This window comes from Spermophilus citellus (assembly GCF_964194105.1).
Source record: "Spermophilus citellus genome assembly, chromosome: X".
Taxonomy (NCBI): Eukaryota; Metazoa; Chordata; class Mammalia; order Rodentia; family Sciuridae; genus Spermophilus; species Spermophilus citellus.
Genome location: NC_138190.1, coordinates 86,881,519 through 87,025,697, shown reverse-complemented (window position 1 = coordinate 87,025,697; position 144,179 = coordinate 86,881,519). Strand labels below are relative to the sequence as shown.

The 144,179-nt window shown below is 37.2% G+C and overlaps 1 protein-coding gene across 1 annotated transcript; it reads right to left on the bottom strand.

Moving 5' to 3' along the window:
• Window positions 1-66,877: 66,877 nt before the first annotated feature.
• Window positions 66,878-111,175, bottom strand: LOC308639598 (nuclear RNA export factor 2-like). The gene is made up of 22 exons (XM_081277846.1): window positions 111,063-111,175; window positions 108,686-108,783; window positions 82,066-82,225; window positions 81,661-81,811; window positions 81,298-81,381; window positions 81,086-81,190; window positions 80,898-80,978; window positions 80,704-80,773; window positions 80,459-80,547; window positions 80,231-80,338; window positions 79,942-80,051; window positions 78,433-78,469; window positions 77,972-78,040; window positions 77,832-77,887; window positions 77,583-77,690; window positions 77,407-77,465; window positions 77,175-77,290; window positions 77,049-77,091; window positions 76,422-76,494; window positions 75,741-75,923; window positions 67,201-67,261; window positions 66,878-67,079 (listed from the first exon to the last, which is right to left on the bottom strand). The coding sequence occupies exons 3-22, from the start codon at window positions 82,167-82,169 to the stop codon at window positions 67,035-67,037; spliced, it is 1,752 nt and encodes a 583-aa protein (XP_081133972.1). The 5' UTR covers window positions 82,170-82,225; window positions 108,686-108,783; window positions 111,063-111,175; the 3' UTR covers window positions 66,878-67,034.
• Between the last annotated feature and the right edge of the window lie 33,004 nt (window positions 111,176-144,179).

Here is a 144,179-nt window from a genome sequence, read left to right as displayed (position 1 = left end):
GTTGGATTTTCTGGTATAGAATTATATCATCAGCAAATAGTACTAATTTAAGTTCTTCTTTTCCTATACCTATCCCTTTGATTTCTTTTGTCTGTCTAATTGCTCTGGCCAGTGTTTCAAGAACTATGTTGAATAGAAGTGGTGAAAGAGGGCATCCTTGTTTTGTTCCAGTTTTTAGAGGGAATGCCTTCAATTTTTCTCCTTTTAGAATGATGTTGGCCTGAGGCTTAGCATTGATAGCCTTTATGATGTTGAGATATGTTCCTGTTATCTCTAGTTTTTTAGTGTTTTGAACATAAACGTGTGCCTTTTTTTCAAATGCTTTTTCTGCATCTATTGAGATGATCATATGATTCTTGTTTTTAAGTCTATTGATGTGATGAATTACATTTATTGATTTCTATATGTTGAACCAACCTTGCATCCTTGGGATGAATCCCACTTGATCATGGTGCACAATCTTTTTGATATGTTTCTGTATTCGATTTGCCAGATTTTGTTGAGAATTTTTGCATCTATGCTCATTAGGGATATTGGTCTGAAGTTTTCTTTCTTTGATGTATCTTTGCCTGGTTTGGGGAACAAGGTGATATTGGCCTCATAGAATGAGTTTGGAATTACTGCCTCTTTTTCTATTTCCTGAAATAAATTGAAGAGTATTGGTATTAGTTCTTCTTTAAAGGTCTTGCCTTTATTGACTAGGAAAATATGACCATTTCTAAACAATTTAATGCTCCTGGCCATATGCTTCACATCAATCATTTCTCTTTAAAAAAGAAGATGTGCCAGGTATGGTGGTGCACACCTATAATCCCAACAGCTCAGGAAGTTGAGAAGGGAGGACGGCAAGTTTGAGGCCAATCCCAGCAATTTAGCAAGACTTTCAGCAACTTAGCGAAATCCTATGTCAAAAATTAAAATGGCTGTGGATGTAGCTCAGTAAACTTTCACTGAGTTCAATCCCCAGTACCCCCAAATATAATGAATACCAACAATAAAGGGAATAATATAAATCCCAAGGTGCTGCTGTGAGGTACTTTCCCAGACTCCCCAAATAAATTGGAAATAAGCATACAACTTGATAATTATGAATTACCATCTGCTGGCAATGTTGAATGGTATCCAATTCTGGGACTAAAGATGGAGATAATCACTGCATGTATTACTGTCAATCCAACCAAAGGAGAAGTGGCAAGAATCTGATGATGGCAGGGATGAAAGGCACTTGAATTTATTGATCAAAATCTAAGCTGTGTTCAGGAGACAAAGTAGGAGGTTTGGGATAAATACAGACGTCAGAAGTCCTAGAGATAATGTGGAAAGATATTTTTGGAAGAGAACTGAGAAATAGATTGCACATGTATGACTCATGAGGTGGTAGAATTTAGGAAAGATACACGAAGAGGGAAATGAATTACAAAATGACCCAAGCATATCTAGGTACACTGGATCTCTGGCCTCTAAGGAAGGGGTAACTCAAGGGAAAATGGCCATTGTGAGACACTATGCTACACAGTTTTTTTTTAATAAATCAAGGCTTGTAATGGAAAGAAACTACTATGTAATCAAAGGAAGCCTGGTACAGAGACAGTAAGTAGAACTTTGTTGCAAAAGACTGTGTATTTGGTATGATTAATTCTGTTTTGGAGGTTAGGTACTTGGGATTGAACCCAGGGGCATTTGACCACTGAGCCACATGCTATGATTAATTCTAATGCAGAGTGGGGCCACTGGTATGAACAGAGGACCAACCACCAGATAAGACAGAGATGTCTCAGTAGATTCTTACTTGAACATGACATTAGGAGAACAGAAGATACTCCCTAACAATGTTCTCATATTATATAAGAACCCATATCTCAGAACTTGCCTGAGTAAAGCAACCAAAGAGAACTGTGTATCCATCTGTTCCAACATAGGCAATGTATCAGATTGAAAACTAATAAGTGAATTGTCCAGACCAAAATAAGTTCTGCTAAAGAAGAAAATGGAGGGGGATAATAGCCCTCTGCATGATTATGAAAGCAAGCCCCTTCCTTCTAACCTCAAACTAAAATGAAATGCAAACAAGTAAAACACACACACGCACACACACACACACACACACACACACGTATATATAATATTTAATTATCAGCCAGTGAAATTAAATGTCAAAGGCAGTATTACCTAACTTGAGAGCAGAAATTATAGTGGTGTGATTAGGTAATTCTTAAAGGGAGTGGAAGGAAGCAGAAAATAAAATATTATTATTTTTGATTATTTTATTTTCATTTGACACTCAAAATTTGAGGTTCTGTTTTAACACTAACATAATATTATCCACCTTAATAGGTTAAAAGGTGTTAATAATAATGCTAAGAAGGAAATGAATCTAAGGGTAGTGTATGTTTTCATTTTGTTGTAGCAGCAGAAGCAGGTAGCTGTTCTGCAATAATACTTCTGAGTGCTGTTACCATACACTAGAGCTATTTATAGTAGTATTGTCAAGTATTAGGAATTGAAAACTTTTCCTTTCCCCTGCTACCTTTTAGTATTATGAACATTTTTCCACTTGTAAGAGTTACATATTTCAGTATTTAAGAGAGATTGTAGTGATTTGCAGGTACCTATGGACCTTAACATTAACTCTCCAGTGAAAAGTGCTAAAGAGTACAAATGATAAGGATTCATTTATAATATGAACCAGTGAGTGACAGAACTGAATTGAAGAATAAAAACCTCTTATTTCAAACAACTTTTAGCACATGAATATTGATTGTTTGGACATGTGGGTACATCAAAACCATTCTTTTAAACTCATAATTCCATAATTCAATATTTTGTATGGACTACACACTCTGCTACACTAAGGGTTTGTAATATGGCCTTTAGGTCAAATTTAGCTCACACTGTTTTTAAATTATTTTATTAGTGAATTATACATAATATTGGGGTTCACTTTGACATAATCATACATGCATTGAACTTAATTTGCACCATTTGAGTCCCCAGTGCTTCCTCTTTCCTTCCCTTCCTCCATCCCCTTATTCCCTTTCCTTTACTGGTCTTCCTTCTATTTATTTATTGCTTTTTAACATTGTTGCTTTATAGACATACATAAAGTTAAAATTCACTGTGGTATATTTATACATGTACATAGCATAATTCTGTCAAATTCATTCTGCATTTCCACCGTTTTCCCATCTCTCTCTCCCTCTCAAACTCCTTCTTCTACTCTACTGATCTTCCATTTCCCCTCATTTTTCTCTAGCAGCATCCACATATGAGAGAAAGCCTTCAATCCTTCACTTTCTGAGTCTGGCTTATTTTACTTAGCATAACATTCTCCAGTTCCATTATTACTGGCAAATGCCATAATTTCGTTCTTCTTTATGGCTGAGTAAAACTCCATTGTGCAAATATATCACATTTTATGAATTCATCCATCTGTTGAATTATCTCTGTTTGCTGATGAAATTATACTATATCTAGAAGATAAAAAAAAAACTCTACCAGAAGACTGCTAGAGCTGATAAAAGCAGTCTCTGACTGCTTTTGTACTACAACAGCAATTTTGGATAGTTGAAGCAGAGACTGTATAATCCAAAAAGACTGAAATACTAACTATATGACCTTTTTCTGGAAAATGTTTGCAAAATCCTGTGTAAAACTGATATGAAAAACTAATACAATTCTTTCAGTAGGTTTACTACCTGGTCGGATTGTTGGAATGTTAGGTCTTCTTTCTGTCCACCTTATGTTTTTCTGGAAAGTTGAGAATTGGAGGTCTTCATTCTCAGAGAATTAGTTTTCCTAGGGATAATAGGTGTAAGTGATTCATAGAATTCTATTTCTTTCAAAAGAATATGTTCAAAGCAAACAAAGAAATATAAACATTATCAAAACTGGGTGAGATGTCACTGACCGTGAATATTCTGTCAATGTGTAAAGCAATACTCAATTCAAAGGAATGGATGACTGAGGTCTGATGACTCCTCAACAGATGTTTAGGGGAGGGGAAGCTTGACAATCTCTGGGTGAGGAAAAGAAGAGGTGGGATTTTTGTGGCATAAGCTTGAAGTGGATAATACGGCCAGAGATTTTGAAGGACTCTGGAAGAGATGGTGCTTCAGATTGTACCAATACATTTGAATAAAAACACAAGTTTGTGAACATGCTAAAGATTAAAAAAATATGCAAGACTGTTAGACTTTGGGTTCTTTGGTCCACCTCAAGAAAGTGCCTCTCATACATAAGGGCCTTTCAGAAGGAAAGATACCAGCTGTGGGTTTTATTTTAAGGTTCTGGAAAAGATGCCACACAGGGGTCTATGTTTATATTATGAGTCACAGCAGGGACAGGTGGTGGGTTTGGAGCTTAATCTCTGCATTTGATATCTCTAACTGCCAGGATCATTATGAGGTGTTTGTTGGAGTGAGTTTGGAAAAGGTCTCTTTGTCTCAGTGACTATTTTGTGTTTTGGACTCTTGTATTTGTTAAGGAAAAATAATACCAATATACAAGGGATAGTGCAGCAACTTAAACTAATTAACAAAATGTCAATAGAACCTCTATTGAAAAGTAGCCAACACTAGACACTACCAGGATTGGGAATAATACAAGAATAAATAGATAAATGAATTAATGACAGAGTGTACCTTGGATAGTAAAAACACAAACAAAAATAGATCATTCTTCTCAAATGGATAGCCATAATTCAAATATTGGCTGTCTGGAAATTCTACCACCTTGGCCCTACAGCTCTCCCTTTTATTCCTGAATGTGTATCTGTAGAATTTTATGTGTTATCTGTCAGATGTCCTAGCTTGTCAGCATATTGTCCATCAACATTCCATGTGTCCACCCCCTAGTAAGGAATGCTTGACATCAAGACAATATTCCACATAACTGCCAAGGGAACCAGTCCAAGTATGATGTATTACATCCCCTTTAATTATTGCCTTAATTTCTTTGATAAAGACTTGAATTTGAGAACAAGAGAGAAACCTTGAGAGAATAGCAGCAATGAAGAAATAGATACATAACTGCTTTAGGAAGACAGGAACACACACACACACACACACACACACACAGTGGGGTGGGGTAAGCAGCAGGACTTGTTTGGACAGCTGAAGAAATAAGCAGTCCCTACACTGATGAGTCTTTCATCATACAACCTATTATTAACCCAGGGGAGTTTGGTGAGGAACAAGAGTCTGTTCTATAATTCTATAAGAAAATTCAACCTAAAATTTGAGCTAGAGGTTGGCAAGAAAGATAAAAGTACCCAGTGGAGTATCTGAGATATACTTACTTTTATTTCTACAAAATTTTTCTTTTATAATTTGACTAACTTATGACTGTGCAACTGAATGGAAACCATCAAGACTCAAGTAATTTTATGACTCATTTGCCTTCCAGTTGTACTATACTGTTGCTTGAGATATATATATATATATATATATATATATATATATATATATATATATATATATATATATATATATAGGCTTTTGACTGATGGAACCATACTAGATCAAAGAACTACTTTCTGCAGAGTCTCTAGCCCTAGCAGTCCAACTTCAGTTCTTATATAAGCCAAGTATCCACTTGAATGTCATATCTTTGTTCATGCTGTTCTCTGTGTTCCATCCTGTGTTATACATCCAAAAGCACTCACTCAAAACATTTTATTGGTTTCTTGGTGGTGGTAATAACAGACATGCCATGCTTTTCATTGTGTTAAGAGGTCTAGGGCTGGATAGTACAGGAATTTCTTAGCCTAATGGCAAAGCCCTGAAGTGGAAAGAGCATAGATTGAGAAAATAACAAGATGTGAATTCTATTCTTTGCCATGTATATCCCATGAGATGCAGTTAATGAAGTGTGAAATTGAAATAATGAATGTTACCTCATTGGTTTACTTTAAGTATTAAGGAATACAGCACTTTAAAGCTCCTATCACCAGGTATAGTTTGCATGCATTTCCTTGGTTCTGCAAAGGTTAGGATCCATGTCTATGTGAATATCATTTTGGTTTCAAAAGTGTTTTTGAGGGGCTGGGGATGTGGCTCAAGCGGTAGCGCGCTCGCCTGGCATGCGTGCGGCCCGGGTTCGATCCTCAGCACCACATACAAACAAAGATGTTGTGTCCGCCGAGAACTAAAAAATAAATATTAAAAATTCTCTCTCTCTCTCTCTCCTCTCTCACTAAAAAAAGGTGTTTTTGACATTTCATAAATAATTGTCTTTTGGCTGCCTAATGTGAAGTTCATTGTTATATCTGCAAATTAATTTCTATTAATTTGTTGACCTTAACAGATCTTCTGGTTAGTGGATAGATTTTTCACCTCCCTCATTTAAATTTGGCCACTGGTCCTTCCAGGCCTTAATATATCTCATCTGAGAACCTAGAATGTTTGCTCAGCTGGGGTCTTGTGGGTCCCCACATCACTTTAGGACAATTAGATAAGCTCCCCAATGTCATCCTGGTGCTCAGTCCAGGATATCAGATTAATGAGTCATCCAAAGTCCTGTCATTGTTGATGTCTCTCTCTGCTCCTGGGAGCAATCTTGACGCTCACTTTAACATCCTGCCCCCCAAATCTATCAGTATATCTTTGTGCTTCCATAGTTTTTCTGGGGCTAAAAGGATAACAGTTCGCCTATAGTGTTGCCTGATGTTTATCTTGAGAATTAAAAAGAGGCAAATGGAAAAAAATGCAAGTCAAATAGATAAATGATGAAGATTGCTTCCTTACTTTAACTCAACATGCAAATCATTGTATTACAATGAGATATATGAAATTGTTGCTTTTTGGAGAAAATGGAGTGAATACCAGCAATTTTATGTGGTGTGGCCAAATATGATAATAAATGCACTGTATTTATTATAAATTATGGAAATGTGTGCTGGTTTTTCTGCTCATGTAGCATGTTCCAAATGCCTTTTATCACATAGTTGCGCAATTGCATTATGGCAATTTCTCCTATACTATAGAAGAGAGGGGAGGTATAAGGAAAAACCCTTTTTCTGAGTGGTTAGTATTGGCCAGAAACTCTGTTAGGCACATTGCCTACATTTTTTCTTTAAATGCTCACACATCCTGTAAGTAGATATCAGGACCTCTTTTATCACTCATCTTTTCAATAAGTATGCTCTGTAAGACTCAGAGCAGTTAATTAAATTTTCCAAAATTATAGTTAATAAAAGGCAGAGCAGGAGTTCTAACTCAATTGTTTCTATCTTAAAGTTCATACTCTTGCCATTCTACCACATGGCCTGTTTTGAATGGTGAGGTTTTAGGTTCTGGGCCAGCTAGGTCTAAATATGTTGAATGTTGTCCATGTGAGTTTATAGACATTTGGTTGATTTATCTGTTTCAAATCAGCATGTGTAGTAGGCAGTTTTCTAAATAAGTATATATATTAAGAGAAATAAATTGTGTGATGAAGATACAGAATTGAATTTCTAGTGTCTGACACCTAGCAGTACCCAATAAATGTCTTGAATGAATGAATTATTGGATGAATGATACATTTTGGTTCAGCAAAATCGAGTCTTTCCTTTTAACCTTTTTATATGCATATCCATTTTCAAAGTATTTGAGACAATGTACAAACTGTTTGGTAATCTTTAAAAAATAACATTAATTTGTGGTGGGTATGAATTTTCAGGATATCAAGCTCAGCTGGTAAAGGAATATATCTCTTTGTTTTTATAGAACTCATCTTAGTATACATTTTGAGCCCTGTTGTAGAAATCTAATACTGCCAATTGAAGGTGAATTTAGTCACTTTGGGGTTTGAACAACTAGTTCAGCATGAGTTGAATCAATTTAAACTGGAATCTAAGTCCTAGGGTTGCAGGATGTGTATCATGGAATCCTGGGTGCATAAGATTGATAAGAATTTTTTGTCTGGCTATAGGCCTGAAAGACAAGCAACAGTCCTTAAATGAGGGAGATAAAAAATTTACCTACTAACCAACCTCATCCACCTAACAAAAGAGGGTTCTGGGAAAGCTAGAACCCACTTGCTGATTTGAGTATGGCAATTATGATTTTAGACAAATTTTGGAAAGCAACTCTATTCTTACCTTCTTTAAGGGGTCATATGTAGATGAAAAATACATTTTCTTTGGGAGAAAACAAGGGGCTTCTAAGGTTAGGAAATGAACAAGAGAAATACTACCTGATATATTTCCCTCACAAATTCCTCTTAACCTATGATACTCTCCTTGTCTGGGTACCTGGGACACACACAGCCTCACAAGATCTCACCAAAGTGTGGGTAAAGTCTAATAGAAATGGCTTCATTTCATACGATGGTCCTATAAGGCCTGAGGGAGCCCCACTCAGTTTTCTATATCCTTTGGAGTTGTGGAAATATAGTCTGGTTTTCCTGGGTTCCAGGGCACAAAATTAGCCAAGCATATGTGCCTACAGTCCTAAACCACTCTGATGTACAGAATGGGAAGTTGCAGTATGAATACATGAACCAAATGTTGGAGGTTTAGATAATAATCCAAATATCTTGGGAAATGGCAGAAAGGACAGGTAAAGATCAAGATACTACATAAGCCCTGAAAATTTAGATACCATATGCGAAGCAGAGGGTGGAGGGGGGATTATAAATTAAGTTTATCATAAATTGATTGAGCATATCAAGAAGGAATTGAATTTCGCCCAAATTTGAGACATTATACTTCCTACTCACAGCCAATTTGAGGTTCAAAATGGAAATTAGTTTCTGTTATGATATAGAAAAGTACACAGAGTGACACTTCTTGTATTCTTTTTTTTTAAAAAAAATGCTTTCTTAGTTGTTGATGGACATTTATTTTATTCATTTATTTATATGCACTGCTGAGAATAGAACCCAGTGCCTCACACATGTGAGGCAAACTCTCTACCACTAAGCCACAACCCAGACTACTTCTTGTATTCTTGAGTGTTTGATGATGGCTTGAAAATTCATGCCTACTACATTTTTTGGTAAACACTATATTTATTTATTTATTTATTTAGAGGGAGAGAATTTTTTAATATTTATTTTTTTTTAGTTTTCAGCGGACACAACATCTTTGTTTGTATGTGGTGCTGGGGATCGAACCCTGGCCGCACGCATGCCAGGCGAGTGCGCTACCGCTTGAGCCACATCCCCAGCCCCAACACCATATTTATTTACTGGAAAAAATTGTTAACCACTGATCAGACTCAGAAATTAAACACAAATGTTGCAGACAAAAGAAGGAAAAAGGAAGTAAGGAAAGGGTTATTGCCTTAACCTACTGGAGAGTGCTGTCTAGAAAGAAAATATTCCTAGAATCCCAAGTTATTTTCAGAACTCTCTATGATATGTGACACAAACAAATACAAGGTTTGTTATAAAATTTTTAAATAATGCAGATATGAATAATTTGGACAGCAAATCTGTATGTATTTCCTCCTTCCTCCAAAAATACTCTTTGGTTTTAAAACCCTTTTTTGTTTGTTTGTTTGTTTTGTTTTGTTTGTTTTTTGGGTATTTGTTTTTTTGCATTGATTATAGTAACACACACACACACTGTAATTCCTTAGTCTATAATTCCACTCTTTATTGTAAGGTCTCCTTATATATTATGAATATTGACCACTTTTATAATGCATGTTGCAAATATTTTTTCCTCTTAGATTTTTAACCTTTAATCTTTTTTAAATATTTATTTTTTTTAGTTGTAGTTGGACACAATACCTTTATTTCACTTATTTATTTTTATGTGGTGCTGAGGAACAAACCCAGGGCCTCACACGTGTGAGGTGAGCGCTCTACTGCTAAGCCCCAGCCCCAGCTCTACCTTTAATCTTATTCATGGAGACCTTGTCACATAGAATGTGTTAAAATTTTGTTTATGTACAAAGTCTTACATAAACAAATTTACAACAAACAACAGTGCATTCACCATTCCCTTTATTGTTCAAATCTGAAAGTGAGCCAAGAAAGTGATTAGAAGTCTAAAAGGTTAAAAATTGAGAAATGTGCGACTTTGTGTAAGGCTTTCAGTACCAATCAAATTTAATGATCTGATAAAAATATTTAACTTTTCTTAGACTTTAAAGTTTTTGCTACTATTAAAATATATAAAATAAATTTGGTGCTATGTAGTTCCCCTATTCTAGCTCTTTAAGCCAAGGGACATAATTTCATACCCTTTGTTGACATCATCATCATCATCTTCAACATGCACCCAGAACAGTATGGCTAACATGTTTGAAGCAATCAGTCTCTGAATCCTGAAAACACTTCTAATAGAGGCAGATGGTGAAAACAAGAGTTAGAATCCTCTTACTGCCATTTATTAGGTGCTCATTCCTAGAAAAGCTATTGACTATGAATCTGATATTGATCATCTGAAAATGTGAATTATGCTTCTTTCCTTACAGAATTTATATGAAGCCATCTATGTTTTGAAAGCTTGGCTTTTAGGCAAAACATATAAAATCAGACCTGAACTAAGTTGCCTGTCAAATCTTTTTTTTTTTTTTTTAAAGGATGATACGAATGGTTCTTTGGTTTTGAAACAGAAATTAAGGAGTAAAATGCCCTCTTTTTCTCTGGGTATTTCATATCCTGAACTGACTACTTTGATTTCAGAAGGGAGAATTTGATCAAAATCCAAGGAGTGCTACACTGTTCCATATTTATCAATAGACCCTCGCTACCAAATCCAGTGAAAAAAAATCTGTGCATGAGCAATTTCCACAATTAAATTTGTTCCAGGACAGGAGGGAGAGAGGAAGGAAGGAAATAAACCTTAGAATAAGAAAAATATACCATATCATTTTAATAGGGAGCAAGGATTCTGAATATCAGTTGTTTGGACACCTTGTTGTCATGATTACATCTCTGAAATGGAATGTACAGTTGTTCCAGACAGTCACAATAACATCCATTAACATTCAACAGATCCACTCCCCTGCTAGCAAAGGCCTTGGCATCAGGGTCAGCACAACCAGAGCTGACAGGCAACTCAGTTCAGGTTGGATTTTATAGATTCACCTAAAAGCCAAGCTTAAATCTTTTGATAAAGGTGCAAATTCAGAGATAAAATAGTATTACCATGGAAGGGCAGCAATGAACCAACAGAAAGATATGCAGAAAATTCGTTATAAATGGAAGCCAAGGTACAAACAATACATACATGTTTGTCTCTATGTATTTATAGAACATTACTGTTTTAGAACAATCCCTCGTTCAGAACAATTTCTATCTCAAAGGCTTGCTGGCATAAAGAAATTATCACAGTGACAGTTCCCTTAGTTTGTTTCTCAGTGGGCAGGTACCATGTGTTTTTTGGTGCTCTCTGAATTCTACCATACACTTTACCAAACACTATTGGCAGTTGCAAGATAAAATTAATGGAAGATATATGTTAGGTAAATACTATTTAGAAACCTAACTTTGTTACAGATAATTCATGTTAAATTGATTCCTTGCACATAACAGAGCTTTACCCTTCCTTTCTGAGAGTACAGAATCCATGCAGAATTGGCGCCCTCATTTATTTCCCTGATATTTATGAATACTTAGGAGTGCTTTTTTCTGCAACAGGGATTGTTTAGGAACTGAACCCAGACACAGCTCCTAACTCCTGCTCTTGTAATGTCTCCTGAAGACCCATCATTATGCATTAGGTTTGTGTTATATATTAACATTTGGAGGCTCAAAGAATACTAGAACCTACCAAGTCATACACATGCATCACATCCATCTAGAATGTTCAAATGGATTTGGAAAAGCACAGTGATTGAATTCTATCAGTCAACTTATTCTATTCCACAGAAATTACATTGGATTATATTCATAATGTAAACATTGTTAATTTTGTTGTTTCTATATTTCTTCATGTTCTTTCTGGCGTAGTTATGCTATTGAGTTCATGACAGACTCATTTCTGCTAAGAGACAAAGAAGTGGGGTGGGAAAAAATGAACATGCATTGAATTTTCTGGCCGAATGTTTGGGTGGACTACATTTCCTTGGCTTTCCTTTGAAACCCAGATAACAATCAACTTGTAAAAAGCAGGAAATTAAGTCTTAGAGATACTAAGTAAATTTTTCAGGTTTATATACCTTAAATAAATGAAAGAATAGGAATTTAACCCACATTTTCCTGATTCCAAACTCTCTATTCTCTTCCTACTAGACCACACTGTACTCTTATTTAGATGGTAATTTTTCAGAACTCAAAGACTACAATTTGAATTGGTTTGATAAAGTGTCTATATCTGGTCATGCATGTTAATGTTAATCATACTGTGGTTGTATAACAAGGTCTGAAGCTCAGAAGAAAATTCCTGTATTGGAAATGTTTGGTCTGAAAGTTCCTTGCTCTTACTTGGTATATAGTAAATATTTCTTAAATAAATAAGAGAGAAGGAAGAGTATATTTGTTTTGTTAGTCGTCATCAAATCAGCCAATAAAACTGGATGAACACCTTTCCTTTTTTATTCATATGATATAAAACAGAATTGAAGATGGGAGGGGAGGGGAGGGGAGGGGAGGGGGGATAGTAGAGGATAGGAAAGACAACAGAATACAACATACACTAGTATGGCAGTATGTAAAAAAGTGGATGTGTAACCAATGTGAATCTGCAATTTGTATATGGGGTATCTGCGTGAATCACATGTATTAAATATGATATGTCAAGAGCTTTGTAATGTTTTGAACTACTACTAATAAAAAAATTTTAAAAAATAAATAAAACAGAATTGAGACAATTTTGAACATGCTGTTTCAGAAATGCTTTTTGTAAATAAAGAAAAATATATTTCCTTTGTCCTGTGGAAAATTGTACTTTTAGTAGCTATGGTAGACTGTTCATTCTTAGAGCTACTGTAGGGTGAAAATGGCAACATCATTAATATTGCCTAGCACATAGTAGACTTAACAAACATTATTCTTATCTCTCTGCTTTCTCTCTCCAATTAAAGATATGATTTTAGTATAAACTACAAGGCAAATTTAATACACAGGATATTTGAAAATGTAACAGCAACAAGTAAAATGTAAATACATTTTAATAATCTGTGAGCTTCATCGTCATTTCTGTTTTGTAGGATGCATTACTTGGTGAATATAGAAAAAATGGAAAATAATCATATTTCATTTCTTTTATGTTCTTGTGCATTACTTTCTACTGAATTATCAGAGAAATGCTTTTCTATTGAGTCCAAGTAATGGCTCTGCTGGTTAGAAGACTGATATCAGATACCAGAACCATTACCAATTATTGACTTTGGGTGCATATCTTTCTCTGTGATGACCTCCCATTTCTAAAATATAAAATAATGTATGTTAGCATTAGCAATAAGAAATTTAAACTTTTTTTGGTCAAAATGCCCTCAATATTGACTATTTTTATATTGTTCATTTTAATATAATAGTGTTAGGAATATGGGCTTCCTATAATAAGACCTGGTTTTGAGAATAGATGCTACACCAAACCAGTTAAATATTCTGTACCTGGAGTTTCTCATATTTTCAATGGGGGTAAGAAGAACATCTGAATCATCATGTATAATTGAGGATTAAATGTGATAATGTAAGTAAAGTATAGAATACACAGCAAATGTTGAATAAATGTTAGCTATATTCATTGTTGTTATTGTTATTCTTAATTTTCTGAGAACAAGAAATGAGGGAAAGTTGTATTTTCAGCTATGAAAATGTTTTATGAAGCAACAATATTAAAACAAGATAAGATTGGCAGAAAATATGAGATACAGTTAATGGAACAAAATAAAAGCTCAGTCTCAAGAAGGTTTTAAAATGTGATAAACTTGATATTTCTTATCAGTGAGTACCATGGATTATTCAGGAAATGATGTTGAGTCACTTGGTAAAATTTTTCATTTAAAAACATAAATTTTGATCTTTTTCTCACTCTGTAAGATATTAAGTAAAAAAAATCACCATGGCCATAGTACAAAAACTAATACACAGCTTAGTAAATAACAAAAAATTTATGCCCTATAAATGACACCAAATTACACAGTATGTATTTTACGTATTTGTCACTCAAATTTATTAGTAGTTTACAATTAAGCAAAAAGGAAATATTGTATTACAGACAAAGTTAAACGCTAGATAATACTAAGTATTGGGAGTTATGGGGATCTGCATACAGTACTGACAGAAATGCAATCTGGAAATCAATATGGAAGTGCATGGTCATATCAAGAGTATACAAGCAGCACCTACTTCAGGACATATATCTTATCACCATTTAAAAACTATAACCAAATAAGGGAATGTATGCAAAGATATATTTGTAGTGATAGAATGTTAAAGACAACTTGGGTGCATGTTACAAGGATGATGGAAAATACTTGTCTGTTGTTAAGAATAACAAATAGTGCTATATTCCATTTCTGATATCTAATCCCTTCTGATCCACAAATCAGTTCTATTGTCATCCAGTCACTGAACCTCTCACAGCTCCTGTTTTCTCAACCACAAAAGAAGAGAATTAACTGAATATCATGGTACCTCTATCACTTTTACATCCTCAGATGTATGACTTCAGTGACCTTCCATAAAATTATGTTTTTGTGATTCTTTTGTGATTATAAAAGGAACAATGACTGAATAATAGTTTAAACATAAGGATTTGGCTATCTTTACAAGAAATCTTTGCTGTAAGATCTTTAAGTACTAAGGAAAACCAGGATGTAATTAACTTACTCCAAATAACGTTAAGTGCAGATATCATACTTCAGAGTACGTCTGTGAAAAACATAGACAATGAGAGCAAAGGAAATTGTTTTGTTAAGCTGAAATTTTACTTAAAAAAAAGGGGGTTAGAGAAGACTGACATAAAACCCAGTTTATTATGGTGTTTTTCCTCCTTATTTTCCTTTTAATTTTTTTCTTGATCTTTAAAAAATTTATTTTAAATTCCAAATCACAAATATTGGTGGTAAAGTGAAAAATTTGAATTAATTTAGGAGTATCTAAAGTAAAATATGAAAGTCAAAGCTTTTACAACCAAGCAGCATTATGTAATGCCTGTCTACCCTTTGAAAATTCTCATGTAATTTAATGGAACAAACCTGCGTTTCCAGGCCTTTTTCTACAGCATCTGGCTGAGTCATACTGTTTTCAGAGGGACTCTGCTGTGCCAGACTATATCTGCTGAAACAGAGAAAGAGGAGCTTACATTCAAGTAAGAAAATAAATGACTCGCTCTTTCCAAGGTCTAAGGCAGACACAGTGTTTGGAATTGCTTAATTGCTTTCTGCATCAGTCACTACTTATATAAACCATTTACTATTCAGTGGTTTCTGTTGGGGATCAAGCCAGGCCAAACCCAGCATCAAAAGTCAGCAATCTCTACCTAGCCATTTACATGAACCTTTCTTTCTTTTGGACACCAAAACATGAGTATGAGATATTTTAGTTTTCAAAACAAGAACCAGAAGCTTCTTGCAAAGTCCAAGCATTTCTCTTTACCAAGGGATCCTTAGCAATGAGTGTTCTGGAAATGAGGAGGGTAAGTTATTTTAGAAGGCACTGTGATCAATGGGCAGAATAGTCTTCTTCTGCTGAGGAGGTGGGAAGGACAGAAGTTGGTATCTCCTAGAATAACTTGGTTGCATGAGAACTTGGACTACCTTTGCCTGATTTGGGAGAATAGTTTGTCTCATAATAATGATAATACAAGGATTCTAAATCAGTTTTATATATTCTTCATCAAACTGTAACTATAACCAAGTGACACTGACTCCCAATCCTGTGGTCTTGACACCATACTGCTTCACGAAGAGCTTAGGTTTAATATTGCCATTCACTACTGACCAAGTGTATTTACTGTTATTGTGGCCTTAAAACTTCTGCTCAGTGAAATCTAAGGGCTGTGCTTTATAACAAGACACAGTACAGCCATGCTTCTCACTCCCCTGAGGCTTTCTTGCACTTAATTCCAGTTTATGGACTTTAAATTGGTACAACATTTCTGGGTGGCAGGTGGGGAATTAAATTAAGCATGTGTATACCATTTGAGGCAGCAATTCTATGTCTTGAAATGTACCCTAAGGAAATAGTTAAGGATGTGCACAAGAGTATGGAAACAATAAAATGCATCAACTTAGATACCTAATTTTGGTCTTTACCTCAAATGCATATTTATTGAAGGATAAAGAGAACACAAAGAATGTCTATCACTGAGTAGGGTATGTGGACACATAGATAAGTATTCTAGGGGCACACATTTACACTCACATCAAACTAATCATCAAGTTCTATGCATAAAAACTTAACTTTAACGTACCCATATGAATTTAAGGGGCACAAAGAGAGCAAAATCATAAATGATATAGATCTAATCTAAATGCAAATATGAAATACACCTTTAACAATCGAAAATCTAAATATTATTCATCTCATTGCTTATTATAGGAATGATGTATTAGTTGTTAAGTAGGATTATAAAATATTTATATTTTTATATTTGGTATTATTTTGTTTCATGGATAGGTGTTACTTATGAAATAAAATAATTAACAAAGGTTTGTCAATAAAAAATTGTAAGGTTCTCTTTTCTTACATATTTTATTTAGAGACAGGGTCTTTCTGAGTTGCTTAGGCCTTGCTAAATTGCTGAGGCTGGCTGGCTTTGAACTTGTGATCCTTCTGCCTCAGCTTCCCTAGCAGCTGGAATTACAGGCATGAACCACAGTGCCCAGCTAATTGTACGGTTCTCATTAATATAAGGAAACTAGTTCCTGTAATTTTAAAAGTATGTAGAAACTCATTTGGTTTGACCTAAGTAAATTTAAATTATAATGAAATTGTAAAAGTGTTAGCTTTTTACAATCCAAATATTTTACAGCCTATAATTTATTATTTTATTCTATCTAATATTCAACTTAGTATAGCAAAAATTCATCACTAAGAATCACTTTTGAAATTAACTAAAGCATAGATAGGAAATCTTAGAGGTACAACACATCATGGTGGTAAACAACACATGAATGTGATTCCTGTCTTCCTGGAGATTGCCATCTAAAGAGAAATACAGTGAAGCCAGCAATAATGATAAATTTTACTGGTACCATGATATGGGAAGTCAGGTACTAGGGGAGCAGAGTGAAAAGCACAGGCATTCAACTGGTCTTGGATGTACTGGGGAGGCTTCTCACAGGAAGTGATGTTTAAAGTGAGGCCTGAGGGATTAGGAAGCATTAGACAGAGGAAAAGTAAAAAGGGGAGCTAATCCAAGATCCTATCCAGATATAACAGGCAGGAAGTGCTCTATGACCTGGTTCATCCCTGGGGAAATCTTCTGGGGAAATCCACTACCTGACAGGAAAGCATGTCCAGAAAAGTGTGTGAAACTTAGACAACTGTATAAAGTGTCTGGACTCTGTAGTTCATGTCCATGAGAGAAACCAAGGATGAGATCTCCAAAGAGTTGTCTGATCCTTAAATCTTTTTCTAAACCTTCTTAACAGTGAGCCCAATAATTAGCATATTTTCAAAAGAATGCATGATTGAAAATAGGACTGAAATGCTCAAAGCATCAAGATGTCTCTGCTCCTTTCCCTCTGCCTTTAAAGGGTAGTCTTTCAGGTTCTGAATTATGCTGGTAGACTATAGTGCCAGAGTCTGGTCATGCATATACAGATGAACACAAACACTGGGCATGTAATTTATATGAATTGTTCTTTAATTACCATATATACATGATGCAGGTGACATACTAAAATTTACCATCTCCCTTTTTATTACTATCTAGGTTAATGCTAGAGAAGTTTCCTGTCAGTTCCTGAAAGACAAGATGATACAGAAGAACAAAGCATAATAATGGGTCTGTTTGAGAGATAATTGCATTGAGATTCAGATGATCCAGGATCCAGCAACTGGCTCATTGTTGAACTTAGCTTGGGTAAGTCATTTTTCTCCTTTCAACATCATCTCTATAACAGAAAAAAATATGTTGTCCATCAGTGATATTTAACATAGATTTTATATATACACAGTCCATTATCACAATTTTGTCAGTAACTATGTGATCTTGCACAAGTCTCTAAACATCTAAACAAGTGATAATAACATTACCTATTCTATATGGTAATAGGGAAGAATTAAAGTGATCACAAATGGAACATTATTAGCATGATGACTAACACATAGTGAGTATTCAGTAAATTTTAATCATTGTTATCATTAGTTCTCTTTCAACTAGGGCCAGGACTAGGGTGAAGTAAGTGAAGCACTTAAAGAACAAGATTTAAGGAGACACTTAATCTTGGGGTTATTGAAAGGCCAGTCCTTCCCCTGCACAATTCTAAGTGTGAATATCCTCTTGGGAGGAAGTGCCTCTTTTAGGGATGCTTTACCCTAGCCCATGGCAGTATTTCAACTGGAGGTTTTGGACTTGCTCACTAGGGAACCCAGGGAACTCTGAATACATGCAGTGTCCTTGAAACTGTGATTACTTTGGTGTGAGAAACTTTTACCTCCCTTTCACAGATTAGGAGAGTAAAACAGAGAAATGATATACCTTTGTGTTGGGCCACACAGTCACTAAGGGTAAAAACAGAGATGGGAATGAGTGTCCTGACTGCCAGCTGCATGTTTCTTCCAGGATACCACAGAACCTCATCTGTAAATGCCATGTTTGTAAACCAGGTGATATTTTCATATTGTGTTAATATGTAATTAAATGGAAATAAGCGTGTTTATTTCTGACATGGTAGAAAAATCTCAGTCCTTTTTCAATCATTATCTGTCTGAACTTGGGCAAGCCACTGAACCTCTTTGTGTTCCATTTTGTCACTTGCAAAAACAAGTTGGATGTCACTGAGAAGAACTCCAAATATTTTACAGCCTATAATTTATTATTTTATTCTATCTAATATTCAACTTTATGTTTATTTTGCCTCTTTTCTCATGTCAAGTGTACAAAAATGTGCATAGATGCCCATAAATGCTTTGAGAATAAGACTCTTTGAAAGAAGCCTCTAAAATAAATTCATGAAAATATGAATATAAGCCATCAATTTTGTATAACTTACTATTATATATAAAGATGGAGTAATAAGGGATATCTTTTTTCAAAATGTTCAGAAAATAGGAAAAAATTGTTTTACTTTGAGTTAGAATTATGTTCAAGAAAAATCTAAGGAATGAATCAAGGAAAACCCCAGAATATTGACTATGACTATAAAATAAGGACCTTGGTGTTCTTGTGAGGATAGTAAACTGGTTGTGAAGCCAGATATCAATACGTGAATCAGTGAAAAACTCATTGCTCAAGTGTGTTGGTTCATGACAATAAAGGTATATTTTGAAAAGCAATACTGGTCTTTGTTTTAATTTCTTGAAGTACTAGGGATTGAAAACAGGGCCTAGCAGTTGTTAAGCTACATCCTCAGCACTTTTATTTTGTTTTGTTTTATTTTGAGAAAAGGTCTCACTCATTTGCTCAGACTATGTTGAAGTTGTTATCCTTCTGCCTGAACCTCCTAAGTCACTAGGATTTCATGTGTTTGTTATTTTTCATGTTCTTTATTTTAAATTTTGATGTTGTTAAGGATGGACAGAATTATACCTCTTTACTCCTTGCCACTTGAATATGTCACAGAAAAGCAGGGAGATGCAACTCCAAACCTTGATTCTTGTGTTCTGATGAAAGAAAATTTAAAGTCAGATACGAAAAGCCATGCAAGACAACTTTATTATAAAGTAAAGTGAAAGTAAAGTCTAGTCTTAAGCAGAGAGCACTCTCAAGAGACAGTGGGCAATCTCCAAGCAGAGAATAACAAAGGAGACAATGTTGCCTCCAAATTTATTACTGTTTGGCATTTAGCAGAACTGGGCTCCTCCTTCAGCAACCTTCACCAATCAGGTGTTCAACTCTCCTCCTTTGAGTATTTTATTTAGAGACAGGGTCACACTGAATTGCTTAGCACCTCACCATTGCTGAGGCTGGCTTTGAACTCGTGATCCTCCTACCTTGCACCCCAGCCGCTGGGATTACAGGAGTGCACCACCACACCAGCTGGGTGGTGGAGTTTTTGGCTGGTTTTTGACAGTTCTCTCTGGAACTGTCATGGTGGCCATCCTATTCAGGTGTGTGTGGGGGTGTTTGTTTACAAGTCAATCCCATGTTAATATTAGCATTGGGGTCAGTAGCTGGTCAGAAGTTACCTTAATGTGGCTGCACTACTAAAGAAATCTTCCCTCCAAGACAAATGGAGACACCTATAGACATAATTCCTCGCTTCACATCAATCTCAATGGACCCTGTCAAGATTTAGTCCCATTAATCCTTTTCTTTTGACCGATTTCCCAATTAGCTACTTTGGCTTCTGTTTATTTTTTACAAATTAACTACCACCATTTGTTTTTACATCCACCTTGAGAATAGTTTAAAGAAGACCCTAAAGTAATTTAAAGAACACTTGTGACCCTGCTATTTATTTCACTGCTCCTTGCTTACTACCTAACAAATATTGAAAAGGGGTGTTAAATTGAAAATATAGGACACTACAAATAAAATGGGAGGATTGCCTGATGGCATCTCTTAAGGTAATGGACATACTTGGGTTTGGAGGGGACTTGAGTGAAGTCCGACTGACTCATGTGTGTTTTATAGTAAAATGAAATCCCAAATCACTAATGCAGTGGGCTTTAAAACACTTTCATGTCTTTCTCATCTGTTATTGGTACCCAGGGTTGAGGACAGGCCTGTGTCATTGGCAGTAATTACCTACAAGCTACATCTTAATGCCACCATACATTGACTCCCTAAGTCACCAACACTTGATTTTAATAAAAAAAAAAAAAAACTTACTTTTCTTGTGCACAATCCTATTACTAGTGTTTTTCCTTGTAGAAACCAATGTCCTACTGGCGAAAAGGTAGACTATTGAGCTAATCGCCACCTGCTGGTCAAAATCAGAACTGAATCTCTGAATGTCTCTGGGAGGCGATTGTGGGGAGGAAGGGGCTTCAGGCTGGACCCCACCAAACAGGGCTTTCTGGAGACTTGAATGGCACAGGCAGCCTCTCCAGCAGAATCAGCTGCTGCCTGGCTCTCTGAGTTGCTAGCAGGAAGTTCCACCCCGTCTCAGATGAAAAGAAAACAGCCAGTGTGTCTTTGAAGTGTGTGTATGTGTGTGTGTGGGTTTGTGTGTGTGTGTTTGTGTGTGTGTGTGTGTGTGTTTATTTGGATTATATTCTTTTAGGCAGACTTGCTTTATAACATGTACTTATTCATCATACACATAGAAATATTACTAATTATATTGTACATAGTGTGTCATCTGCTTTTTATGTTTAATGATTAATATTTCCAAGTGAATACTTCTATACTATTAGTTGTGTGAATCAGATTGAGAACAAATTTTTCTGTGCTTTGAAAATTGTATTTTGATTACTTCTTAAAATTACAAAATTGATTCATATTTGTGCTTTAAGAACACCAAACCACACAGTAATGTGTAAACCGAAAATGAAATTGTGCTTTGTTTACCGTCCCAAGATAAACATTCCTAGTGGAATGCTATATACAGTTTTCTCAAAGTGTTTCTATCCCCATATAATGTAGCAGCATATATTTTTAGATTCAAGTATTTTAATGCAAAAAGATCTGAATACATTTACATGCACAATATAGATGTACACTTCTACATATTTATTCTTTAACAAAAAAGTGATATCATGTTAATTTGCTCCTTTCCTTCTTTCACTTATGAAATATATAATTTTTAAATTGTGTTGCTTTTCATTTGGGTAATTATTGCATAAGTTTGTTGGGAATAAAAAGTGTTTTTCAATGAAAATTGGAAGTAATCCTTTATTTATCTTATACTAATCAAAAAGAATTATTCATGGGCTGGGGATGTGGCTAAAGCGGTAATGAGCTCACCTGGCATGCGCGGGGCACTGGGTTCGATCCTCAGCACCACATAAAAATAAAATAAAGATGTTGTGTCCACAAAAACCAAAATATAAATATAAAAAATTCTCTCTCTCTCTTTAAAAAAAGAATTATTCATGTAGAAAATGACCATATAGCATCATTTAAATTGATAATCTTTTAATGTTTTTATTAGTGCATTATAGTTTTACATAATATTGGCATTTATTTTGACATAATCATATATGCATATAATTTGCTCTACTTCAGTCACCAGTACTTCATTTTTCCTTCCCTTCCTCCTTCCTCCTGTTTTCTTTTCGCTACTCTGCTCATCATTCATCTTACTTCTATTTATTTTTTAACTAGGTACTTTTTAAAAAATATATTTATTTTTTTAGGTGTAGTTGGATACAATACCTTGATTTCACACACACACACACACACACACACACACACATATATATATATATATATATATATAATTCTTTTTTTTTTTTTTTGGTACTGAGGATCGAACCCAGGGTCTCGCACATGTGAGGCGAGCCCTCTACCGCTGAGCCACAATCCCAGCCCTTAACTAGGTACTTTTAAAAATGAAAGATGCACTGTTAAACTATAGATGTAAATTGGGAGCATACTAAATTGTACATTCATCTTCTTATATAACATTAACATTAACTTTATGTGTATAATATAATGTGAACAGTTTTACCACTTTGTATTTCTTTGTATTATTTTTTACAATGCAAGTATTTTAAACTATAATGATTTTTATTATTAAAAGAAAATGTTATAAATTATAAATATTTAAAGAACGCATGGGAGAGAAATAATTGCCAGCCTACTGGAAGATTAGCAACAGAAAGCATTTAAAACCCATGAGACCTTAGGATGCCGTGGTAAAAGCTTGCATTTTAGAACAATTCCAGGCTTAAGTCCCTGGCCTATAATTTACAATATTGGTGACCTGGATCTATTGGCTTTCACTATAGGATAGGAAGAAGACAGTAATCTCTATGTGGAATGTTTGTTTCCTAGATTAAAGAAGATGAAATATAAGATACCATGGTATTGAATGATTTTTATTTTTATGTATATTTCCGTATTCGAGATCCCCTTCTGAGCTTCCCAGTAAGGGAACCCTGAGTTACTACTGCAGGGTTCAGCTATTATGTGGCCCTATGCCCAGATGTCCTGGTAAAAAGGGTAGAATTTTTTCTCTTTTGTTATCTTCATCACCAATTTGGGTTCTTGAGTGGCACCCACAGGACAAAAGTAGCAGAGAAATGTAATCTACCACATCTCAAGTCCTAGAAGCTCATCTTCTAATAGAGATTTTGGTCAGTGATCTCTATGGAGGGTGAAGGATGGAACTCAATTCCTGTCTCTTCCTAGATGTATTAGTCTGGAAAACTGATTTATTTTGTGAGCCTGAAATTGACCACTGGAGATGGGGAAAAAATATCCATACTTTCCCCACAGAGTTATGTTGGGGAAAATGAGAAAATATAAAGAAATATTTTGCACATAATGTCACTTCTACGAATGTTTGTACTGCCCACCATGCCTCCTCTCCACCATAAAAGAGATTTTGACACAAAACAAAGAGCAGAACTGTCAGATAATTTGAAAGTGTAGCAACAGTAAATTAAATGTTATTATGTTGGGTGCCTTTTTTTGAGTTGTGGGATTATTTATCTGAAGAATTTGGAGAAAGAAAAGACAACATGTTTCTACTTCTTTTATTTCATTTGATTTTCTGCTCTTGTTACTTTATTTGCTAATTGAACATATATAGAAACAGTTTTGTGCTCAGCCCCAGAAAAGGAAAAATACAGGGCAAACAAGTATAATGGACCATAGGACCATAGCACACTTCCCTTGAGCTGGCCTCACCTCTAACCTGAAATCACATGCACTATAACTGATTAGGGAATTTGGGTCTTGGGTGCTACCATTTTCTGGCTTCATGATTTTGGCAAATTTGGGAACTTCTCTGAACCCCATTTAAAAAAAATCTTTCAGATGCTGTTATAACAGCAATGACCTGATTAGGTCGTACCGAACGTTAAATGAGAAAACTCATGTAAATATTTAGTAAAATATCTGGCACTAAGTGCTCAATAAGTGTCATCTTCATGTTCCTTTATTACTAGCCCTTTCAAGCCAAAAAGGAGAAGAAGAAGAAAAGGGCTTGGGGCCAGGGAGAAAGTAATGTATCACCTTAGATAACATGGTTCTATGAAGACGCAGTATAAAACCAGTCCAATGCTAGTGCAAGAACTCACATTATGTACTAATGGAACAGAACTGAAAACTATGAAGTAGAATCAAGTGCATAGAATCATTGAATAATTCATAAATATAGTATTTCCTATTGAAAATTCATAGATAATAAGAATTGGTGCTGGGTCATTTAAATGGTTTATCAAAAAGAATGGGAGATCTTATCCTTGTGCCATATGATATACAAGTGTTACTACACAACACCATATAGACATCCAGTATGATTCCAGTAACATAAAATGCATATAAAGCTCTACAGGTAGTGCATATATGTGGATGTTTCTGGTTGCAAACTATGAACACTATTTACCAATGAAAGTGTAATTGGAGGTTACTTGCATTTTTTAATACTTGTATATACTTTTGATAATATCCTAAATGAACATGAATTACTTTTTTAATTTGTTAATTTTTTTACTCTTTCACAACAGTATAAAATATTAATTTTAATTAACATTAATAGTGATTTACTTTATGTACTATAGACTGAATTTTTGTTTCATATTGTTAGCAGTGCCATAAAATTTTATTCAATTTCATTTTATTAAAAATAATGCATGGGAATCTTCTTTTGATCTTATTTGTAACTGGATAAAATTTCATGTAGCATGGAAATTGCTAAAAGACTTTGAACTAATGAGCACAATAAAAAAACTTATCAAAATAAATTTTTTAAGTCACAAGAAGTATTAGATTTGAATTGCTAAAAACCTTATAATTTCAAGCAATACAATAACATTTTCAGATATCTAACTATAAAATTTCATTCCATACATCGATATTATTCTGAATGTATTACATCTTCATTTGATTTCAAAATTCTGGATATATAACCGTTCCCAGCCAGTAAAGACTTTTGAAACTGTACATGTTTTGGTGATTTCAATTCCGAAAATAAAGTCAGAGTAACTCATAAAATTTATTTTTTTGTTTTTCTAATTGACACAGCAATTGTGCAAATTAATGGGGTACAATCTGGCGTTTTGATACATATATGCATTGTGTAATGATAAAATCAGGGTAATTAGCATATCCATTATCTCAAATGTTTGAAATTTATTTGTAGTGAAGCATGAATTAAATTTATAATCAGAAATAGCACCCATAAAATCTTTTACAGTTACAAGAACACAAGATAGTGTAATGAGTTGGAAAGAGAAAAGGCTCTGGGGTCATATTTACCTTGTGTTCCTATAGCGCTCTGCCTATTACTAGAGAGCACCCCAAAGCTAAGATACTTAACCCCCTAAGCTTTTATTTCATTGTTCTGAAAAGGAGGAAAGTATTTCTTTCTTTACTGGGTTCTTAAAATAAATGGATGGAATTATTGACATACAGATTAATGTGATGCGCTTTATTTTAAGTATACCTGGGATACCATCCCAGTTCTACTGTTTATTCCCACAGGATACTTTACCCTCTGAATCTCAGTTTTTTCATCTTTAAATACAGTGTTAATATTGATTTCAAAATATTATGCATATTAGCTCTCAAGCATAGTGAGTGCCATAATAGGCACACACCACTCAGGTAACTATTTCCATAAATATCATATGTCCTCAGAAAAGAAAGAGGTGGTTGATTCTGACTGGCAGTGAAAGAATGAATGTTGATTCTTATTTTCTTCTATTTAATTAAATATTTTATATCCCAAGAAGCCTTGATTCAGCCATAGAGCCCTGAGGAATTTATCTTACAACAAGATACATTTTATGAATTTCCTATTGAAACAATAGGCTATTGTTCATATATTTTTGGAACCTGTGTTAGAAAGTTCATAGAATAAATTCCTGAAAGTGAAAATTTCAACCAAAGCATGTGGCATGGCCAAACGCAGATTTAAAATGTTCAATCTGAAGTTCTAGTCCCACTGACAATGGATGACCATACTTCTTTCCCCATAGTCCTCTCATCAGTTAAAAGGGGACTTATGTACTTGACTTGGCAATTCCTTTTTGTCCACCAGGATAATTTGATCAAAAGTATATACTGCAGGGCCTGTGTTTATCCTGCATTTGGAGGAGAAGGACCAGGGGAGAAGAGAGGTGAGGTTCACTGAAGCAAAACAGGTGAAGCAATGAATCATGCACTCTTGGCTGGATGAGAAAGGAGAGTGCAAATTTAAGGGACCTGACATTTTGGGAAAAAATAAAACACTCAGGGGAAGGTTGATCCCCTGCCACCTCCTGCCCTGCCACCACTGAACTCTGAGCACTGCTCTGTGTCAGGCACTAAGATTGCTACCATATGCAGTTTTTACCTCCTTTGATCCTCACAGTTCTGTGAAGGGAACATTTTCAGTTTAATTTCCTAGATGAGGAAACTTAGGCTCTGACAAGAGAAGAACTGTATTTCATTAAAACTAAGATGCTATTACTCTTCAGACACGTGCTATTTTAGGTAATATTAAGGGAGGCAATACTCTTGCTATTTTGGGCTGGGGTTGTGGTTCAGTGACAGAGAGCTTGCCTTGCATATGTGAGGTACTGGGTTTGATCCTTAGCATCACATAAAAATAAACAAACAAAATAAAGATATTGTGTCCATGTATAACTAAAAAAATTTTTTAAAAACTCTTGCTATTTTAATAAAATTATTTTAATGGTAACACACCAATGACTGAGGTATTAAAAAGTGAAAACAAAGTGTTTTAGAATCTGTGAAATAGATTGTGTATGGTGATAAATAATAGCTTCCATAGCATAAGGTATCCATCACATAAAAAAGTTGAGATTGAAGGAATATATTTCTTTCTGATATCAAACTCCCATGGTTTTGCCATAATACAAAACCTAAATAATAAGTTAGACTTGTACAAATCATTGTTCCCTTCTCCCATTGTCCTTTTGTGTGGTACAATAGAAATATTTATCTTCTTTTCTGTTAGCTAGTTGCTGATTTTCCCTCCTGAATAGTGGTTGTGTGAACTTGGAAAAGTCACTACATGTCTATGTGCCACATTTTCCTGAGCTCAAAGTATTAAGAAATGGACTCTTACACCAGAATCAACTGAAGCCATTCATATTTTATTATCTAAAATCCTCACTTGCCTGACACTCAGCTTTCTATTACTCTCTCTTCCTCCTATTTTATTAACAGAACAATGTTAAAAGATTCCTGAATATGTTCTGGTCAGGGCCAGGGTTGGTTGTAATGCAGTAGGGTGGTGGAGGGTGTTCTTTTTGAATGATGCCTCTGGTAGCATTGCTATGTAAAGGATTTACCCCTCATTATTCTACTTAATAGGCTCCACATTGCCATATATGGAGTTCTCTTAATGCAGAACACATACATATAGAAGTAAATCAAAAGTGCCAGGATGTTGGAAACAACCCAAGCAAAACCTTGTAAAGGGCATGTTTATAAAAGACATGGGAAGTTTACAAAAAAGTAGAAAATAAATTATTTTGGTTGGGCTTTAAAATTCTGGTTGGAAAAAGAAAGCGGAGGGAAGATATAAACAAGACCATTTTCAAAAGGATAAAACTCTAACTTTAGAATTTTGATTTTCATTTCCTTTTATATCCATAATTCAATAATAAAACAGTACTTGTCCTGTTCATTTTCAACAATACAGACATGTTTAAAGTAAAATTTATAAAAGTCTTCCTATGCTCCTAATCATTCTGGACTGCTATGTGCTACCCTACAGAATTCACCTTCATATGTGATGAATTATTTTTGTTTTTAAATGAAATCTAAATTTCTTAATATGCCTGGATATACAGCATTATGTTTGTATGTTTATCCACTAAATATATAGGGTCCTAATGGTTAAATGTGTTAAAGTGAGATACCTCACAAAATGTACCTTCTTAAAGGGGGACAGAGATGAATGTTAGAAGGAAAAGATAAATGGGAAAGTTTTGAAATACATGATAAGATCATTTTATATTTATATTGTATGAGTTATAAAACCATCACATTATTTGCTATATGTGTCTTTAATAACTCAAAAAATAAAGACTATAAAGTTAAAATCTCAAAGTATCCATTGCTTGTCAAGACCCTGTTGTGTGATTCTATATGTCTGCTTTGGCAAGCCTGCAGGTAAAATCATTTGACTAATTCAGACTCTTTTTATAAGGACTCTACCTTGCAAAAGTATTTCCTGCTTACAAAAGTGAAGTGGAGACTTATGTTTCCCTGGCCCATGTGAAGGCATTTTTTCCCACTCACAGCAGCTACTCAGAGAAAAGAGTTCTGCATTCCACTCTTCTTCAGACTAAAGGACTTCTTGGAGTCCATTCCTGATCAGACTTATGTGATAAAGAGTCACCTTAAATTCAGAAGCAGTGAAGATATTTGAATTTTCTAGAGCCTTCCATAGACTGGATGGTATCTTTTTCTTATTGATTCGTGTAATATATTACATATTCTTCATGAATTCTTGATATTAATCCTTTGTCCACTGTATTTGTTGCAAATGTATTTTTCTTGTTTAGGTTTGCTGTTTTATGTATTTTTAACTGAATGTTTTGATACACCAAAGATTTATATTTTATTATAGTTTAATTCTCAATCATTTTTTATGGTTTGTATTTTTTGTGTCTCATTTTAGAAAGTTTTCCTACCCCAAGGTCAGAAAGTTAATTTCTATATTTACTTCTAAAAGTTTCAAGTTCATTTTTCACATTTATATCTTTTATCCACCTGGAACCAAATTTTAATTGGTGTGAGACAACACATGTGATTTTGCTTAGTTTTTACATATAAACAATAGTCCTAATACTACACACTGAATAACCCTGCTTTACCTCCTGACCTGATATGTGATATGTTGAGGGTCCATAGGCATATGGTTCTGTTTTTAGGCTCTCTCTTAGTTTCCACTAGATTGTTTATTTATAGAGTGGCCAGATTTAGCACATAAATACATGCCTGTTGTTTATCTGAAATTACAATTTAACTGGCTTCCTGTATTTTATCTGGTAAATCTATTTGTCCCTGTGCCTATACAACAATTTCTCAGTTACTATAGCTTCTAGGTCTTGATGTCCTGTAGTAGGTCTTGATGTCCTGTAGTGAAAGTCTCCCTAACTTGTGTTGGGATTCAGTATGATTTTGGCTGCTTTTGTCCCTGTGCCTATACAACAATTTCTCAGTTACTATAGCTTCTAGGTCTTGATGTCCTGTAGTAGGTCTTGATGTCCTGTAGTGAAAGTCTCCCTAACTTGTGTTGGGATTCAGTATGATTTTGGCTGCTCCTGGAACTTCTGTTCCTTTAAATACAGTCATCTTTTCGTATTTACCAAAAGAATTGGTTCCAGTTACTCCTTGGATACCCTAATCTGTGGATGCTCAAGACCTAAATATAAGATGGCTGAGCTCTTCCTTCTTACATTGTATTGTCTTGAGCAACTAATAAAAAAAAGTAAAAAAAAAGATGGCTGAGCATTTGCATATAACCTACACACATCCTCCTGAATACTTTAAATAATCTTTATACTTTAATAATACAATGTAAATAGTTGATATACTGTATTGCTTAGGGAATAATGACAAGAAACAAGTCTACACTTGTTCAGTACAGATGAAATTTAGTTTAAATATTTCAATCTGCAAGTTATATACACATATACGGAACCCACAAGTATGGAAGGCTGACACTATACTTTAGAATCAGCATGTACATTTTTGATACTTGTTTTATGGGCGAGTATAGTGTCAATTTTTATAACTGTTCCATTTACAAAATGCTTGAGTAGCAATTGATTTCTCTAATTGTTGGTGTAGACTTCTATGTCCATTAGATCAAGCTTGTTAATTTTGTTTTTCAAATCTTCTATATCTGTACTGATTTTTTGCCTGCTTGATCTATCAATTACGGAGAGAGGAATGTTAAGAACTCTCACTGTAATGGTAGATTTGTCAATTTCTCTTTGTAATTCGTCAATTTTTGCTCTGTAGGTTTTGAAACTGTGTTATTAGGAGGCATAAAAGCATATAACTGAGATACTTTTCTGGAGAATTATACCTTTCATCATTTTATACTGACCCTCATTATCTTTAATAATGCTTTTTGCTGTAAAGGCTATTTTTTTCTGATAATAATATAGCTACACTAGGTTTCTGTTGTTCTGTATTTGCCTAGTATATCTTTTTTTCCAGGCCCATTACTTCCAACATTTCTATGCTGTCTTATTTCAGTTTTAATCTTATCAACTCCACATATTTGGAAATACTTTTTCCTTTCTGTTTCATTGTATATTAGCTGGCTTTCTTGAAAATCACATCAATCAGATATTATCTTTTGAAAAACTGAATGGATTAGTGTATATTAGTATGCTTTCATATATATCTGTATTTCTCTCTGTCATTTTATTTTGTGTCTTTTTTTTCTACCTTTGATCCTCTTTTCCCCCTACTTTCCTAACATCTTTTGCACTGTTTAAGGTCCCCCCCCTTAACTCCTTAGTTTAATTCTATTCCTTCAAAAAGTATGCATTAACTTACTCATTTTAGTCATAAATTTAAGAATTTCTTTTACAATATGCTCCTTTTATTTTAAAACAAAAAAGGTTGCACAGAGGGAAAGGAAATAACAAACGTGAACAGTTGCTGTATTAGCTATTTTTAAATGTTTCTTGTGGCTTCTGATAAGTATTCTTCTCTGAGTGTTCCACCAGCGTCATCAATTCTGCACTGGTCTTAAATGTGGTCCTTTTGTTCCCCAACTCAGATTTTTGTCATATGCTTTACCAATAGCCAATCCGATTGTTTTCAAGTGTTCAGGTCTATAAGTTGGAAAATGAATACAATTGGCAACCACTACCATAGCACAGTCAAAAACATTTCTATCATTGGCAAATTCCAGTCTTGTTCTTTGGAGTAAATTTCCTCCCCACACCCATCAGTCCCTGGCAACCTCTGATCTGATTTTTTTTTGTTCCTATAATTTTAAATTCCCCCAATGTCAATATAAATGGAGTCATACAATAAATATTCTTTTTTAATCTTTTGTCTGTTTTTCACTTAGCATAATGTTTTGAGGTTCATCCACAGTATAGCATATATCAATTTTTCATTTTTTTTCTGAAATATGAATATTTTATTTTATAGATAGATCATATGCTGATTATCTATTCATCAATTGATGGTCATTTTAGTTTCTCTGCATTTTGTATATTATGAATTATGGCACTGCAAATATTCAAAAACAGTATAAGTTTTTGTGTGGACTCATGTTTGTTATCTTTTGAGTAAATACCCAGGATTGTATGCTAACTTTATGCTCAAGTTTATAAAAACTGCCTAATTGTTTTCCAAAGTCATACCATTTTGAATTCCCTCCAGCACTGTCTTAGAGTACAATTTAAAAATACAGGATATAATGCACAAAGACAATAGCGCACCAGCTGTTGATCATCAAAGTTCTTCAACTATTGCAATTCTCACGCTGGAGAGGACTCTAGGATCAGCTGTGTTTGAAAGCAAGGGGGGTGAGGGGGGATGAATATGTCATGTTGTTATAAATTAAGTTCATTTTGTTACTATCTTAACATTACCAAAATTTAGAGGTAAAGTGAAAATTTAGTATCAGTATTTGAAAAGTCAATGCTGTGCCCCTTAAAATCATTATTTAATTTGTAATTTAAAAAAAAAAAACAGTTATAACGTCACTGGCACCCAAAACATACCTCTTTAGTAATGTACTAATGAAAACTCTAAAGATATGGTATAAAAATAATTTACTTTCACTTTCCAATGGTTTCTCCCCAAGAAAACAAAACAAAAAGACCCACCTTACTTCGAACTTCCAATAAAAGTTAAAAAGTTTAACCAAGAAATTTGAGGACAAAACTTGCTATCTTAGACATAATTTTGAGACTAATTTTCATTGACTATAATTTTCAGAGTCTTTTCCCCACAACCAATATGCTTCATGCATAACAGAACAAAGGAAAGTCATTTGAGTTATGGTAGTGCCAAATATTGTCAACAAAGAGTTGCATGTAATTCATTACAACATTTAACAGTCACAGAAATATTGACTCAATCTCAAGATTAATTAATTAATTAATCAGTGGCTTTGCTGTGTTTTATTTTGAGATTATAAATTTAGATTTATCCAAAGTTAATAAAAGCAATGGCCATGTGGAGAACCATTTTCATCTTTTTTAAAATAACTGTGAAAAAAAGTCATTCTGTTTCCCGTGTACAAAGAGTCCCTTTTAAGAACATAGTATCAGAAAATGTCTCTTTCTGGACCAACTGGTATCTTTCCTCGTAATAAGTGATCATCATATAATGCATTATAATAAAAATTTTATTTGAGTGAATTCAGGAAACTTTGAGCTCTATTAATGTTTAGGCATAGTATTGATGTTAATCTAGGTTTGGAGTATATTTATTCCTTTCAGTGTTCTCTATACAGATAATCTTATGGTAGAAATATTTTTTTAATATGGGTTCCTCATGTTTTTTTAAAAGCAAGTAAGATACAAAATATAAATTTGATTATAAAATAAAAAAATAAAAATAAAAATACAGGATAATAATTTATTTTCTGTCCCAGAATTTATACTTCCAAAATTTATTTTTTATATTATATCAAAACTTGCATTTGCATTTCTGTAGTCATTATGGTTGAATAGATTTTATACTAATCCCCATTTTAATTATTTTTAATTGACATAAAATTTGTACATATTAATGGTATACATGTGAGGTTTTGATACATTAATACATTGGGTGATGTTCAAATCAGGGTAAACATATCTCTTCAAACATTTACCATTTATTTAAGGTAAAAAATATTCAAACTCCTTTCCTTCCTGCTTTTTAAAAATATTCAATGTATTTTTGTACTTCATAGTTGCCATACTGTGGCTGGGAAGATATTGACGATTACATTTGGCATTTCTCTTACTTTAAAAAAATTTTTTTAGTTGTGGATGAACACGATATCTTTATTTATTTTTTATGTGGTGCTGAGGATGGAACCCAGTGCCTTAGACATGTGAGGCAGGGACTCTACCACTGAGCTACAGCCCCAGCCCCCATTACTCTTACTTTTAATGAGATTTGTATTCTCTCAAATGGAGTTAACCTTATGTGTGAAATAAATATATTGTCTTCCAAGTTTTTCATGGCTACAGTTTTGTTGTGTTATATGACTAATATTTGTCTTATGGAATGAATTAGCAAGTGTTCCCTTCTAATCAAGTTTTTGGAAGATCTTGATAAGGATTGGTGTTTATTCTTCTTTAAGTATTTGGTACAGTTCACTAATGAAGTTATCTGGCCCTAGGCTTTTCTTTGTTGTGAGGTTTATGATCACTAAGGGAATAATGCTAAGCCTTCTGAGAAGCAAAATAGGAGGAATGGAACCCATGTTTACAATGATAATCAGCAGTTAAGCATAGGGCTGAGGGTTGGAGCTATGGGCGGCATCCCAGGAGTATGGGGATCAGTTCAGAAACAGATTTTGGAACAAAGAGTTAGGAGTGACGAGTAATAAGCAGGACCCAGGGGTATTCTGAGGAGAGGCACACAATTGGAGTGAGTTCTGGAAAAGAGCATCATCAAGGCCACTGTCCCTGGTGTTCCTGCAGCCACTCCTGGGTCCCCTTCCCCACAGAGGCTGCTGGGCCCTGATGGGTCATGGGCGGAAGTCTACTACCTACCCTCACATGTAACCTTTGTAAGAGGTGCACTTTTTTGGAGGTGTCCATGAACTTGATGCTTTTGTACGTGATGGACAGGAAGGGAAGTGACATATGGGAAATAATACCACTATTAGATCTAAGCTCATGTGAGTTCTGTAGTCTCAGCATCCTTCTCACCTTATCCCTAAGCAGACTGTTTAAGGACCCAGGGAAATGAACAGAGGAGCTGTAGATGGACCTTGCTGGCCACAACTGCCATTTGCTGACTCCTACACTAATCAGCTCTCTCACCCCACACTCCATACCACACTATACTATTTCACAGACCATCTACCCACATTTGTACTGTCATTGTGGTGACTTTGTACCTTGCAGATAATTGGTCAGTATAGAGCTGTTGGAAACAGGGAGTGACTGGGCTTAGAAAAACTGCATTGCCATCATGAATTAGTGATGAACCAGTTTAGGAAAATCCTGCTGTGTTTTTTATCCAAAAGTTCACCAGGAACACACACCTATAGCCAACAAATTTGGGATTTTCATTGAGGAAAAATGCATACTGTGGAGCTTAATGGAGGGTCCCAGTGAGACAGTGTTCAAAATGACTTAATATTTGGGTTTGTATTGAGATTTTGGAAAATATAAGGAAATGGGTTATTAGTCAAGACTAGGTGCTTTCAGAAAATTGGAATAATTCTGTGATTGGGCATCTTAATGCATTTTATCTGGAAGAAGAAAATAGAACAAGGTTAATAATATTATAATAATAATATTATCAGTATTGAAGAAATAGCCACCCTAATTGGCCAATAGATATTTAGCGATTTTTGTGCTTTTTATAGTCGTCTTGTTTTTTGTTTCACTTTATTACAGTCACAGAATGACGTCGTCTAATGTTGGTGTTCTGAGATGGTCTATGTTCAACAGCAGAATACCACTATCCACTTGTGAATACCAGGCCACTTTATGATGGAGAATGATTAAATGGAGGGCAAAGCAAACCTAAGAGATTGTTAGTATTCTTAATAGGACACCCAGAAAATGCTGGTGTAACTGGAGCCAATAAGGACAACCAGACCAATTATAGAGGCAAAGACCCTACATGTTTTTGCACATATGTGTTCATGGCAAGGAAACATGGACAACATTGTGCTTGAAGGTAATGGAAAAAGACTTGAAACCCAGATGCTATACTCCTCGTTATCTACTCCTGAACACTAAGATTTAATGCTTCTTTACTAGTGAGGCCAGCACAGGGGAAGGAATTCAACTCATCCAGGGGCAGTTTTTATGTAAGGAATTGATAAAGCAGATAGATCCTAGACTGGCAGAAAGTTAAGGCTGAGAATGTTAAGTTTTGAAAAAGTGAATTGTGGATGTTTGTTTATAAACACCCCTAGGGTTTTCTTCAGGGGAAAGCTTGCCATGAATGAAGTTTTCAACATTTTTTTTTCTCATGCTTTATTTAATCTCAATATATTAAGGAATAAATGTATTGTATTTTCTAATATAAAGTAAATTTCCCTATTATTGTGGACACTTTCTGCATTTTATTGACAAGAGTTTTATATATTACAAAATTATTTTGAAGTGTATATACATTGTGGAATGGCTAAATCAAGCCAATTAACAGGTTCTCTAACATACTTATCAGTTTCTCTGCAATTTAAAATAGTACTTTGTATTCATCAAAAGATTGCTTTGTTGGGGCTGGGGATGTGGCTCAAGCGGTAGTGCGCTCGCCTGGCATGCGTGCGGCCCGGGTTCGATCCTCAGCACCATGTTCAAACAAAGATGTTGTGTCTGTCGAAAAACTAAAAAATAAATATTAAAATATTATCTCTCTCTCTCTCTTAAAAAAAAGATTGCTTTGTGTCCAGCTATTTTGAGAGTGTAATGGTTGTATTTTAACCATATCTTCATGCATCACCAAATTAAATTCAAAGTTTTATTTTTCAAATTGCTCATGAATTTTGGCCTCAATTTCTTTAGCCTAGAATTTGCATTACCTATAACCAAATACATTGATATGCAGACTCTAATTGCATTTTCATTTAAAATGAAAATCTTTAATTTTGTGAGAGAAAGGAATTATGTTCTTTGAATGTGTCTGATAACGTTTTACCACTTTCCTGCAATGGTTCACTTTCAAAGCAAATTATATATACTTTTCCTTCAGTATTAAAATTATATATATATATATATATATATATATATATATATATATATATATATTTCCAGGGATTGAACACCCAGGGGTACTTAACCACTGAGCAACACTCCCAGGCCTTTTTCTTATATTTTATTTAAAGACAGGTTTTCTCTAAGTTGCTTAGGGCCTCACTAAGTTGCTGAGGCTGGCTGGCTTTGAACTTGTGATCTTCCTGACTCAGTCTCTCAAGCCACTGAGATTACAGGCATGTGACACTGCACCCAGCAAAATTAATACTTTTTAAAATATGGTTTACAGCTGCAGAAATAAATTCAGAGTTTTCCTAAATGATCATTAAATTGAAAGTAGTTTTCAAGCATCAGAAAGGGAACTTCAAGGGCTGGGGTTGTGGCTCAGTGGTAGAGTGCTTGCCTAGTACGTTTGAGGCCCTGGGTTCGATTCTCAGCACCACATGAAAATAAATAAATAAATAAAATAAAGATCTATTGACAACTAAAAAAGAAAAAAAATTGACAAAAAGAAAAAAAAGGAAACCCCCCCAGAACTGTTTGTGATTCTGTTGTGAGTGAGCTGCTTATTTATATTTTCTCCTGTATCTATGATTGTATTTCCATACTGTTTAAGTTGAGGGTGAATTCCCGTTATATTCAGAAACAAAGATGATAAAATGTAGCCCATAATCAAGGAAACAGGGGGAAGATTAAGAGCTTTGGAGCAAGAAAGACTCAGGTTTCGATCTTGACTCTACCAATGGCTGGGCATATGATGCATGGTAATAAGAAACTCATAAATGCTTTGAACCTCTGGTTCTGCATTTAGTGAGTGAGGATTCCCTCCCTTATAGGGTTATTATTGGAATTTGATAAAAATAGGCAGCCAAAGTCACACAGATGTTTTGTTATCAGTCATGCCTAGGACTGTAAACAGAGAAACATCATTTTGACCTTGCAGCTATGTCAAAGGGATTAAATATTGTGTAGTTTCAAAGTGAGAGTTAAATTATGTACACAATTAATGAGAATATCTAAGGAGGAGTTAAAGAAAACTGTTATTGATTTTAAAATTTTTCCTTCTTTCAAAATTAATGTAAATATTTTAGAATTATATTTAAAAGAGAATTCCACAAAATAAATCTTTTAAAAACTTTCAGTTCTATGATTGCATCTCTAGGAAGTTCACATGAACTTTCTTATGCAAAACCATGTCTGCTATAAAAAAAAGTGGCTGTCATTTTAATCTCTCATGGAATCTTTCAGAGGAGGAAGCATTAATCCACAGTCCTCTGTAGTTTTGACAGCTTCTCTGAAGTATACACCAGCTGTTCTCTATGGAACATCTCTGGAATTCTATTGCACATCTGACCTATGTCCCAGGCATTCCTCTCTAAAGTGGAAAAGGCGAATTCTGGAGCCAGTCGTCAGATACTTAAAAGTTCCAGAGACTTCCACTATCTGAAACCACAGCCATGAGAAATTATAAACTTAAATTCACTGGACCCCTTTTAAATGAAAATATGTACCTGAAAATAGAGAAGCAGGTGGCTTATTAGAAGATTAAATTCATCAAGACATTTGAGTGTGTTGTAGAGGTTTCCCACAGAAATGGATGGTTAAACTGAGATTCCAAGGAAAAGAATGCATCAGCCAGGCAAAGAGTAGAAAGAGGAACTATGCCCAAATTCTATCCAGATATGCAGACAGGAAATGCTCTATTGACCTAGTTCATCCCTGGGGAAATCCTGTGTGGAAATCCACTACCAGGCAGTTTGGCATGTCTAGAAAACCATGTGAAACTTAATAGGACAATTGGAGAAAGTGTTTGAATTCTTTCTTTTTTTCTTAGCTCTGGCCTCAGGCCTCTAATATCCATCAGCCTGGATCATGTTACCATTATTACTATGATTTATATTTGTGGAATTACAGAAAAGAAAAAAAGATACTGAACAAATAAATTTTATCATAATTTTGTTTTATACACTCATGAATGCAAAGTAACTTCTCTTAGATATTTGTTTCACTTTACCAAATAATGTTTTTCACTGGAAAAAAAATGGAAATGGGAAGGAGTCCACTTCCAAATAAGGAGAAAGGTTCTGGAAGTTTATGTGGCAAGTGGAGTGACTCAGATAGAGCCTATGGATGTTAAATCACATTAAAATATGTGGTATAAAGTTTTATTTGGCATCATCCATGATAAAAAGAAAGCTCTGTATGTGTGTCTGAGTATGTGAGAGTGATTGTGAGTGCGTGTGTATACATGTATGTGTGTGTGTGTGTGTGTGTGTGTGTATATATATATATATATATATATATATATATATATATATATAGAGAGAGAGAGAGAGAGAGAGAGAGAGAGAAAGAGAGAGAGATAATGCCTGCATATAGATATGCATTGAAAATTGTATTTTGTTTTTCAATGTCATTAACAGAAAAATGTCATTAACATAGAAACCTATAGTTCCCTAAACTAAATCTGCCAAAAATGCACAATTATTCAGGATGTATTACTTAAATAGCAATTTACCATGTGGAAAAAGCTGTATTTTCTTAAAAAATTATTTGTGTGTGTGCTAAGCATGGTTGCACATACCTGTAATCCCAGTGACTCAAGAGGCCGAGTCAGGAGAATTGCAAGTTCAAGGCTAGTCTCAGCAACTTAGTGAGGCCCTAACTAAGCAACTTAGCAAAACCCTGTTTCTAAATAAAAAAATGAGAAAGTGCTGAGGATATAACTCAGAGGATATAAGCACCCCTGGGTTTAATTTCTAGTATTAAAAAGGTTTTATTTAAAAATTATTTGTGTGTATGTGTATTAAAATTTGTGTATTTATTCATATATATTCATGTCCAGAAAATCTTGACAAAATTATTTTTGTGATCAAATTCCAGTTAGCAATGATACAATGTTATAAAGTTTTGTTTTGTTTTGTTGGTACTGGAGATTGAACTCAGGGGTACTTGACCACTGAGCCACATCCCCAGCCCTATTTTGTATTTTATTTAGAGACAGGGTCTCACTGAGTTGCTTAGCACCTTGCTTTTGCTGAGGATGGCTTTGAACTTGCAATCCTCCTGCCTCAGCCTCCTGAGCTACTGGGATTGTGCCTGTTACAATGTTTTATGTTTTATTTTTTCTGATTTCAAAATAATCGTACTTATTAACCAAATAAATACAGTGTAGATATATTCATTTATTGGAGAAAATCTTTTTATTTTTCATCTTATTACATTGTAAGGTATTCATTCTTAATAATTTAGTTTATATTTTCTAGCTTTATTTCTATGTATATAGAAATATGTAGTTAAATTCACATAAACTTATATATTGTTCTTTAAAATGTTGATCACTGTACATGCAGAATACTGCATATATGTGTATATTCTGTTCTTTAATATCACTTTTTATTTCTATTCATTATAATTGCTTGTTCTTTAGTCTTTATATGTTTGCAATACAAAATTATTTGAATTGTTTCTTTGTAGACTTCTAATAAAGAGTTTTAGGTATTTAGACATAATAGGAATGTTAAATATCCATCTGTATATTATACTGGGATTTTCCCCCACAATTCATGTTTCCTTAAAGTCATGTTTTCTGGTTCTTTTTGGATACATAAAGTCTCTTTTAACTTACCCTTAATATTTATATTTTAAATTCATAATATAACTCACTGTAAAAATTTTGGAACCAATCAATGTGTATTTACCACATATGATCACTGTTAAAAATTGTAACTCCACTAATAATGTACATAAGTAGAGGATTTTGTCTTTAAAGTGTGTGATGTAGTGGATTTTAGAACTAAAATTAATTAATTGATTAATTTTAATTAAAATTAAAATTGGAAAATAAAGATGTTTTTGAGAGTGTTAAGAAGGAGAAATTTAGAAGCTAATGTAAAGAAGAGTATTATGTAATTAGAATGAAATGTTAAAATCCTCAGTGAGAGAGAATTCATCCTTGGAACTTTTTATTCTATGTGGTTTTTCTGCCTCTGTGATTTCAACTTCTAGTTGCACATTAAAGAAGCAATTTCCCATTAAGTCTGAGAAAGAAATGACAGTCATGTATCTACTAGCCAGAAGGCTGGCATCAAGATATGTAGGCCCCAAATACCAGATCTATCACTGGTCATAGAACTTTCAGTGAGCCATTTCCCTGGTGCTGGTCTCTGCTGTAAAATTCAAGAATCCTCTATATAGAAATAGATTTTTGCTCAAGTGTCACCTTCATCAGTGAGAACTTCAATTCCTACACTGCTTGGAAAGTTCACATACCTCCAGGTATTCCTCATCCTTCCTCCCAGCTTTAATATTTCTAAAATAAAAAATGATAGTATAAACTTAGGTAATTCTCACTCTTAGCTAATCATTTTTCTCAGTGTTTCATATCCATTAACACATTTATTTCTCATATCAAAATTTAGGGAGAGGAGGTATCATCATCATCATCATCAACATCATCATCATCAATTTTTCATCTATGAGATGAGCAAAGGGAGGCACTGAGAGGTTTAAGTAGCTTCCATAATAAGGTCAGTTATCTTTTTATTTTATCTTGGTTTTTAAAGGTTTTATTTTGTTTTTAATGTCACATGATAATAATATGTATACTGTGATATTTTGATACTTCAACATTTTATGTAATAATCAAATCATGGTATTTAGTATATCCACCACCTCATTTATCATTTCTTTGTGGCAAGAACAGTAAGAACCCTCTCTTAGTTATTTTGAAACACAGACTGCTATATTGTTAACTCTAGTCACCCTACTGTGTTACAGGACATCATAATTTATCCTCCTATAAAAGCATAATTTTTTTACCCATTGACCAATTTCTCTTCATCATCCTTTCCCTTCCCCTCCACAACCTCTACTAAACATGATTGCAATCTTATGAGATCAGATTTTTTAGATTCCATGAATGAGTGAGATCATGAAGTATGTGTCTGTCTTTGCTTGGCTTATAATTTTTGCACAGGTAATATCTGCTTCATTTAAAAATGAACACATGGTCTTCAATCACACTCTTAGGTATATACACAGAGAGTTTAAAAACATTTGTTCAACTAAAAGCTTGTACATGAATATTTATGGCAACATTCATAATAAACAAAGATGGAAATAATCCTATGCTGATCAAAAGGTGTTCTAGTTATCTTTTTCACTTCTGTGACCAAAATACCTAAAAAGAACAATTTTAGAGGAGGAAAAGTTTATTTGGGGGCTCACAGTTTCAGAGTCTCAATAGACAGTGGGCTCCACTTTTCAGGTCTCAAGGTGAGTCAGAACGTCACAGCAGAGGGAAGTGACTCACTGATGATCAGGAAGGAGAGGAGGAGGAGAAGGAGGAGGAGGAGGAGGAGGGAGAGGAGGAGGAGGAGGAGGGAGAGGAGGAGGAGGAGGAGGAGGAGGAGGAGGAGGAGGAGAAGGAGGAGGAGGAGGAGGAGGAGGAGATGATGATGATGAAAGAAAGAAAAAAGAAAGAAAGATTCCATTCACCAGATACAAAATATATACCACAAAACCACACCCCCAATGCCCACCTCCTCCAGCCATACCCTACCTGCCTTCAGTTACCACTCAGTTAATTCCATCAGGGGATTAATTCACTGATTGGGTTAAGACTCTCCAAACCCAATCATTTTTCCTCTAACCTTTCTTGCATTGTCTCACACATGAGCTTTTTTGGACACCTCATGTCTAAACCATAACAATTGGTGAATATACACAGTGGTATATCTACACATTAGAATATTATTGAATAAAAAAACAGTGATACATGATACAATATGAATAAAATATTGAAAATATTATCATATAGATTGCATTGTACACTTCAAAGAGGTGAATTATACACTTTGTGAATTATAGCTCTATATACTGTCACAAAAATGTACTTTTTAAAACAAGCACATGAGTTTATTCATTTTGATTACTGAATTTTTCAATACAAGGAATGCTTTGGTCCATCATGCTTGGGTTCTTCATGCTTGTTTACTAAAATATCTGCTACACTTAGAACAGTAACTGCCATTTATTGGACCCAATGAATCTCCATTGGTAATTCTTCAATGTTTAAATTTTCCTGTATAATATAAATTTTAAGATGGTAAGAATTTTTGTCAGTTTTTTTCACCACTGTTTCTCCTGATCTTTAACAATACCTAGCACAATGTGAGCACTCAGTAATTGTAAACTGAGTTATCTGTTTCTTCAGTCTCATGCTCATGAAAACCTGTGTCTTTAATATTCAACCAGGTGGTAAAATGGTGAGGGAATCAAAGGTGTGAATAGTTTCTCAAACCTCCTAACATTTTTTAATATTTATTTTTTAGTTGTAGTTGGACACAATATCTTTATTTTATTTACTTATTTTTATGTGGTGCTGAGGATCAAACCCAGGGCCTCACATGTGCTAGGCAAGCACTCTGCCGCTGAGCCACAACCCCAGCCCTCAAATCTCCTAATAATTAAAGGAATTGAAAGAATGCAAAGTACAGGCTGACTGTTCTACATTTGCTGAAACTAATGCTCCTTTTACCACACTAAAATATTCAGTTTATACCTTCCCTACAGACACATAGTCATACAGATGGAAAGATGATCATGAGAGGCAAGAGATTTTATGCTTGGTGAAGGAGGTGTGTTTATGGTTGTTCAGATAGCTGACTCTTTTGATTGAGCCACATGCATGTCACACATTTCACACATCCAAGTCCTCTCCTCCTTATGCTTGACACTCTCATTGGGAAGAAGAGAGAGAGAGAGAGAGAGAGAGAGAGAGAGAGAGAGAGAGAGAGAGAGAGAGAGAGAGTTATTATATGTCTTCTGTGCAATTAATCAGATCCAAGTCTTGGAAACCCACTTCAACCAGACTTCTCATCACATCTTCATTAGTTAAGATTTAGTTTACAAAAAGTCTATGCCTGATGTACTTGAGTATCTGCATTTCAGTACCAACAGGAGGAGACAGTGAAACATAACGCTCACGTAAAAAGGTCAAAAAGAACTTAAAGATCCACCACAAATCCAGGTCTTTCACATGCAATTTAACTGGAGTTCAGAGAGGTCCAACAAACCATCCAAGATGTTCAGTCAATTAATGAGAGAAAAGTCTGACCAGATTATCAGATATAAAGCATATCTATTACCTTGTATAGTAAATTAATGTTTTTATATCACCTGATTGGTAACCATGGGATTTACATTTGAGATTCCATGGTGTCCTAGTAGAAACAGAACTGAAAATCAGAAGGACATTGGTGTTCATCTCTGTTTATCCACTTAGTGACAGTGTGATGAAAAAAAAAAAGATAATCCATCAATTTGTGTCCCAGTCTCATCACCTAGGAAATAGATGTGATAATTTTCTTGCATCACAAGAATATAGAGGGTAAGTCTGACAGTACTGGCAGGGATGTAGCTACATTACCAAGCACACAGTAGGCATTCAGAATTCCCTCAGCTCTCAAGCAGGAAGAAGCTGCATCTCCTATTTTTGGATTCTTGTGCTTTTCCCCTACCCCTCAGTCTTTTGTGCCTTCCTTCCCCAACACAGTGATTAAACAAAGAAAAGGCACAATATTACTCCAGGAGGAAAGCTCCTGGGGGGGGGGGAACTAATGGCAGTATGAATTTGGCTCTTCATTATATTACCAATACTCTTACTGACCTTAACATTAACCTCCAGGTTGGGTACCTCCCTTTTATAAGCTCTATGATCTCATAGCATATTAACCTTTACCCTCTGCCAGGAAGTCACAATATCATGACAAACCATTGCTTTAATTGCTTTCCTACAATTTTCCTCAAATCTCTCATCCTAACTTCTTTTTGTCTCAGCCTCTGTTCAAAACACCACAGCATAAGGTACATAGTGATATCATTTATCACAAAGAACCTGGAAATGAGAGAGGGCTAAATTCTCCCAAAATATTATAGGCTCAATGGTCCTGCACATTTTATGTTTTTAAATGAGAAGACACTCTTCTAATATATTTAATATTATGTTTGAGAAATATACTCAAATTTTAAAATGTGCAAAAATAGAGATATTATCAGAAAGAAGAAAAATTATGATTGTTGCTTTTACTTAGTAATAGTTTTTATTGCTTATAATTGTGAGAATATATATATATATATATATATATATTTGTATGAACATTTACATATTATATGTATAAACAATGTCATTGGCATAGATTGTATACCTCTTTTGTTGCTGTACTAAGAAGCTGGCAGATGTAAGAGTTCAGAGGCCAAAAAGTCTATGGAAAACTTGCGACCCTGCACTAATGATGATGATCACAACCATGTACTCCAATTTGAAGTAGGATAGAAGGAATAAGAAATAGGTAGAAGGAGACATACAGGAAGGACAAGGAATAAAATATTTTAGTTCAGAAGTTCTGTATATTTTTCCAGGCATGTCACTCCCTCAACCATTCTCTCTTGCAGGCCTATAACTCCCAATTTCTCAGTAAATCTATAAGTCTACATGTGCACTGTTAATTGGTTCCCCAATAAACACATTAAATCTTGAGGAACCTATAATAATTTAGGGGACTTTGCAGCAATATATTAATCAGATAATGAAGACCATGTCAGCCTAAGGATCTGGAGATTGACTACACCACCAGAAATCATCTTGAGATCACCAGACTGACATTGTCCTATATACCTTTCCATACCTACCCCTCACCAATTTTACTTTAAAAGAAGAGATAGGAACTCTAAAAACATATCTCTCACTCTTGAGGTGGTCCACATTTTTCATTAAATATGTGTCAAGTTTCCTAAACAAACCTCTGTCTATGCGTCTGACTAGAATATGCTGAAATTCTTCTCCATCATGTATGCCCAAAACACTGCTGGTTCTGAGTAGAGTTCCCCCTTCTATCTGCAACTATTCAAACCTTTCATTCAGAGACATCTCTTTTCCATTGACACAATGATGATGTCAGAGGTGCAGACGATTTACTTTTCTTCTTCCAACCCTTGGTTAAGTTGCCCTACAATTCAGAAATAGCCCTGATCTTCATTCATAACACAATAGGTGTTTGAGTCATCTCTTTTGCTGCTGTTACTAAAAGACTGGACAACAGGAGAAAAAAATTTATTTGGAGGCTCATGTTTTCAGACATCTAAGTCTATATGCAGCTAGCTCCATTCCTCAGGGCTTGAGGTGAGGCTGAACATCATGGCAGAAGAGTGTGGCAGTGGAAAGCAGCTCATATGATGATCAGGAAGCAGAGATAGAGACTCCACTCATCAGATATAAAATATATACCCCAGGGGTATGCCCCCAGTGCCCACCTTCTCCAGTTACACCCTATCTGCCATAGGTTACCACTCAGTTAATCCTTATCAGGGAATTAATTCACTGATTGGGTTAAAGCTTTCAGAACCCAATCATTTTCCCTCTAAACCTTCTTGCATTGTCTCAAAATGAGCTTTTGGAGGAACATGTCACACTCAAACCATTAACAACAGGTTTATGTCATTTCTCATGGTTAGATTTCCAGACACATTTTCAAAGAATTACATTGTTAAGAATCTCTTTTTTGGGAGTAGAGAGGAGACAGGTTAAGGCCTGGGCCAGTCGTTTTTGTAGATCTTCTGTATGATAGATACTTTCTATGGATTTTCTTAATTTTCCCTAGCATTATAGACCACAATACTATCAGAAAGATGCCATTAGTCTTATTTTATATATAATCCATCTGAGGCACACAGGATCATCCATCCTGTAAGAAACAGAAGAAGGACTTTAAATCTTGACCTAAAATAACCACGTCTCCCATTTGGAAGTCTCATGGGCTTCCAGGCTCAAAGATTGATAGTCTTAACTTGCTGTATTTGCTTCATGGGTAGCTGTGAAGACAAGCAGTCAAAGGCCTCATGATTAAGCTGGTACCCAAGTTCCTGAAATACTTTTGTAAAACCACAGACTATACAGTGGGGGAAAGGTCAGGGTAAGGGGTAAGAAATCAACAATTTTAGAGCCCACCTCATGCTGGCATATTTTAGACCTTTTAATCCTAATCATAGCTGATGGAGGCCAAACCTATAATCCCTGTTATACAGATTAGAAAGTAAACCAAGGACAAAGACTGTTACCTTGTGTAATACTAATCCAAGCCTAAAACATAAGCTCCTTTTGAACAATCCTGCTGCTTTTTCAATGAAAACAACTCTTAATTTTGTAAGCATATGAAATCTGAACAGTTTAAAAATTAAAATGTGAGACCTGGAAAACATATCCAAGAGGAAAAAAAATCTTGGATAAGTTCACAGAGGACTGAAAACAGTGGGGAAGTCAGTGAGCTTAAAATTAGATCAGTAGAAATTATACAACCTGAAAAAAAGGGATAAAATATTTGAAAGATTTAAGAAGTCACAGTGACCTGTGGACAATGCCTAGAGTTCCATATGAAATCAAGAGAGACAATGGGGAATAAAATGTATTTGAAAAAATTATGATGGGAATTGACACAATTTGGTGAAAGACATACATTTACAGATTCCAGAAGCTAAGAAAATTCCAAGCAAGACAAAGACAAAATAAAGAAAGCACACCTAAATACTGATGAATGTTAAAGTTAAAAAGAAAAATCTTGAAAGCAGTCAGATCAAGATGACCCATTGTATGTAGAATAGCAACAGTACAAATGGTGACTAAATTTTTATCAGAAACAACAGAAGCCAGAAGACAGTAGGAAAAGACAGAAAGGAAAATAAAACCCTATCAATCCATAAATATATTTTTCGGGCTGAAGAGAAATGATGCCAGGTATAAAATCAACTCTATAGGAAAGAATGAAAAACATAATAAGTAGTAAATATAAAACACTTTTATTTCTCTGTATTTACTTGAAATATAAAAAAATTGTTTAAGGCAAAAATGATCACATTTTGAGGTTTAATGCATGTGTGTTTAATAATATGGCAATGATAGATGATCCCTGACTTCAATGTGGTTGTGCCCCAATAAACCTATGGTAAATGAAAAATATCCTAAGGTGAAAATACATCTGATCTACTAACCTATGAAATATTAGAACTTAGCAAAACAGTTTGCTGTAGAGTATCAATTGTTTCCCTTCATCATGGCATGGCTAACTGGGAACTGTGTCTCACTATCACTGCCTAGCATAATGTGAGACAATCAGGAAAAGATCTAATAATCTGAAGTAGAGTTGCTACAGAATGCATATTGCTTTAGAACCATTGTAAAGTAAAAAAAAAAAAATGTAAGCCAGACCACAAGTTAAGAACCATCTGTGTAGCATAAAAGAGAGGGCTGGTAAAATAAAATATATGACATTATGCTTCTTTAATTTTATATGAGGTGGTACAATATGAACTCTAAGAATACTGCAACAGGTTAATTATTTACATTCCAATCCCTAATGTAACCACTTTAAAATGCAAAATGGTATATCTATAAAGTCAATAGAGTAGAATGAAATTCTAAAATAAACTCATTTAACACAGAAGTCAATGAGGAAAAACAAAAAAATGTAAAAGAAGACATTCAAAATAATAAAATGTTGGTATTAAATCAAATTTTATTGATAATAGACTATTGAATGTTAATAGACCACCCAAAGTACAGATTATGAAAATGTACAAAACAAGATCTAAATATAAATATTATAGCCAAATAGGCTAAAAGTTAAAGGATAGCTAAAGGTGCACCACACAATCATTAAACATAAGAAAGGTGAGTGCTTATGTTTATATCAGGTTTTTTACTTGGTGGCTATAGGACACTGTACCTCTGCCTTACGTTATAGCCATGAACCCAATGAACAGAATTCTTGCCCTTCTGGAATTCAAGTTATGGTGGTGTTGATAAAAAAATAAACAAAATGTAAACTATAGAGTATGTGAGATGCTATAGTTAATGTGGAGAGGCACAGTATAGAAATAGTTAAGAGCAGAGAATTAGAAGCCAAGATCCATTGCAATTCTGCCCACTTAAAAGCTGTGTGGGGAAGGGATAATAGGAAAAGATTGGTCAACATGTACAAAATTACAGTTAGATAGGGGGAGTAAGTTTTGGTGTTCTATAGCACAGTAGGGTGACTATAGTTAACAGTATTGTAGTGTGTATATGAAAATAGAAGGGAGGACTCTGAATGTTCTCATCACAAAGAAACTATAAATGCTTGAGGTGATGGACATGCCAGATACTCTGATCTGATCATTATACATTGTATACATGATTTGAAATAACACACTGTACCCCATAATTACCTAACAATTAATATGCATCAATTTAAAACAAAAAAACCAAATGAATAAAAATCCCCTCTTTTCATAGTGTTACCAAATGGCTGCATATGAGCAAGGACCTGTAGGGAGTATGGACAAATAAAATACCTGAAATTTTCAAAGAGCACATTTAGCAGTTAAGTTAATGCTTTCCTGTGGTTCACAAATAAAAATTACAAATGTAGAAGGCAGCAGGAGTTGGTTTGGTTACCTGCAATCTAAATCCATCAAATTCATTCCCTAAACTTTCAGGCACTTAGAGTCATGTTGAATATTTGCCATACAATTCTATAAGGGCATAAAGCAAACCATTTTGAAAACAGGCAAAGGTTGTCCAGACCACTATCTTATCTCTAATGTGAGGTGGTATGATTGAAATACTGTTCCCACATCACTCATAGGGTCATAGAAAAATACCATGGCCAGAGGTAACTTGGCACAGAAATGAATTCATCTAAGATGTATTATCTTCCAATACTCCATTATGACCTCCAGCAGGAGGTCACATAAGAGACTATGCCAACACCAATAAGACAAATGGAAGTTTCTCGTGTCTTATTGAATATTTTTTCTAACATGTCATTAAATGTTGCTTCAGGGCTGGGGATGTGGCTCAAGCGGCAGCGCGCTCGCCTGGCATGCGTGCGGCCCGGGTTCGATCCTCAGCACCACATACCAACAAAGATGTTGTGTCCGCGGAGAACTAGAGGGTAAGTATTGAAAATTCTCTCTCTCTCTCTCTCACTCTCCTCTCTCACTCTCTCTTTAAAAAAAAAAAATAAAGGGCTGGGGATGTGGCTCAAGCGGTAGCGCGCTCGCCTGGCATGCGTGCGGCCCGGGTTCGGTCCTCAGCACCACATACCAACAAAGATGTTGTGTCCGCCGAGAACTAAAAATAAATATTAAAAAAAAATTCTCTCTCTCTCTCTCTCTCTCTCTCTCTCTCTCTCTCTCCTCTCTCACTCTCTCTTTAAAAAAAAATAAAATAAAAAATAAAAATAAAAATAAAAAAATAAAAAAAAATAAATGTTGCTTCAAATATGTTTTTATTTGTTTCAAAATGCTAAAATGTGTGTACTTATCATATTCTCAGAAGGGTTGTATGGGGCACACAGTAGTTAAATTGATTATGTAAATAATGGAAGCAGACAGATATTAAAAATATAGGAAAATTCATTGCTACCACAAGTAAGTGCTCTCTCTAGTCTTCTTTTGCCCATTTACAAATTTTATTTTTAATTGAAAAATGCTAATTGTATATATTTATGGGGTATAACATGATGTTTTGATACATGTATACATTGTGGAATAATTAAATCAAACTAATTAACATATTTATGGACTCAACTACTTACTTTTTATGGTGAGAATGTTTAAAATATACTATTTTGGCACGAAATAGTTCATTTTTTCTCTTTACTGTAAGAAAAGCTATAGTAATAATAGTACAATAAAAAACGGCATTCTGTGTCATTTGGGCAGTCGTACAATAGGAGAGGGAAGTACAGTGGTGAACAGGATAAAGAAGATGCTACTCAGCTCCAGTCAGTCCTTTTCCTTGAGGGCGTATGGGAAGGTATTCCTCCCAATGTGGCCGAACTTTTCACTTTTCAAGATAAGGCAGGGAGATGTGTGTGTGTGTGTGTGTGTGTGTGTGTGTGTGTGTGAGAGAGAGGGGGGGGGGGGAGAATCTTCCAATTTTTACTTATTAGCAACTATCTAAAAATTAAACAGTGTGTAGACAAAATTGTATCCCTTGAATCATCAGTTTTTACCTTCTAATTGTTGTAAACTGATATTTATTGAAAGATATAACATCTAAAACCAGATAAATAAAATCAAGATGAAAGAGATATGATTAATATTTCACAAGTATCTTTATATAAATAAAGTCCAATTAAAGATTTAAAAGTAGAAAAAAAAGGGAATTAAATCAACAGCAAAAACACAAAGAAACTGACCTTACATGCTTTGTCCAGATATAGGAAACAAGAAGTTATTTATTACTTGATTTATTATGGACATTAATGGAAATGTTTACCAAAAAGTTTCAACGATCAAGGTTAAATATAATATCCAATGAGAAAAATGGGGACACTATGGTCAGGCCCCAAGAGCCTTCCTAAAATAAGAACAGCTGTTTTTGCCTGCCACACTAATACCAGTTTATTTTATTTTACAGGGATTTTCAGTTTATATGGACTGTTGTTGTATGATCGTGATCTCTTATGGCAATGAGTAATGATCTAAATTCCATACATCAAGAAACCCTGGGCATAGAACATATTTCACAGAGAAGACAGGGAGTAAGTAGTCTTTTCTTCATGCAAATCTCAGTTACAACTTCACATAGTGAAGGAGGAAATGTCAACCGGATGTCTAGGACTCAGAATATTACTACTAGTCTTTTCTGAGCTTTGAATACTATTTTTAAAATCCTATTAATGTGAAAAAAAACAGTACTCAGTTTAACAGCATTTGTGAAGTTTTATCTGCTAATATGTGGATAGTGTTTCAAGAGAGAGAAATCTACTTATCATTTGACTTTGAAAGGATACCCACCAATGGAAAATATCTCTTTGTCAAAACTAGGCAGAAAGCATACAGAATACATAATTTCCTACTGAATGATTTTTCTCAAAATTCAATATTTTTATTTTAATCCAAACACCAATGTGAGACTGCACAACAATATGTTTGCTTATGGATAGTGTAAATTCAAATCATACAAATTAAGAACAAAATTAGATTGCTTTGATTCCTAGATAAGGAATATGTGACAAAAAAGTCCCAGAACCATTGTAAATACTCTGATTTAAGCTCTCAAAATAAATATGACTGAATACAAAGGAATACTTGTTCTCCTGTTGAGACAATCCATTTTCACATGCTGGGAAAAGAAATGATTTGACAGAGGGTGTTATTTTAAAGTGAAGAGGTGAATATCTACATGGAAAGGCAATAGACTTTTCACTTGAAAAGATGAACTTACACACTGAGAAATAAACTGAGAATTCTGATTTGATAATCTTTTAGCACAGTGGTGCCAAAGTTTGCCCACCATGCACTCAGATGTACAAAACTATGTAGCACCTTTATCTCTGCGTGACTTTACAGATTGTCTTCATTGGCTCCGTCTGCATCTTCACTATCTGTGTCTTGTTGAGAATACACAGAGTTTTTCTGGTTGACCTTGCCCTCCATTTTGACATTCTGCATTACAGGTTTGGGCATGTGGGTGTTTGTGGAGTGGACAGACAAGGAACAGTGGTAGTTTGTCCCTGTGGTGGTAAGCAGCTCCCCGCACTCATGAATGCTGAGGTATAACAGATATTGGCCATGACCTTTTTCCTGGGTCCCCAACTCTTTAATCACCACAATGTTTTCAAAACTAGTACATTACCTCTTTATTGTCATATATGCATATATATAATATATGTCAAAATAAATGTAAAATAATGACATAAGAAATAGATTATTGCTAAGTAGCAAAAATTCTGCCTAACCGCATTTTAAAGGAGAATATCAGAGAAATTATACAAAGTGTTTGGAATGTACTATATGGCCTTTAAGATATCAGAATTGCAATTACCAGAATCCTTTCTTCCATAAATGAGGGTATTTGGGTGTAAAATAAATAGCATAACTATATTAAAGATACACAAGACATGCACTGTACAAACACTTATGTAATTTATGATCTTGGGACTTTTTTTTGGTACTGGGGATTGAACTCGGGGTACTTAATCACTGAGCCACATCCTCAGCCCTTTTTTGTATTTAGGGTCTCACTGAGTTGCTTAGAGCTCGCTAAATTGCTGAGCAGGCTTTGAACTTCTGAATCTCCTGCCTCAGCCTCCCAAGCTGCTAGGATTACAGGCGTGCATCATCACTTTCATATCTTGGGACAATTTCTTAGCATATGTTTCCTGACTGAGTTTGAAAGAGGAGAGGAGATATATGCATTTCCTTTTATTATTTAATGCTTTATCCTGTCAAATTTTTTACTCTTCAGTGTAACAGAGAAATTAACGTTCACTGTAACATGCAGAAAGGAAGTGCAGTCATCTTTCTTCAAGGGAACATGTTTATAAGAAGTTGGAAATGGGTATCTGGGCATCAGAGATAAGAACGAAGTGGACAAACAGACTCCACCTGGCGGTGCCCCATGAATGTGTACTGAATAAACAAAAGATGGTGAACGACTCAGCTCTGGGAGTTGTTATCAACAAATGAAATTGTATAGAAACTTTTAGTTTTGTCTCCCCGTGTGAAAATTTTAAATATATTTAGGAATATTCATTGCATATTTTTTTTTATCTCTGCAAAAATCGATGCTTTTCTATTGCAGCAAAGATAGACTAGTGAGCCTGTCGCCACCAGTTGGTCAAAGTTAGAACTACAACTCTAGATATCTTGGAGGCCCTTATGCAAGGAATGGGGTGAGGGAGGAAATCTGACAGGATAACGCAATAATAATAAAAGGAAATGCATATATCTCCTCTCCTCTTTCAAACTCCATTAGGAAACGTATGCTAAAAAATAGTCTCAAGATCTGGAAGTGATGGTGCATGCCTGTAATCCCAGCAGCTTGGGAGACTGAGGCAGGGGAATCAGGAGTTCAAAACCAGCCTAAGACCTGACCCCACAAACGGAGCTTGCTGGAGACTTAAATGACACAGGCAGCCTTTCCTACAGAATCAGTTGCTGCCTGGCTCACAGCTCCTGGCAGGAAGTTCCATTCCTGTCTTCTCATGAAAAGAAAACAGTGTTAGTGTATCTGAAGGAGTTGTGTGTGTGTGTGTGTGTGTGCGCACACACACACACACACACACACTCATGTGCCTGTGTGTAGGTGAGGGAGGTTATTTTGTATTCTTGGTCATATCCTTTTAGACACATTTGCTTTATAACATGAACCTACTCATACATATCTGTTATTATCAACAATTAATGTGACTGAACATACTGTACATATGGCATGTAATTTGCCTTTTAAGAAATAAACTGTTAACTATGAATTCTTTTTCAGGCTAGTAGATTTATATGAAATTAGTTCTGAAGTCAAATCATAACAAGTTTTTTTCCTCACTTACAAAATTTATGTTACTTTCCTAAATCACAAAACTAAAATGTTTGCAATTGAAAGAAATCAAACAATAAGACTTGTACATGTGGAAAGTAAAATAATCCTGTATCTACTTCCTCTCTCCTACCTAAGATATCCGTTGTTAATCATGCGGGGCATAATATGTTGATGATCTGTTTTCTCCAAAGAGAGAAAATGTTTGTGAGAATATATTTATATGGGAATACATGTATAGATGTATACACACATATATTATAAAAATGTGATGACTCTAAACTGTATATGAAACTTACCATTGTTAGCTCAGGATAAAGTTACTTTGACTTTTATTTTTGTGTTCATTTTTGTTGGACATGTCATAGTTTAATTGCATTCGCATAATTTTATATGAGATTTACATTTTTTTTATGTATTTTTCTTTCTCTTGGTTAAAAGTCTCTGATATACAAAATGTTTTCTGAGGTATATGTGAAAATTTCCCCCACAATTTTTATACATCTTTTAAATTTTAAATGTAATTTATTTTTTTAAGAGCGAGAGAGAGAATTTTTAATATTTATTTTTTAGTTTTCAGCAGACACAACATCTTTGCTGGTATGTGGTGCTGAGGATTGAACCCGGGCCGCACGCATGCCAGGCGAGCACACTACTGCTTGAGCCATATCCCCAGCCCAAAATGTAATTGATTTTTATAATGAATAAAACAATATAGTTCATTGTCAAAGTTTCAAAGAATTGGAGGAGTGCAGAGATTGCCATTTTCTGGGATGATTTAAGGTAGAGATCATTCAAAGCCCAGGAAGACAACACAGTGGGCAAAGCTTGGGTTTCAGAGTCTATGTGCACATACACTATGTGCATGGCATAATTCAGGAACAAAACCATAAAAGTTTACAATGGCCAGTTCATATTCTCTGGAAGCTATCCTCCACAATGAAGGTTGCTGGGAATACCATGTGGAGGTGAAAAAGCTGAATCTCTTACTTGCTATTTTCCTAGAAATGTGGTTTATCCTTGGCCATCTTGATGCTGATCATCAGTGAATTGGAAATAAGGGTGCTTTCTTCACACAGTTGTTTTGGGGAAACAACAACAACAACAAAAAAACCCATGGAGGCTTTACTGATTACTGTCTCTGCCCGACCCTGCCTTCTCTCTCATGCAATAGAGATGACTGTGATAGAAACTAAATAGCATAATTCTCAGAATTTGGGACACCGAAAGTAGGGAGGCAAATATGTGCAAACTCGCTTGATGTATTAGCCATGATGACTCTAGTTTTGTAGGATAAATTACCTAAAGGGCTTGGGAATACAACAAAAAATTGTCACACCATTTTCTGCCATCTAACATGCTTTCCTGCCCTTGGCATTTTGCCTTTTATATTGTAAGAGAAGAAAGACTGTAAGAGACATAAGAGAAGGGGCTGGGGTGGTTTTGATTTGCATTTCTCTGACTGCTAGAGATGGTGAGCATTTTTTCATGTACTTGTTGATTGATTGTATATCCTCCTCTGAGAAGTGTCTGTTCAGGTCCTTGGCCCATTTGTTGATTGGGTTATTTGTTATCTTATTGTCTAATTTTTTGAGTTCTTTGTATACTCTGGATATTAGGGCTCCATCTGAAGTGTGAGGAGTAAAAATTTGTTCCCAGGATGTAGGCTCCCTATTTACCTCTCTTATTGTTTCTCTTGCTGAGAAAAAACTTTTTAGTTTAAGTAAGTCCCATTTGTTGATTCTTGTTATTAACTCTTGTGCTATGGGTGTCCTGTTAAGGAATTTGGAGCCCGACCCCACAATATGTAGATTGGAGCCAACTTTTTCTTCTATCAGACGCAGAGTCTCTGATTTGATATCAAGCTCCTTGATCCATTTTGAGTTAACTTTTGTGCATGGTGAGAGAAAGGGATTCAGTTTCATTTTGTTGCATATGGATTTCCAGTTTTCCCAACACCATTTGTTGAAGATGCTATCATTCCTCCATTGCATGCTTTTAGCCCCTTTATCAAATATAAGATAGTTGTAACTTTGTGGATTAGTCTCTGTGTCCTCTATTCTATACCATTGGTCCACCTTCCTGTTTTGGTACCAGTACCATGCTGTTTTTGTCACTATTGCTCTGTAATATAGTTTGAAATCTGGTATCGCTATACCGCCTGATTCACACTTCCTGCTTAGAATTGCTTTTGCTATTCTGGGTCTTTTATTTTTCCATATGAATTTCATGATTGCTTTATCTATTTCTACAAGAAATGTCGTTGGGATACCATCTCACTCCAGTAAGATTGGCAGCCACTATGAAGTCAAACAACAACAAGTGCTGGCGAGGATGTGGAGAAAAGGGTACACTTGTACATTGCTGGTGGGACTGCAAATTGGTGCGGCCAATTTGGAAAGCAGTTTGGAGATTCCTGGGAAAGCTGGGAATGGAACCACCATTTGACCCTGCTATTGCCCTTCTCGGACTATTCCCTGAAGACCTTAAAAGAGCATACTACAGGGATACTGCCACATCGATGTTCATAGCAGCACAATTCACAATAGCTAGACTGTGGAACCAACCCAGATGCCCTTCAATAGATGAATGGATAAAAAAATGTGGCATTTATACACCATGGAATATTACGCAGCACTAAAAATGACAAAATCATGGAATTTGCAGGGAAATGGATGGCACTAGAGCAGATTATGCTTAGTGAAGCTAGCCAATCCCTAAAAAACAAATACCAAGTGTCTTCTTTGATATAATGAGAGCAACTAGGAACAGAGCAGGGAGGAAGAGCAGGAAGAAAAGATTAACATTAAACAGAGACATGAGGTGGGAGGGAAAGGGAGAGAAAAGGGAAATTGCATGGAAATGGAGGGAGACCCTCATTGTTATACAAAATTACATATAAGAGGTTGTGCGGGGAATGGGAAAATAAACAAGGATAGAAATGAATTACAGTAGATGGGGTAGAGAGAGAAGATGTGAGGGAAGGGGAGGGGGGTAGTAGGGGATAGGAAAGGTAGCAGAATACAACAATTACTAATAGGGCATTATGTAAAATTGTGGATGTGTAACTGACATGATTCTGCAATCTGCATTTGGGGTAAAATTGGGAGTTCATAACCCACTTCAATCTAATGTATGAAATATGATATGTCAAGAGCTTTGTAATGTTGTGAACAACCAATAAAAAAAAAGAGAAGGGGCTGGGGTTGTGGTTCAGTGGTAGAGCACTTGCCTAGCATGTGTGAGGCACTGGTTTCAATCCTCAGCACCACATAAAAATAAATAAGTAAAATAAAGGTTAAAAAAGAATGCTTAAAAAAAAGAGGTATAAGAGTAGATTCCCTTTCAAGGAAGAGACAGTACAGGGAACCAATCCTAATAGCAGATCTGCAGGAGAGAAGGCTACAGTAAGGGAACACCTGTGACCTGACCTGTTTGTAATTACATCACTTCCCCAGAAGTAGAAGGTTATTACTTGGAAATTCATGATGAAATTACCAATGTCCACGTGGGGGATCTATGCTGTCCTATTCATCTATGAACAGGACATCTATGACTCGTCCCCTCATACTTTAAAGAGAGTGACATTACAACATTCACTGCTTCAGTCTGTAGTCCCACTGCACACTGCAACTCCATTGCCTCAACCCCAAATCATGTACCCCGACTAGCACTCTCAACACAGTATGATTCTCTAAATACTCTGTAAAGGCTAAATACTGTTTTGTTTGTTGATCTGCATTGGTGGTTTTCAAAGTGTGGTCCTCAGACCATCACCAGCAACAGCTGGGAACTTTCTAGAAAATACTAATTTTTAGGCTCCATTCCAGAACTGCTGAATCAGAAATTCTTGGGATGAGTTCTAGCAATCCTTTAATAAGCCTATCATGTGATTCTGATGTAAACTGAAATTTGAGACCCATACTCTGAAAATTATTTAAATAATGTAGCAAATGTAAAGTGTTAATTGCTGAGTTAATTAATTAATAATTATTTTATTTCACTTTTTTTCATAACTTCCAAAGTAGAATTTGTTGGTTTTACCAAATGAATATCTTTACATGGAAAAATAAGATTGAAATTGGTGGTCAGACCGACGTGATTCTGCAATCTGCATTTGGGGTAAAATTGGGGGTTCATAACCCACTTCAATCTAATGTATGAAATATGATATGTCAAGAGCTTTGTAATGTTGTGAACAACCAATAAAAAAAAAAGCAAAAAAAAAAAAATTAAAAAAAAAAGAAATTGGTGGTCAGTGCCATCTGGTGATCAAACTTAGAATTGCAGCTTGGCACCCTGGCTATTCTTGCCTCCAAGAGTCCTAGAATTAGAGTAAGTTATACTCCATGTATGCATAATATGTCAAAATACACTCTACTGTCTTGTATATCTAAAGAGAACAAATTTTAAAAAGAGACTTAGGAAATATAGAGGGGGAGAAAGAGGACTATCCTCATGGAAGCTCAGAGGAGAAACTTTCTGGAAGTTGTATGACAAAGGAAGCATTAGGTGATGATGCAGACAGGGCCCACAGACATTTAATCTTGTGATACGATATTTCCTTAGGCTCCTCTCTCCGATTCAATGTAGTTAAGTTAATGTGCATGTGTGGTTATAAATATCAAGCTCCTTTTTTATGTTACAATATATTTAGCATCTTTTACTATCCATATATTTTTGCAGCATTAGTTTTAGAAATCAAACTACAATCAGTTTTATCATATGCTGGCATAGTTTTATCTTAGTAATTTGCTAATTAAAATTCTGTGTAAGTGTTCTCTCAGCCCTTGGCAAAACTGCAGAAGGATAAATGTAAAGGAGGCATTATCTTTGCCTACTACCTTATTGTATCTTGCCTCAAAATAATCACTCAATTGATTTTTAAATACTTTCCAGATGTTTTATGTGGGTTTCTTTATATTTAAAAATATAATAATAGGGGCTGGGGTTGTGGCTCAGTGGTAAAGCGCTTGCCTAGGACATGTGAAGCCCTGGATTTGATCCTCAGTACCACATAAAAATAAATAAAATAAAAGTATTGGGTCCAACTACAATCAAAAATAGTTTTTTTAAAAAATATGTATATTCTTATGAAAATATGTATTCTTCAGAAATCAGATATCTTTGTACAACATGTTCTGTATATAGCTTATATATTTATATACCTCAGTGCTTTTGTTATATTTCTTGAAGTTTTGGAGTGTTTGAGCAATTTAACATATGTCGATTGCCATTCATTTTTCTTTTTTAAATTACCTGTTGTCATAGGTGAACATGACTCTTTTGGCTAGTCTGATTTCCCTTTGTCAGGCAGATTAATTATGTCTGTAAATTATGTTACAAATGTGTCCAATTCAAGCACTTCTTCTAGTATCCTAATATGAATAGACACTTTATGAATGGTCTCCTGGGAAGGGGTACTCTGAACATTCATACTGGACTTATCACTGCTGAGATGTGTATAAGGGAGATGACATATACTGGTTTTACTTACTTTTGAGATCCTGACCACTGCTGTAGGAATATTACACTTGTGTACATTGTGACCTCTTTGTTATGACCCTAGACACTTTTGCTCACCAACACTGTGAGATATGAACAGGGTTGTAGCCACTTAAATACAGTATCTCTTACTATGAATTATATATTTTAAAAGAATAAAGAAGAAATAAATGGTTATTTCAGAATGGGGTAATCATTGTTTATTGAAAAGTATTTCATAATCAGTATTTCAAAAAGATATTTGGGGGTTAATTCATTTTGCCAAATGCAAGCCTCAGGATATTAATCATCCTGCCTGCCCTCCCACCCCAACAGAAAATATTAATAATAATTTGATGTATATTCATCTGATTTTTGTGTATATCTTAATATAATACAGATATATTTATTCAAGTGTAAGCCCAATATTCTTTTATAAACTTGTGACTTCCCTATAAATATTGTGTTGATATTTACCTGTTTCATGTAGTCTGAGAGCTTATTTAGCATTTAATCAGTTCTATCATTGGGCATGTTTTCAAGTGTTTTATTGGGATTTTATATTATATTTTATGTGCATACTCTGTTGTAAGTTTTGGCCTATTTCTCTGTTATGAGTTTGAGGATATTAACCTCATATCTGTAGTAAAATTGCAAATATTTTTATATACTTTGAATTTTTAAATTTTGCTATGCATTTAGTAATTTCTAGGTAGATGACAGGTAAATGGGTAGATGATAGATAAGCAGTAAAGCTCATCATTAAAGAAAAATCCTAATCAATACTCCTAAGTTCATTGATTGTCTTCCAAGATAACAGAGCATAAAAATATTGGTTCTGTGTAATTACAGGTTTTGAATTCCTGATAATTAATTGACAAGATTCTTTCTCCAGGAAATTTGCTTAACTTCTCAGTTTTATTTTAGGTAATTTCTTGTCCCCTTATTTTCCTCCTTGTTTGAACAATTTCCATCTAAGACTTTTTAGATAAGAGTATAAATGTGAACAAAATAATATCCGTGCCCACTGCAAAACCACAGGATCTTGGGTGAGCCTCTTCTACACTGGCCTCAGCCTTAACACAGAAGAACACTCAAATTAAAAACAGTTGTTAGGGGTGCAAGATTTGGGATGAGACAGAGGGATTTGACCTAGGAACCCTCTGTTGTGGGATTTGTGATCTTGAATAAGTAATTTACTTTCTTTACTCTCTGTAAAACAAGTATACATTACATTTATTATAAAACAAAACAAAAATTCCTCTTGTGCTAAAGGGGAATTGTAATTGTACCTGCCCCCTTGAGGTTGTGGTGAAAATTAAAAGAATGACTACATTGAAGGCAATCAGAGCAATGTCTAGCACCTTCTAATATTAAGTGTATGCTTGCATCATTCATTATGATTACCAGGACCCCTCCCAGCCATTCAAAAGATAAATCATTGGGGTTTGCATTGCCAGGTAGTGCAATTATTTGGTAGTGGGGCAATTTCATCATTGTTGAGAACAGACTGGTTGATGTACATTGCCATCCAGTGCATTCAGAGGCATAGTTCAAGAAATTGGACAGGTGCATAAAAATCAAAACTCAATATTTTTCCCATGTCACATGATTCAATATTAAAAGTCAACAGGACAAGGATAGCATAAAATTACATATACATCATGGTTCCATGAAATTTGGATGTAATATATATATATATATATATCATGCATTAGCACATATTCAAAGAAACAAAAATAAAGGAATGAAACACAACAAATATTAATGTTTTTTTTCAGTGATGGTGGAAGTGCTGGTTATTGTATAATTAACCATATTTTAATCAGTTGGTAAAATGAATATACATCAGATTTATAATAAAAACTAACCTCTAAAATCTTTGATACTTATCAAACATACCAAATATACAAGTGTTAGAGAGCTATAAAATGAAGGTTTATGTACCCAATACTCATACTTAAGTAATAAACTTGACAAATGCTTTGGGCCCTTCCCCTAAATTGTACATTGTCTTTTCCTTTACCCTGAAGATATAACATAACCAGAATAAGTTGTTCATCCTCTCCACAAGTTGCTTTATATTTGTATTGTGAATGAAAAGATCCTTAAAATGTTATATGTATATGTTTTATATTTATTTATTTATTTCATACTGTAGGTGTTTTTTTTTTATTGGTTGTTCACAACATTACAAAGCTCTTGACATATCATATTTCATACATTAGATTGAAGTGGGTTATGAACTCCCAATTTTTACCCCAACTGCAGATTGCAGAATCACGTCGGTTACACATCCACAATTTTACATAATGCCCTATCAGTAACTGTTGTATTCTGCTACCTTTCCTATCCCCTACTATCCCCCTCCCCTTCCCTCACATCTTCTCTCTCTACCCCATCTACTGTAATTCATTTCTATCCTTGTTTATTTTCCCATTCCCCTCACAACCTCTTATATGTAATTTTGTATAGCAATGAGGGTCTCCCTTCATTTCCATGCAATTTCCTTTTTCTCTCCCTTTCCCTCCCATCTCATGACTCTGTTTAATGTTAATCTTTTCTTCCTGCTCTTCCTCCCTGCTCTGTTCCTAGTTGCTCTCATTATATCAAAGAAGAAATTTGGTATTTGTTTTTTAGGGATTGGCTAGCTTCACTAAGCATAATCTGCTCTAGTGCCATCCATTTCCCTCCAAATTCTATGATTTTGTCATTTTTTAATGCTGCGTAATACTCCATGGTGTATAAATGCCACATTTTTTTATCCATTCATCTATTGAAGGACATCTGGGTTGGTTCCACAGTCTAGCTATTGTGAATTGTGCTGCTATGAACATCGATGTGGCAGTATCCCTGTAGTATGCTCTTTTAAGGTCTTCAGGGAATAGTCCGAGAAGGGCAATAGCTGGGTCAAATGGTGGTTCCATTCCCAGCTTTCCCAGGAATCTCCAAACTGCTTTCCAAATTGGCCTCACCAATTTGCAGTCCCACCAGCAATGTACAAGTGTACCCTTTTCTCCACATCCTCGCCAGCACTTGTTGTTGTTTGACTTCATAGTGGCTGCCAATCTTACTGGAGTGAGATGGTATCTTAGGGTGGTTTTGATTTGCATTTCTCTGACTGCTAGAGATGGTGAGAATTTTTTCATGTACTTGTTGATTGATTGTATATCCTCCTCTGAGAATTGTCTGTTCAGGTCCTTGGCCCATTTGTTGATTGGGTTATTTGTTATCTTATTGTCTAATTTTTTGAGTTCTTTGTATACTCTGGATATTAGGGCTCTATCTGAAGTGTGAGGAGTAAAAATTTGTTCCCAGGATGTAGGCTCCCTATTTACCTCTCTTATTGTTTCTCTTGCTGAGAAAAAACTTTTTAGTTTAAGTAAGTCCCATTTGTTGATTCTTGTTATTAACTCTTGTGCTATGGGTGTCCTGTTAAGGAATTTGGAGCCCGACCCCACAATATGTAGATTGGAGCCAACTTTTTCTTCTATCAGACGCAGAGTCTCTGATTTGATATCAAGCTCCTTGATCCATTTTGAGTTAACTTTTGTGCATGGCGAGAGAAAGGGATTCAGTTTCATTTTGTTGCATATGGATTTCCAGTTTTCCCAACACCATTTGTTGAAGATGCTATCCTTCCTCCATTGCATGCTTTTAGCCCCTTTATCAAATATAAGATATTTGTAACTTTGTGGATTAGTCTCTGTGTCCTATATTCTGTACCATTGGTCCACCCGCCTGTTTTGGTACCAGTACCATGCTGTTTTTGTCACTATTGCTCTGTAGTATAGTTTGAAGTCTGGTATCGCTATACTGCCTGATTCACACTTCCTGCTTAGAATTGCTTTTGCTATTCTGGGTCTTTTATTTTTCCATATGAATTTCATGATTGCTTTATCTATTTCTACTGTAGGTGTTCTTATCTTTCATTTGATAATGTTATTTAACATTACATTTTCTAAGATATCTAGATAGATAGATAGATAGAAAGATAGATAGATAATCTCCTTATTCTTATAGGTCTGGGACATTCTTTCTCTCTGCTATGTAATATTATACTCAAAGAATTCATTTCAATGTATTATTTGGATAACTTTGATGGATGTTTTGGTTTTTCATTCTTTCACAAACAATACAACAATGAATATTATTATATATGAGTCAGGCCATGTGCCCACATGCCAGATATTCTCTAATTACCTGTTACTCAAAGTGCAGTCCATTAAATAGCAGCTTCAGAATTACTTGGTTTATTAGGGTTCTCCAGAGAAACAGAACCAATAAGGAGTGTGTGTGTGTGTGTGTGTGTGTGTGTGTGTATTTATTGGGAGTTTGCTCATGAAAGAATGGAGCCAGGAATGTCCCAAATCTGCAGAGAAGTCCAGCAGACTGAACACCCAACAAACAGCTCCAATTGGAGACGGTCTGTAGCAGAATTCTCTCTTCCTTGGGGTAAGTCAGTCATTTCTTCCTCCAATATCTTTGAAGGAGGTTGGATGAGGCCCATCCATACTAGGCAGGGTAATCTGCTTTACTCAAGGCCTGCTGATTTAAGGGCTGATTTCATCTAAAAATGCCATCACAGAAACATTAAAAATGTTTGACCAAATATCTGAGTATTGTCACCTACCCAAATTGACCTATAAAATTAAGTATCACACCTGGATCCTGTTACAAATGTAGATTTTAAGGCCTTGGCACAACTTTCTCAACCTCCAGAAAGTGTGCCTTCCTACCATTTCATCAACACATTCCTTTGATGCAGTTTAGGATGCTAAAACACCCAGACACTTTCTCTATGTTTTTTTTTAATATTTATTCTTTTTTTTAAAGAGAGAGAGAGAGAGAGAGAGAGAGAGAGAGAGAGAGAGAGAATTTTTAATATTTATTTTTTAGTTCTCGGCGGACACAACATCTTTGTTGGTATGTGGTGCTGAGGATCGAACCCGGGCCGCACGCATACCAGGCGAGCGCGCTACCGCTTGAGCCACATCCCTAGCCCTTAATATTTATTCTTAAGCTTTAGGTGGACACAATATCTTTATTTTATATTTATGTGGTGCTGAGGATGGAACCTGGTGCCTTGTGCATGTTAGGCGAGCACTCTACCACTAAGCCACAACCCCAGCCCCAACTTTCTCTATGTTTTTATATTCTGGTGAGGGTGGGGACTAGTGTCTAACATTTCCTGTTCTGGGTCTGAGTTTCGTGTCTTTGTATATTCACTGTGGGAGTGAAGGGTTCACAACTACCTTCTGGTTTTCTCCAGTAGACAGGTTATGGGAGGGTATAATCACAAGGGGTAATGTGTGAAGGGGAAGTCTGTGTGGAGGGGAATAATGCTAAGCCTTCTGAGAAGCAAAATAGGAGGAATGGAACCCATGTTTACAATGATAATCAGCAGTTAAGCATAGGGCTGAGGGTTGGAGCTATGGGCGGCATCCCAGGAGTATGGGGATCAGTTCAGAAACAGATTTTGGAACAAAGAGTTAGGAGTGACGAGTAATAAGCAGGACCCAGGGGTATTCTGAGGAGAGGCACACAATTGGAGTGAGTTCTGGAAAAGAGCATCATCAAGGCCACTGTCCCTGGTGTTCCTGCAGCCACTCCTGGGTCCCCTTCCCCACAGAGGCTGCTGGGCCCTGATGGGTCATGGGCGGAAGTCTACTACCTACCCTCACATGTAACCTTTGTAAGAGGTGCACTTTTTTGGAGGTGTCCATGAACTTGATGCTTTTGTACGTGATGGACAGGAAGGGAAGTGACATATGGGAAATAATACCACTATTAGATCTAAGCTCATGTGAGTTCTGTAGTCTCAGCATCCTTCTCACCTTATCCCTAAGCAGACTGTTTAAGGACCCAGGGAAATGAACAGAGGAGCTGTAGATGGACCTTGCTGGCCACAACTGCCATTTGCTGACTCCTACACTAATCAGTTCTCTCACCAGACACTACATGCAATTAACTCCAAATTAACAATGTCAAGAATAAAAGAAAATCATCACATATATCCTATAAAATCGATAGCATGTGTGATTGTAAACAACTTTGTGTCGATAATGGATATAAATGGGTACATGCATTATGAATCTCTCTAAAATATTTATCTCTATATAAAATATTTATATATGTAAATATGTATGTATATAGGATGCAATTGTTCTGTGTGGGCACTAAAAATAAATATGCTTAAGTAGATGTTCATAAACAATGTATAAGTATACCTGCTGTCCCCAAACCACAAATTTCAGTAACAATATTAGAAACCATAGACTTAGAATCATCATTTACTCTTCCAAGAAATATCCTAAGGGAATATTTGTAGATAGAAGTGTGTGCGTGTTTGTGTGTGTACATATTTATATACCAACTCACCTGGGGGGCATCTCAGGGTTAGCATTTGCTTGCCTGGTGGCATGGGCCTAATGATAGCTGTGGGAATTAGCAGGTGGGTGATTGGAAGGAAACCATGTTTTCTGATCTGACTAGGGAAGGAGTTTGAGGATGTGGAAGCCTGATGGTAGAGGAAGTAGAGGAGCCATGCCATGGTTTCCATGGCTCCTGCCTACTAGGGAACCCAGATAGCTGAGAGAGCCTGAGTTGAGCCAGACACTGCGATTGTTCAATACCATGTGAGGCCATCTCTATCCCTTCCTATGAGGCCAAGAAGTATGTGATGTAATCTCTGCTCCCAATGTAAGAAGGCCAAGGCTTAGTGAGTTACAGGAGCTTGGCTCTGACCACTGAGGTCCTATTTGGAAGAACAGTTGTCATTATTCTTTATGTAATGCCAACTGTTGCCTCAGTACCAATTTTTCAGAAATCAACACTTCAATATCTGGCTCCCTACTGGAAGCATATATCAAAAATCCAAAAGCGTCAAGTGGTAAGAAATTATTTCTGCCAAACACCCAAGAAGTACAGGCAATTATTGCCAACTGGTGGTGCTTCACCCATGTCATTTATAGGATAACAACTTGAAAATCTTGTACTGCTATTATTTCAATTTAAAAAATTATGCCTGTTTTCTAAAGTGCAAGCATTCCAGAAGTATGAAGAATATAGTATGCAGATGGCATGTTCAACACTTGCATGGAATTTGGAACTTCTAACTGCCAGTCAATAGGAATATCCCATAGGACCACACCATTGTTGTTATTTGTCAATGAACACAACACATGTGGTTAAAGCCACTCAAGATCATGGCCCTGAGCACCTGCTATCAGCTCTGTGAGGGATGCACTGGGCAGACATGCTGATTCTTCCCCTGCAAGTGCTGACTGCAAACTCCTCCCAGAGTGCCTTCAGGAAAGGGAAAGGGTGGAAAGTTGGGTAGGGAGACAGATGGAAGGGTGGGGAAAGCTGTGGAAAAGCCCATTTCCCATTTACCTATGTGCATCTCACAAAGCTAAGCATGGTACGGTCTATGAAAATGCTCATATGATTAGGAATGAGAAGTAAAATATGTGAGCCCTCACCTATCTAATTTCCTTCCTTCCATCCGTCCACAGCCCCTGATATCCAGGAAGCATCCTTTGAGAAGTTTCTGTTGTGCCAAGTCACACCCTTGCTTCTGAAGAGCGCTGGGTAGAGCATCTCACAGTCTCAACATCATCAAAGGCCAACATGGTATATACGTGTGTCCTTTCTCATGAAAATTTATTTACAAGTACCCATGGAAGAAAGCCTAAAAAGATCTGCTTAAGGACAGCCAGGACAGCATCCCTCACAGAAGTGATATTGATGTTCTCTCTTCATGTTCTTGAAGGCCTTCAGCCACTTATTTTCACATTCAAATAACAATAGCACAGAATCTCATATCATGTGGTCAGTTCTGTTGGATCTTTCCCAATGACTGGCAGTTAGCAGTTTCAAATTTCAGGCAAGTGTTGAACCAAATTTATTCTCCACACTTCTGGTGGGAGCAGGGGTGCCCAAGTCCTCACTGGCTTACAGCTATGGCAAAGAAGATCAATCCTCGGCACAAAAACATGTAAAGTGGAATATCAATCTTTATTATGAAAATAAACAGCCACCTTCAATGGGGAAAACAGAACAACTGGCCCTTTGGAAGGCTATGTTTACCTAGCCTACAGGTTAACTTTGGCTTCTTGGTCAGCTAGCTCTCCAAAGCATCATAAACTTAAGTTGGTGACAGAGAAACAATGATGTGGATGAAAAGGAGGATGGCATTCAAGGGCTCCTTTCAGGGTAACTGTTTGAAGGCCTCTTCTGGGATCTTGCCCTCCGTCTGGAGGGAAGGAATTGGAATGTCAGAAGAGCTAGGTGCCCTGAGTTCTATCCACCCAATCTCTACTTTACTGAAGGCCCACAGACATACATTTTTTACCCTCTTGGTCCCCAGGTCTCACCTGAAGCATAATGAAGACCTGACCAGCTCTGGTGTAGTTCCACTCGTTGTCTTCAAGGCACCTTCAGTGAGAGAAGAACAGGTGATCTCCATTATTACCATAGTACAGACATGCTGGCCACAAAATGCCATCTCTTAACCTATGCTGCTCTTTTTCTGGGATGCATGTACCAGAATGAAGATCACTGTAATGATGAAAAAAGACCTTGTGAAAACCAAAATGTCTGTCACTAACATTCATGCTCACCCAAATTCAAAGCAGAAAAATAGGGATGTTCAAAAGCATCAATCATACTGATAAAAAGATGCTCAAGAATATAACAAATTGAAATTCAAAAATAAAGAATTCCAATCCCTTTAAAATTGTAGATAAAAGACACATTTACTCTCTTCAGGTGTATAATTTAATGGTTTCTAGCATATTCACAATATTGTGTGATTTCCTCATCTATCAAATTCCTCAAAAAGAAACTCTTAACTGTTAGAGATAACTATTCTCCCTCTTCTCCCAGACCATGGCAACAACAACTCTGCCTTCTATCCTGGACATTTCATATAAGTGGAATCATACCATGTGTCTTTTTGTGACTGATTTATTTTACTTATTATATTTTCAAGGTTCACCTATGTTATAGCATGTATCAGGACTATATTATTTTTAATGATTGAATAAAATTCTAGTGCATGTATGTACCACATTTATTTATTTGCTCATCAGGTAAAAGACCCTTGAGTTCTTTCTACTTTTCATCTATTAGAAATAATGCTGCTATGGACATACAAATTTTTGAAAAAACATACATTATCATTGCTCATAGTATATGCTTAGGAATGGGATTACTGGGCCACTCCATGTTTAAAATTTTGAGGAACCACTAAAATGTTTTAATGGTAACAGCTTCACTTTATATTCCCACCAGTAATTTATGAGGTTTTTAGTTTTTCTACAACTTCACGAGCATTTATCTTCTTTTTCAACTATTAAAGTCATTTTTGTGTGAAGCAGTATTTCATTATAGTTTCGATTTGTATTTCCCTAATGACCAATGATGTTGAGTATGTTTTTATGTGATTTGCTTGGTCATTTATATATCTTCTTTGGAGAAACATCTATTCCAATGATTTCCCCACTTTCAATTTTTTTTTGTCTTGTTATTGTTGAGTTGTAAGTGTCCTCCATATATTCTGGATAGTACTATTTACTTCCAAACATTTTCTCCCTTTCTCTGGGTTGTATTTTACTTTCTGGATATTGTCCTTTGGTGCAAACAACTTTTTAATTTTCATGAAGTTAACCATATCTATTTTCTTCCGTTGCTTGAGCTTTTGATATCATATGAAAGAAACTACTGCCTAATCCAAGGTCATCAGGATATAAACTTCTATTTCCTTCTCAGAGCTTTTTAGTTTTAGTGTTACTTTTAGATCTTTATATTTGATCCTTTGAGTCAATTTTTGTATGTGGTAAGTGGAAGGGTTCAAAATTTTTTATCTTACAATTTTATATACATATAATTATTTATTTCTCCACCGAATAGATGCACCATTTATTTTAAGGAAGATTATTCTTCATTTTTTTTCAAAATTCTTTAAAAATTATTTTTAAGATTAAAAAAATCATAAAAATTAAGATTGTAAGGTTGTAGCTCAGTTGTAAAGTGCCTGCCTAGCATGTGTGAGGTACTGAGTTTGATTCTCAGCACCACATATAAATAAATAAAAATAAAGTTCTATCAACAACAAAAATAATTTTAAAAAAATCAATTGAAAATGGGAGTTCATAACCCACTTGAATCAAAGTGTGAAATATGATATATCAAGAACTATCTAATGTTTTGAACAACCAACAATAAAAATTAAAATAAATAAATAAATAAATAAATAAATAGACCATAAATGTCAGGGTTTATTTTTGAATTCTCAATTTTATTGCATTGATCTACATATCTATTCACATGCCAGTACCATGCAGTGTTTTAAATTTTTATTTTGGCTTGTAGTGCTGGGGATTGAACATAGGGCCTCTCTTATGGTACACAAGCACTCTCACTGAACTGCATCCTCAGTCCACCCTGCAGTTTTGATTACAGTAACTTTTTACTAAGTTTTGAAACAGGGAAGTATGAGATTACCAATTTTCTCTTCTCTCTAAAGACTACTGTGGCTATTCTGAGACCATGTTTTGAAGTCAGGTAGCATAATGCCTCCTGCTTTGTTCTTTTTGCTCAAAATGGCTTTGGCTATTTTTGTGTTTGTGTGTGTGTGTGTGGGGGGTGTTCCATATAAATATTATGTTTTTTTCTAGTTCTGTGAAGAATTCCATTGACATTTTAATGATTTTTAAAAATATTCTTTTAGTTGTCAATGGGCCTTTATTTTTTTATTTACTTATATGTAGTGCTGAGGATCGAACCCAGTGCCTCACACATTCCAGGCAAGTGTGCTACCGCTGAACTACAGCCTCAGCCCTCCATTGACATTTTAATAGACATCACACTGAATCCATAAATTGCTTAGGGTTAGCATGGGCCTTTTAACAATATTGATTCTTTCAATTCATGACACAGTATGTCTTTCCATTTTCTTTTGTCCTCTGCACCTTTCATAAATGCTTTATAATAACCATTGTAGAGATCATTCACCTCTTTGGTTAACTGTATTTCTAGTTCTTTTAATTTTTGTAGCAATTGTAAAAAGTATTCCTTTCTTGATTTCTATTCTGTATAACTCACTACTGGTATATAGCAACACTATTGATTTTTATGTTGATTTTGTATCCTGTAACTTTGCTGAATTCATTTATTAGTTCTAATTTTTTGTTGAGATTTTGGGTTTGCTACATAGAAGGTCATGTCATCTGTAACTGTGACATTTTGATTTCATTTTTTCCCAATTTTTCTTATTTTTAATTATTTCATTTTTATTAGTATGTATTATTTGTACCTATTAATAGAGTTCAGTGTAATACTAACAATACATATTTTATGTTTCAAAGGTGATTTATTTATCCATTTGTATGGTGCATATTAATTTTACAAAATGGTAGATTTCATTGTGGCATATTGGTGCACAAATAAATATAAAATTTGATCAACTCCACTTCCTGATAACATCCCAACATCCCATCTCAGCTCCCCTGATTCTCTTCCTCTACCCTACATGTCTCTCTTCTACTTTCATGGCATCCCTATTTTCCCCCTCCAGTTTCCACAGATGTGGGAAAACATGATAGCTTTCTTTTTGAGTATGACTTATTTCACTTTGAATTATAATCTCAGTTCCACTCATGTACCTGCAAATTACATAATTTTGTTCTTTTTTATGGTTGAATAAAACTCCATCATGTATACACCACATTTTCTTTATCCATTCACCTGTAGACAGATACCTAGATTGGTTCCATAACTTGGCTATTGTGAATTGTACTGCTATAAACTTGGGTATGTATACATTTCTAAAATATGCTGACTTTAATTCTTTTGGATCAATACCAAGGAGTGGTAAAGCTGGATAATGTAGTAGTTCTATTTTTAGTTTATTAAGGAACCTCCATACCAATTTCCATAGTGGCTGTAGTAATTTACATTCCCACTAACAGTATATAAGATTCTTTTTTCACCATATCCTCACCAGCATTTATTGTAATTTGTATTCTTGATGGTTGCCATTCTAACTGGAATGAAATGGATTTGATTTACATTTACTTGATTGCCAAAAATGTTGAATATTTTTCATGTAATCATTGGCCATTTGTACTCTCCTTTTGAGACATATTTGTTTAGTTAATCTCTTAATTGATTGCATTTTTTAATGTTGAGATTTTTTAGTTCTTTCTATGTTCTGGATATTAGTCCTCTGTTGGAGGAGTAGCTGGCAAAGAGTTTCTCCCATTGAGTAGGTTCTCTTTGATATGCAGAAACTTTCAGTTTGATGCCATCCCATTTATTGATTCTTTCTTTTATTTCCTGAGTTATAGGGATACTATTTATGAAGTTTTGCCTGCACCTATATTGAAGTGTTTCCACAGTTTTTTTTTCCCTTCTGTCAGTTTCAAAATTTCTGGTCATGTACTTAAAGAATTAAGACCATTTACATTCATTGTTAATATACAGAGGTATATGTTACTTCCTGTAATTGTGTTTTATTTCTAAGGTTTGAATCATTTCTATTTCTCAGCAGCTTATTTATTTTTCTAATGTGATTTATTCTTTCTCCTCCATTCTTTCTTATTTTTATCTTGCTCTTCTCTGTGTAGGATTCTTTGAGTATGTTCTACAATGCTAGTTTAATGATTATGAACTCCTTTAGTTCATGCTTATTTTGGAAGGTTTTTATTTCTTCTTTGATTTTGAATAAAGTGAAAAATTAAGTATTAAAGGAAGAAAGATTTCCATTAAATGATATAGGGCATGACAAGGAAAAGTAAAGAGGAAGTTAACAAAAAAGGCAGAGGAAAAGGCAGAAGAGAGACTAAAACAGATAATGTGAGCAGACACAGAGAAAAAAAAGAGGGCAGAGTATAACAATGAGAAAGACAGAAGAGTAAATCCAATTAATACATTAAAATACATAAAATTGGATTAAAGTATGCAATATCAAAAAATGAGGAAAACTGTGAAGTCAACACAGAAGAAAATAACAATTAAGTAAAAAACTTACATTAAAGATTCTAAAAATATTCCTTGCTGAGTTATTTAACATGGAGTGATCTCTTACTGGGGGTATATCTCAGAGCCAAGGCAGAGATGTGTTACACAGTTCCTTGGCATGTCTAGGCACCTAATTGCTCTTTGAAGAGTTAGAAGGAGTGCCCCCTGATTATCTGTGGTCTAGAATTGTTCATTCATCTTGATGAATTGACTGGTTCATCATTATATAGTGACCTTCCTTGTTTCATTTTACTGCTTTTGATTTAAACTCTGTTTTCCAATATAAATATGGATACTTCTTTATTTTGGCTTCTATTTGCATAGAATACCTTATTCTATTCCTTCACTTTCAATCTATGCGTGTCCTTACAGGTGAAATGAGTTTTTTTTTTTTTAAGTAACATATTGCCATTGTTTTTAATCCATTCTGCCACTCTATATCTTTTAATTGGAAAACTTCAGGCATTTATGTTCAAGGTAATTATGGATACCTAAGTTCTTACTTGTTTTCTAATTTCTTTGTAGTTTTTTCTTTCTTTCTCCCTCCCTCTTTTGTAGTTTTATTTGGTGGTTAAGTGAATTTACTGGTATGTTTTGATTTCTTGCTTATTTTTGTTTGTCTATTACCATAAGGCTCACCAACAAAATCTTCTGATCATATCAAGCTAGCTTGAATGACAGCAATTTAACATGAGCATAAGAAGAGAAAGAAAAAAAAATGGAAAAAGAACAGGAGAAAATATACTCACAGGAAAACTCTCCTGTTGCATTCCATTTTTCCTCATATTTAAAAATTTTTATATCCCATTTTTACATCTTTCAATATTTCCTATCACTTAACACATTAATATCACTTACTAGTTTTTAATAATTTGTTTTAGTATTTATACTAAGGACTCATGGCTTAAGACTGCTGAAACCATCCATAGGTAATGTAGTTGGAACAGAAGTCTAATCTTGCAACACACAAGATTAGAATTGATGCATTATAATTATACAAAATGGTGGGATTCATGATGATACGTTTGTACATAAACATAACATAATTTGTTCAATTTCACTGCCTAGTACCTCCCTTTGCTCTTGTCTTCTCCCTCATCCAAATCTCCATTCTCTATTCTACTGGTCTCCCTTCTATTTTCATGAAAATTTCCTTGGCCTTCTTTTTTTCTATGTTCCACATATAAGAGAAAAATATGACCCTGATTTTCTGAGGCTGTCATATTTCATTTAATATTATGTTCTGCCATTGCATCCATTTACAGGCAAATGACAAAACTTCATTCTTCTTTATGGATGTGTAAAATGCCATGTGTGGGCATGTGTGTGTTTAGGCCTATATCCCTAATCCATAGTTACTGGACTGTAGTCTGACACTGTAAGATTCTTCCCAGCTGTAGGCAATCACCATGGATGAATCAGCCTGTGGCTCCTGTTACACCTGTGGCCATCAAAACCACCAAATTCTATCACACCCTGAGCCAACACCTCACTAAGACCACCGAGACACTAGGTTAGGATCAAGGCACACAATGTTATGGGCTATTACTGAGGAGGACTCAAGGCTTAAGACTTCTGGAACCATCCATAGATAATGTAGTTGGAACAGAAGTATAATTGAGTGGGGACATATGTCTTTCCTTGGCACTGGAACTGTTCCAGAGGCTCTGTTCATAGGCAGGCCTGAGGAGAGGACTATTAGGATCTGCCCAGTGTTAAGTTTCATCAGTTCAGCACTAAGAGCTAGTAATAATGTCCTGTGTTTTCTGCTTTTTCCTACCCAAAGTGAATGGGGTCTTCCACCACTACAATGCCCAAGGTTAGAGTAGTGTTGCTCAAGGTACTTTGCCACTTGGGTTGACTCTCAGCTGGGCTGCAGCAGATTCTCATAGCCACAGGAATCCACACAGTCTCAGGAGTACACCCAGTCCAATGGCAAAGCCAGTGTGGTAATACTGGCTGAAACATCAATCTGTCCCACTGAAACACAGATCTGCCTGGTATTGGGCAGTTTAAGGGTCCAGTCTGTGAGCATTGTCCTGGTGATAGCTGTGCTGTCTAGTACTGGGGATTGTTGGTGGAAAGAGTTGTTTGGCCACAAAGGTTGGTACCAAGCTGGTCCCACCTGAGTCTTACAACTGCAGGGGCCTGCACAATCTCAGGAGAATGAATGCTCCCTAGGTCCACTCAAAGTCTGAACCGATGTGGTCAAAACTCAAGTCTGTCATGCAGACATACAGTCTTTTCCTGATGCCAGACTGGTCTAGAGGCTCTGTCTATGAGTTCTGGCCTGCATATGGGACTTTCAATTTCTACTGGGTGCTTGGTCTCACTTTGGGAGGCCTGGCACTGGGCCTTGAGACAAAGCCCTATGCTAGCTTTCCTGTCTTGCTCCCCAGCAAGTAAAGTCCTACTCTCCACTCTGCTGCCCAAGAATTGAGGAGGGGAGGTAGAGGTAGTCTCTTTGTCTAATGTAGTTTCAGTGTTCAGTCCAGGGGTACTGGCCTGGTGGTAGGGGGTCATGGAGCTCTGCATAGTGTGGGGTTTCACTGTGGCAGGCCTGGTACTGAGTTTCAAGGCCAAGACCTGAACATCTTTATCCCTCCCCAAAGTGGGAGGTGCTTCTCTATGCTCTGAGCTGCTTGGAGTTGGAGGAAGAAGGTAAGGATAAGCCTTTTATCCTGCAACCTTTTAAAAAATTGGTTCTTTTTAGTTATTCATGACAGTAGAATTCATTTTGATAAAATCATGGAATATATCTTATTCTGCTAAAAGCCACAGCCAAGTAATATGATGCATGGCATTTTTGGTTGAAAGGTGAGCCAGCAAGCCATTGAGATGATAGGATTATGTTAAGATCTGCATTCATATGGATATTGGACTCCTGCTGTCCACCTTGGCCTGCTAGGGACTCATGGAGAGTTCCCATTGGTTGGGGAAGTACGGTAGGAGGGAATTCCGGAGGAGGGACTTCCTGTTGGGGTCCGGGAGAAGGCTGCGTGGGTCGGTCAGCAATCTTCCCGGGAGCGTAAGGGGCATTGGTGGCAGTTTCAAAAATAAAGTTTGTTCCTGCTTGAGTGGCTCGTGATTTTGCGCCCAGCCAGACTGTGGCATTATTCTAGTTAGGACCCCATTCTTATGGATGTACATGATGGTGATGGGATTCACTATGGTGTATCCATATAAGTACATAGGGAAGTTATTTTGGATTCATTCCACTATCTTTCCTTTTCCTATTCCCCTCCCTTCTCTTCATTCCCCTTTGTCTAATATCCTGTAAGCTTGTTAAATTTTTAAATCCTCCTTCCTTCTTGCCTTCTTCAATGCATTTTTTTTTTTTTTTTGTAAATTAGGTTTCTCTGATTTTGTAAATCAGCCCTCTCACCTGATTTCATTAGTTCTTGTCCTGGTAGTTGGTGCATTAATAGCTATTCAACTTGGTAAATCTTTGGGGAGAGATTACAGGAGGATCTTATTAGGCTGTAATCTTGCTCTACCTCCCATTATCTTTTGTTATTTTTTCTTGCTGATGCTATTATAATGGAAATGGTTTCTTAATTTCCTTTTTGGATTGTTCAATGCAAGTGCACAGAAATGCAAATAATATATGTATATAGATATGTTATCATGCAATCTTGTGGAATTTTTAAATCAACACTGATATTTTCTTGGGGGTTCTTTAGGATTTTCCATATGCAAGACTTTGTTGGCTGAACATTAAACTGTTTTAACATTTCTTTACAGTATAAAATTAGGATGCATTTTTATGAGCCCATTTTGTAGGGGGAAGTAAAATATCCCAATAATTATTTTTCTTAATTTTCTGCTAGTTCCCATGATTCACTCACCCAGTCTCCAGTTTAACCCATTCCTGTACATACCCAGCACTCACTTTTGAGACCATTCAAGTTTCATCCCAGACTGTGTAGAGAAAACCTTCACCATTTCCTGCTGCTCCTGGGAGAGGGTAGGCATGGAGGTGGAAAACAGTGCAGGCATTGGGATGGAGAAAGAGCTCTGGATCTCATCAGGGCTGGCATTCCTCACAATCAACTCATCATTCATGATGCATATACTGGAGGAAAAATTGGCCCTCAGACAATAGTAGAGATGGACAATCCCTCACTACCAATGACAATTCTATATTCACTGCCACTCAGTAAACAAGATTCTTTCCATATCCCTACTCTGCATGGCTTCCTTGTCTGGAAGCCTCCATCCCTCCCACACTGCCTACTTTTGGAGGGACTATCTACCAGCCTGACCAGAGTTTTAGACTTAACTCCACTGCATTTATTCTGCACAACACTCGAATTTCTGTTTTCAGAAGAAGCCATTGAATTAGAGATAAGTCATGTGTCTTGACCCATGTTATATAGGTAGCAAGTGTTGAGGTCAGAAAGAGAGGTCTATCCCAAGTGTCAATGCTCTTAAACACTAGGCTAGACTTATCCTTGAACTAATCTGTTGACTTTCCCCAATATTAAGAATACTCTGAGGACTGCACCATCACAGTACTATAATTCTGGCCCCACGATGGTGTGGTTTTTCCCACCCATAACTTAGAACTTACCTGGAATTGTTGGTAGGGATAGCAATGAAGGTCCGGGTGAAGGCATGAACACATCCTTGAGACTTTCCTTCTGCTTCAAGGACAGCAAAAAAATACCCCTTTAGAGATGCACATACTTTAATTCAAACAATGTTCCCCAATCAGGGTCTTCTGCTGAAGGGGGCCAGACTCAGACAATCATTCACTTGGAGTTGGGAGGCATGACAGGAATAGAGGACATCAACTGGAACAATTAACTCCCAGTGATGAGTCCCTTATCACATGTTGGGCCATGTGAAAACCACTTCAAAAGTTTACTTGATCCTTCTCTCACATTTACCAGAGAAATGGGCTCTGTTAGCTCTGATTTGCAAATGGGGAAGCAGAGAGTAACGGATCCAAGACTATAAAGTAAAGACCTTGTAGGACAGCCATCAGCATCCAACACCTATGTCTCTAACACCTGAGCTATGTGACAGACAATCATGGACAATATTCATGCCAGGATGGTTTGTGGGATAGTGTAGGCAGGAGAACATAGAGAGAAGAATAGGAAGGAAAGTCCCAGCTAGAACTGGAGAAGCTGGAGAAGTTCTGAGAAGGAGGAAGCAGTAGGGGATCTGAGTAGGGGGTCGTAAAGACACTCACCTTCCTTGAACACCCCATTCACAGAGAAGCAGAGCATTGTTTCCTAAAGGGGGAAAATGAAAGAGCTCAGGATTTTGCTTAATCTCTTTCCCACCTCTAGTATTCAGGGAGGAAGCAGGTGCTCACCGTCTGGAACCACATATCTACCATAAGGCAACTGAAGTCATGCTCAGTTTTGGGTAACACACTGAGGTAGTTCACAATGTCATGTTTTGTGTGTTTCAGCAGTTGTCTCCTCATGTCTATAGAGAAAACAGAAACGAAGATAGGAGCAATCCCATACCCTGGCCCTTGGTCCTTAAAATTGTTGCCTGTCATGCCCCCTTATGCTACCCAGTCTTACCCCTCTCACACTTACTGGAATCCTTGAGCTTCTTCATATTCCTACTATATTTGAAGTACTTGCACAAGCTATTTCTAGGAGAAAAAGAGGAATAAGAGGGTGGGTCAGCCAGTGTGTTTATTTCCAGAACTCATATGTGTCTGTGAGAGGGTCACACCATCCTGGACCAGAGCCTGAACTGTGATACTCACGGGGCTGGGTCCTTGGGGTTGAAGGGAATGGTCAGAGAGAAGCAGGCCTCATCATGGTAAGCACTAAGTAGACCCTGTCGATCTCCATAGTCATAGATCAGGTAATACCTATTGGGGAGCAAAGGGAACAGGCTATCTCTGTGGCCTAACCCCCAAATGAGACCAGAAAACTCCTATGAGCAAACTGGTGCTATGGAAGCCAAGCCTGTCCCAAGCCTCCCTCTCCTCAAAGTCTCAGGGGGAACTTACTCCTGTAGGAATTGCAGAACTAGATTCTTTAAGGTCTCAGATCCTTTATAGCTTTCCTGGAATAAAAATTCATTTTAGACTCTGTGGTGGATAAGGTCTCCCCTGCAACACCCCCATCTCTCTTGGTCCTTCTTCCTCACCTTGCAGGGTTTTATTAATTTGGGGGCATCAGGGACAATGACAACTGGTGTGGATAACTCCTGGCCATCCTGGAGAAGGGAAGAGGAAGTCAGCAGTGCAGCTCAGGGTGGTGGCACAGTATGAACAAGGAATTGAACAGGCCCAAGGGGGAACAAGGGCCAGATGCTAGGTAAAAAATGGCCCTGGAAATTCTGTGGATGAGATCACACTAGGCATCTGCATCATGAGCTGTTGGGAATCTCTGCCATTATATGCAACCTGTAGGTGGGTGTGCATGCATGTGTGCACACATACATGTGTGTTCTCCCTAGGGAAAATGTCCATGCCAGGGAGAATCCATGCCCTTTAAGATGGATGAGGGTCTGGTGCGCACATAATCTAGGCAAGGCCCACAAGGCCTGGGGCCAGCGGGGAGGTCAGGTATGTGAGTAAGGAGACAAGACCGGAAGTGTGTACTTACCAGGCGTAACAAATTGGGGAAACAATCCTGGATAGCACTGTGCAAATGAAAAATCTAATGAAGTGAGGTGACAGTGGAGGGTTGTGCACACTCTCTCCCTCTTGCTCTCCTCCCTCTCCCTCCCCCTGGGTACCTCCCAGCTACACTGGCCTGACCCCCTCCTCCAGGGCCCACCCTGCCTCCCTTACCTTCTTCCAGGTCCCCCCATGGAAGGCGCTGAAGGGAGCAGGGAATGGGGTGGGAGACCAGGGCTCTGCTACTGTGCTGGGTGTCCAGCCTTCCGTGGGGCATGGCCTGGCCAGACCAAGACCAGGTCATACTCTCACCTCCCAGGATAGAATGCTGGGTGGGGTGGGGGTTTGGTGAGTGAGGCAGGCAGGGGAAGGCAGGGGTATGGCCACAGAAAGGGAGTGAAGGCGGGGGATGGAGAGATGGGGAAAGAGGAAGCAAAGCAAAGGGAAGGGGAAGATGCTGCCCCCTGGTACTGGAGGTCAAGGCAGAAGTGAGAAGAAACCAGCTGCCCTACTGCAGCCCATTCCTTCACCTGCCCCTGGCTGTCCCTGCGGCCCCAGGCAGGAATGAAAACATGTACCTGCTGGGCTGGGGCCCACAGGATACAGGTTCAGCCTCTGTCTCCTGTGTGGGCCCAGAGGGGGCCAGGTATGGGAAAAGGAGCCGCCCCCAGGGGAGGTGTCATTCCCAGCACCAGTAGTGAAGAATCAGGCACCAGCTCAGCATGTGACAGAGGGTCTGTGGCCCCCTCTTATGAGCACCAGGTTCCCTCATGGTGGTCCCTGTGCACCTGTGCCTGTCTGAGTCAGTGTCTTGCCCAAGGAAGCATCTTGACTTGGGCTACCCAGGGCTGCTCTGAGGGACCAGGTTGGATGTGGGATGTGGAGTGGGGGAGAGAGCAGCAGTGCCCCTGAGTGGCCTGTGCTCCCGCCTCCTCCTCCTCCTCCTCCTGCCCCTCCTTTGCCCTCTGCCTTCCCCTCCTGTCTTGGGAAGGCCTCTGCTCGCTGTCAGTGGCCCACCTCTGGCTCCTTGACTCAGGGAACCCAAGTTTCTCCCCAAGGAGGAAACAGTTCCCACCAATGGCTTAGAGGAACAGATGTTGAGATGGTAGCCACCCTGGTCCTCAGCACGGGCATAAAATTTCCATGTCAGCCTGGGACAGGAAGGGGGATTTTTCTGGAGCAAGGGAAGAACAGCCACTCTTAGGAGAGAGGAGGGAAGCCCAAGTCCATCTTCGGAGGGCTTGCTGGAGGAGGTCAGTACAGAGAGGTGGGAAACACACCCCAGCCCAGGTGAAAATGAGGGGCAGGTCAGAAGAAGGAAAGCAGACCTGTGAGCACAGCTGAGGGACATAGATAGAGGAGAGGGCGTGGCCTGTGGTCCTTTCAGAGGACCAGGGCTGCATCCTCCTGCAGACGGGGACATCAGGGGCAGCTCCGGCTTCCAGGAAGCAAAGGTCCCCATGAAGGGTGACAGGTGTTACCAGGCATTATCTACCTTATGTAGGCAGACTGGTCTGGGAAAGTACTGCACAAGGGGTTCCCTTCTAGCCACAGCTCTTCCAGCTTCAGCCCTTTCAGCTTGTCCAATTCCTTGGCGGTCCTCAGCTGAGAAAGATGGGGAGGGAACCAGTTAAGGAGGCCCAGGGAGAGAGGGACACCTGAGATCCTACATGCCAGCCCCTCGAATCCTCACCCACAAGTGCCTTTGTCTGCCTCTTGACAACACCCTGCTGTGCACTACCAGCCACCCTCAACCCAAATTTCACCTGGCTCTCTCTTCTCACCTCGTTTTTGGAAAGGTTTAGTATCTTGACTTTGGGAGCCTTCTCTATAATATCAGACAGGCCATCCAGCTGGTACAGTTTGTTGTTTTGCATGTTCAAGGACAACAGCTTTTGGGGAGGAAGTGTTAGAGTGATGGGGATTATCTAGCACCTGGGAGACACATCTGCCCTGAACACCATCCCTTCCACCCCTCTACCTAAATACCAAACCTGGGCCTAAGGTCTCACCTCAGGGAAATTACTTTCAATGATCTGCAAGGTGGCAAACATGCAGTTTCTTCGATTCAGGATCATGTGAATGTCATGGCCCACCAAGTCTTTGGGAAGCCAAGACAAGGGAATCAGAAGGCTAAGAGGGGTCCAGCTCGATCAATGTCAGCACAAACCCCTCCCCAAGTTTCCATCCCTATGTCTTCCTCCCAGGAAGAACCCTCTGCCCTCACCTGCCCTAGGATTACTGTGGTCAGCAATACCTGAGTCAAAACGGAGCTTTTGGAGGTTGAGAACTTGCTGGGAGACATCATATCGTTTGCTCATAGTCAGCTGCAGAGACAGAGATGGAAACAGCAGCTCTTAGTCTATAGGGATGGGGACAGTGACATCAGGGGGTAGGGGAATGGGTAGTTTCTAAGAAATGGGCATATAACTTGCTTTGAGTCTACACTACCTTTAGTTGCTCCATTTGTTCTGGTGTGAACTTATTCTGCATAGAGTAGGGTACAGCAGAAGTATTGACAAAGACACATATCTGTGGGAAGGAGAGGTAGGGTAAACACCAGGAGTTCTAATCCTAAAGATAGCAACCATCCTCCTACTCCAAGACAACATGATACAGGGAAAGCCCCTAGCACACACCTTTCGGTTCTCCTCATCACAAATCTTGTAGCTGATATCCTTTAATGCAGAAGCAGTTTTAACACCCTGTACAAAGAACCGGGCCTGATTTCTGATGTAGTGGAACTACAGTGAAGACAGAAGCAATGGTGTCAGATGACAATGGCCCCTGCTGAGCCAGGCCTCTCCCCCTCCCCTGTGCCCACTCAGCTGGCTTCACCATCCTCTCTTACATCGACCGGGGTGAAGGGGACAATGCAATGGCTCTGGACTGTATTCATTAGCCACGCCTTGTCATACTTTCTCCCATGTGGAATCTAAGGATAAAAAGAAAGAGTCAGAGAGGAGGAGACAGCAAGGAATTAGGATGGAGGACAGACCCAGCCAAGTGCTATTTTCCAACATTCTATCTATCTTTAAAGTACTTCTAAAGGGACCACTGACATGATTTCTTGTTTCTGTGCCAAATATGGATTTCTGAAACCTCCTTCTCAGAAGCTCTTCTCCAAATAACCAATGTATGGTGTTTAATGTCATCTTCCTTCTATTAGTTTCCAAAATATCCTACTTAGTACAGACCTTTCCATGACACTCACCGTAACCTTGAACCAGTTGCCCATTGCTTCTCCTTGTGTGTCATCTCCCATTTCTCTCTCTTCAGGTTTTGTATCTTTCCACACAGTAATATGGATTTGCTCTTGATTACACCATTTCCCTCTCTTCTTATTGCGGCGGGTGGTTTGAGTGCTGGCAAATGGAGAGAAGGAGGGTGTCCATCAATGCTAAGAAAGCCTTCTATACCCCTCCCCTCACTGATACCAGGGTCACAATGAGGACTGCTCCACCAGTATGCCACTTCCACTGTTGTTCAGTTTTCCAGTGAGAGAAGGAAAAAAAAAAAAAAGACCACAGAGAGTAAAAGAGTTGCATTGTCCAAGGGGCTGCTATCTGCAAAGCAGGCTGCCTGATTCCTGTCTTATTGTGGGTCTTTGTGGACATACCTTATTGCCACATTTCGATCTCCCTCCTGGAGTTTCGAAGGAAGCAGTTCATACCCAGTATGCTCATAATGAAGGTTCTTCCTGCCAAGATTACCGTGGGACATTTTTCCACCTTTCTTTTTTCCTTGAACAGCACTGTTATTATCACTGTTTTCTGAAACTGGTAACAAAAATGCAAGTATAAATTTCACTTAGCCTGATGTTCTACAGCTTCATCTGTTTATCAGCAAATGACATTGTTTCATTTTTCTGCATTGCTGAGTAGAATTTCATTGTGTATATATTCCATATTTTCTTTATCCATTCATCTACTTATGGGCAACCAGCCTGGTTGCATAATTTGGTTATTGTGAATTGTGCTGCTATAAACATTGGAATGCATGTAACTGTATAGCACGCTGATTTCAGTTCTTTTGGATGAATACTAAGGGGGTAGAATAGCTGGGTCATATGATGATTCTATTTCTAGTGTTTTTAGAAATCTCCATATTGATTTCCACAGTGTTTGTACTAATTTTCAATCCCATCAAAAATGTGTAAATATTCCTTTCTCCCCACATCCTCTCCAGCATTATTATTTATTTTCTTGATGATTGACATTCTAACTGGGATGAGAAGAAATTTCATGCTAAGTAAAATAAGCCAAACTGACTCAGAAAGTCAAGGATTAAATGTTTTCCCTTATATGCAGAAGCTAGAGAGATTAAAGGAATAAAAATGTGGGGAATTTCAGCAAATTTGAAGGGATATCAGTAGAGGAAAGGCAGTAGACCAAGAGGGAGGAGGGAAGGGAGAGAAAGGGGAAGAACTTGTGGAATAAAATCAACCAAATTATGCTATGTGCAGGTGTGAGCATATCATAATGAATCCCAGTTTCATGTGTAATTATAATATACTGATAAAAATATACATATATAAATAAATAAAATGAAGGCCAGAAAATTATAGGAAGAATAGGGTGAGGGAGAAGAAATGGAAGTGGTAAGTCCTAGGGGATAAATTAGAGTAAATCATGTTATGTGCATATATGAACATGTCACAATAAACCCCACCATTATGTACATTATAATGTACTAATAAAAACATAAAAAATACAAATTTAAGGAAACATTAATTATCCACTTACCATGTCATGGCCCAACAGTGAGTTAAGGCAAGCGAAATGCCAACTTTCCCTAAGGATCAATCACACAAACTCCAGAAAACAAACTCCTTTGTCCAGATATGAGAGCCTTCTCTCATAGGTGACACAATCAAGGGAGATACTATAGACGAAGAAGTAACTCTGCTGGACCTTTTAGTAAGTGGAGCAGGATTGGTAAGGATCAAGGATATGTCTGCCCTTGGGTTAGGCTAGACATCATCTGCACACCAGACAGCTGTTCTACACTTGCCTTCTCTGAGGCTTCTCCAATCACCACCAATTGCTGGGAGAGAACCTCTGTAACACACCCTGATTCTAATCACCCACCAGAACTCACTGTGAATAATCAGCTAGCCGAGCTTCCTTTGCTGGTACAGTAAAAGTTTTAATGCGAGTTGGGACTAATCTAACATCTTGCTACACTGTCCCTGACACTTCCACCCTCGCCTTCAACAATACTCAGCTTGAAACATTCAGAGCAAGCTTTCCTTCTGCACAGCCTGCAATGCTTTCAGCCCAGAACAGGACTCTTCCTAAACTCTACTCTTCTGTAACAAGAATCTGAATGACAAACTGGAATGAGTAGCTTCAAATACAATTCCCAAAGGTGTGGGGATTTTCCTGTTCTTCTTTGTTGTTTCTTCCTCCCTCCCTCCCTGCCTTTCTTTTTTTTGTACCAGGGATTGAATCCAGGGGCACTTAACCACTGAGCCACATCCCCAGGCCTTTTTGTTTGTTTATATATTTTTTAGACAAGGTCTTCCTAAGTTGCTTAGAGCCTTGCTAATTTGCTGAGGCTGGCTTTGAACTTGCAATCCTCCTGCCTCACCCTCCTGAGCTACTAGGATTATAGGCATGCTCCCCTACACCTGGCCACCAGAGTGATTTTTTTTAAGTACAAGTCAAATCTTGTCATTCCTCTGCTCAAAATACTGTAACAGAGGTTTGGAGCCCATCAATATGTTAAAGAGATATGAGTCCAAAATGACAACAAAAGGGAACCTTATTGGTGATATTTGGAGAATGCCAGGAAACCAGCCCATTCCCATGAATGTTCATAAACAAAAGGAAAACTCTGGATATTAAACTGAAGGTTAATAGGGCACTTTGTCCAGGTATGGAGTTCAGGCAGAGTCTGAGTCATTTTGAGAATATGACTTCATTGATAACAGAACTGAGGGGAAAATATAAAAGTGAGCTAGAAAATGCCTATAGCTACAATCTCAGGCAAGGCCCTGTGCTGTGAATCACAGGGGACAGTGAACATGTAATAGAAAGCCACCATGGGCCCTGAGAGTCAGAGATGTTGAAGACTAAACACACACAGGTGCACATCCACTTACTGAACTCCCACATCTCAGCCCAGTCCCTGGCTCATGGCCCTGCTGCCAGAACCAAAGGCCCTGACAAGAGTATGAGAAAGGAGCCAGAGTCTCTCTGCCTGGGTCTGCCTAGGTCCCCCTCAGGTGTTTCCTCCCACATCAAAACACTAGTGAGGATCCTTTATGACATGGTATGTGTTCCCATGCTACTTACTGTGTCATTTTAGAACCACACCCCCTTCAATTCCCCCCAATACATGGCAACTTCATCCTGCTGTGTGGTAGGGAAAAATGGAGCAAGAAGTAAACTAGCACTTGCCCAGTGCCAACCAACATTTTCTCAGTGTTGTGCGGACTCTAGGTTTGATTTGACCTCCTCACAGAAATACCACAAGAATTATATCCACAGTTCCTTTTCAGATCATGAACATGAAGCCCACAGACATGAGGAACATTTACCTGGATTTCTAGCCCAGCAAGTGGAGAACAAGTATTGTTCTCAGGACCCTCTGGTCTGCCTCCACAGTTTAAGTGCTTCCCCAACAACTGCACTGTTCTGAACTTCCAGATCTCAAGGAAAGATTTCTAGGAACGGGTGAGGGATAAGATTTTGTGCTAGTTGCTCCTCTTGGGGTAAGAAGCAGATGATTAGGGCAAAGTGGAGAAAGCCCTCTTGGACCGGATGGGAGGAATCTATTTGGGCCATAGGTTTGCAGATTAGGAGTTACTTTGGGCTGGCAAGACCCTAACTAATATTTATTTTATGAGAGCACATGATGTAAATTTTGGATCATCAACAAAACCACTTTTGAGAAGACTACATACATCGCACCTGTTTCTACCTCCATCTGTTTGTCTATCCCAAATTTGGGCTTCAGTGAAAAATAGAACTAAGTAACTCTCTATAGACTAATCCTAAAACTGTAGCTTTGACAATGTCAGAGAAGGAGGCATTTGTAAATACTGCTGACCAAAATGAGGAGAGGCTTTCCCTGAATCCAGCAGACATAGCTTTCTGAACACATGGTATGTGTAGGAAGAATGTTCTGGCCCCACAAGCATGTCTGTGGTCACTCAGCCTCGTGACAGACATAAAGGACCATCCTTATCACAGAGGAAGGAAAGTGTACATGTGTGTGTGGGTATGAGTGTGTATGCATATGGACACATGGGCATGTATGAATGCTTTGTGTGATGTGCTTCTATACATAGGTTACAGATATGCACATTTCAAATCATGTTGGTAACTGCATTGCCACACAGAACTGGATCTCACTGCAGAATTTCTTTTAATGTGTTACATATTATATATGGGCAAATTATGTTCCTTGTTTTTTTCATTTTTCTTTTCTTTTCTTTCTTTTTTTTTTTTTGGTACTGGAGATTGAACCCAGGGGTACTTAACTACCGAGCCACATCCCACCCTTTTTCATATTTTAATTAGAGACAGGGTCCTCCTGAGTTATTAGGTGCCTCACTAATCTGCTGAGGCTGGCTTTGAACTTGCAAACCTCCTGCCTCAGCCTCCCAAGTTACTGAGATTACAGGCATGTGCCACTGAGCCCAGCATGTTCCTTGTTGTGAATGTGCTTTTTAGTGCTATTTTCTTTAATCTTGGTGTGTTTTTAAAATCTTGGTGTTTTAATATTTAGAATGTTTCTAATTAAGAAAGTATTAGAGTTTTCTGTATCAAAATATAGTAGAGCAAAATCCATAGTTTAGCTAGAGTTAGAGAATATCCCTATTGGAGAAGGCTTAAAGATACAGTGGAGCACAGCTTGGTCTTCAGAGTGGGCTCAGGAATTTTGCATCCTTACTCTCCAGTTTCCCAGGAAATGCACATGAATATTTTTAAAAGTAAATTTTTTTTTTTCTCAAGGAGATTAAATGATGTTTACACCCAGACACATTTCCACTAATCATGTGTGACTAATTTCCTACAATATGTTTAACAATCCAGAAATTATACTTTGATGAAGACATTTCAGGTTCTTAATTTATCATGCAAAATATATCTGCCTTAATATATCCACATGATTATATGTCTGTGCTTTTCAGGCTCTTTGGAACAGAAGGATGATGAGGCCAGAGAGTGGCTAATATTGTCAAGAGAGGAGTAGAAATGACTGTCCTTGGAACAAAGTATAAATGGGAAAGAAGAAATAAGAGTACCTGATAGAGAATGAAAAAGCCAAGGGATGGATGTATGGGTCAGGAAGATGAGGGGAGTGTTGGAAAGACCATGAAACACACACTAAGAAAGCCTCTGAGGAAGTGAATTCATCCTGGAGATATGCACTCCTCGAAAACCTTCCTTTCCACGCATATATTGTCTGTCTCTGTTACTTCAAGTTGAACCCCAGAGAAACAGTTCCCACACATTCTGAGAAAGGAGAAGCATTGCAGGGAAACAATGTTCAATGATGATGGGTCTCGTGGTCAGAAAGCTGGGGATCTCAGCTCTCCAGCCACCAACCCATCACTGCCCTCCAGACTTTGAGTGAGTCCTGTCCAGTGTTCATTTCAAACACAGAGTCATATGCTATTGGTTATGGACATAGGGACTGATGTTAGATTGATCAGTGTTTGAATTCTGGTGCATAATTCTATGCTCTAGGGCATGTAACTTTGGCTTCAGTGTTAAAGTTTTTTCGGTTTGGGATTTTTTTGTTGTCATTGTCCTTAGGGTCATTTTGAAAAGTATGTGAGTTAACATATGGAAATAAGTGGAAGGCACCTGGAGAAATGTCTGTAACCTAATAAGCACTAAAGTAAGTTAGCTATTACTAGGTCAAGTACTTGGTATATCGTCTGCTGTTTATGAGGGATACATATGTACTCACTGCACTTGCTCATATTAGTCCTCCTGGCAACAAGAAGAAAAACAGATGGGTGAATGGGGCAGGCTGCCATGTCAGCTATTAATATATTTTACAAAATGGCAATAGTAAATCATGGTGGCTCTCATGGGAAATAATCTGATATATAGATTGAGTGAAACAAAATAAAAAGCACCAAGAATGAAACAAGTATGGGAAAGGATTAAGTTGGGGGCTTACCTTCTTCCCATTTTCAATATTTGGGCAAAAAATGTATTATTGTTCAAGAAATGGCTCAGGTTTCAGTGGCAGACTACAAGAAGCAAGAAGTAATATTTGAGTTCTTTGTATACTCTGGATATTAGGGCTCTATCTGAAGTGTGTGGGGTAAAGATTTGTTCCCAGGATGTAGGCTCCCTGTTTATCTCTCTTATTGTTTCTTTTGTTGAGAAAAAACTTTTTAGTTTGAGTAAGTCCCATTTGTTGATTCTGGTTGTTAACTCTTGCGCTATGGGTGTCCTATTGAGGAATTTGGAGCCTGACCCCACAGTATGTAGATCATACCCGACTTTTTCTTCTATCAGACGCCGTGTCTCTGATTTAATATCGAGCTCCTTGATCCATTTTGAGTTAACTTTTGTGCATGGCGAGAGAAAGGGATTCAGTTTCATTTTTTTTTAAATTATTTTATTGTTGGTTGTTCATAACATTACATAGTTCTTAACATACCATATTTCACAGATTGATTCAAGTGGGTTATGAACTCCCATTTTTACCCCGTATACAGATTGCTGTGTCACATCAGTTACATTTCCATTGATTTACAAATTGCCTTTCTAGTGACTGATGTATTCTGCTGTCTATCCCATTCTCCACTGTCCCCTCACCCCTCCCCTCCCCTCCCCTCCCCTACTCTCTCTCCATCCCCTCTACTATAAATCGTTTCTTCCACTTATATAATTTTCCTCCTACTCCTCCTTTCCTCTTATATGTAATTGTGTATAACCCTGAGGCTCACCTTCCAGTTCCATGCAATTTCCCTTAACTCTCACTTTCCCTCCCGCCTATCATCCCTGTTTAATGTTAATCTTCCTCAAGCTCTTCGTCTCTACCCTGTCCTTGGTTACTCCCCTTATATCAAAGAAGACATTTGACATTTGTTTTTTAAGGATTGGCTAGCTTCACTTAGCATAATCTGCTCTAATGCCATCCATTTCCCTCCAAATTCTATGATTTTGTCATTTCTTATTGCAGAGTAATACTCCATTGTGTATAAATGCCACATTTTTTTAATCCATTCATCTATTGAAGGGCTTCTAGGTTGGTTCCACAGTCTTGCTATCGTGAATTGTGCTGCTATGAACATCGATATAGCAGTGTCCCTGTAGCATGCTCTTGTTAGGTCTTTAGGGAATAGACCGAGGAGGGGAATAGCTGGGTCAAATGGTGGTTCCATTCCCAACTTTCCAAGAAATCTCCATACTGCTTTCCAAATTGGCTGCACCATTTTGCAGTCCCACCAACAATGAACAAGTGTACCCATTTCCCCACATCCTCGCCAGCACTTGTTGTTGTTGGATTTTTTAATGGCTGCCAATCTTACTGGAGTGAGATGGTATCTTAGGGTGGTTTTGATTTGCATTTCTCTGACTGCTAGCGATGTTGACCATTTTTTCATGTACTTGTTGATTGATTGTATGTCCTCCTCTGAGAAGTGTCTGTTCAGGTCCTTGGCCCATTTGTTGATTGGGTTATTTGTTATCTTATTATCTAATTTTTTGAGTTCTTTGTATACTCTGGATATTAGGGCTCTATCTGAAGTGTGTGGGGTAAAGATTTGTTCCCAGGATGTAGGCTCCCTGTTTATCTCTCTTATTGTTTCTTTTGTTGAGAGAAAACTTCTTAGTTTGAGTAAGTCCCATTTGTTGATTCTGGTTGTTAACTCTTGCGCTATGGGTGTCCTATTGAGGAATTTGGGGCCTGACCCCACAGTATGTAGATCATAGCCGACTTTTTCTTCTATCAGACGCCGTGTCTCTGATTTAATATCGAGCTCCTTGATCCATTTTGAGTTAACTTTTGTGCATGGCGAGAGAAAGGGATTCAGTTTCATTTTGATGCAAATGGATTTCCAGTTTTCCCAGCACCATTTGTTGAAGATGCTATCCTTCCTCCATTGCATGCTTTTAGCCCCTTTATCAAATATAAGATAGTTGTAGTTTTGCGGATTGGTTACTGTGTCTTCTATTCTGTACCATTGGTCCGCTCGCCTGTTTTGGTACCAGTACCATGCTGTTTTTGTTACTATTGCTCTGTAGTATAGTTTGAAGTCTGGTATCGCTATACCGCCTGATTCACACTTCCTGCTTAGCATTGTTTTTGCTATTCTGGGTCTTTTATTATTCCATATGAATTTCCTGATTGTTTTATCTATTTCTACAAGAAATGCTGTTGGGATTTTGATTGGGATAGCATTGAACTTATAGAGAACTTTTGGTAATATCGCCATTTTGATGATGTTAATAACCCAATCAACAAATGGGCCAAGGACCTGAACAGACACTTCTCAGAGGAGGACATACAATCAATCAATAAGTACATGAAAAAATGCTCAACATCGCTAGCAGTCAGAGAAATGCAAATCAAAACCACCCTAAGATACCATCTCACTCCAGTAAGATTGGCAGCCATTAAGAAGTCCAACAACAACAAGTGCTGGCGAGGATGCGGGGAAATGGGTACACTTGTTCATTGTTGGTGGGACTGCAAAATGGTGCAGCCAATTTGGAAAGCAGTATGGAGATTTCTTGGAAAGCTGGGAATGGAACCACCATTTGACCCAGCTATTCCCCTTCTCGGTCTATTCCCTAAAGACCTAACAAGAGCATGCTACAGGGACACTGCTATATCGATGTTCATAGCAGCACAATTCACGATAGCAAGATTGTGGAACCAACCTAGAAGCCCTTCAATAGATGAATGGATTAAAAAATGTGGCATTTATACACAATGGAGTATTACTCTGCAATAAGAAATGACAAAATCATAGAATTTGGAGGGAAATGGATGGCATTAGAGCAGATTATGCTAAGTGAAGCTAGCCAATCCTTAAAAAACAAATGTCAAATGTCTTCTTTGATATAAGGGGAGTAACCAAGGACAGGGTAGAGACGAAGAGCTGGAGAAGAAGAATAACATTAAACAGGGATGATAGGCGGGAGGGAAAGTGAGAGTTAAGGGAAATTGCATGGAATTGGAAGGTGAGCCTCAGGGTTATACACAATTACATATTAGAGGAAAGGAGGAGTAGGAGAAAAATTATATAAGTGGAAGAAACGATTTATAGTAGAGGGGATGGAGAGAGAGAAGGGGAGGGGAGGGGAGGGGAGGGGTGAGGGGACAGTGGAGAATGGGATAGACAGCAGAATACATCAGTCACTAGAAAGGCAATTTGTAAATCAATGGAAATGTAACTGATGTGACACAGCAATCTGTATACGGGGTAAAAATGGGAGTTCATAACCCACTTGAATCAATCTGTGAAATATGGTATGTTAAGAACTATGTAATGTTTTGAACAACCAACAATAAAATAATAAAAAAAGAAGTAATATTTGTGCAGAGACAAAAGTTAGTTTATGAAACTGTATATTATGGCATTATTTCTCAGAAGAGAAATGAGACTTTCAGCATTTAATGAGACTTTTAGCATTTTTGTGTGAACTTAAACATAAAGAAGTTAGGAAAATGAACACCTGGAATGTCAACTGTGTATATGAATGGATGATTATAATGCAGAATAATTATGCTTTCACATCTATGATTTACTTGTATAAAAGCATGCTGATGGCCAAGTAGGGGTTTTGACAGATGCTTGGGGATACAACACTATTCCTATGGATCCACTGTACAAAATAATAGCAATATATTATTATATGTCAGTATGTTGTCACTGATAAGCAGCATCACTTAGGATAAGACCCCCAACTTCTGATGCCAGGTGCCTCACATGTAAAACTCAAGGATTAGGGCTAAACACCACCTCAATCATGGTATACAAAAAAATAATACAAGCCAAGGTTGTGACTCCATGCAGACCTTGATATGCTTTAGATTACTATATATTAGTTTTCCTGTTATAGAGATTCCTGTAAGTGGAATCATACAGTCTCTCCTGCTTTGTGTCTGGCTTCCTTAAATTGGCATAATGTTGTTGGAGTCATCCCTGCTTTGGACTTGTTACTGCTGAGACATATTCCATCATATGGAGAGATCATAATTTGTTTACCCTTGAGGTTGTTTCAGTGTAGTTTGAGTAGGGAGAGAAAGTAAATGCTTTTGTTAGTCATCTTCCTTGGACAGTTCGTACCATTTTATAATGGTTACAACTTCATCCTTTTCATTACTTTATCTCTCTGGGGAAATATTATCTCAAGGCCAGCCAGATTTTTCCATGCTTTCTACTCCCTCAGAATTGGTCACTGGATTTGTTGTTTGTGCCATTCCCTTCCTTGCTGATCCTGATTTCTGACAGTATCTTGTGCTGGAACTGTTGATACTTGGCTTTAATCCAGACCCTGTTCTGGCCTTGCAAGCAGTTTAGCTTTACCTCACATCCAAACTGTGTTGGTCTGTGCTTTATCACTGTGATTTACCATTTCCTTTCTCTTTTAAAAAGCCATTTTTCTCTATTTTTTCTACATGAGAATTTTGATTCATGTTTTCCAGTGTACCTTTACATTTATTGTGAATGGAACATTATTATTCCAAAACAGAATTATAAAAATTTTAAATTAAATCTTGTACAATACCTGAATTCTCATCATTTAAACTGTTCTGGTGATTGTCAACTTTGATTATACCTTATGGCTGCTTGGGGAGTCTGAAAAAATCATCAGGACCAGGCTACCCACAGAACCCTTAAAGAAGAATTGGGGTCTGACCAGACAAGCACAGTTTTTAAACTTTCCACATAAGGCACTGAGGTGTGCAACTGAGGTTGTAAACGATTTTGAGGAAGCCTCTACTTTTGATTTACACTTGCTGGAAGATTTCTTGAAATGGCTGCCACCTTGTTTTGCTGACTTCCACTAAGCATTATTTTGGAGACCTAAAGCGTCTATGAACTTAAACAGTTAGTGAATGATGGCAAAATCTGGCCTACAGCCTGTTTTTGTGCAGTCTGCAAGCTAAAAATGGCTTTTACATATTTAACAGGTTAGAAAAAATGAAAAAATATTATTTCCAGACATGTTAAAAACATTTGAATTCACTTTTTAAATTTTTTTATTGGTTGTTCACAATATTACAAAGCTCTTGACATATCATATTTTATACATTAGATTGAAGTGGGTTATGAACTCCCAATTTTACCCCAAATGCAGATTGCAGAATCACTTTTGTATCCAAAAAGGTACAATGGATCCCAGTCATGCTCATGCTATGCCTATGGCTGCCTTTGTTCTAGAAGGGTAGAACTGAATAATTCTAGTAGGAACAAAATGGCCTACAAATCCCTAAATATTCATAATTCAGCCCTTCTCAGGACAAATTTGTTGAACTATGGCTTAGAGCAAGCTCACAGTAACTCTGGTAAATGGTCATGGGTCCCTTTGGCTAAGCCAAGAAAGATTTGTTGGAGTCCTGTGTGACTTCATTGTAGGTTCTTCTGTAATAATCCCTTCATTCAAAGCACTGTAGGATAGGTGTAGAAATGGAGTAAGGGACCACCACTCACCATCATGATTGTTCAATTCCTCTGAAGCTGAATTTCATTTTTAATTTCTTTGTATATTTTTAAATTATATCTTATAAAGAAATATTCTTTATATTGTATTTACTTTTAAATGGATCAAATACAACCTATGCTAGTATGCTTTTCATTATTATGATCAAAATACCTCATAAGAAAACTTAAGTCACAGAAAAATTTATTTGGGTTCACAGTTTCAGAGGTTCAGTCCATAGTCAGCCAACTCCATTGTTCTGTTCCTGAGTTGAGGCAGAACATCATGGCAGAAGGTTGTGGCAAAGAAAGGCTTTCAGCTCATGGTGTCCAGGACGCAGAAAGAGCAAGAGAGCAGCCAGAGACTAGATATGGTACACGAGCATGCTCCCACTGTTGTATCCTTCAGCCACATGTCATGTACCTACAGTTACCACCCAGAAGTCCATTCAAATTATTAATACATCAAATAGATTAAAACACTGACAAGGTTACAGTTCTCATAATCTAATTATCTCACCTCTGAACATTTCTGCATTGCCTCATAAAGGAGCTTTTTGGGGATATTAAAGATCCTAACCATAACATTCCAACACTGGCTCCCCATACTTCATGTCCATCTCATAGTAAAAAATGCCTTAAATCCATCTCCATAAGTCCCTGTAGTCTTAACAGTTCCAGCACTGCCCAAAAGCCCAAGTCTAAATCCCCTCTGAGACTCAAGGCCTTTGTAAAAATAAAGAAGAAATACATATATCCAATATAAAATGGCACAGAGTAAATATGTCCATTTCAAAAGGGAGGAATAGGAACATAGAATGAAGAAATGGTATAAAAGCATAACCAAAACCCAGCTGGGAAATATTAAGTTCTAGAGCTTCATGTCTAGCACCTGTTGAACATGGTTGCAAGATGTGGGCCCCAAAGGACTTGAACAACCCTACCACTTTGGCCTTCCCAGATTCAGCCCACATGGCTTCTCTCTTGACCTGGCTCTGATCACTTCCTACAGTTTTCATTGACAGACATTCCAGGTTTCTGGCATCTCTTATTTCCTGGGGTCACCATCCCAGCTTTGGTTTCACTCTTACAGCTTAATGCATCTTTTCCTCAGGGGCTATTCACAATAATTCCAATGCTGCTACACTTTACCTGACCTTCCAGGACTTCGTTGGCAAAAGAGTAACTTACAGGTAAAAACTTTATTTTAGGATCACAGTTTCAGAGGTTCTTTCATTAGCTGGCTAACTCCATTGCTCTAGGCCTGATTGTGATGCATAATAACAGGGTACAAAGGTGTGGTAGAGGAAAGCTGCTCAGCTCATGCCAGCTAGGAAGCAGAGAGAGTGAGAGGTGCCAGAGGCAACATATATTCTAAGGGCATGCATGCCCCCAGTGATCTACTTCCTTTACCTGCCTACAGTTACCACTTAGAAATACATTCAACTTATTACTCCATCAAATGGATTAATGAACTGTCAAGGTTATAGTTTTCATAATCTAGTCATATCACCTCTGAATAGTTCTTACATTGCCTAACACATGAATTTTTTTCAGGGGATATTAAAGATCCAAATCATAACATAACCTTATACAACCTTATAGGATGTTCAGATATTTCAATATCCAGGACATATTTTGATTAACTACCCAATTTTGAAAATAACTGTAGGTCAAACCATTATGATTATTTTTCCAAACTTGCTCTCAAGGTCAATAGCACTCCATTTCAACCAGGAAGTTACTTGCTTCTACTCACCCTCTGGCTCCAGAGGTGAAATGAGGGTGACCATGACAGGGCAGAATCTCACATCTCTCTGTGGCCCTTGCAAAATAAAAACTAACCAATTCGACTGCAGAAGATGGTGGCGAAGGGAGTGCATCACCCCAGTGCGCCGCGTCACTGTGCGGGAGAAAGACGAGGTGAATCAGCTGAAGGCTATCTTGTTGGGAATTTCCAGTGAAATTGAGGTGCTCCAGAATCTAGTGGACGGATTTTCATCGCGCGAGGTTCGGCTGCAGGGGCTCGGACGCGGGAGATTTCTCCGCACGGAGGGTCGCGCCCCGCAGCTGGAGTCTGCGGCGCGTGCTGGGAAGCGGCGAGGAGCTGGAGCGGGGGTGCAGCAATGCGGATTCTGGGGGCTCCTGCCAGTGGTGCAATGGCCGTGCTTAGTGCTGAGTTCCGGCTTTGAGACAGAGGAGAGAAGCGGTCCAGTTCGGTTCTCGACACCGGTCGGAACATGGAGGAGGACAGCAGCCGCCATCTTGGAGAACTGATGTAATCATCCCTGTTTTCTACTGATCTCAGCTCATTCAGCTACGGAACAGGTGATTTCAGGCTGGTATTTGCCTGCGTCTCGCAGACAGATCGCTCAGGCTCGGGGCTGGAGAACCAGTGGAGAATACTCCTAGGGGCTCGCTCCTGGCAAGGCGTGTGCCGGGCTCTGAGCGGCCGGAATCTGGTTCCCGGGGCTGCTTTGGCCCAGGGCTGGGGAACCTGCGGAGACTGCGTGTTGAGGACAGCTCCAAGTGGAGCGTGCGCTGAGCTCGGGGCGGCTGGGTTCTGACTCCCGGAACAGTTTTGGCCCGGGGCTGGGGAGCCCGCGGGGACTGCGTCTTTGAGCCTGCTCCCAGCAGAGCATGCACCGAGCTCGGAGAGCTTGGAGCGGCCGGGCTCTGGCTCCCGGAGTTGCTTTGGCCTGGGGCAGGGGAACCCGCGGGGGTCGCTCCTTGGAGCCTGCTCCTAGCGGAGCGTGAGCCGGGATCGGAGAGGCTGGGTTCTGGCTCCCGAAGCTGCTTTGGCCCAGGGTTGGGGAACCTGCGGTGACTGCTTCTCGGTCCGGGTCCTGCTGGGTGCTGTGGGGGCCAGGGGGGCAGAGTGGAGCTGCCTCCTGCGCCCACAGCAGGCCAAGTGACCCGTCGGTGTGGTATCACAACACCCCAACTGCAGCTGGGGCCGAAGAGAGTAGCCGCCCACGCCTAGAACAGGACCAGTGACCCGATGGTGTGGTAGCCAAGTCACCCCATTTGGAGTAGGGGCTGTGCAGAGCCGCCGTCTGAGCCTGCAAGGTAGGCAGACCTGCGTCCCACTGGCAGGACAGGCCCGGTAGCCTGCCAGCGTGGTGGACACGTAGCACCGAGGCAGTCACGTCACACTGGTTGGAGCGGGGGTGGAGCAGAGCCGCCGCCCGTGTCCGGAAAAGGCCCAGCACCCAGCAACCTGTTGGAGAGGCAGTCAGGTACCCCCATTGGGAGTGGGGGCTGAGCAGAACTGCCGCCCGAGCCCGCAAGGTAGGCAGACCTGCGACCCACCGGCGGAACAGGCCTAGAGGCCTGCCAACGTGGTAGACACGTCACACCAATTGGAGTAGGGGCCGAGCAGAGCCGCCGCCCACATCCGGATCAGGACCAACGACCCGAGGGCGTGGTAGTTATGTCACCACAATTGGAGTGCAGGCAAGGCAGAGCCGCCACCCGCGCCTGCAGGGTGGGCAGACCTGCGACCCACCAGAGTGGTAGACAGATCACCCTAATTAGAGGAGGAGCACAGCCACTACCCGCCCTGCAAGGGAGATTTTCCAACTATACAAGAGCAATATAAATAAATAGGGGGAAAATTTCAAAAACACAACAGTTTTACCAAGCAGAAAGAAACGCGAGCAGTATGAAAAGACAAGGAAAGAAAGGACCACAAGCAATGCAGGTCAACTCAACTTTAGAAGAGGTAATAGCTGCAACAGATGGAATGTCATATAAAGAATTCAGGATATACATGCTTCAGATGATCTGGAGTCTCAAGGAAGACATGAGACAGCAAAATCAGACAATGAAAGATCACTTTGACAAGGAACTACATAAACAAATACAGGAAGTAAAAGATCAATTTCACAGGGAGATAGAGGTAATAAAAAACAAACAGAAATCCTAGAAATGCACGAAGCAATAAACCAACTTAAAAACTCAATTGAGAATACTACCAGCAGAGTAGATCACTTAGAAGATAGAACATCAGACAATGAAGACAAAGTATTTCAACTTGAAAAGAACATAGACAGCTCAGCAAGTCTGCTAAGAAACCATGAGCAGAACATCCAAGAAATATGGGATAACATAAAGAGACCAAACTTAAGAGTCATTGGGATACAGGAAGGCACAGAGCTCCAAACCAAATGAATAAACAATCTATTCAATGAAATAATACGAGAAAACTTCCCAGACTTGAAGAATGAGACAGAATCCCAAATCCTAGAAACCTACAGGACGCCGAATGTGCAAAATCATAAGAGATCCACACCTAGACAAATTATAATGAAGATGCCCGACATACAGAATAAGGAGAGAATTTTAAAAGCTACAAGAGAAAGGAAGCAGATTACATTTAGGGGTAAACCAATCAGGATAAGGGCTGATCTCTCAACACAGACTCTGAAAGCTAGAAGATCCTGGAATAACATATTTCAAACACTGAAAGAAAATGGGTTCCAACCAAGAATCATGTATCCAGCGAAATTAAGCTTCAGGATGGAAGATGAAATTAAAACCTTCCACGATAAACAAAAGTTAAAAGAATTTGCAGGTAGAAAACCATCTCTTCAAAAAATCCTTGGCAAAACATTACAGGAAGAGGAAATGGAAAATAACAATGAAAACCAACAGTGGGAGGTAGGACAGTAAAAGGGGGAAAGTAATCAAAGAGGAAAACAAATCAGGTTTAGTAACATTAATAAACAAATATGGCTGGAAGAACAAACCATATCTCAATAATAACCCTAAATGTTAATGGCTTAAACTCACCAATTAAGAGACACAGGCTAGTTGAATGGATCACAAAACAAGACCCAACAATATGCTGCCTACAGGAGACGCATTTGATACGAAAAGATATACATAGACTGAAGGTGAAAGGTTGGGAAAAATCATACCACTCATATGGACTGCGGAAACAAGCAGGAGTGTCCATACTCATATCTAATAAAATAGATTTCAAGCCAAAGTTAATCAAAAGGGATAAAGAGGGACATTGCATACTGCTCAAGGGAACCATACACCAACAAGACATAACAATCATAAATATATATGCCCCAAACAATGGTGCAGCTATGTTCGTCAAGTAAACTCTTCTCAAGTTCAAGAGTCTAATAGACCACCATACAATAATCATGGGAGACTTCAACACACCTCTCTCACCACTGGACAGATCTTCCAAACAAAAGTTAAATAAGGAAACTATAGAACTCAATAACACAATTAACAACCTAGACTTAATTGACATATATAGAATATACCACCCAACATCAAGCAGTTACACTTTTTTCTCAGCAGCACATGGATCCTTCTCAAAAATAGATCATATATTATGTCACAGGGCAACTCTTAGACAATATAAAGGAGTAGAGATAATACCATGCATCCTATCTGATCATAATGGAATGAAACTGAAAATCAACGATGAAAGAAGGAAGGAAAAATCATGCATCACTTGGAGAATGAACAATAGGTTACTGAATGATCAATGGGTTTTAGAAGACATCAAGGAGGAAATTAAAAACTTCTTAGAGTTAAATGAAAACACAGACACAACATATCGGAATCTATGGGACACATTGAAAGCAGTTCTAAGAGGAAAATTCATTGCTTGGAGTTCATTCCTTTAAAAAAGAAAAAACCAACAAATAAATGATCTCATACTTCATCTCAAAATCCTAGAAAAAGAAGAGCAAAACAACAGCAAAAGAAGTAGAAGGCAAGAAATAATTAAAATCAGAGCTGAAATTAATGAAATCGAAACAAAAGAAACAATTGAAAAAATTGACAAAAGTAAAAGTTGGTTCTTTGAAAAAATAAATAAAATTGACAGACCCTTAGCCATGCTAACGAAGAGAAGAAGAGAGAGAACTCAAATTACTAGCATATGGGATGAAAAAGGCAATATCACAACAGACATTTCAGAAATACAGAAGATAATCAGAAATTATTTTGAATCCTTATACTCCAATAAAATAGAAGATAGTGAAGGCATAGATAAATTTTTTAAGTCATATGATCTGCCCAGATTGAGTCAGGAGGATATAGACAACCTAAACAGACCAATAACAATAGAGGAAATAGAAGAAACCATCAAAAGACTACCAACTAAGAAAAGCCCAGGACCGGATGGGTATACAGCAGAGTTTTACAAAACCTTTAAAGAAGAACTAACACCAATACTTTTCAAGCTATTGCAAGAAAAAGAAAAAGAGGGAAAACTTCCAAATACATTCTACGAGGCCAACATCACGCTGATGCCTAAACCAGACAAAGACACTTCAAAGAAAGAAAACTACAGACCAATATCTCTAATGAACCTAGATGCAAAAATCCTCAATAAAATTCTGGCGAATCGGATTCAAAAACATATCAAAAAAATTATACACCATGATCAAGTAGGATTCATCCCTGGGATGCAAGGCTGGTTCAATATACGGAAATCAATAAATGTTATTCACCACATCAATAGACTTAAAAATAAGAACCATATGATCATCTCGATAGATGCAGAAAAAGCATTCGACAAAGTACAGCATCCCTTTATGTTCAAAACTCTAGAAAAATTAGGGATAACAGGATCATACCTCAACATTGTAAAAGCAATCTATGATGAGCCACAGGCCAGCATCATTCTGAATGGAGAAAAAATGAAGGCATTCCCTCTAAGATCTGGTACAAGACAGGGATTCCCTCTCTCACCTCTTCTGTTCAACATAGTCCTCAAAACACTGGCCAGAGCAATTAGACAGACGAAAGAAATTAAAGGCATAAAAATAGGAAAAGAAGAACTTAAATTATCACTATTTGCAGATGACATGATTCTATACCTAACAGACCCAAAAGGGTCTACAAAGAAACTATTAGAGCTAATAAATGAATTCAGCAAAGTGGCAGGATATAAAATCAACATGCATAAATCAAAGGCATTCCTGTATATCAGCGACAAATCCTCTGAAACGGAAATGAGGACAACTACTCCATTCACAATATCTCCCCCAAAAAATAAAATACTTGGGAATCAACCTAACAAAAGAGGTGAAAGACTTATACAATGAAAACTACAGAACCCTAAAGAGAGATATAGAAGAAGATCTTAGAAGATGGAAAAATATACCCTGTTCATGGATAGGCAGAACTAACATCATCAAAATGGCGATATTACCAAAAGTTCTCTATAAGTTCAATGCAATGCCAATCAAAATCCCAACGGCATTTCTGGTAGAAATAGATAAAGCAATCAGGAAATTCATATGGAAAAATAAAAGACCCAGAATAGCAAAAACAATGCTAAGCAGGAAGTGTGAATCAGGCGGTATAGCGATACCAGACTTCAAACTATACTACAGAGCAATAGTAACAAAAACAGCATGGTACTGGTACCAAAACAGGCGGGTGGACCAATGGTACAGAATAGAGGACACAGTAACCAATCCACAAAACTACAACTATCTTATATTTGATAAAGGGGCTAAAAGCAAGCAATGGAGGAAGGATAGCACCTTCAACAAATGGTGCTGGGAAAACTGGAAATCCATTTGCATCAAAATGAAACTGAATCCCTTTCTCTCGCCATGCACAAAAGTTAACTCAAAATGGATCAAGGAGCTTGATATTAAATCAGAGACATGGCGTCTGATAGAAGAAAAAGTTGGCTATGATCTACATACTGTGGGGTTGGGCTCCAAATTCCTCAATAGGACACCCATAGCACAAGAGTTAACAACTAGAATCAACAAATGGGACTTACTCAAACTAAAAAGTTTTTTTTTTCTCAGCAAAAGAAACAATAAGAGAGGTAAACAGGGAGCCTACATCCTGGGAACAAATCTTTACTCCACACACTTCAGATAGAGCCCTAATATCCAGAGTATACAAAGAACTCAAAAAATTAGACAATAAGATAACAAATAACCCAATCAACAAAACGGCCAAGGACCTGAACAGACACTTCTCAGAGGAGGGAATACAATCAATTAATAAGTACATGAAAAAATGCTCACCATCGCTAGCAGTCAGAGAAATGCAAATCAAAACCACCCTAAGATACCATCTCACTCCAGTAAGATTGGCAGCCATTATGAAGTCCAACAACAACAAGTGCTAGAGAGGATGCAGGGAAAAGGGTTCACTTGTTCATTGTGGGTGGGACTGCAAATTGGTGCAGCCAATTTGGAAAGCAGTATGGAGATTTCTTGGAAAGCTGGGAATGGAACCACCATTTGACCCAGCTATTCCCCTTCTCGGTCTATTCCCTAAAGAACTAATAAGAGCATGCTACAGGGACACTGCTACATCGATGTTCATAGCAGCACAATTCACGATAGCAAGATTGTGGAACCAACCTAGATGCCCTTCAATAGACGAATGGATAAAAACAATGTGGCATTTATACACAATGGAGTATTACTCTGCATTAAAAAATGACAAAATCATAGAATTTGGAGGGAAATGGATGGCAGTAGAACAGATTATGCTAAGTGAAGCTAGCCAATCCTTAAAAAACAAATGCCAAATGACTGCTTTGATATAAGGGGAGTAACCAAGGACAGGGTAGGGACGAAGAGCTTGAGAAGAAGATTAACATTAAACAAGGATGAGAAGTGGGAGGGAAAGGGAGTAAGAAGGGTAATCGCATGGAAATGGAAGGTGATCCTCAGGGTTTTACAAAATTACATATAAGAGGAAATAAGGGGTAAGAGAAGAATAATACAAGTGGAAGGATTTACAGTTGAGGGGGTAGAGAGAGAAATGGGGAGGGGAGGGGAGGGGAGGGGAGGGGGATAGTAGAGAATAGGATAGACAGCAGAATACATCAGACACTAGAATGGCAATATGTAAATCAATGGAAGTGTAACTGATGTGATACAGCAATCTGTATACGGGGTAAAAATGGGAGTTCATAACCCACTTGAATCAAACTGTGCAATATGATATATTAAGAACTATGTAATGTTTTGAACGACCAACAATAAAAAAATAAAAAATAAATATTAAAAATTTAAAAAAAACTAACCAATTCAAAAATAGTATAAGGAAGGAAATAATTAAGATCAGAGCCAAGATCAATGAAATAAAGAATAAAACAATAAGACCATGAATCAATGAAATAAAGAGTTGGTTCTTTGAAAAGATAAGTAAGACTAATAAAACCTTAGCCAAACTAACCAAAGGACAAAAGATAGAAGACCCAAATCTATAAAATTAAAGATAAAAGAGAATTTGCCACAGACATCACAGAAATCCAGAGGATCGTTAGGGACTATTTTGAAAATTTATACTCCAAAAAATTATAAAGCCCAGAAGAAATGGTCACATTTATAGACACGGGCAACCTGCCAAAATTGAATCAACAAGGCACAGAAAACCTAAACAGACCACTGACTTGCAACATGAAGCAGTACTAAAAAGTCTTCTGACACAAAGAAAAACTCAGTAACAGATGGATTCTTAGCTGAATTATATCCAATATTTAAAGAAAAACTAATGCCAATGCTAATCAAATTATTTCATGGAATAGAAAGGGATGAAACACTTTCAAATTCATCCTATGAAGCTAGTATCACTCTCATACTAAAACTAGATTAAGGACACATTAAGGAAAGAAAACTACTGACCAATATTCTTGATGAACATAGATGCAGAAATGTTTAATAAAATATTAACAAATTGCATTCAACAACTGTTGAGAGCCACAGACAAGTCAAGATGGCACCTGGCACTTTGCCAAGAGGAGTGGTTTGAGAAGTAATGCCAGCTAGAGATTCCTTAATGACTGACTGCTGTGTCTAAATTATGTCAATTAAGTTAAGCTGTGTGTAATCATTAAGATGATGAGGATTCCTTATTGGTTGACTGCTGTATCTAGTTTATGTTAATTAAGATAAGCTGTGTGTAATTAGTTAAGTATATATACCTCTGCTGTCCTGCAATAAAGTGGCTCCCGCTGTATCGATCTTCACGAGTTGCTTGTCACCCCCCCCCAGTTATTTTGCCCAGCCAGACTGCGGCAAACAACATAATAATAAGATTGTACACCATGATCAAGTTGGTTTTATTCCTGATTTGCAAGGATGGTTTAACATATGCATATCAATAAATGTAATTCACCACAGAAAAAGAATTAAGTAAAACAATCACATAATCATCTCAATAGATGCAGAGAAAGTCTTTGACAAAATTCAGCATGCATTCATGATAAAAAAACACTGAAGAAACTAGGGATGAAAGGAACTTACCACAACATCATAAAGGTTATATACAATATACCCAAAGCCAACAATCATAGTGAATGGGGAAAAACCAAAAACATTTCCTTTAAAAAACGGGAACAAGACAAGATGTTCACTCTCATCACTGTTTTTCAATATAGCACTGGAAATTTTTGTCAGAACAATTAGGGAAGAGAAGGAAATAAAAGAGATACATATAGGAAAGGAATTATCAATGTTTGCAGATGACATGATCCTATAATTAGAAGATCCAAAAAGCTCCACCAAAAGACTTCAAGAGATAATAAACATTCAGCAAAGTAACAGGTTACAAAATCAAGATACAAGCTGAATAGTTATCCTGTATACCAATAATGAATCAGCTGAGAAAGAAGTCAGGGAAACAATTCCAATCACTTTAGCTTAAAAAAAAATTTAGAAATAAATCTAAAGTGCTGAAATACCTCTGGAATGAAAACTATAGACCACTGAAGAAAGAAATTGAAGACACAACATGGATATTTATGTATAGGCAGAATTTAAAAATGGCCCTACTGCCAAAAGCAATATAAAGATTCAATCCATCAAAATACCAATGAAATTCTTCACAGAAGTAGGAAAAATAGTCCTAAAATTCATTTGGAAGAAAAGTCCAAGAATAAAAAAATCAATTCTATTCCAAAAAAGCAATACTGGAGTCAACACATTACCTAACATCAAATTACACTACAAAGCCACATGAGCAAAGACTGCATAGTACTGATGTAAAAACAGACACACGAACTGATGGAACAGAACAGAAGATGGAGACAAACCCACATAGATCCAATCACCTGATCCTTGACAAAGGTGCCAAAAACATATATTAGAGAAAAGACAGCCTTTTTATAAATGGTGCTTGGAAATCTAGTTTTCCATATATACAAGAGTGAGAGTAGATCTTTTCCCTCACCCAGCACAAAATGGATCAAAACCTATGCATCAGACCAGAAAATATGCAACTCCTAGGAGAAGATGTAGGGTCAACACTCTAGCATATTGGAACAGACAATGATTTATAAAGAGGACTCCTGCAACTAATGAAATAATATTAAGAATTAATAAATGAGATAGCATCACATTAAAAACTTGCATGGCAAAGGTAGCAATTAAGAATGTGAAGAGAACCTACAGAACAGGAGAAAATCCTTGCTAGTTACTCTTCAGACAAAGGATGAATATCCAGAACATATAAATAATTCAAAACTTAACACCTCCAAATAAATCAATAAATGAGGAAATGAACTAAAAGGACATTTCCTAAAAGAAAAAATACAAATGGACAACAAATATATTTAATAATGTCAAACATCTTTAGCAATCAGGAAAATTAAAATCCAAACTACACTGAAATTTTATCTTACAATAGTTAGGATGGCAACCATCAAAATACAAACAATAATAAATGCTGGAGAGGATATGGATAAAAAGGAACATGTTTACAGTGCTGGTGGGATTGCAAATTAGTACAACCACTATGGAAATCAATATGGAGGTTCCTCAAAAGACTAGGAATGGAATCACTGTATGACCCAGCTATACCACTTCTCAATATTTATTTTAAAGAATTAAAGTCAGAATACTATAGCAATACATGCATAACCATGTTTATAGGAGCACAATCCACAACAGCCAAACTATGAAAATAACCTAAGAATCTGGCAATGTATGAATGGATAAAGGAAATGTGATATATATATATATATATATATATATATATATATATATATATATATATACACACACACACACACACACACACACACACACACACAATGTAGTTTTATTCAATCACAAGGAATAATGAAATTATGGAATTTGTAGCAAATGGATGGAACTTGAGAACATTACATTAAGTGAAATAAGTCAATCTTAGAAAGCCAAGGGTCATATTTTTCTCTTATGTGGAGACTAAAGAGGAAAAAAGGGAGGGGGAAATCTCATGAAAATGGAAGGAAAATCAATAGAGGAAGGAAACTATGGTAAAGCAGGAGGGGAGGGAAGGGGGAAATACTGGGGAATGATACTGGCCAATTTATATTGTTATATCATGTGCATGTATGAATATGTAACAATGACGCCCACCATTTTGTACTATAATTATAATACACCAATAAAAATACGGGAAAAAACAAAAACCAATATAATGTTTGCTATTATAAATGGTATTCACAATGAAAATGGTATTTTCTATTTGTTAAAATGGTTTTGTGTGTATTAGTCTTCTACCCAACATACTTGTTAATCTGTTTTTAATTTTAATTTTCTTACCTTATTTTGAATTTTATAAGAAGTTAGTAATGGATAGCTTTGCTTATTTTCACTTTCATATTTGTATTAATCTATGTATGTATGTTTGCAAGTATGTATTATATATCATTGCAGTGCCTGGTAGAATGTGTAGCTTATTGCATTCCATTCTGCATGATGTTGATCAGAGGTCTCCATAGGAGTTGTCTTTGCCTCTTTTCTAATTGTAAAGGGAATACTTCTAATGTTTTACTACTAAGGGTGGCATTTGATGTAGTTTATTGTTTTAACATTGATTGTCAGTTCACAGAAACAAAGTTCTGTTTTCAATTTGCTGAGAATTACTGTTATTTTGTGGTTTAATATTGGCTGATTAATTTACTAAATATGTCTTTGCTGGATATTTTGTCATAATCTCACTCTCCTCCTTCCTTTGTTCAGGTAATATGTTAAATATTATGGACCTCTTAAAATTCTAAACCAACCTCTTGTTCTTGCAATCCCACCAGCACTGTAAACGTGTTCCTTTTGTGATGCTGCATTATCTATTTTAGTTATTGTTGGAGTTAGTTTGCTAGTGATTTATTTGGTGGGCTTTTGCATTTATGTAACTAATGGATGTTGACTAGTAATTTTGCTTTCGCATGTATTCCTTGTCAACAACACATTTAAAAATATTAAGATTTTTCTATTCATTTAGTTTGGAAAATTATTTTTATGGCATTTGTCTATTTAATCTGAAATTTCTAATTATCAGCATATCTTTTTCATATTATCTTTTCACCTCTTCTGTGACTGCAAACATGACTCCTTCTTCACTCCAAAATGGATTTTCTGTACCTTCTAATTTTTTCTACCCATCTTGCAGAGGATTTATCATTATCCTGTATTTCTAAAGCACTAACTTCTAGCATTTTTTGTTCAATTATATCATCTCTGTTATCAGTTTCATTTAATATTTGTGCTTATTTTTGTTACTTTTCCTTGACAAAGTGGAAAGATTTGAGGTTATTTTCTCTTAAGTCAATAATAAAGTAACAATCTTTTCATATACAACCAGGTTTTATTTATTACAATTTTTATCCTTGAATGAAATGGATATTCAAATATCCAATACTTTCAATGGTTCATAAAAGACCTGTGGCTTTTCAATGTTAGTGTTTTTAATAAATGTCATCATGTATGTTCAATTCAACTGTTGGAATATCAGATGATTAAGGAAGAGGGAACTGCAACACTGAAGTAAAGGAATTATTATTATGAAAATATATGAAGTTTAAGAGAATAGCATACAGCCTAGAAATGACACTCATTTTGAAATCATACTTGTCTGGATTCAAATCCAGACTCTGTCACTTATGGTCTATGTGGTTTTAGGAAAGTTCTGAATCTCTCTGGGATTCCATTCCTCTATGTTGAATTCAAGTGATGCTGTCTGCCAAGTGTTCTCCCTTGTTCCAGGCACTTACCTGATAGAACTGAACTTACTAACTGCCTTCATTTGGGTGGTGCAATGTAAGTGACTAGCTCTGGCTAAACCATTGTTGAGTGATGTGTGCTATTTCTGGGACAGAACATCTTGTTAGTTTGAGACTGGGACTCTCTTTACATCTGCACAGTGACAGACCATTTTCTAAATGGTGGTTGTTTCATCACTTTGTGTCTTTGAGCCATTCCAGTATGAATCATTCAGGCCTCAACATCCACCATCCTGTGAAGGATGTGTACGTGCCATGGACATGTAGTAGCAGTAAAAAATAAGCCACCAAATTTTGAAGGTTGCCTGGAACCACAGCATTAACCAGCCCGTACTGACTCATATATCTCATCTATAAATTAAAATAATACTCTCACAGGATTTTTTTTCTGAGGATAAGTTTCATGATGATGTAATTGATTAACAGATAATAAGATCTCAAAATATGACAGTATACTTGATAATAACCTAACAATTCTGGAAAATATGGGAAAATTGTATAAAATGAAAGGTATTATGTCTGCCTATCCTGACAAATAAAATTGTATCCTTCTTAGAAAAGTGATGCATTTTATTTATTGCTACACATAATACTTCCAAACAACTTAAACTTTTCAATAAATTTCTTGCCATCATGATGTCAGGAATATGTTTACAGGGCTGGGGTTGTAGCTCAGTGGTGTGTGAAACACTGGGTTCAATTCTCAGTACCATATATAAATAAATAAAATAAAGGTCCATCAACAATGAAAAAATAATTTAAAGTAATATATGGGGCTAGGGTTGTAGCTCAGTGGTAGAGTGCTTGTCTCACATTTATGAGGCACTGTGTTCAATCCTCAACACCACATAAAAATAGATAAATAAAAAAGGAGTCTGGGGTTGTAGTGTAGCAGTATAGTGCTCACCTAGCACATGTGAAGCCTTGGGTTCAATCCTCAGCACCACATGAAAATAAATAAATAAAATAAAGGTACTGCGTCCAACTACAACTAAAAATTAAATATTAAAAAAGGTATTGTGTCCATATCCAACTAAAAATTTTAAAAAGTAATATGTTATAATTGGGGGATATCCATAAAGAACAGAAAAGTGAAAATATTACAGCAGGACAGAGACTGACTAGTCAAATAAGAAAATGGGCTAAAGACCAATAAGTAATTTCATAATAATAGTATATTATAATTATTAGTAACACACATCCCATTGTTCTTTGTAAAATGGGTACAAAATATTTTTAAAACAATTTATATCACTGATGGATCATTATTTTTAAAAATATTTTTAGTTATAGATGGACACAATATCTTTATTTTATTTATTTATTTTTTATGTGGTGCTGAGGGTTGAACCCAGTACCTCATGCATGCAAAACAAGCACTCAAATACTGAGCTATAACCCCAGCCCTGGGAACAAAATATTAATGTAGTATAAAGTATTTAGTTTGAACAGGTCTTCCCAAAATATTTTCTGAAGTTGAGATACCTATACACTATGGAAAATTGTTCCATTCAGGCATAAATTGGACAAACTACCTCTCCTTTCAAGACTCATGTTTCATATTAGCAAATTATCTAAAACTTTCTTACAATATTGAAATCCTTTTACCTTCATTTCTGTTTGTCCCACATTTCTCTAATGGTTGATCACATTTTTGTTGTGGCTCTCTCTCAGACTTAGTGTTTTGCAGAATAACCTTGGAAGTACTGAGATAAGAATTTAAAAAGGGAATTATGTAAGGTTCATATAAAATAAAGTATCACAAGCTATAATATTTTAAACATTCTTTCAATGAATATTTATTTATTTTATATAGAAATAATACTTTATATTTCTCCCAAAATTAATTGTTTGTCAAAATGATTAAAGCACTATCACTGTGGTGGTAGAGAATTACAAGATTCAGAATATTTTACATATATCAAGATACAAAACATAAAAGATTTAATAGTTCCAAACATAAATTGACTGTAAATAACTTTAAAAGTAGAGCATATAACACACAAATTTTCTATAATCCCAAAATACAAATGTAGTAACTGAGTTAATATCCATGTTCATGCTATGTCTACATTAAATACCTACTATTCACATCCATCAAGTGCCCCATAAATGTAAGAACACTCATTTATTTGCCAAACTTTACTTATTTAGTATTATCTTCATGGATTTTGACATATATTACCTATAATTTTACTTAATACATTTTCTTAAGTCACTATTACTTTGTAATGTAGTTTTCAAGGAGTGGAGGAAATAACAGAAAGTTGGGGGAAGGGGAGAGCACCCCACAGAAATAATGTTTGATTGAACTACTTTAAGATATTTAGAAATTTCAAGCTCAATAAAGATTATGGCACCCTACTCCATATGCACTTCAGAAAACAACTGAAATTCAAGTAAATACAAGAAACAAATCCTGAATTTTCACATGATGGCTATGTCCACATTTTTATCAATATGCCCAATTCTTATTTTCAAAAAAGCTTCCCTCCCCTTGGGTGTGTGTGTGTGGTGGTAGTGGTGGTGGTGGTGGTGGTACTTGGATGGTACTCAGGGCCTCACACATGCAAGCAAGCACTCACTATTCCACCAATCCACATTCTCAGCCCCCTCCATTTTCCTCAGAGAATCAAATATGAGTAGGAAATTAAGATTGGATTTGGAATCATCAATAAAAATTAGCATCTAGAAAATGTTTGGTAGTTTTAGAAACAATGGGACAGAGGAAGTCGATGCGGATGCGAGGCACAAACAGTGAATCAGGCAGTGTGATGCGCCTAGACGGGATTTCAGCGAGGGTGGGAGGAGCAGAGCAAGGTTCCATCTGGTTTGAGAGTCCCGCCCTTGAGATGACTGACACGTCCAGGAACCCCGCCCACCCTTCCCTACTACCCGCCCGGAGTCCCGAGCATTGTTCTCCTCTGCCTCACTCTCCACCATCAACAATGCCACTAAGTCCCTGGTGGGGGCAGCACTCATCTGCGTTCTTTCTTTGCCACGTGTACAGGAGTTTGACCCCGATCAGAAAGTCATCTCCCTACTTCCACCCAATTCTCACTCCTCACAAATTTTGGCTCTGTGGTGGCCAGTTGGCTACCCTTCGAAGCCTGATTCCTTGAGTAAAATTCTACTACCAGAAAACTGTCCATGGTGGCAGAATATAAAAGTTTGTGGGAAGGTTGGGATTTAAGGCAGAGTTCGATCAAACTTAAGCCTGAGCTCTGCCACTGATTGCAGTTTTAAATATCTGCACACACTGCGCTGTCTCCTCAGAAGGCCAAGCATGCTGTGGGGGATGGGTGGTGAGATGGGTGGTGAGGTGGGGGTGGGAGCGGAGGAGGGGTGACGGTGGTCGATGGAGGTACAGGGGTTGGGGGAATGGTACCTGATCAAAGGGGCAGTTACATGACCATAAGATCCACATAACCCACAGCTGTGGGGTCTTACCTGACTGCCTGGCACTTATCTGAAGAGGGCCGCATGATGGCAATATCCTAGCTCCCTCAGGGATCAGGCGTGCTCTGTCTTCACGTGATTGAGAAGGCTGAGCACCATAGTGTGACACATGACTACCTGAACAACAGCTATAGGGTAGCTACAATGCTCACGTGATTGCAAGGTCTTTGCCTCCTATGTGATAGTGAGAGCCACCTGGCTGCAGACCTTGGATCTGCAGAGTTCCATAGCTTGTAATCCTTGCTAGATAGAAGGCTGAGCCTGACACTGTGAAGGAGGGAGTCCCGGGGGGTAGGTAATACGGTGTATATGATCATAGAAACACATAACCCAGTAAATCACCTATATGACATGAGGGTAGAAACTTCCACATTCTGGTAGCCAGCAGTGGCCACATGATGAAAGAATACAGATAACCAGCAGGATACTCTAGTCACTAGAAAAGCTGCATCTACCAAATGATCATAACAGAAAAGTAACCACGGAGACCAAATTATCTCAGCCTTTAAGAGTTCATGGTGCTGACCTGACAGTAGACCAGGGTCTGCCACATCATAGTGTCCACATGATGGAAGCATCCATATGACCAGCAGCCTTAGGAACCTTCAAGGTTCAGAACATTGGACTGGAAAATTTGCATTGTCCTTATGTAAGCCTGGACCTGAAGGATGAGAGCCAGTGTCTCACGATAGTTGTCATAGTTCATTTTCCATTGCTATATACTACTGGAGACTAGGTTAGTTATTTTAAAGAATAGAGGTTTAGTTTGGCTCATGTTTCTGGAGGCAGGGAAGTGCAAGACCATGCTACCAGCATCTGCTCAGTATTGGATAAGGCTCTTATGCTGCATCATAACATGGATGGAAAAAAGCAGAAAGGTATGGGGGCATTGGGGAAGAGGGAAAAAATGAGGGATGACTACCCTTTATAATAACCTATTCTCAAGGCAACTAATACAATCACAAGAGAACTGCATTAATCTCTCTTAATGACCTAATCACCCCCAAAAGTTCTCACCCACCTCTTCATCAAAGTAAATAAAATTTCAACTTGAGTTTCAGAGAGAATAAACCCATATTAAAACCATAGCTCTAGTTAATAACTTATATAATAAGGTCTAACATTCTCTTATTACCAATAGAACTCAAATTTTATTTCAAAATACTTTACCATTATCTTTAAAATATTTTACCTGACTGATACATTAAAATTATACATATTTGGGGGAACCATGTGATATATATAATATATGTACATATACATATATATATATATATATATATATATATATATACACATATATATACATATATTTTGTGTAATGCTCAAATCAGTGCAAACATACCTATCCCATCAAATGTTTATCATTTATTTATCATAAGAACACTCAAAGTAATTTATTTTAGCTTTTGTGGTGGGAATAAGTTGAACAAGTCCTTGAACATGCTAGGCAAGTACTCTACCACTGAGCTATATCCCCAGCACTTTATTTTATTTTAAGACAGAGTCTCATTAACTTGCCCAGGCTGACCTTGAACTTGAAATCCTGCTGCCTCAGCCTCATGAGTAGCTGGGATTATAGGTGTGCACCACTTCACCCAACTTTATTTTGGCATTTACAAAATATACATTTTTGCCAGGAGTGGTGGTGCATGCCTGAAATCTCAGTGGCTTTGGAGGCTGAGGCAGGAGGATCCTGAGTTCAAAGAAAGCTTTAGAAAAAGCAAGGCACTAAGCAACTCAGTGAGACCCTGTTTCTAGATAAAATACAAAATAGGGCTGGGGATGTGGCTCAGTGGTCAAGTGTCCCTGAGTTCAATCCCTGGTACTAAATAAATAAATAAATATACAATACATTTTACATTATCTATAGTCATCCTGATACTCGATAGAACACCAGACTTGCTTCCATCTGACTGTAATTGGGTTCCTTTTAAACTTTCTCTCTCTCTCCCTCTACTCTACTCTCCCAGTCCTCCAAAACCCACCATTCCACTCTCAGTTTCTTTGAGATCTACATTCTTTTAGATTCCATATATGAGTGAGATCATGTAATACTGATGTTTCTGTACCTGGCTTGTTTCAATTAATCATTTTAATGCCAAAGCTATGCTCTTTTTATTACTGTTGCTCTGTAGTATATTTTGAAGCCAGGGAATGTAATACCTTCTGCTTTGTTCTTTTTGCTCAATATTGTTTTGGCTATTGAGAATTCTTTGTGGTTCCATATGAATTTTAGGATTTTTTTCTAGTTCTGAGAAAAAAAAATCCTTAGTATTTTGATAGGAATTACATTGAATCTGTAGATTGTTTTGGGTAATGCAGATATGTTAATGATATTGTATCATCTATTCAGTCTATAATGGGATATCTTTCTATTCCTTTATGTCCTATTTATCTATCTGTCTATCTATCTATCTTCCTTATATGAGGACTAAACCCAGGGGTACTTTACCACTGAGCTACATCCCCAGTCATTTATATTTTTAAATTGGAGACAAGGTTTTGCAAAATTGCCTGATCTCAAGCTTGTGTTCCTCCTGCCTCAACCTCCTGGGTAGCTGAGATCACAGGAGTATGCCACCTTACCTGGCCTCTTTAATTTCTTTCATTAATGTTTTATCATTTTCAGTATAGACATATTTCATATGTCTATATTACATATTTACATATTTGGTAAATTTATCCCTAAGTATTTTGTTTTCATATGTGTATGGTTATTAGATATAGGACTGATTTACTAATTTCTTTTAAAGATAATTTGCTATTTGTGTACAGCAGTGGTACTGTTTTTTCATATGCTGATTCGTTATTCTGCAACTTTGCTGAATTCATTTATCATCTCTAATAGGTTTTTGTGGTGGCAATTTTGGGGTTCTCTATGTACATGAGTTTGTTAGCTTTCCATTACTGTGAAAAAAAATGCCTAAACAGAAATTAATTTAAAGGAAAGAAAATTTGGGGTCAGTGTAAAAGATTTCAGCCCATTGTTGCCTGGTTACATTGCTTTTAGGCCTGTAGCAAGGCAGAACATTATGGCAGGGATCTTGATGAAGCATAGACACTTATGGTGGTTAAGAAGCAGAGAGAGAGAGGGAGGAAGGGACAAAATAAACCCTTTAAAGTCATGTCCCAGTAACCTACTTCTTCCAAATAGTTCCCACATCCTAAAGGTTCCACTACCTCCGAATAGTGTCATAGGCTGTCAAGCAGTAATTTAGCACATGGACTTTTGAGGATATTTCATATATGTGGATGTGAAGCAACCCTCAAATACTCATGTGAAACAATGTTTAGAGTTGGGGATTTTACAGAGTGACCTTATCAGTACATTAATATCCATTGATAGCTGAATATTCTACTGGAAGTGGTATAAATTATAAGAAGGTGGGACATGGTTGGAGGGAAAAGGTCACTGGGGATATGCCCTTGAAGACTATATCTTTTCCTTTGACCCTTCCCCCTCTTTCTCTATTTCTCCCTCTCTTTTTCTCTCTCATTTTCAGCTGCCATGAGCTGAGCAGCTTTCCTCTGCTATATCCTTCCATCATGATGTTCTGTCTTACCTCAAGACTAAAGCATTATAACCAACTGACCATAGACTGAAATCTCTGAAACGATGAAACAAAATAAATCTTTCCACCTGTTTTAGTCAGTTTTTTCACTGCTGTGACTAAAAGACCCAACCAGAACAATTATAGAGGAGGAAAAGTTTATTTAAGGGCTTACAGTTTCAGAGGTCTCACTCCATATACAGACAGATCCATTTACCAGGGACTCCAGGTGAGACTGAACATAATGACAGAGGGAAGTAGCTCACATGATGATCAGCAAGCAGAGAAAGAAACTCAGCTTGCCAGATACAAATATATACCCAAAGCCACACACCTACAGTGACTCACTTCCTTAAGCCATACCCCACTTGCCTTCAGCCACCAGCCAGTTAATCCCATCAGGGATCAACTCACTGATTGATTTAAGGCTGTCACAACCTAATAGTTTCCCCTCTGATCCCTCTTGCTTTGTCTCACACATGAGCTTTTGGGGAATAACTCACATATAAACCAAGAAACATCCTCTGAGTTGTACTTTATAGGTATTTTTGTCACAGTGAGAAAAAAAAAACTAACACAAGATCCAAACCATAACATTCCACCCTTGGCCCCCAAAAGTTCATATCCTCCTCATAATGCAAATTCCATTTAGTCCATATCCAAGAGTCTTGCAATCTTAATAATTTTAGTATTGTTTAAAAGTCCAGGTCCAAATTCTCCTCTAAGATTCAAAAAACCTCTTACATGTGAGCCCTTTCAAAAAAGAAAAACAAAAACAAAAAATCAAGTTAACATACTTCCAAGTAGTACTTGTTACTTGTTTGCCTCTGAGTACCTGGATGACTGAGCACAATGAAGCAAATTTTGGGGTAACTGCATTCTAAGTGATCCCGTGGGAGCAGAACATCCCATAACTCTCTCCTCAAAGAAAATTTTGAAATAAATTTTCACTTTTGCAACCTTGAGCTGCAATGGGTGAGGTCCAGCCAATTCCTGAGATGCCCCAAGACATCTTTCCTATTGTACTGATGCAAAGTACTTGGTTTCATTTTAATGGTGCTAATCTCTTCAGCAACCACATCTTCCTAGAACTAACTTTATATGTGCCTCTTTTCTGACCAAACTGCAAATTTTTCAAATTTCCTGGTTTACTTATTCATCATAATTCTCACTGTAAATCTGGATAACAACATCATGAATGCTATGCTTCCCATGTCCCAGCCTGAATGTTCTGCTGCCTTGAAATTTCCTCTGCAAGATTTAGTCCATCATCTTAAAACAAAGCCTCACATGATGCCTCTGGGCATGGACAAAATTTAGACAGGTTCTTTGTCATAATATAACATGAATATCCTATAGTCCAATTCTCAACATGGTCCTCATTTCTGTCTGAAACTTAATGAGAACAATCTTAACTCTCTGTATTCCTATCAGCATCTTGGCTCTTTGAATCTTCATCATAATTGCAAATCAGGCTCTACTGACAGCATTCTAGGACTTCTTTAGGCATGCATCTTCAAATCTTTTCAAATTTCTTTGGCAAACAAGTACCAAAGACAATGACCCCACTCTTTTTTAAATTTTATTTTATTTTTGTTGTTGATGAACTTTTATTTTATTTATTTATATGCAGTGCTGAGAATCAAACCCAGTGCCTCACACATTCTAGGTAAGCACTCAACCAATGAGCTACAACTCCAGCTCCATGAGCCCTCTCTTGTTACCAAATTTCTGTGTTAGGCAGTTTTCCAGTGCTATGCTAAATACCTGAATAGAGATCAAACTAAAGGAAGAAAAGATTAATTTTGGTTCATGTTTTCAGACGTCTCAGTCTATAGTCAGCTGATTGTATTGCCCCTGTGGCAAAGTCCTGTGGCAAAGCAGAACATAATGGTTAGGTTAATGTGGTAGAGAAGAGCTTCTCACTTCATAGTAGGTGAAAAGCAGTGTGCAAATCTTAGTGCCACAAATGCCACAGTGTTTGGTCACAACTGAATCCCTCAGCCCACTGAGAACAGCACAACATAGGAATAGGACCAAGGCCCACACTTGCATGAGTTGCCTACTATGAGGTAGATATGTGGTCCAAGAACATGGCAACAAGATATGGGTGTTGCTCACCAGAAAATAAGTCCAATTTGCTGAGGCTACAAGTTTCTACCAAGCTCCAGGGTAAGTTCAAAGGCTTCATCTGGAGGCATAGTGACCTGTGAACAGGGACTGTCAGGATCTTTCCAGTGTTAGATTTCACAAGTCTGTCACTGAGCTCAAAGGGAAAATCTGTGCTTACTTTCTTGCTCTGTCTCTCAATGGAAGGAGTCTTTCTCTCCTCTCATTCTCAAGGTTGGGGGAGGAGAGGATTGGTGGAGGCAATCCCTTGGCTGCCCAGTGATTGCACCTGAGTCATACAGTCACAGACCCATTCCACTGCAGGTGGTAATGCAGGCTGAAACAAGAGTATCTCACACAAGGACACAGATTTCCATCTGATTCAGGTCTAGAGGCTCTATTTGTGAGCATTTGCCTGGAAATAAGGTTTGGCCTCTACCTGGTTCTGGGTCTCACTGTAGCAGATTTAGCACTGGGCTGCAAGACAATGTCCTATGTTAACTTTTCTGACCTACTTCCTAGCTTCTGGAGTTTTGTACCTTGATTTACTGTCCAAGATTGGGGAAGTAATTGTGGGGAGAGTCCCTTGTCCACCTGTCAAAGGAGGGTCCAGCTTAGTCTCAAAATTCTGGCTTGGAAGCAAGGGTTGTGGATCTCCGTTAATCTCTGGTTTTCATTGTGGTGGACCTAGAACTGCTTCAAATCAAAGGCCTGGAATTTATTCCCTCTCCCTCCACCAAACAGATGGTGTCTCCATCCATACCCTACCCGCCTTCAGTTATCACTCAGTTATTCCTATTAGGGGATTAATTCACTGATTGGGTTAAGGCTCATATAACCCAATCATTTCACCTCTAAACTTTCTTGCATTATCTCATGATTAGTTTTGGGTAGACACTGCCATTTAAACCATAACAGTGATTTTCTTAAATTTATTCCACATCTTCTCCACTTTCTGATCCCTCCTTCTACCCTCTTGATCTCCTTCTTCAACTCCACTGATCTGCCCTTTATGATATCTGATCTACCATCCTTCCATTTTCCCCTTGTTTAACTCTAACTTCCGCATATGAGAGAAAACATGCAACCCTTGATTTTTCTGAATCTGGCTTATTTCACATAGCATGATATCCTCCTGTCCTATCCACTTACCCCCAAATGCCATAATTTAATTCTTTTTTATGGCTGATAAAACTCCATTGTGAATATATATCACATTTTCTCAATTCAGTAATCTATTGATTGGTATCTGGGCTGGTTCCACAATTTGACTATTGTGAATTGTGCTGCTATAAACATTGATGTGGTTGTATTACTATAGTATGCTGATTCCAGACACTTTGGATAAGTGGGATATCCGGGTCGTATGGTGCTTCCATTCCTAATGTTTTGAGGAATCTCCATACTGCTTCCAAGAGTGGTTGTACTAAGTTGTAGTCCTACCAACAATTTATAAGAGTACCTTTTTTCCACAACTTTGTCAGCATTTATATTTATTTGTATACTTGATAATTGCCATTTTAACTGGTGTGAGATGAAATCTTAGTGTAGTTTTAATTTGCATTTCCCTTTCTGCAGAGTTGTTGAATATTTTTTCTTATATTTGTTGACCATTTGTGTTTCTTCTTTTGAAAAATGTCCATTGAATTCTTTTGCACATTTATTTATTGGGAATTTGACTTTTTGGTGGTAAGGGCTTTTTAAAAAAAGATTTTTATATATTCTGAATATTAATCTCCTGTAAGAGGAGTAGCTGGAAAAGATCCCCCCCCCAACTCTGCAGGATATCTTCATACTCTTAAGCATTTCCTTTGCTGTACAGAATCTTTTTAATTTGATGTCATCCCACTTATCTATTCTTCATTTCATTTCGTGAGTGTTAGGAATCTGATTAAGAAGCCAGTGCCTGCCCCAAAATGATGGAGTGCTCACCCTACATTTTATTCTATCTAGCAGCTGCAAAGTTTCTGGTCTAATTCCTAAGTCTGTGATCCACTTTGATTTAACTTTCACATAGGGAAGAGATAGAGATCTAGTTTCATTCTACTGCATATGAATATTCAGTTTTTCCACTACCATTTGTTACAAATGCTATCTTTTCTCCAATTTATATTTTAGGCACCTGTCAAATATCAGATGACTGTAAGTATGTGGGTTTTTCCTCTCTGTTTTCTATTCTATTACATTGATCTTCATGTTTATTTTTTATGTCTGTATCATGTTATTTTTGTTTCTACAACTGTATAGTATAATTTGAGACCAGCATGTAGTGGGTACTCTTGTAGCAGGGGTGGTGCAGAGTTTTAAATTGGAAGTTCCAGTAGTTGGGATTTAGTCCCAGATGACCTTTGGAACTCTGTTCGTGGGTATTTGAGAGTTGATTCATATCCCATTTCACCGGGGTGATACAGATCTCTGCTGGACATATGGGTCTCAGGGGACTCCCGTAAATTCAATTTTTAGGATACAGAGTCTAAACCTCTACAGGTTTCACATTTGCTGCTATTCATATGAATTACCCAGGATCAGACCTGGAGCACAGATGCTCCTATGTGGCCATTATTGGTGTCTTCCCTATAGCTCTTAAGGGACACCGGCAACAACAGGAGCTTTCTATCTCTCAGTATCCCAAGCCTAGATACCCTAGGTACAATTCTCTTTGTGCGCATTTCAGTCACACTGGTCCCCACACTCTGGGTCCCAGAATAGGCAACTGTTGGGTCATTCTGGCAACTTCCTTTATGTGTTCATGATCTACTGCCTCTGCTTGCAGCTGCAGAGTGCTTATAAATTGTTTCCACACAAGCAACCCTGGTTCCTGTCAAACTATCTGCTCATGGGCTGACCAATTTTGGTTGCTTTTCACTCAACATTCTCCAGCAACTCTGAGTCCATTAAGATCAACCTCCCTATCACAAAGGTTCCCCCAAGCCTATTTTTCCCTACCACACTTTATTCTTTTTCTGTCTGTGCTCCCAGTCCCCTTAGCAGCCTAGACTGCCACCATCAGTCAGTCAAGCCAATGCAACTCTAACATATTATTTCTTATATTATGTTTGAAGTTTCTGAATTTCTATTGTTATGTCTCTAGACATTAGTAACTCCATTTTGATTCTGAGAATCCATCTTTACCCAAAATCAAAATTCATAAACTGCTAAGAAAAAGAAACTTAAGATACTTTGATCCTGTAACCCACCCCAAGGTCCCTAAGCTCCCCAAAATGTTGTTACCCAATCCCATGCACTCAATGTCAATTCTAGCTTGCTCTTGTTCCTTGTCCAAAAGATATATAAGCTTCCATTCAAGTAACACTGGCTTCTGTGCCTTGCAGAAGGGCAGCCTGGCAGATATTCTCTGTCAATAAATGTTTGCTTAAATTCAGAGCCGTGTCTCATGGATATTTGTGCCAGCTACCCTAACATTCTGGTGCTGAAACTCGGGAGGGGGTCCATGGTCATTGCCTGCTGGTTCTCCCCTCACGGGGATCTGAGCTGCCTTGACCACCTTGATTGTGCCCCCTCCCCCTGGCCAGTATCCACAATAGGGAATTTCTCTCTCTCTCTCACACACACACACACACACACACCAGATCCCAGTGCTGGTTCAGGGCCTCCCTTGGCTTTGGTCATACACCTGTCAGGCATAATGATGACCTTCACTGATGGTCTACTTCTATGTGAGAAATAAGAGAAGTTGTGGGAATGCATCCTCTGTTTCCCTACTCTGGGATCCTGAGAACTCAGCCATGGGCTCTTCTCAATCTAAAATTCCCTGCAACTTCCCCATCCCCTCAGCTTTCTTCTCAAAAACCTCTCCATATGACTCCTGATCTCAATCCTCACAGGCCCATTTTATATTATGACACAGCCTGGCCACAATATAAATTAGATAATGATTCCTCCTGGTCGGAGAATGGGACTTTCAATCCCACCATTATACAGGATTTATACAACTTCTGTCACCACAGTAGCAACTGGGCAGAGATTCCTTATGTCCAAGCCCTCTCTTTTCTTTGCTATCACCCCTCTCTTTGTCAATTCTGCTTCCCTGCCCAGGTCCTCCTTGCTCACTCTCCCTTAACCCTTTCACCTCCCAATCCTAGCAATTTTCCCTATTTTGACCCATAATAAGATCACTCTTCACTTTCTTGACCTCCACCCTATTCTTCTTCAACTCCTTGCCCAGCCACATTTTCATCACCTGACTCGGACACACCTTCACTAAATAGGTAGCCAACTTCCCTGTCCAGCCCTGTCCTTCCTCCCCCTTCCCCTTTTCTTGACCTCAAAGCCTACTTCCACCTCTTCTTCTCCTTATTTCTCCCCTCCCTCATAATTGCTCCCATGAACCCCACCTTGCAGCTTCAGCAGCCCCCCTCCTATGATTAGGGGACACAGCTGGAGCCAAAGGCATTGTATGTATTCACATTCCCTTCTCACTCACTGACCTGTCCCAGATTGAAAAACATTTAGATTCCTATTCTACTCATCCTGATACCTATACTAGGGAATTCCAAAATCTTACCAGATTCTATGATATGACAGGGCACAATCTACATCATTCTATCTTCTACCCTCCTCTGAGGAGAGACAGATGAGACACATAGAACCAATCCTGCTTCTCCTATTGGAGCTATTGCAATTCCCTCATCTGAGCCTAATGGGGATTATCAAACCAATGGCCAAACACTAAGAGACCAGATGGTTATTTGTCTCCTGACAGTTCTCAAAAAGGCCTCTCAGAAAGTGGTTAATTTTGATAAATTTAAGTTAATTACCCAAGGACCCTAATGAGAATCTAGCCCAGTTTCTTTCATGCCTTACAAAGGCTCTTCAATGCTATACTAAAGTTGACCACAATCCCCTTCTTCATTCACAGCTATAGAGATAGCTGATGAATCCCCTTCATAGAGATCCTGGGACCCCATAGCCTTCCCAGTAGTCTTCTCCTCTCCTGCAGGTTCCCCTCCCCAAAGCCCTATCACTTCCCCTTCAAATCCTCCCCGCAATGAAGCCAGCTTCCTAAGTCTCATACACTGAATTGCTGGAATGAGAGAACCCAAATTCCACTGCCCCTGTCACCTCAGATAACACATTTTAGGAGCACCAAGTTACAGAGATGACAAATGGCCAAGCAGCAGACAAATATTCCCCTTCTATAGATTTCAAAAAGCTATAAGGCCTTTGTTTGTTCTGTGTATTGTCTTGTCTACATGTGTTTGTGTATCAAAACCAACATATAGAGCACTCATAAACTAAAATTAAAAATGTGGATCCAAATACTTTTGATTCACAAAGGTTCAATTTAAATTGGGTAAATAAATAAAAATGTTAATGTCTTTAAAATCACTAACCCACAAGCTTTTTTTCCCAGAGGATCAGACAATGAAGGATGTTGTTTTCTTTTTTTTTTTAAAGAGAGAGAGAGAGAGAGAGAGAGAGAGAGAGAGAGAGAGAGAGAGAGAATTTTTTAATCTTTATTTTTTAGTTTTCGGCAGGCACAACATCTTTGTTTGTATGTGGTGCTGAGGATCGAACCCGGGCTGCACGCATGCCAGGCAAGCGCGCTACCGCTTGAGCCACATCCCCAGCCCCTGTTGTTTTCTATAAAATGTTTAAAGTTGCAAGTTCAAGACCAGCCTCAGTAACAGTGAGGTGCTAAGCAACTCAATGAGACCCTGTCTCTAAACAAAAAAATACAAAAAAGGGCTGGGGTGTGGTTCAGTGGTTAAGTGCCCCTGAGTTCAATCCCCAGTACCAAAAAAAAAAATGTTTAAAGTGTAATGTCCATTGCTTCTAGGATTTTCCTTCAACAGAAAAGGATGATTTGAATTTTAATGTACTGATATGAAGCAAAGTGTTAAACATTGATCTGCTCTTATCTATTGATAATTTTCTTTTATTTGTTAGGTTTTATTACTTGGGGAAACTAAGTCTTAAAGGAATTAGGGTATATACCTATTTTAAGGTCTTAAATAATTACTTTGTAACTGGTTAAATAAACAGATATTATTTAGGTTATAACAATATAATTGACCCCAAAATATATGTGACTAGGTATATTTATGCATCTGAGAACTACATCTGTCTAAGTCTTATCTAATTGTTATGTAAAGGTTTATAAAGTGAAAATTTATATAAGTTTACCAGCAAGATAACCATTAAGTTATCTCTTTTGTGCATGGTCATAAAAGGGTTACACTGTCATTTGAAGATATGTCTTATATTGGTTTACTTTGACTAAGTCAATTTCTGATTATTAACACAGTTTCCTAAATGTATGAGATTTAATGCTATCCTTTGATTTTTGTTAACCTATGTAGACCTATGCATTTTAATTATACTTTAAAAGGTAAACTTAGTTAAATGTAAAGCTTAGGAGAGCACTTTGTCACATTGGTGTTCTCCAAACTAAAATTATCTGTAGCAAGAGTCTCACATTTGTGTAGAATAACAAATTAAATTGGTATGTATTCATATCTTCTAATGTTTTATAGCTGGATAAATTAACCTGTTGTCAATAAGTTATATATACAATTTTATGTTACTCTTCACACTAGAATTGAAATTTAAATGCACTTTTGAAAGATAATGAGGAGAATATGATCTATTTAAAGGTAATATCATAAGACAAAACATTTTGCCACTTAACCACACAAAAGGAAAGTTAAAAGCTCTCTCAACCTTTCTCTGATTAATGTTTTAAATATGTTATATTATTTTAACTAATGTTCATATAAACTCAGGAAAAATATATACAAACTTTATAAAATGACATTTAATAAAGAGACAAAGATCAATTTCAGAACTGGAACACTTAAACTAAAATTTACCAAGAGCCACAGCTCACATAAATTAAGACCCTGTCTCTCATGTTACTGCTCCATGTTAAGATAATCTCAAAGTAGATAAATTTAAGCTAATTTAAAGTTATGTTCAAAGGATAACTTTTTGTTATAAAGATAACTGTGATTTCAAAATAAATAAGGGACATAATACAAAATTACATAAAGATTTTGATAAAGTATAAAAGGTATTTATGGTTGTAAGAGAGTTTAAAAAGAAAATAAACTGTGAAGGATTTCATAAGTGATTAAGTTCATAAATTATTTGGTCTTTTTAGGGACTAAATAGATATCAAATTTACATTAGTACTATTATAGAAATTATATTTCTTGGTTCAAAGTCATTATACAAACTGAATATGTTGTTACTCTTACTGACTTCATTTTATATTTTCCTGTAAACTTCATAGCTGTTGCCTGTTAATGTTCTACAGAGGTATTGCTTAAAGAACACATAGCCTGTGTTAATTTAAGATAATAAGCCATCATCTACTGGACAAATAGGATATAAAGCTAACTTCTAATACATACCCCAATTAAATACAATGGGTAAATGATTGTATGGTTATGAACATTGAAGTTAAAGCTCAGCACTCTTACTTTAAGACTGGTGAGACAGACTTGCTAGATGTTTAAAACCAAGGCTTAAAGATTAAAGTTAAAATAAAAGGGCCAAGAAAACCAATATTTGGCTCTAACTCTGAGTCAGCCTGAACCTAGGGAACAAGAGAACTTCTCTAAGGAGATTTCCAACTCTAGGCCACATGAATTCCTGATCAGGGAGATCAATGGGACCACTGGAAAATGGAAAGCCAATCCATGCACCTGCTACAAAAGGGGAAGGTCATTTGAGAAGGGAGATATCCCTGATGCTTCCAAGGGAAGCCACCTCATCAAGGAGACCCTAGTAGATGGCACTAAAAGAGCTAAGAAGTTACTCTCAAGTTCCCCAAGAGTAAGCCCTGAGGGAACTCAGCTGACTCTTAACTGCAGATAGGAACATGGTTAATTTTTGACCAACTTGGTCTTAAACACCTGGCAAGAGAGTATAACCAAAACACAGCCACACATGGACATTTAGAAAAACAAAACAAAAAAAACCCCAATAGTTTTTTTTAATAAAACTTAAGATGTACACTTATTTCAGTCCCACAGCCCTGATGCCCCCAAACTCCTGAGGTATATTCTTTAAGTGGCTCATAAATTGGCCTCTAGGGGCTGGGGATGTGGCTCAAGTGGTAGCGCGCTCACCTGGCATGCGTGCGGCCCGGGTTCAATCCTCAGCACCACATACCAACAAAGATGTTGTGTCCGCCGAGAACTAAAAAATAAATATTAAAAATTCTCTCTCTCTCTCTCTCTCTCTCCTCTCTCCTCTCTCACTCTCTCTTTAAAAAAAATAAATAAATAAATTGGCCTCTATACCTTAATTTTCTTTACTTCTCAAACTGACATTCAACCCCACAACCAAAGTCTACCCATTCTAATAACAGCACACACCAGACACAGGAGATCCCCCTCATCGGGCCTTCACTAATGATTCTCTTAGTAATTCTTATAGGTCCTTGCATTTTCAGTTGCCACCAAAATTTCCCAATGGACCAGAAAAAGATCTTCACCACTTCCTCATGTAATTCCTCAGGACCACTTTATTCCAATGTCTCCTACTTTGCTGCATCCTCCCCACCCTATGTTTCTATTCCACCATTCTATCTAATAGTTCCTTATGCAATACCACTTACAATATCACTCAGGCACTTAAGAGCCAACCTGGCATCTTCTTCCTCTGTGGAAGCTCCATTCTTCACTGCCTGACAATCCCTATTCCCACTTTCTGCCTCCCTGTCCTCCTTACACCTGATATCACCATACACTATGAGGGGGGGTTGAACTGTCCCTTTTCTCTCCTTCCTGGACTTCACTTCAACATCCCAGATGCAAAATAACAATCTTCAACCCAGTCCTTATTGGATCAGGCATATTGGCAGCAGCTGACACAGGGGTAGTAGAAATTGGTACAGCCACCCATCTTTACCATAAACTCTCCCAAGAATTGAATGATGACTTTAAGCGGGTGGCAGACTTCCTAGAATCTCTTCAAATCCAAGTCACTTCTTTAGCCAATGTAGTTTTCCAAAATAGGAGAGCTATTGATTTACTAACTGCAGAAAAGGGAGGCACTTGTGTCTTTTTAGAAGAGGAATGCTATTATTTTGCCAACAAATCCAGAATAGTCCAAGGAAAAATAGCTGAGCTCCAGGAGAGCATTAAGAAGCGCCACCAAGAGCAGCAGCAGTCATCTCCCTGGAACCTTTTGGGTCAGATTCTCCTCTGGCTGCTCCCATTGATGGGCCCTCTCCTTATATTCATCATAGTGCTCTTAATAAGACCTTGTCTGGTAAAATGCCTGAAAACTTTTTTACAAGATTGAGTAAAGGCACTCACTAATCAGACTGTAAACCAGCTCTTTATGAATCAACATAGCCCCATCCCCAAAGTTCTGGCCTAAACCCTTCTTCACCCCCATTCAGCTCAAAGAAGAATGAACAACACTCATTATTATTATAAGACAAAAGGCCAAAATTTAGGTCCCTAGATATTAGTAACTCCATTTTGGTTCTGAGACTCCATCTTGACCTGAAACCAAAACTTTTATAAATTGCCAAGAAAAAGAAACTTGAGATACCCTGTTCCCATAACCCCCTAAGGTCCCTAAGCACACACACACACACAAAAAAAAAACCCTGTTGTTACCCAAACACCTGTAACCAAAGTCATTTCTAGCTTGCTCTTGCTCCTTGTCTAAAAGATATATAAGCTTCCATTCAAGTGACACTGGCTGCTGCACTTTGCAGAAGGGCAGCCTGACAGATATTCTCTGTCAGTAAACCTTTGCTTGAACTCAGAGCTGTGTCTCTCATGGATATTTGCACCAGCTACTCTGACACTATGTCTCTCTGGTTTCCTTTACTGTCCAATATTGAATTTCATTGAGTTTCTTAGTTATCCATCTTTCTGAGGTGCTGCCATCCCTTTTTCAAATCTTAAGGAAAGGAACTGCTGGAAAGCACAGCCTTCCTCTAATCTACCATCTTCTCTCTCTGCCTCTAACTTGATAAGATTTCAGAGGGTCTATGTGGGGATCATGGATTTTGTGTCTTCAGAACACTTTTCTTCACACTTGTCTGAGTGACCTATGTAACTGTCCTGAGAGATAGTTGATAATCAAGTTAAACATTTTGAGATGATATGACTTATTCTACAGGGAGGAGTCAGAAGGGAATGACTTGAAGATATTGTCCATCGTGTGATTTCCCTAGTTGTTAATCTATACTGATGAAGCAAAGAACAGGAGTTAAAACTGTGTCCAATAATGCAAACTTACCTCTTAGAATGATTACAGCTCCAGTATTCCATGGATTTACCCAAGGCTGTAGAATGGAAGGTGGGCATTCATTTGTGCCCTATAGTGAAGTCACAGGGTCCCTGGTGCTCCTCCTATCTCTGCAATAGGTAAGGAGAAACTAAATCAACCACCTGCAAAATGTTCATGTGTATTTTCACAGGAAAGATTTTTAAAAGTAAAAGGAAAATCACAAACACAAATCCCACCTGTTTATCAAAACCATTACCTTTAGCATATTTAGTTTTAGAAGTATTGCCTGCCCAGTGACATATGTTTAATAGTCATAGTATCCCAATTATGCAAAAGTAGTATGATCATTATTTGTTTTCTAAATAGAATACTCATATAAATTGATTTAGGATTGGCTATGAACTGGTATGCCTCTGTCTCTGACAATGTTTCAATAATGCCAATGAGTACAGAAGAGGTCTCAAATGCATTCCTCTAGTTCTCAAGTCATGAGTTAACTTCAAACACCATAGCTTCAACATCTTGTGGGGAAGGAAGGTTTGCAATGTTTACTTTAAGTTCAATACAGTAGGGCGGGTGTAGGAGCAGTGGCAGTGGATCCCCGTAAGAGGCATTTTTTGATCCTTTCTCCTGTCACCAACCTAGTTAATACCAACTAGCCATTTCTGCCATGACACTGTTTTATCCAGTTATCCTCCACAAATCCTTCTCCACATCTCACACAGTCATGCATCATTACCATAATGACATTAAATAACATGCTCAAGTACTTCAAATGTATATTCAGGGACTGGGGATGTAACTCAGTGGTAAAGCACTAGCATAGCATGTATGAAGTCCTGGGTTCAATCCCTAGCATCACACATAAAAATACATGTTCAGCTCCTACCTACATCAAGTCCTTTCTTCTCTAAGAGACTCCAAGCAACAACTTCAAAGTTTCTCAAACTTCATGTTGCATACCAGTGGAACTTGGAATATGTTTTGGTTCTGCATTCTCTGTTGTCTATATCCCTTTCCCTTGCTTTAGGAAAGAGGCTAACAGGAAACTTCTCTAAGGCATGTACAACTAAGGGTTTTGTCTGCTCAACTCCAAGAAACCAGTGTGAGATAAGACAGAAAACCTGAATGAATTTTCACAGTGCTTAGATTTCCTCCCAGGTCTGGTCAGGACAATTATTCATAACAGTAGCTAAAGGAGAGAGCCCCAGTGTTCTCTCACATCCCTCCTTCCATCCTGGCAATGATGACTAGAAATGCACAGTTATTTCTTGGCCCATGTCAGGCCTCAGTATACCGGATCCTGGTACTAAGTAATTTAGATGAAAATTATTAGTTCAGGGTTTACTTTTGACTTTGTGGGGGCTTCACAGAGTATTAATTGATTCAAACAATTTACTGGCTTTTCTCTAAATCAACATTATAAATAATAAGGACATTTTAATGAACAGTCCCCCAAAACAACCCTTTACCCCAATCCTATGAGTAATAGTCAATGCAATGAGATTTACTTTGCTTCATTTCACAGAGCAGTGCTTCTAAAATACTAATGGTCTCTTAGCAAATGTTAAGAGTGTTCTTCTTTTCCTTTCATCCTAGTATATTCCAATTTATTAATTTGTCCAGGTTCTACCTCCATTACAATTTATAGGTGAGAGGACATTAATTAGTAAAATCAAGAAGATAAAAATACTCTTATGAGGCTGATAAAATTGGACACTAAACATCAGAAAGAGACAATATAAGCAAGAAAAAATATAGTACATGTTTAAATGTAAATGTAAAAATTACAAATAAAACATTATCAACCTGAACTAACCAATGCATAATCACAAAATATTTGTTCCTAAAATGAAAGGATAGTAAAATATTAGTAAAAAATCAATCAACAAACTTCTAATAATGCCTGAAAAAATGAATACAAATGCTTCATTTCTCCTTTCAGAAAACTGCTGATAAAGAAGTAAAGGGGTAAAATAGGGTCTGGAAGCCAAGAAAAATATGTGAGTAAAATTTCAGGAGCTAGAAAACAGGTGGATGAACTATAAGCCCTTAGCCACAAAGAATGAAACTAATCTTATAGGAAACAAATTAAAAACTCTGGAATTGGAGATATCAAGTTATATCCAAGGCAGAGATTGAAGAGTATACATAATTACTGGATGATTCAAGGAAAACATCAAAAAAGCAATTACCTCTCTACTGTCCTCCAACCTAAATAGTCAGAATTCCTATGTCAGCCTCAACATGAACTCAAGTTTTCTTCACATCCTCATTATACTCTGCTAGTGCCTATAACATCCATTGCACCTCAGTTTTTCTTCCATTCTATGGTTACTGGGGTTGCGTAAAGTTGTCAAATACTCATTTTAAAAAATCAACTTGATAGGCTGGGGTTGTGGCTCAGTGGTAGAACACTTGCCTCGAACATGTGAGTCACTGGGTTCCATCCTCAGCACCACATAAAAATAAATAAATAAAGATTAAAAAATCAACTTGCCAAAATAAGACCATAACGTTATACCTTTTCTTCTCAAGACTAGCAGGTAGCTGATATAACAATAGGACTGAAGACTAAGAACAGGGTAGGTATGGGAAATACCAGTCACCTGGAAAAACCACCCAATGTCTTAACAGCTAAACTCCTCTGAAGATAACTGGAAAACCTGTTGCTATCTGCTTGTGGAAAATTTGAATCTTTTCCCTCTACTTCTTCAGAATTGTTCCATTTATCTGAGTGAAACCCATATTTGACCATTCAACTTCAGCTTAAATAATTTACTATGACTGCACCTAACTTAATGAAGCAGAATATTATGGGGACCTTAGGGCAATCTTTTCTCTTACCACAAATTTGAGCGTGCACACTGAACTCTATCCCTATCTCTCTGCCAAGGGTGTACATATGTCCCTATCTCTCTGCCAAGGATGTGTATAATTATAAAAATAATCAATGTACTTTTTTATGGACATCTTCAGAGAGACAAAGGAGGGAAATCTCTGGCACACTGCAGAATAAAACCTCATCAAACTTGCTTCATTAGACTGTCTAACCTCCATTCCTGGCAAAATGTTTGTACTATTTTATATCTCCATTTAACCAATACTTATTGAGGTTCTACTATGTTCCAGGCAATACTCTGGACTCTGTGGGCACAGCCTTGAAGAAAGCAGATAAATATGCATATCTCCATTCCCAAAAGCTAAATGGGTGTTCCAAGGTGCCCTCCTGGAAACAGGCTCTGAGATTAAACTTACTACACTGGATGTTTATTATGAAGTTTCATTGGGATCAACATTCATAGGTAAGAGTGGGCAGATTGATTGAACTAAGAAAAAAGTCAGTCTGCAATGCAGGTCTATTGACAGTTTTTGCCAATACCATTTGAAGTTTAGGAGCTAAAATGTCCTACTAGACTTGCCAAGTATTAGACCTAAGTGGCTGAGCCTTTATATACTACTTCCTTCAGTCACATAGATAGAACATAACCATGGGCAATATAGCTTTCTGCAGCAGAGTTAGCCCTGAAAACACAACAAATAAGGGAAGTCTGTTGACATCAATGCCAGCAGGTGGGCAACAAGTCATTCACTCAGGAAAAATATAGGTAACACACATATGTTGTCCCTCACAGCTTACCCTTTGCTGTGATTGGATTCATGTTTCCACATAACATTAAAGTATCAGCTTCTCTAGGATCTGTTTGGTTTGAATTACTAAGGAAACTTAGAAGAATATAGATACTAGCCAATACCATTGTACCTGGCCTTGTGGCCACAGCTAGTATTTAACTATTTCTTGCACAATTCACTATACAATCATTTCACCTTCAGTTCCTAAGCCTTAAGACTTAAAGGTTGTCTTAGTGATTTATATGGAATTATCCATACACTCATCCTTGGTCATCTTACCCTTCCCTGGCCTATCTTGCTACCTTGTCCTTTTACTGACAATGCTGGGCAGAAGAGTATCAAGAAAAATTTAATAGATCACCTAAGAGTCATACTTATTTCTCCCTCTTCCAATGAATGACAGCATCCTTTCTTCTTGTGAAAATCAGAGTCAGTTACCCCTGGCAGGATGGTGACTCCTTCCTTATGCTGGATAGTTCATGAGCACAACGAAGACAGAAATTCAATATCAAAGTGAAATCATGTGATGTGTCTTCTGTGCCTGACTTATTTCACTTAACATAATTATTTCTAGTTCCATTCACAGTGTTCCAAATGACAGGATTTCATTCTTTTTATGACTGAACAGTATTCTACTCTGTTTTGTACCATATCTTCTTTATCCATGCATCCATTCATGGATACTTAGGTTGACTTTGTATCATGGTTGTTGTGAATTATACTGCAATAAATGTGGAGAGTAGATATCTCTTTGACATTAATATCATTTGTTCATTAGAATTGTTTTTGAAAATATCTTTGAATTCCTCTGAGATTCTAGAGCTGTGTCCTGTTCAGGTATGAAGTCATCCGTATTATTCTGTTAAGCAATATAGGATTTTTTTGTTTTGTTGTTATGATATAGTCAAGGGCTTCAAGACTTATATATCCAACCACATGGCCCTACCAAGATTCTTTATAGTATCCACAAACAACGCAGCTAAAATAGCTTTTACCTTTTGGGCCTCAAACAAAACCTTATCTTTCCCTCACTTTCTCATCTCAATAAACTTCCCTGTCTCAATTGCAAAGGTACACATTCCAAGGGACACACTTGATTCATTTCTATCATTTACCACAAACATCTACTTCATCAGCAAGCTCATCACTCCCAGGGTTTATTCCCTTCTCATGTTCTACATTGTAAACATTTGTACATTGGCACTATATCTGCTCACCTGAATGATTGCGGTGGTTGCTGTTATAGTCTGGATGTGGAATGTCCCCCAAGTCTCATATATTATAGGCTTGGTTGCCAGCCTGTGGCACTATTGAGATATGGTGTAACCTTTAGAATGTGAGGCCTAGTAGAAAGAAGTTAGGTCATTGGAAGCATGCTCTGGAAGAGGATTTGGGACCTTGGCTCCTCTCTCCTCTCTCCTTCCCCTCCTTTCTCTCTTGCTTCCTGACTGCCATGAAATGAGCAACTTTGTTCTACCATACACTTCCTGCCATCATGATCTGTCTTGCCACAGGCCCAAAGCAATCAGTCCAAGAGCCCATGGGATGAAACTACTGAAAACATGAGGCAAAATAAAATTTTTCTCCTTTTAAACTGCTTATCTAAGCTATTTATTACATAAATGAAAAGTTGACTAACAAACCCACTAACTAGACTCTTGGTTCCTACTGTTATTCTCTTTTAGTCTACACTGTAAAGAACTTCCAGAGTGAACTCCTAATAAAGTACATTGTGATGAGATCCCTTGCTTTCTGAAAAAATTAGTTGTTCTATCATAATAAGAACCAGACCCAGAATCCTTACTATGTCTTAAAGAGCCTACCACTCCATCCTTATTTATTACCAATGTTCCATAGCACAAGGTGGCATCCAAGCTGTTCCTTAAATGTGCCAAGCTTATTCATATTTCAGGGTCTTTCTTCTTGCTATTCCCTCTGACTAGAGTACTTCAATTCCTGTATCTTCCCACTGCTGATTTATGTTTGAGTATCAGATCAAAATAACTTCCTCAAATAATCCTTACTTCCTTCCCCACTAAAGTTATTCTGTATCACATTTCCCCATTTTATCTTTTGTGGTTCTTAATTCTTCAGTATATCAACCCCTCTGGAATGTAAGTTCCATGAGAAGTTGTGCCATATCAGTCAAATTATCTGCTCTATTTCCAGTGCTCCTCACAGGACTGTACATATTGTTGGTAACCAATAAATATTTGTTGAAGGAATTAAGTGACTTAAATATATGTATGCTAAGTCATGATTATCCAGCCAGAGTCTAGCTAATGAGAGAGCAAACTCAGATGTCTCCAAAAGAGCAGTTTTGTCTGAACCCATGAAAACTGCAGTTGGAGAATTGAGCAGAAAGTACCATAAATGCAAAGAATTATGTATACCCACACAGATATTAATACACACACAAATGAATGCATATTAAACTAGTGAAGCCTCAGGAAGCTCTGTGGATTGTACTAATGTCTGTTTCCTTGTTTTGATGATGTAGTATACTAATGCAAAACATTATAATTAGAGGACGTTGCATCAAGGGTATATACAACCTCCATACACATTCTTTTGCAACTTTTTGAATACTGACCATGTTTCAAAATTTAAAGTTAAAAATTCACTGGACTTGTGGGGAAAATGAGGTTGGGGCACAACATTTAATAAGTTAATCAGTAACACATTGAAAATACTTAATAAAATGAATGTACTGTTTTAGATCTGATAAGAGATCCATAAATACCAAATAAATATGACATGTTACTCGATAAGGTGTTAAATTTGTTTATATAAATAGGCATGAGAATGGTTGGAACTGTGAGTTACTATGAAGTGATGGGTGAAAGTTGCTGTTATGGTTTTGACTGTAATGTTCCCCAGAAGGGAATGTTTTTAAAGCATGATGCTCAATGCAGCAAAGTTCAGGGATGAAGCTTTTAAGTAATGATTGGAACATGGGGCCTCTGAATTCACCATGGAGTAATCCATTTGATTAATCCATTGATAACTGGAAGTACTGGTGGGAGGTGGGAACTAGTTGAAGGAGGTAGGTCACTGGGAGCATATTCTGAAAGGATTTATCTTGTTTTGGGGTCCTTCCTTTCTCTCTCTCTCTCTCTCTCTCTCTCTCTCTCTCTCTCTCTCTCTCTCTCTCTCTCTCTCTCCCCTCCTGCTCCTCCTCCTCCTCCTCCATCCTTCCCTCTCTCCCCCCCATGAAAATTCTGCCTTGGAGAGAGAAGACCAAACACGGAATCCTCTGCAACTGTATGCCAAAATAAATATTTCCTTCTCTGAGTTAATTCTTGTCAGATGTTTTGGTCACAGTGACAAAAAGCTAACCACCACAGTTATCAAGATATTGGGAACAGAAGCTTGGGGTGATGGTGAATGCCTATAATACCACAGCTTTGAAGGCTGAGGCAGGAGGATCACAAGTTCAATGCCAGTCTCAGCAACTTAGCAAGACCCTGTCTCAAAATAAAAATATAAAAAGAGCTAGAGATGTAGCTCAGTGGTAAAGCACCTCTGGGTTCAATTCTCAGTAAAAAAATAGATAAGGGAGAAAAATGTGATTTTCAGAATAGTCCAGAATTTGAACCCCTTCTGTATAATTTTCAGGCACTATGAATGCCTGATGTAAATGCTAGGGACTTTCAGTGATGGAGAGATGGTATCTTTTGGTCCTAGCACTGCTGACTGACTCATGGTTGGGGTAAGGGAAGAGCAATCCAGGACATACAATATATAATGTGCAAAGTCACTCTTTATTATGAAAAGAAGCAGGATCTTTAGTGGGGAAAAACACAGAACACCTTTCAGCTTTTACAAGGTAAACTTTAGCTTCCTGATAAGCCAGGGCCCAATCTCAGTCATAGGTATGGCTTCAGGTTGAAAGAAGAATAAAATAAATATGATGGAATAAAAATAAAAGCATCTAAGGGATCCTTTAAAGGATTTATTTTTAATATCTTTGTTCACTGCAAGGTCCAAGTCATCCTCTGGGACAAAATATTTTTGAAGAAAGTGAAGGGAAAGAGTTGAGAGATCAGCAGAGACAGAATCCCTGAATATCATGCCTGAGCACCTGGGTTCTGCCTACTTGACCTTCCTGAAAGCCTAGAAACCTATTTCTTTTTACACTTGTGTTTCCTAGACTACATTTTGATAAGAGTGAAGAATTTTAAAGTCCTTCTATAGTCCAGTCATTGTACTGAGGTAACTGTGCTGAGGAGTACAATAACCTGCTTTGGGATGAAAATGTAGAAATTCTGACTACATAATTCCAATGATAAATCTTTGCTATAGATACATGCTTTCAAGTTTACCAGGATATATGTATCAGAATAAACAGGTGGCACTGCATATAAGGGGGAGAGAGTAGTAAAAAGCCAAATGTATATCTGCTTGTTGCCTACTAGAATTCATTGTTTAACAAAAAGCCCTTAGAAGGAATGAGGTAGCTTAATATACACTGAGGAGAAAACTATGCTGGATAATAAATAGACATGAAGTTTAAAACAGTATGTATGGTAGGAAAATGTTTATTTGTATAGTATATTTAAATGTTTTATTGTAAAATTTTAAAAAATTTAAAAAGGGAAACTTTTGTATAAAACAACAGATTTTAAATAATTTCCTGCTATTTCCAATTATTAATGTCCATGCTTCTCTGAGTCCATCCCATTCTTGTGCACACTGAGCACTCATTTCTGAGACCACTTGAGTTTCATCTCAGACTAGGTGGAGAAAGTCTGTACCATTTTCTGCAACTCCTTGGAGAGGGCAGACATGGAGCTGGATCAGATTCCCTCAACTGTAAAACATGCTTATGAAATTTGGAGATATTTTCATCTTGGAAAAATTATTACACTATAAAATATAGATATTATTCCATTTAACTATTTTATTTTCCCATTTAACTATTTTAAATGTACAGAGCCATAGAACCATTTCTGAAAATTTATTTGTAAGAAATACTTATTTCCAGTTTTTTTCTGTTACAAGGAATATATAGTTGTGTGAGATTTTCTAAACACTCTTTGGGACAGAGAGAGAGGTGAGAGAATCAACAAACCTAACAGGAGAGTAGCTAAAATATTGGGTCATGATTTTGAACCAGCACATTGGAATAGGCCTGTTGAATAATACTAGTTTCCTTCCTAACACGCATTCATATTATTCTTTTGTTCTCTCAATCTGTGCCAGTCGAACTGGCCTCTGTGAGGCTTCTTGAATATGTCAGTCACCAGACAAACTGTGCCTCTGACTCTTTGTGTATGCTATTCACTCTATTTAAATTACTATTTCTTTTGACATTTTCTAGGCTCTCTCCCCTAACTCCATCAGATATTTGCTTAATTGTTTTGTTTTTATGATTTGAATCTTTAATGTCCTCAAAAAGTTCATACGTTAGGCAATTTTCAGTAGTAAAATGATTAGATTATGAGAGCTATAGCTTCATCAGTGGATTAATCCATTTTATGGATTAATAATTTGAATGCATTGTGAGTGATAACCATAGGCAGGTAGGACATAGCTGGAGGAAGTAGGCACTGGGGGTTTGGCTTGGATTATATCTTGCCTCTGACTCACTTCTCTCCTTCTCACTCACTTCCCAGCTGGCATGAGCCATGGCAGCTTTCCTCTTCCATGCCCTTTCACCACAATGTTCTACCTTGACTCAGGCCAGAGCAATAGAGTCAGTTGTCCATGGACAAGAGACCTCTGAAACCATGAACCCAAAGAAACTTTTCCTCCTCTAAGTTTTTTGTCAGGTATTTTGGCCACAGAGATGAAACATAAATGTCAACTTATCAATGAGGACTTCCCTATTCATAACTGAAGCCTGAGACACACTCTATCCTTCTTCTTTATTTTTACCTAGCATCTAACATTCTATAATTTACTAGATAATGTACTTGTTTATATTCTCTCTCCCTGCATCATGAAAACAGGGATTCTTGTCTGTTTTGTTATTTGCTGTGTTCTCAATGCCAACAATGGTATCTGCAACATAGAAGGTGCTCAATAGCTGTTGAATGAATGAATTAATACCTTCTTGTGTAAGACATGACTGTAAGTAGATGTCATGTTTTCATTTCTAAGGACTCTTAGGAACTTTGGAGACCTGTTATGTGCCAGTCATTGTGTTTGTGGCCTAACAGATATTACCTTATGTCTGATTCTGATAAAAAGTCTTCCTTTCATAACCTTCTTGGCACTCTGGATAATTTAGCAAAAAAATTCCCAGCAAACATATACCAATGTGAGATCCCATTGTGCTGAATATTTGCTCCCTTTTAAGTGGAGTTACAACTCCAGAATATACATGGATAGGGACATGATTTTTCAGTCCCCTCCTAGAAACTCAGTGGTGATGTGGATGGAACCACAGTTATCACTAAATGAAACATCTCACACAAGTGATCTTCAGGAATAAAGAGCACGCAGTATATTTGTGAGAGTTGTCTAATAAAAAGGTTGAGAAAGTGCTGGTGCTGCTGGTGCTTTTTTATTTTGATTAGCTTATTTTGGCAATTATGATATCACAGCATATCTCTTAAAAATAAAATAATAAGCATTACTCAATAAACTATAGAATGTGGAAATGTCTATAGGTGAGTTTTCAACATGTACACATTGTATTTAAAATGTCTTAAATGTGGGAAATTATAGCCCAAACTAATAATTTAGATTCTATTAATTGAATTTCTTTAAACTGAAAGGGAAAAAAAAATCTAACAGCTACTAATACCAGTAGTAGTAAGTGGACTTCTAGACTCCGTAATATACAAGGAGCTTTCAAAGAATCTCATTCCCTTCCTGCATCTATTTTTTCCCAACTTTTACTTCTAAGGTTTTTGTCTATTACTGATCTTGATTATTGTGCTTTGCTCCAGGCTACTGGAGCTAATCTCTTTACCTATAAATGTTCTATTAGTTTGCCAGGGCTTCCATTAAAAGTGCTGTAGGACAGGTTCCTGTAATTCCAATAACTCAGGAGATGGAGGCAGGAGGATTGGAAGTTTGAGGCCAGCCTCAGCAATTTAGCAAGATCTTTTCTCAAAATAAAAAATAAAAAGGGGGCCTGGGGTTTTGGCTCAGTGGTAGAGCACTTGCCTAGCATGTGTGAGGCATTGGGTTTGATCCTCAGCACTGCATAAAAAATAAACAAATAAAATAAAGGTACTGTGTCCATTTACAACTAAAAATATTTTAATAAAATAAAATAAATAAAAAGGGCTGGTAATGCAGCTCAGTGGTAAAATACCCCTGCATTTAATCCCCAGTATCACCAATAAAAAAAATTGAGTTACAGAAAAGGGTGTATAAATAACAAAGATTTATTTTGGCAGGCTTGGTTTCTCTTGAAACTTCTCTTCTTGCCTAGAGATGACTGCTTTCTTTCTCTTTTCTCACATGCTCTTTCCTATGTGTGTACACATGTACATATAATGTTTCTTTGTGTCCTAATTTCTTCTTACAAGGACAACAGTCATATTTGTCTAGGAGCCATTTTAACATCTTAATTTTAACTCAATCACCTCTATAAAGACTTTATTTCCAAATGCAGTCCCATTCTGAGGAACTGGGCATTCAAACTTCAACACATGAATATGGAGGGGAAACATTTTAACTCATAATATTCTGCTTTTTGGACCTGCAAAATTCATGTACTTCTTTTAATTTTTTGTTAAATGAATAGAATGCCTTTATTTGTTTATTTTTATGTGGTGCTGAGGATTGAACCCAGTGCCTTGCACATGCTAGGCAAGTGCTCTGCCACTGAGCTACAGCCCCAACCCTCATGTACTACTTACATGCAAAATACATTTATCCTCTTCTCAATATCCCCAAAGTCTTAACTTATTTTAGCATCAACTCTAAGTCATAAAGCTAAGTATCTAAATTAAGAGTGAAAGAGACTTGAGGTATTGAGATAGGTGGGTTCTCAGGGAGAAAGGAAAAGATGTCCTTACTAGATGGAGACCCAGATCTATGAATATGACCAGCCATGCTCATCTATTTAATTAGGTGAATAAAACCTCCAACATATGCTTATACCAGATAAAATTTAAAAACCTATACAATGTGCCCACAACTGATTTATGGCTAGAATGCTTAACCAAGGAGAAACATTCTGAACCTTAAATATCAAATGATTTATATGGGATTTGATTTTCACAAAAGGTTGCCTGGGAACCTGCACATTTCTTCCCAGGAAAATCATATATGTAGTCATAAAGCTCAACTCTGGCTGTGTCACTTGTCTTCTCTGAGAGAAGAAGAGCATCTGCACCCTACTTTGGGGATGTGTATAGTGTTGCTATGCTGTCCTTTAAAAAATATTTGCTTTTGCCTTACTGAAATTCTTTTCAGCAGCATAAGTCAAAAATATACCCAGTCCAAGTTGAAGTCCCACTTCCCCCTCAGAGGGACTTCCTCAGACCATCTTTCGAATGACAGGGTTATCATTTATCCTAAGGCAAAATTCCTTTCCAACTCTGAACATGTGGAGCCAGACAAGTTGTTTGTTTCCAAAATACAATGGTGGGACTAACATAAGATTGATATTTCCATTCCAAACTAGAAAAATTGGAAAGAAAGGGACCACAGTTTCCAAACAAGTCTAAAACATAGCAAGGCAAGTTCCATTAAAGTTTAATTCTCAAGAAAATCCTCTTTGGCTTGATACTCTGTCTTCTGGGCCCACAGGAGTGGTAGCCTCACTTTTTTTTTTTTTTTTTTTTTTTTTTTTTTTTTTTTTTTTTGTCTCACTGTGGTAGCAGCCTTGCATCCAGACCCTAGGCATGTTAGCCTGGCCTGATGAAACTGATAAGGTACCTCTGCTTTCTGAAACCAAGAACAGCCATTCCTACCTTCATGGCCATTTCTTACCTTTTCTTGAAAGATATCAACAGCAAGATAGTTCTACTATCCCATCCTGTAGAGTCTTAAAAGTATGATAGTTTTCCTTCATCTTGCTACATGTCATTTCAATAGAAGTTGGCAGTATTTCTGCTGGTATGACCCCATCTCTATTCCTGGATTCTGCTCAGATGACTGATCAGACACATGAGTCACACCTTTAATCTCTTCATGGTGTGACTGACCAGCCACAACACTTGAGGCTTTCTCCAGAACATGCTTTGTCACTTTTTATAATATATATATAGACTGGAAATCTTCAAGTTCTGGTCAATTTTTGCTTAATAATTATTTCTCAAGTTTCTCTCTCTCCTTTCACTATAAAGCAACAGAGAAACCAGGCTGCATCTTCAGCAATTTTACCTAGAAATATATTTTGCTAATATCCAAATTTGAAACTTAAATGTTATAATTTCTATAAAACACTAGAGCTCAATTTGGTCAAGTTCTTTGTCACTTTACAACAAGGGTTGCCTTTTCTCCAGTTTCCTATTATATTTTCCTCTTTCCTAAGCACTCACAAAATTTACCTTTAAATACCAGCAAATCACATACAAAAACATTAAAAAGATAGTGCATCATAATCAAGTGGGGTTCATCCCAGGTATACAAGGTAGGTTCAATATACAGAAATCACTAAATGTAATTTATAACATCAATAGACTTAAAAGATAATAATCCCATGATTATCTCAATAGATGCAGAAAAAGAATTTGATAAAACACAGCATCAATTAATATTCAAAACATGAGAAAAACTAGGGATAGTAGGAACATACTTCAATATTGTAAAAGCTTTATATGCTAAACCCAAGGCCAACATCATTCTAAATGGAGAAAAATTGAAAGGATTCCATCTAAAAATTGAAACAAGACAAGAGATGCCCTCTTTTACCACTTCAAATAGAATAATAGAATTAGAAGAAAGAAATTAAAGGGATATGAATAGGAAAAGAAGAACTCAAATTTTCCCTACTTGCCAATCACATGACTCTATATTTAGAAGACTCAAAAACCTCCACTGGAAAACTTCTAGAACTCACAAATTAATTCAGTAAAGTAGCAGGACATAAAATTAGCACCCATAAATCAATTCTGTTCCTATTCATCAGTGATAAATCAACTGAAAGAGAAATTAGGAAAACTGTCTCATTGACTATAGCCTCAAAAAATATTTGGGAATCAATCTAACAAAAGAGGTGAAATATCTCTACAATGAAAACTACAGAACTGTGAAGAAAGAAATTGAAAAAGACCTTAGAAAATGGAAAGACTGCCCATGTTCTTGGATAGACAGAATTAATATTGTCAAAATGGCCATACTACCAAAAGCACTCTACAGATTTAATGCAATATCTATTAAAATTCCAATGATATTCTTCATAAGAAATAGAAAAGGCAGTCATGACATTCATTTTGAAAAATAAGAGCCCCAGAATATCCAAAGCAGTCCTAAGCAATAAAATGAAGCAGGAGGCATCACAATACCAGACTTTATACTATAGAGTTATAGTGACAACAACAACAACAACAACAACAAACCATGATAGTATTGGCACCAAAACAGACATGAAAACCAATGGTGTAGAACAGAAGGAACAGAGACAAGCCCACATAAATACAGTTATCTCATACTAGACAAAGGTGCTATAAACATACATTGGAGAAAAGATAGCCTCTTCAATAAATGGTGCTGTGGAAACTGGAAATCCATATATAACAAAATGAAATTAGACCCGTATCTCTCACCCTGCACAAAACTCAACTCAAAGTGGGTCAAGGACCTAGGCATTAGACCAGAGAACCTGTGTCTACTAGAAGAAAAAATAGGACCAACTCTCCATTAGGTCAGCTTAAGAACCTCATTCCTCAACAAGACTCTTAAAGCTCAAGAAATAAAATCAAGAATCAAGAAATAAAATCAAGAATTGGGATAGTAACAAACTTAAAATCTTATTCACATCACAGGAAACTATCAAGAATGTGAAGAGAGAACATATAGATGGAAGAAAATCTTTGCCTCCTGTACCTCAAGATAGAGCATTAATCTCCAGGATATATAAAGAACTCATAAAAGTTAACACACACACACACACACACACACACACACACAAATAACTCAATCAATAAATGAGGAAAGGAACTGAACAGACACTTCATAGAAGAAGAAATACAATTGGTCAACAAATATATGAAAAAATGTTCAACAATACTAGCAATTAGAGAAATGCAAATTAAAACTACACTGATTTCATCTGACTCCAGTCAGAATGGCAATTATCAAAAATACGGGTAACATTAAATGTTGTTGAGGGTATGGGGAAAAGAGTACACTCATATATTTCTGTTGAGACTGCAATTTATTGCAACCACTCTGGAAAGCAGTATGGAACTTTCTCAGAAAACATGGAATGGAAGCACCATTTGACCCAGTTATCCCACTCCTTGGCATATACCCCAAAGTCTTAAAATCAGCATACTATAATGATACAGCCACATCGATATTTAAAGCAGCTCAATTCAAAATAACTAAGCTATGGAACTGACCTAGTTGTCCTTCAACAGATGAATGGATGAAGAAAATGTGGTACATATACACAAATGAATGTTACTAAGTGATAAAGAAGAATGAAATTATGGCATTTACTAGTAAATGTATGAAAATGCAGACTACCATGCTAAGTGAAATAAGCCAATCCAAAAAAGGCTAAATATTCTCTCTGATATGCAGATGCTTACTCATAAAAAGGGGGTGGGGGAGGGGAAGTTCACTGGATTGTACAGGGCTGAGTTTGGGGAAGGGCAGGAGCTAGGAATGGGAAAGACAGTGGAATGAATCAGACATAACTTTTCTATGATCATATATGAATACATGACTAGTGGAACTCCACTTCATGTACAACCACAAAAATGGGAAGTTATAGTCTATGTATACATATGTCAAAGTTTTTCTATCATGTATAACTAAAAAGAACAAATATAAATTTAAAAAAAAACACCAAATTTACCTTTAATATTCATATTTATACCAACAATCTCTCTTTAAGGTAATCTAGACTTTTTCTAACATGCACTGCAAAACCCTTCCAGTTCCTCATTACCCAGTTCCAAAATCATTTCCATGTTTTTAAGCATTTTTATAGTAGCACCGTACTTTTTGATACCAAGATTCATGTTAGTCTGGGTTCTCCAGAGGAAGAGAATTAACAGTATATAGATGAATGAATGAATAGATAGACAGATATTAAGGAATTAGCCTGAGATTATAGGAGGCTTCTTAGTAGGACTAAAGGCTAGAGACATAGGGAAGAGTTGCCCTTCAAGTGTAAAGTCAACTTGTTAACAGAATCCCTTCTTGCCCTCCTGGGAGGTCAGTCTTTGTTCCAGTGAGTCCTTCAACTGACTGGATGAAGCCCACTCATATTATTTAGAGTGATATGCTTCAATTTAAATGTTAACACCCCCCCCCAAAAAAAAAAACCTTTTATAGAAACATCCAGAATAACATTTGATCAAATATCTGGAAACTTTAGCTTAGCTAAGTTGACACATAATATTAATCACCACAAACACTTTTGGCCAATATTACCTGGGAAGTTGCCTCAGCTGTGGGAAATCTCTAAGTAAATAGAAACAAAGGGAAGCCCTGAGACAGTCCTTCACAGAGTTGCCAGAGTAGTTGAAACACACAACTATAATTATTTGAGAGAAAGGTCTGTACTGTTCACTCTGGCTCTTCACCACCTGCACTTCATGGCTGCTGATGATCTGGGGATTGATGATGGTAAAAGAGTTATTTAAAATTCCATAAAACTTTCTTCCCACAACACTGAATTTTCTTTCTTCATTGAAACTTAAATTTTGACTACATTCAAGAGTTCTGTGAGTCTGACAGATTTTTGTTAGCTTATTACTTGCTTTTATAGAGAGACAGGGTCCTGAAACTCACCACTTGACTTCTTAGTGACACCACTGCCCTAAATTAAACAATTTTTGTAGATCCCTAAATGTATCATGAGTCCTGGATACTGTGCCTACTGTACTTAATGAATTGACTCACCATGGACCAACTTCAGGAGTTAGAAAAATGGGGATTGCATTCTCAGCCCAGCCTCCATCTCTATGATCTTAAGCCATACACCTAACTATTCTGAGACTCACTTTCCTTTTTTTCACTTGGTTCTCAGAATTAAGATTTTAAAGAGATACATTGTGAAAGTGCCTAGCCCAATACAGGTTTTCAAAAATCTAGTTCCAACTCCCTCCCCTTACGTTCAAATGTTTCTTGAATATTCTATTTCCTCTCTTTTAGGAAATCATTTGCTGCTTTTTCCACAAGGGAAATTGGTAGCTGGGAATAACTGAATAAATTATTCCTTGAAAAATGTTTGGTGGCTCACAAAGGATACTCATTAATTCACAGGATTTAAATCTCAATGGAATTGAAAGTCACATTTCTTCTAGGAGAAGTGCACTTTGAAAAGAAGGACTGGTCTTTTCAAATGCTTTTAATGAAGGAGGAGCTCTAGTAGATGCCTCATCTAGATAAAACCTTTTTCATCAAAGGATGTGATGTTTAACAAGTTGGACCACTTAGAGACGAATATGTATATATTAACTATCTGTAGGTAGGAAATTGTGAGATTTGAGAAAAAGAAATTTTGCTTGGCTCCTCTGTGAACCAGGGATAATGAAGGTGACATGTGAAAACAAATTACAAAATTGAACTTAACCAGTAAGCCAATATAATTATTAATATACAGATCAACCATTATATAACCTTAGCTATTAGTAAAATAAATGCTATGCACAAAGCATTAGCCCCCAAACTGTACTAACACAAGAAATTTGTCTTATGTTTATTCTCTCAGCCTTTTAGAGAGTAGACTCCTACCAAATTATCTTCAGCACAAATAATGAAAACATAAAATTTTAAATTCTGAGGTCCAATGCTACATATCATTTTGGAGAAATTTGTGTATTGGTTTATACCAGGTTTTGTTAAACAAAACTTCAAGGCAGCTTAAAAAGATAGGCTTGATAAAATTGTAGATAAAGTGATGGAACTGTAGATAAAAATAAGGTAGAAAGAACTAAGACTGAAGTGAAGTGACAAATGAGGGTGAATTTGGTATCAAACAACACAAGTAATGCTTCCCACACACTCCCATACAATCTACCTGAATAATCTTCCAGCCT

Bases quoted from the DNA above. Each gene is read 5' to 3' on its own strand.
- LOC308639598 (XM_081277846.1), bottom strand. From the start codon at position 82,169: ATGTCCCACGGTAATCTTGGCAGGAAGAACCTTCATTATGAGCATACT. The intron at 81,191-81,297 runs GTAAGAGAGGAT...TCTTCACTGTAG, and splicing joins TCCCCTTCACCCCGGTCGAT to TTCCACTACATCAGAAATCA. The intron at 77,291-77,406 runs GTAAGTGTGAGA...TTTTCTCTATAG, and splicing joins GAAGAAGCTCAAGGATTCCA to ACATGAGGAGACAACTGCTG.